This window comes from Macrotis lagotis, chromosome 1 (assembly GCF_037893015.1).
Source record: "Macrotis lagotis isolate mMagLag1 chromosome 1, bilby.v1.9.chrom.fasta, whole genome shotgun sequence".
In the NCBI taxonomy this organism is placed as follows: Eukaryota; Metazoa; Chordata; class Mammalia; order Peramelemorphia; family Peramelidae; genus Macrotis; species Macrotis lagotis.
The window spans coordinates 912,021,616-912,165,794 of record NC_133658.1 but is presented as its reverse complement, the minus strand read 5'-3'; the positions used below and the strand labels follow the sequence as shown (position 1 = coordinate 912,165,794).

General features: G+C 38.1%; 3 protein-coding genes, 1 non-coding gene and 2 pseudogenes across 4 annotated transcripts; 2 read left to right on the top strand and 4 right to left on the bottom strand.

Moving 5' to 3' along the window:
- Positions 1-39,869: 39,869 nt before the first annotated feature.
- LOC141509789 (destrin pseudogene) lies at positions 39,870-40,554 on the bottom strand (annotated as a pseudogene).
- A 158-nt stretch (positions 40,555-40,712) lies between these two features.
- On the bottom strand, positions 40,713-79,110 carry LOC141509775 (uncharacterized). The gene is given in 7 exon segments (XM_074219565.1): positions 40,713-46,226; positions 46,228-47,588; positions 58,794-58,889; positions 60,043-60,169; positions 61,849-61,914; positions 62,404-62,528; positions 79,073-79,110. Coding segments are annotated over 6 exon segments (1,953 nt in total). The 5' UTR covers positions 62,479-62,528; positions 79,073-79,110; the 3' UTR covers positions 40,713-45,998.
- Positions 51,315-51,417, bottom strand: LOC141510459 (U6 spliceosomal RNA). Its single transcript, XR_012474945.1, has one exon. It is a non-coding gene; the product is annotated as a U6 spliceosomal RNA (small nuclear RNA).
- LOC141508970 (AP-2 complex subunit mu pseudogene) lies at positions 68,264-75,151 on the bottom strand (annotated as a pseudogene).
- A 15,065-nt stretch (positions 79,111-94,175) lies between the features above and the next one.
- LOC141509779 (uncharacterized) lies at positions 94,176-110,015 on the top strand. Its single transcript, XM_074219568.1, has 6 exons — positions 94,176-94,209; positions 96,169-96,471; positions 96,802-96,929; positions 99,358-99,484; positions 100,964-101,056; positions 103,449-110,015. Exons 3-6 carry the CDS (start codon positions 96,897-96,899, stop codon positions 105,029-105,031), a joined length of 1,836 nt encoding a protein of 611 aa, XP_074075669.1. The 5' UTR covers positions 94,176-94,209; positions 96,169-96,471; positions 96,802-96,896; the 3' UTR covers positions 105,032-110,015.
- A 12,472-nt stretch (positions 110,016-122,487) lies between these two features.
- On the top strand, positions 122,488-132,840 carry LOC141508966 (uncharacterized). The gene is given in 7 exon segments (XM_074218097.1): positions 122,488-122,524; positions 124,783-124,908; positions 125,889-125,984; positions 130,966-131,507; positions 131,819-132,008; positions 132,011-132,257; positions 132,426-132,840. Coding segments are annotated over 7 exon segments (1,653 nt in total).
- The last annotated feature ends 11,339 nt before the right edge of the window (positions 132,841-144,179 follow it).

Below are 144,179 nucleotides of genomic sequence, written 5' to 3'. Positions count from 1 at the left end.
GGAAGGTGGTTAGTCTGTGTTCCTTTAGGGGACAGTAAAGAGATAGGGGATATCAAGAAACCAGCAGATTCTGCCTTAGTAGTATCATATAATTTCTTAGCTTTCCTTTTGATAGATTAGTTTCTGGTGCTGTTGCTACTGCTGCTGCTGTTGTTGGAAATGTAATACTATGGTTGAAATTAAGGTAAAACTGAGGCACACAGTTTTGGACAGGATAAATTTATTGGTAAGGCTAGCAGTTACCAACAAATGGAATCTTTAATTCCTTAGCCAGTCAAAGAAACCTTGCGGTGATGTTTACAACACTTTTTATAGTTTAGGGAGTACAGAAAAACGAAAAGGCTAGCATTATTGATGAGAGACACTATGATTGGTTATAAGAAGGCAGAATTGGCATGGTGATAATATGATTGGCAGGGACCTTGGAATGAAGGACTAGCAACAACCTCTCCTTCCATCCTGTTGCTAAGAAATGTTCACTGTGTGAGTCCACTCTCAAAAAGATTTAAAGAGAGTGGACCAGACTTCCTTGGATAATAGACCAGACTCCCTGGCACCCATTTGCACACTTCAAGGAGAGCAGATTTCCTTGACAAATGAATCAGTGATTAGTATTTAACTGAACTTCTAAACTTAAGTCAGAGATAATGAGTAATTTACAGGAAATTTGGATTTCCAAACTTAACCCTGAGACAAATGGATTATGACTTAAGGAGTTTTAAAAAAGTGTTGGGAATGAGCAATAACAAAATAAAATACAGAAATCAATTTGATTTTCTCAATTTTCAGTAACAACATTAGTCTTTCATTCAAGAGATTATAAAACATAAAATGTATCAAATTGCCAGAGGGGCTACATTTTTGACTAGTGCTTATACTGACTTGGAATGTGCATTGGTACAAAAACCAATATAATTCTCATAAATGTAATTTTTATTTAAAACAATCTAACAATTATATCAAAGCTTTCTCATAAAAAGGCACTGTTACCCTTAGCTTGGAAAAAGAACAAATCTTCTCTAATATCAATTAAGTCAGAATAGGGAAGAAAATAATAAAACTATCTCTTTTTGGTAGATAATATGATAACATACTTGGAAAATTCCAAAGACACAACTAAAACTTTAGCTGAAACAATGAATAGCAAAGTAGCAGAAGATAAATCATCAGCATTTATATATATATATATATATATATATATATATATATATATATATATATATATATATATATATATATATATATCACAAACAGAACTCTGCAGGAAGGAATAATAAGAGATACCCCATTTAAAATAACTCTAGAAAGTACAAAATACCTGTAAGTACACCAGCCAAAACAAAGCAAGGAACTATATAAACAAAATTATTTTTAAAAAACTTTTTGTATAAATTAAATTATATTTAAGTCACTGAAGAAATATTATTTATGGATAGTCAGGGTCAATATAATAAAAATGACAATGTTACCCAAACTAATTTATATTTTCAATTGAATTACCATAATGTATTTTGATGAATTAGAGAAAAAAAGGTAACAAAATTCATTTGGAAAGACAAAAAGTCAAGAATATCAAAGGAAATAATAAAAGTAATGCAAAGGGAGAAGGTTTAGCAGTATCTGATCTTAAACTATACTATAAGTTAGTAATTATCAAAGTTATCTAGTACTAGCTAAGACAAAGATAGGTAGATCAAAAGAAAAAGGCAGACAGGAAATTTATATTTTTTTGATGGGCCATTTATAGCAGTAAATAAATATAATAATTTTGTATTTGACTTAAGATTCTGGAAAAGAATTTATTACTTGCTAAATATTTGCTAAAAATTGATGGCGAAATTGGAAAACTGTGGTAGAAACTGGTCACAAACCAATATCTTACATCAATGACTAGGATAAGGTCAAAATCAATACAGAGATTTTATGAGAAAATTAGAACATATTACTTATCAGACTGATGGACAGGTGAATAATTTATGAATAAGAATGGTATGAGGCAGAAAATGGTTAGTTTCGATTACATTGAGAGAAAAAGCTTTTGTGCGCATAGAATAAATGTAACCTTATCAAAAGGAAAGCAGAAAATCGGAAAAATATTTTATATAGTTCCTCAGGTAAAGGTTTTTATATCTTAAATATATAAACATTTTTGCAAAATCAGTAAAAATATGAGTCATTCTGGGGCGGCTAGGTGGCGTAGTGGATAAAGCACCGACCCTGGAATCAGGAATACCTGGGTTCAAATCCGGTCTCAGACACTTAAATTATTAAGTTAAATTATTACATAGCTGTGTAGCCTTGGGCAAGCCACTTAACCCCATTTGCCTTTCAAAAAAAAACCCTAAAAAAACCAAAGAATATGAGTCATTCCTTAATTATTATCAAAGGATATGACGAATTAGTTTTCTAATGAAGAAATCAAAATGGGACAGCTAGGTGGTGCAATGGATAGAGCACTGGCCCTGGAGTCATGAGGACTTGAGTTCAACTCTGTCTGACCTCAGACACTTAGTAATTATCTAGCTGTGTGAACTTGGGCCCCATTGCCTTGTAAAAACAAAACAAAAGAAATCATTATATGGGAAAAAATGCTCCAAACTATTATTGGTTAGAGAAATGCAAATTAATACTAAAGAATACAGTCATTTTATACCTATCAGATTAGGTAAAATGACTGAAGGGAAAATTAACAGATGTTGTAGGGGACACATTCATTGTTGGTGGAATTGTGAACTGATTCAACATTTTGGAGAGCAATATGCTGCCATGTTTATTAAATTACCTCTACCATTTGACCCAATAATGCCACTACTATTTCTATTTCCAAAGAGGATTAGGGAAAAAGAAAAAGAATCTTTAAGTTCTAAAATGTTTATAACAGCTCTCTCTGTTGTGGCAATGAACTGGAAATTGAGAGGATGCCTATCAATTGGGGAATGGCTGAACAAGTTGTATAGTTTTGAGTTAGAAAAAATGATGAGGGGCAGCTAGGCGGCAAAGTGGATAAAGCACTGGCCCTTGGAGTCAGGAGTACCTGGGTTCAAATCCGATCTCAGACACTTAATAATTGCCTAGCTGTGTGGCCTTGGGCAAGCCACTTAACCCCATTTGCCTTGCAAAAACCTAAAAAAAAAAATGATGAGCAGGCTGCTCTCAGAAAAATTTAGGAAGACTGACATGAAATGATGTGAATAGAAGGAGGAAAACATTGTACACAATGTTAACAATATTGTATAATGATCTACTGTGAATAACTAACTATGCTTGGTAATACAATGTTCCAAGACAGTTCTGAAGGACATGTTATCCTTCCCCAAAGATAGAGTTTGAATACAGATCAAAGAATACTTTTCCCTATTTTATTGTCTGTGTGTGTGTGTGTGTGTGTGTGTGTGTGTGTGTTATCTGTGTTTTCTTTTACAGCATGACTTACATGGAAATGTGTTTTATATGGCTACACATGTATAATGTATGTGAAATTGCTTACCTTCTCAGTGGAAGTGAGGGGAAAAAGAGTGGGAGAGAATTTGGAATTCAAAATTTGAGGGGAAAAGTTGCTAAAATTATTTTTACATGTAATTGGGAAAAATAAAATGTTAAATAAAAAAGAAAGCAGATGTTTGGAAAGCCAACAACAGGACTATCTCTATATTGTGCCAGAGTGGAATAGATTGGAAAACCAGAAGGGATATATGGACTAGCTATCTTCAAGAGGAGAAAGAAGATGTGTGTGTAGGACCAGAGAGCTGGAAGAAGACCAGAAGATTCTGTACTGATGGAGGAGGTTCCATGAGTTCCAGAGCTGGGGTCAAGGATGACCAGTCTCATGGGGTGGGATTTGAGCGGGTAGGGCTTAGATACTTGGAAGGGGGCCAGAGATGGAGGGTGGGGCTTCTGACTTAAGGATGGGAAGGTGCTCAGGTTGAGGTTTCCTAAGCTCCTGGGCCTCAGGGGTGGGGCAGGGAGGGGCTCTCTGGCCAGCAAGGAATCTCCCAGGGCTGATAAATTGAAAACTTGAGGTCACTGTTCCTCCTGGAAGCAAAACTGCTGCTCTTGTGAAAGACCCCAGAAGGTCTGAGCCAGGACCCTGTCCAGCACCTACTTCTGCTGACTGGGCCTCATCCTTCCCCTCTGAACTCTTGGTGAGTGTCCCCCAGGGACACCAGGAGCATACTTCCCTCCTGGACTGGCTCCTAGCTTCTTCAGGCTTCCTGTTATCCCCCCAAGGTCTAGAATGCTATCCCCCATTTGTCAATGGGTCACATAGCTTGACCCTCAGACCTGGCCCAGAGCCTCAGGTGCAGGGAGAGCTTTGATTCAGGTGTCAATGAGGCTGATTAGTTTCCTCCACCTGGGACATGAAGCCCCTTCCTGCCTCTTAAAGAGGGGTAAGGGGAATGGGACTGAAGGGAAAGAATAAGAAGGGGTGGAAAGTGGTCCTCTGGCCACTCTGCTGCCCTCCCCTTCTACCCTAAGTGCAGTGCCAAAGAGTTCTAACTCCTTTTAGGTCCCTCACCCTCTATAAATCCTTGTAGACCAGCCCCCAGCCCTGGGAAGGAAGGAAAGACATCTCCCCCTGGGATCCTTCTCCCTCCCCTGCTCAGCTTGAAGAGGACTGAGATCTGGCCCCAGCAGGGAAGCTGAGGAAATGGCCACTGGACCCCCAAGACCCCCATGGCAGGTGAGTGCAGTAGGACCACAGACTTCACCAATATCCACAAGTGTGGTCATTTCCAGGGACACAGAAGTTTGACATGAAGCTGCCTATCTTTCTTACCTAATTATAGCTCCTTTGGAAACAAAATATTTTTATATATATGAAATAGAACACAGTAACAACAGCACCCTGTTCTTTTGTTTCATGAAGTGTTTTTCATCCCCTCTCCCCATCTTGCTGCTCTGATGATTTTGATTTTTATGTTCTTCCTCATTCCACCTGACCGTACAAGAAAACCACTCCATTCATTAATCTCTATAACATAGAGATCTTTTCTTTGCTCTCTTTTTTCATTTTATACACACACACACACACACACACACACACACACACACACACACACACACTCTTCCAAGTAGTTTTGGGGTCAGAAAAGTAGAGGAAGCCTTATTTTTTTTTTAAAAGAGAATTCTTAAACTGTTAAAAGGTCTTTTGCTGACCTGTTTAAACCAGGCTTTAAAACTATTTTCTTTATCAGTCTGTTAATTAGCAACTGCTCCCTTTCTTGGGCTGGATTTAGTTGAATTCCTGGAATTCTTCAAAGTCTCAAGAGGTTTAGTAGTGGGGGTGGAGGAGAAGGGCAAGGGACTCATTGAAAAAAAAAACCCACTAGATACCCATCCAAGAGAGAGGCTTTAAGGATTATAACAGAAAACATTGAGTCATTTATGTCTCCCACAATCCTTTTTTGGACATTCTTTACAACAGCCCTAAGAAGCAGATGTTCTAAATTATTTCACAGTTGAGGAAATTGAGGCAAAGTGCCTAAGTGACTAAATTCAGATCACACAGTTAATAAATTCCTGGAGCCAAATTTGAACTCAGATTTTTCTGGTTCCAGGGCTAGGATTCTAACCACTGAGTCTGCAGATCCTTCTAACTAGGGATAGTTCTGTCCCACCTTTATCACTCCTTCCCACAGTCCCACCAAAACAAAAATTAGAAAGAAAAGTCATTGAAGCATCTTTTAAAAGCATCTTCCTAAAAGGAAAGAGAACATAATGGAAGGATACCCAGACCAGCTGAACAGCTTTGAAAAACACATTTCAAAATTATCCCAAGCTTTTGAAAGCTTTGGGGATGGAGATATTGATATTTGATCCGAAAAGCAATTGGAAACCATTGGAATGGGTTGAGTAGAGGAGTCACATGGTCAAATCTATAATTAGGAAGTTATTTGACTCTAGTGTGGAGGATGAACTCCAGTGGTGAGAAACAAAAGGCTGAGCACCCAATTAGGAAGTGTGATAGGAAAGGTTGAGAAGGGAATGGATACTTAGAGTGACTCTCATATGGTAGGCACTGTGTCAAGTGGTTTTACAAATAATGTTTCATTTATTCCTCATGGCAACCTCATGAGGTAGGGGCTGGAATTATCCCCAGTTTACAGTTGAGGGAACTGTGGGAAACAAGTTAAATAACTTGCCCAGAGTCACACTGTCAGTAATTGTCTGAGACTAGATCTGAATTCAGGTCTTCCTGACTCCAGTCCCAGTTTGGCTCAATCCTTTTTGCCAGGCTTAACTTCTTTTTTTTTTTTTTTAGGTTTTTGTAAGGCAGTGGGGTTAAGTGGCTTGCCCAAGGCCACACAGCTAGGTAATTATTAAGTGCCTGAGGTCATATTTGAGCCCAGGTCCTCCTGACTCTAGGGCCAGTGCTCTATCCACTGCACAACCTAGCCACCCCCAATCTTTTTTTTTTTAGGTTTTTGCAAGGCAGATGGGGTTAAGTGGCTTGCCCAAGGCCACACAGCTAGGTAATTATTAAGTGCCTGAGGCCAGATTTGAACCCAGGTACTGCTGACTCCAGGGCCAGTGCTCTAACCACTGCACCACCTAGCGCCCCCCCCAATCTTAACTTCTAAAATCAAAAGTAGGATAGTTTCCTTTTAAACAGGTACTGACGCCATCCTCCAGTCTCGATTGGCTGAATCACAGGCACAAGGAACTCCAGATGTACCCAGATGCTTGATCAGTATGACAACGTTCCACTGAGCCAGAGCAGCTGTCCTCTTCTTCAATGCTGATTCTTGTGAATAGTCTTTTTCTACTCTGGCTAAACAGACCAGCTGTTAATTGTTACTTGACCTGGAAAGGTCTGAGCCTCTAATCCAGATTCTAAACTCTTAGGTTCCACCTTGAGTCAGGTTCATCCCAGAAGAGAGGGATCTGATCTGGGGAAGAAGTCATGAAGTTCTCAGTGAAGGTGGTTGCAGTGTGAGTGGTGGGGAGAGCTCAGGTTTGAGCATTGTTTAGAAAGTTAGACAAGATAAGAAAAAAGAAAAGAAGATAGAAGCAGCTGATTGTATGTATGGATAGAAAGTATCCCATGATAATGACAACTTTCTAATCTTGGGAGAGACTGGAAAAATGGTGTTGCCTTCAATAGAAAGTGCTAGTGGGGGAAGTTATAGAGATGGAAAATTTGGAGTCCTTTATTGGATATATTGGATTAAGTTGTCTGTGGCATTAAGTTGGAAATTTCTTGAAGATAAAAAAATTGGTGTTTGTGTAGAAGCGGAGCACAGATATTAGGGCTGGCTGAGGAGATCAGGGAGTCATGTGGAATCAATAGGAACCGCAGGAATCGATCCCTAGAGAATAGAGAGGGAGCCTAGAAGAAGACACACAGCTTAGCATGGTGCTGTGGTTGATGGCCCACAAGGTGTGGGTAGAGAGGTGCAAGATGGAGCTGAAGAGGAAGGGCAATAAGGATTAGCACTGAGAAATGGCCAAAAGAAAATGCCTAAGAAAGGGGGTGAGCTAGAATGAGGGTGGGGGTGGGTAGGGTATCTATTGTGGTTGTTTTATAAATTTATTTTATTTTATTTCCCCCCCCCCGTTTGCATACAAAAACAAGTTTCAACTTTCATTTCCAAAACCCTGCGTTCCAAATTCTCTCCCTTCCTCCCACCCCAGTCCCCCTCATTGAGAAAGTAAATTTCTTGATGTAGGTTAAAAATGTGTAGTCATAAAAAACTTACCATAATAGTCATATTGCAAAAGTAAATATCAACCTCCACCAAAAAAGAGAAGCATCAAGAGAAATATAGTGAAATTAAAAAATATGCTTCAATCTGTATTCAGATGCCATCAGTTCTGTCATTGGGAAAGATAGTATTTTTTAGCATAAGTCCTTCAGAATTCTCTGCGGTCCCAGCATTGCTGAGAAAAGGCGAGTCATTCACAGCTGATCTTCCTGCAATGTTGCTGTTCTTGGTATAAAGTACATTTCCCATTGTATCAGCTCACGTAAGTGTTTTTACTCATTTCATCAAAGTGTATCTTAGTGTTCATCATAGTGTATCTTAAAGATTTCCTTGAGAATGAGGGAGTCACATCAACTTAAAGTCAGTAGGAAAAGAACCAGCTGATAGAAAGATTGAGAATTTGAGAGAAGGGTTGAGATGATTGGGAGTGCCACATGTTTGAGAAGAAAGGTTTAGGTGGAAACAAATATCCATGTAGAGAGAACTTTACTTGGCAAAATTAAGGTGGAGTCTGGATGAAAGACATCACTGGAAAAGTACATAAAGAAGTTTTGAGATGAAGAGAATACAAACCTTAAGTTAATAAACTTTTATTAAATACCAACTTTGTATCAGACTGAGTTTAGTGCTGTGGATACAAAGAGACAACAGTTTCTCTCTTCAAAGAATCCACAATCCAATGGGGGGAACAACAAACAAACAAATATGGACAAACAAGCCATAGATAGCTTAATCTATAGTTAAAAAGAAGGGAACTGGGACAGCTAGGTGGCACAGTGAAAAGAGCACTGGCCCTGGAGTCAGGAGGACCTGAGTTCTGACACTTAATAATTGCCTACCTTGGGCAAGTCACTTAACCCCATTGTATTAAATAAAAATAAAAAAAAGAAGGGAACCACTGAAATTAAGAGGGGTTAGGAAAGGTTTCATGAAGGAGATGGAATGTTAGTTGCAACTTGAAGGAAGCAGGATGGAGAATATTCCAGCCCTTGCCAATGAAATGTAAAGTCTCCACATGAAATGTCTTCCTTCTGGAAAGTCAAGGAAGGCATTATTATTGGATCATTAGAGAATACCTTTCTCTAGTAGGAAGTAAGTTATAAAGAAGATGGTTAAAGCAGGTGATTTCTAGGTCTTAAAGGGTTTTGAATGCAAGAAGGTTTTTTTTTTGTTTTTGTTTTTGTTTTTTTTTTAGTCCTGGAGGTGATAAGAAGTCACTGAAATTTATTGAGGTGGGAATAACCTTTGAACCTGTGGAATAGGAAAATCATTTTGTTGGCCAAATGAGAGATGCATTGGAGTAAGGAGAATCTTGAAGTCATCCAACCCACTAGGAAGCTATTGCTAAGTCTAAGGATGAGGTAATGAAGGTGTCCACCAAGATGGTTGCCTCAACAGACAGGGGAAGGAGTTTTTATGAGAGATGTAGCCAAAGTGAATGAAGAGGTATTGGCAACAGATTGGATAAGGGAAATGAGACAAGAAAATGATGGCAACTAGGTGGTTGTGAACTCCAGAGGCTAGGAGGATGTTGTTGAACTTAGCAGCGGTGGAGAAAGGAGAGTGGACAAGTTTTAAGGAACAAGGTAATAAATTCCATCTTGGACATGTTGAATTTAAGATAGCAAGTTACCTACAGTTTAATATGTCTGAAAGGACTTTGTGATCAGAGGTGACTCATATTGAATGGCCTCAATTTTAAAATTAAAATAGAGGCAAGCTATTCAGATGAGAGTGTTTGGGTAGTCATTACTCCATCCACAATGAACATTCATTTTATTTTTATCATGCATTAAGCACAGGGCAGAAAATTCAAATGTCAATAAAGACAGGCCTTGGCCCTAAGAAAAGGAGGGGATGGATAGGGCATCTGTTGTTCTTTTTCAAATTTTAACCACAACTCAAAAGGAAAGAGAATAAGTAAAAGGGAGCCAACAAGGGCATGGGGGAGAACACAGCAACTACTAGATAGGGTGGAGACATCAATCATAAGTTTCAAAGTCATACAACCAGGTGAGAAAAGAAACATCTAAGCTCAGTTCTGTCCTCAAATGGAAGTTTGGTATTCTTGGTCCTACCCTTTAATCACAGAGGCAGGAGGCAGGGATGATTTGAAGTGTGTAAAAATTGCTAGGCTGCTATGAGATGATATTATCCCAACAATAAGCTTCCTGGGGAATGGGGGAGATGGTCTTCAGAGAAGTTCCAAAGTAGTAACATTAAGTAAGAACTGAGGAAATTATGAGCTGAGCTGTCTCCTCAAATTGCCATTTGGAATTTATGACCTCTGCTTATGGTGAAGGATGTATGTGGCCGGGATTGTGAGTCAGAGAATCAATTAGATTTATCAATCTAATTATCAATGAACTATCAATCAATAAAAGTACTGCCTTCCTCTAGTAAGAATCTATCCCAGGGGCGGTTAGGTGGTGCAGTGGATAGAGCACTGGCCCTGGAGTCAGGAGTACCTGAGTTCAAATCCGGTCTCAGACACTTAATAATTACCTAGCTGTGTGGCTTTGGGCAAGCCACTTAACCCCACTGCCTTGCAAAAACCTAAAAAAAAAGTCTATCCTATGCCTACAATGAAGAACAGGGATTCAAGAGATCCTAGTGAAAAGGAAAAGATGGTAAATTTTGGGGAATCTACAAAAGCTCAACAGATAAATAATTTCAAAAAAGGAAGTTAAAGAAGAAATATGGATTTATAAAAAAACATAAATTAGATATGTTATAGAAAAAATCAAAATGATGAAAGTGAAAAGACTACTCTTATCCAAAGAAACTGTCCCTAAATAGAACCTCTGACAAAGCAAATCATAGCACTACTGCAAATGGCAGATAATGAAATAAGACAATATCAAATAACAATACATTGGCCAAAAATGTGCTCTACATGTAGTCAGAAAAATAGATAACCCCTCCAAGACATTTAGTATTATTATTACCCTCATTCTTGCTCTTCAGTATCATACTTTAGTGGTATTTTTAGATGACTAATTTCTTATAAACTGGCAATATATTTCTAATGAATTAACTCAATTTCCATTCCTAGGTAATAAAATGTTATATTTTTAGTAAAAGGGAAGAACTCTTCTGTGCCCATCATAGTTATATAACAGAATATGAATATTAATGACTATTTGACACTAAGAAGTGAAAGCAATGTTATCTGTAGTTTTATCCTAGGTTGAGGGGAATTCTATTAGAGACGTTACCTCCACTTAAATAATCAGTCCTCCTAGTTTTGCCTCTAAGCGAAAAGAAGCAAATAAACAAGTGTGATCTCACATGAAAGAAAAAAGTGAAAGCAATCATGAATATAAGAAGTTTTGGCTCTGAAATATCTTGTCCATTATCACTTCATGTCCTGAATATGACCATAAATAACTCTGCTTCACATGACTGATAACAGGTTCATACTACTCAGTACAGTTTGGATTGTGGTTAATATCTCTTTAAGAATTTGATTCATAGGGGCAGCTAAGTGGTACAGTGGATAGAGCACTGGCCCTGGATTCAGGAGGACCTGAGTTCAAATCCGGCCTCAGACACTTAATGATGACCTAGCTGTGGGGCCTTGGGCAAGCCACTTAACTCCATTGCCTTGCAAAAAAAAAAAAAAAAACCTTAAAAAAATTCTATGCATGGGATAGCTAGATGACACAGTGAGAGAGCACCAACCCTAGAGTTAGGAGGACCCAAGTTCAAATTTGGCCTCAGATACTTAATTATCTAGCTGTGTGATCTTGGGGAAATCACTTAATCCCTTTGCCTTGCAAAACAAAAAAAAAGAATTCTCTTCATTTTTTTTTTATGTAGGTAATACTTTCAGACTTTTAGGAAAATGACTAAATTACATCTTTCTCTTTGCTCTGTCTTCAGTGATAACAGATAACTTTACCCTCAGAATACACAAAACTTGCCAGATTTTCATGAACTCTTCATAGAATTTTCCTAATGTCACCATAAGAGTTCTGACGAGGAACAAATTTCAAATCACCTTTTTTCCTTATAGATTCTCATAATTCACTGATAGAACACATATTTTCTCCCTGATTCTACAGGAAGAAAAAAAATTCAGAGTAAAATATTTGTCAATTTTATTCCAACTGCAAATATAAATGACTTTTCTCAGTATTCCACTTTTTCATGATTACAATTTTAAATGTTTTGTTCCCACACAAAAATCAGGTGACTTTTAGGAAATTCCTTCTCTGTGCTTCAGTTTCCTCCTGTATATTGATGAGAGTTGGGATGTATAATCCTGATGCATAATCCTCTTTCAGTTCTCTGTCTTGTGACTTTTGATGGTTAGGAGTCACTGACATCCAAGGACGTGACTGTGGACTTCACTGAGGAGGAGTGGTGTCTCTTGGACCATTCTCAGAAAGAGCTGTACAAGGAAGTAATGCTGGAAAATTCCCAGAACCTGCTCTCTGTGGGTAAGCACAGCTTTCCCTAGGAACTCTAAATCTGTAATCAAAGGAATGTCTTCCTTCCCTAGTGTACAGGATTTGATCATTCATCAGTTATTAGTGAGACAAAATTCTGGTCTCTCCACAGGATCCACTTGTTCCCCACTTTTCCCAATAAAATGTTTTGCATTTTATGATCGGAATCTGGGACTTTCTTTTGTTGCTTCTGAAGTTGTCCCTTTCCCATTTTTTATAATTTCCTGGTGTGAAAAAGGGGGTTCAGACTTGGAACTAATTTCAGAGATTATCTAACCTAGTGCCTCTTAGAAATTAATTTTGTCTGTAAAATCTCTAAACATTGCTAATGCAACTTTACCTTACAGATGTACAATAAAGGGAAACCCCATTTAACAAGGCAACCCTTCCCTCTTTGAGATAGGTCTAGTCTTTAACAAGTGCATCCTGTTAACAAGCATAAATTTGTGGCTCATTACCCTTTGTTGCTATTTGTCCTTAGTTCTAGAAGACTCTGTCAGGGAGGTGTTGCCATGACAAGCAAGTGAATTGGATTTCAGTGAGGGACAACTGAGCAAAGTTACCAGCCTCACTTTCTCCTCCAGAACCATCTGAAACCAGTGTCCAGATATGGATCAGGGTGACTGGATATGACTCTGGATACACTGGGAAAATTTAGACTTTTAAAGCTAAGGTTTTGTACAGCAAGTTTATCTTTGCTTCATTCTTGTCCTAAATTCCAAGATAGATGATAGGGAAGGAATATAAATTTATACATACCTTCTCTTTTCCAGGCAATCACTATATCCTTACAATTCCTTTTAAAATTTGGTTCTATTATTATCTCCATGTTATAGTTGAGGAAATTAAGCCAAATAAAAATAAAATGACTCTCCCAGGGACCCACATCTACTAAGTGCCTGAAGGTGGAAATGAGCTCAAGTTTTCCTGAATCCAGACCCAGGGTTCTCCCTAACTGACTCTAGTTTCTAGAAATTGGAAGTTATGAATTGTGAAGGAGGCATCTCTCAGTGAAGGAGGCAAAACCAGAATTTTCTTGCTCCAATTTGGCTGCATCCTGCTTACCCCCCAAGCTTCAAAAAAAAAAAGACCATGTCAACCATCATTGAGGAGTTTTGAGAAGCATCCTATAGTCCAGCTTACGTGTTCCCCCTTTCCCTAAAGAGAAGAAAAATCTAAATTTCTCTCCATCCTTGTCTCTTCCTTATTCCTCATGCCAAGGAATTCCAGTTCTCAGGGAAGATTTGATCTATTTTGAAGAAAGGGAAGTAACAGAGACCTTCGATCAAAAAGACCCAAAGAACTCCTGTCCAGGTGAGTGAGATAAGAGCTGATATCACACAAAAAATCTATCTTGTAGTGAAGGGACTGCCAGACTTGGGGATTAGAGAGATTTGATTTGGAATTCTGTTTTAAATTTTTTCATGTCAGTAAACCTCATAGCCTCAGTTTCTCTATCCATGAAATTAGAAAGTTAGACACCATGGCCTTTCATTTTTATTCTATTGTTAAATCTCTGATCCCATAAGAAGAATCAACATTTAGAACTTTGGGGCATGGAAACCTGAAAACATCAAGTAGCCCTGCTACTACTCCAAAAAGGGCTAAAAATGTCCCATATTTGCTCTTTTCTGGACATCCTTCAAGTAGACAAGGATCTTATTAAATATCTATCTTAGACAATATGCTAAGTGCCATAGATACAAAGAAAGACAAGGGACAATTTCTGTACTCAAGGGAGTTCACAGTCCAGCGGGAAAGAAAACAGGCAAACAACTATGTAGTGGTCTGCTGTGGCCAGGATAAATTAGAGCTAATCAAAAGAGGGAAGAATGAAGAAGAAAACTGGAAGTTGCCAGTTGTAGAGGGTGGACTATTGGGTGTGACTACAGGAAAGTTGGGGTGAGCTTTACAGGCACAAAGGACAGCCAAAGCCAGGGAAAAGATGAAAAGTCTACTTTTATGTCTTCATCATATATATATTTTGACCTAATCTTGGTAAATGGTATAAGATACTAGTTTGTGCCTAGTTTCCGCCAAATGGTATTCCAGTTTTCTGACCAATTTTTACCAATGAATTCTTGTACTAAAATTTTAAATCCTTACAATGATTAAACAGTGAGTTATTATATTCATTTACTACTATATATTCCATATCTACTCAGAGTCACTGATCTACCTTTCTATTTCCTAGCCAGTGATAATTTTGATAATTCCTATTTTGTAATACATTTTAAGATCTGACCCTCTCCTATCTTTACATTGTTTACTCATTCCTTTGATATTATCCTTTTGATTTTCCAAATGAATTCTATTATTTTTTTCTAGCTCAATAAAATAATTTTTTGGTAATTTAATTGGTATAGTAGTGAATAAGTAGATTAATGTTACTGACATATAGAAACGTTGATTATTTATGTGCTTCTTTTTTATTCTGCCACTTTGCTAGTTTTCAATTAGCTTTTTAGTTGAAGTTCTGTAATTTTCTGAGTATATCTTCACATGGTCTATGAAAAGAGATCGTTATTAGCTCCTTGCCCATTCTGACTCCTTCAACTTTTTTCTCTTAAGACTCTTGCTAGCATTTCTATTACAGTACAGAATAATACTGTTGACAATGGACATCTTCATTTCATTCCTGATTTTAGGAAAGCACTAGATGTAGATGCTATTCCCTCTTTAACCCAAGTCCAGTGAAAATGAGATTCTTGAATTTCCCACCTTCCAATCCATATTCCTTTCACCACAGCAGTTCTTCCATTCATACCTCTTCGTATAAAATAATTTGCTCCATTTTACCCTATCCAATTTTATTTTTTAGGATTATCCCATCATAATTAATCTCAAACTGCTTATCTATATATGCAGGGGTCCAGCCTCTGTGGGGTCCTTGGAACTTGACAGGAGGGAATAGAGTCCGCGAAATGAGTTGAGTCAACAAGTGGGTAAAGGCAGGAGCAGGTTGACTGACTGTCAGCTGCTTAGATTTATTTTTATAGTCTCAGAATCATATGAAACAAGCAAACTAAAATCATTTCCTTGGTTACAAAAGTATACAATTTTCATCATTAATGATATAGTTCATATGGTTACAAGTTTGATCATGTAGTGGTTACAGGTGTGATTATCAATCATGTAGTTAATTTTCTTGTCCCTGCTCAGACCGTGATGACCTCAACCTGTCTGTTGCCTAGTTTGTTGCTGCATAGTAAAGTTATTGATTAAACAGAACTTTCCTTAGAATAATCTTTGATATAATTTGTTTAATGGAATGCTTCTATGTTTTTGTGCCGCATATGTAATGTTTTCGATATGCTCCCTTGACAACCTATAGTGAGGGTAGTTATGTTTGTCCACCTGTCCGTTGACTCCTTCAATAACTAATTTTCCTTTCAGCCCTTGTTGATAGACGCTACAGTTTCTATGACTTTTTATTCTTTCCCAATAAACTAAAGCTGTTAGAGTTCACATATTGGTTACCTATACTAACTATTCTCTCACCATCTTTATCATATATTCCTGTGTATGATAAGGGGGGCAAAACTGTTAATTTCCCTGGAATTCTATCTGACCTATCTTGTATCTGGTTTCCCTGTATATATTCTGACATCTCCCTGGAACTCCCAGTGCTGAGTCTTCCAAAGATTTCATAATGTTGAAGCCTTTTGTATGTCTCAGGGAGAAGCAGTCCTGTTAAATTTGGACAGTTTACAAACTGTTTTATTCAAGGAATTTCTCTGAAATCCTTCCTTTATAGTCATTCCACTATTAGGGTGAGTAAGTTTTGCAATCAATAATAGACCTATAAATATTGGTATACATGGAATCCCTATATATATTGAAGAAGGAAATGTTGTTCCATCAGGCAGTGTGACTGCCCTGAGTCTTCTTGCCGCAACTGTGTCAAACAGCATAAGAGACCCTGGCTCCCAACATATATATTTATTATCTTTTAAATTACCCTTATAGTGAGAATATTCTTAGGAGTTACTCATATTTTTCAGTATAAAAGGTAAACAGCTAAACCTCATTAAATCCCTTAAATGTTTAAGTCTTTCATGTTTACCTTCTTATTTTTCTCTTGACTCTCAGAAATTTCCTATTCAATTCTGTTCTTTTCCTCAAGAAAACCTGAAAATACTTTAGTTCATTAAATAACCATTTTCCCCTCTTGCAGCATTATACTTTGTTTTACTAGATAAGTTATTTTTGGTTGCAAAACCAGCTTTTTTGCTGTTTGGACTATTGTATTCCATACCCTTCAGTCTTTTCATGTAGAAACTACTGAATCTTGTGTTATTCTTATTAGAGTTACATAATAGTTAAATTGTTTCTTCCTAGTTGCTTGCAATACTTTATCTCGGAAGTTATTTACAGTGTTCTATGAGTTTTCATTTTGGGGTGTCTTTTGTGAGAGGATTCTTTTTCAGTTTCTTTTTTACCCTTAGTTCTAAAACTTCAGGGAAATTTTCCTTTACAATTTCTCGAATGATATTGTCTAGACTTGTCAATCATAACTTTCAAGTAGTCCAACAATTCTTATATTGTTTCTCGATCTGTTTTCATGCTATTGTTTTTCTAATGAAATATTCATATTCTTTTCTAGTTTTTAATTCTTTTGGATTTTGTTTTATTATTCCTTGGTGTCTGATGAAGTCAACCAGTGCTATAATTTTATGGAGTTATTTTCTTTGATAAATTTTTGTATATCCTTTTCCAATGGGTTAACTTTCTTTTTCACAATTATCTTTTTTTTATTCATTTCTTTTCTTATTTTTCCCTCAAGTTCTCCTGTATGATTTTTTTTTTAGATTTTTCAAGGCAATGGGGTTAAGTGGCTTGCCCAAGGCCCCATGGCTAGGTAATTATTAAGTGTCTGAGGTCGGATTTGAAACCAGGTACTCCTGACTCCAAGGCCAGTGCTCTATCCATTGCGCCATCTAGCCACCCCTTGTATGATTTTTTAAAGTCTTTTTAAAGCTCTTCTAAGAACTTTTTTTGGGGACTTGTGACCATTTTACATTTTTTTTTGAAGCTTTTAAAGAAACTGTTTTGACTTTTGGGTTTGAACTCAGATTTTCTCTATTACCATAGTAGCTATGTATGGTCAGATTCCTTCTGGGTTTTTTTTTTCTACTTTTCTTTCTTAATTAGTTTTCTTAACAGCTTATTTTTTAGCTGTTAGCTTTATGTTCAAGGTGGGCTCTTCCCTGGGGTGTGAGGGAAATAATGTCTCTACACTTCAGGGTTTTTTTTTTGTGTGTTATGGTTTTCTGGGCTCTATCTGGGGACCTTTCACTCTTTGACTCTTCCAGTGTTTTGTAGTCCAAAGCCAGGTGTAGTCACTGCTTCTCTGTGCTGTAAGTGACTCAGGTACTCCTCTCTCTAATCCTGAACCATGAGCACACTTCCCAGCCCTGCTACTACTCCAAAAAATACTCTTATGCCTTGTGACTTCTTCACATCAGTGTGAAAGTGTATGAGACTTTTGATTTTTCTTGTATTTTTGGGGGGGTGCATGGTAGAGAGTTGGGGGACCCTGTGGAAGAGAGGGACAACTATAAAGGATCTACTTGGAAACCAATGGTAAATTGGTAACTGATAGTAAATTATTTAACATGAAAGGGCTACAAGCCCAGACTAAAGTGAAGGGAAAGCTGATAGGTGACTTTGTTCATAGATGATTGTGCCTCTGAGGCAGAGATGTAACAAAGTAGGGATCAGTTCTCTACTGCTTGAACTAAATTTGGTCTAAAATTAACACCAAGAAAGCAGAAGCCCTACACCAGTGAGCACAGTACCTTCCAAATGTGGAACCATTCATTTCAGCAAATGGAGAAATTTTGAATGCTGTGTTAAGTTCATGTATCTTGGTAGAATGTTGTCCAGGGATGTACCCAGAGAGATGATGATCTTGATGCCTGCATTGCTGGAGCCTGCTCAGAGTTTTGGAGACTCTGAAAGAAAATTTGGGGGAGGAGGTATTGGATTGCCTATCAATCTCAAGATCTCAGAGACATTGTGCTGACCTCATTGTTGTATGCCTATGAAACCCAGCCAGGTTTCAGTGCTGTGGCTGAAAAGAAAAGCAACATATGCAAGTGAACTTCAAGTGAATTAATAGTTTAATCCACTAGCAATGGAAAAATAAATCTTTTATATAGCAGCTGGCAGTTTATTTATTGACTCGTTTCAGGAATTAAAAACAAAAAATGGATTTCTATCTCTCAACAAGAGAGCATGGTTAAATTCTCCTACCATTTTTCTTCTTTATCCATGTATAAATGAGTACTTTCATTGAATTCTGGTATAACAAAATATGGCAAATGATGAAGTGGAGAGAACACTGAGCCTAGCAATCAGCAAAACCTGAGGTCAAATCCTACCTCAGACACTGACAAACACTGTTCCCTGGGTAAGTCATTTAACTTCTACCTGTCTGTTTTCTCAATTATAAAGCAACAACACCTACCATGTAGTTTTTCTTTTACTTTTAATTTTTTTCTTTTTTTTTAGGTTTTTTGCAAGGCAATGGGGCTAAGTGGCTTGCCATAGGCCACACAGCTAGGTAATTAAGTGTCTGAGGTCGGATTTGAACTCAGATCCTCCTGACTCTAGGGCTGGTGCTCTATACACTGCACCACTTAGCCACCCCTACCATATAGTTTCTAAGGGGAATTGCTACATTATATTTTGCTCAACATCTAAGGTGTGACTTATTTGATTGGACTCTCCTGTGTCTCTCTTTCTTTTCATCTCTCTTGCCATCTAAGTTACCCCAACATCTCTTTTTTCTCCCAAACTCTGTTGTACCCCATCAATTCTTCCAATGACAGGTACAGCCAAGTTAGTCATAATAGAGAAACTTGAGGACAAAATTGTAAGTTGAATCACATCACCCATAATCTGCAGGGCCCAAAGTTTGAGTCATTGACTTCCAAATAGATCCTTTATATTTGTCTCTCTTCCACAGAGTCCCCCAACCCTCTACCATACATCACTGGAAAACACAAGAAAAAACGAAAGCCTCGTACTCCATTTACAAAGGAACAACGGCTGGCCTTGGAAAAGAAATTCCAACAGAAACAATATCTGTCCACTGTTGAGCGAGCTGAGTTCTCCAACTCTCTGAGCCTCACGGACACACAGGTCAAGATCTGGTTTCGGAATCAAAGGGCAAAAGCCAAGCGATTACAGGAAACGAAGTCAAAGAAACTGAAGCAAGTATCCAAGCCCCTTTTACCTTCTCTTGCCCTGCCCTGCCCATTGGGGGCCCACTTGCAGGATTCACCTACTCTAGGTCAACCTACTTTAAGCACCTTTCCACAGGTCACCTTGTAGGCAGTGCCAGGGCTTTTTACCATCTCAATCACCTATGGCATGTACTTTCTATCCTAAGGGACCATGGTCTGCTTATAAAACCCCAAAGACTTGGCAAGCTTGGAGTCCCGCAGTCAAGCCCTAGGTCTAAAACTGAGATTTGGATTAGCCCAGCAAGGGGCTGGTGATGTGGGTCAAGCATCTTGTCTCAGTCTGTGACTGGAAGAAACAACCCTGTTGAGGGTAAAAGTTTGTGTTTAAATTATTTGAGATTGGAACCATGGCTGGTATTTGTTTACTGAATAAAGTTTATCCAAGTTTGTGTGGTCTTCTCTTATAAGAATCAGGGAAAGGAGTACGTGAGGTGGGGGGGAAGCTCTAGATCCAAGGTTCTAGGTTCCCAAAAGAAAAGTCCTGACCTGGACTTACCCAGAGGAGCTTAGGAGTCATCCTTGAACTTATTTTTATAATTACCCCAGTTTCTGAAGCAATCTAAAAATAGAACCAAGGTGCAAAAAGTTAGTAATCTGGAGTGAAAACAATCAAAACTAGGTAGTTAAGGACTTCTTAGGAAAGCAGGTTCCTGGCAGTAGACTGTGAAAAGTCTTTATAGTTTTACTCTTCCAGGTAAATCTTTGATGTTTTAGAATTATAAATTCAAATCTCTATTAGTCTCCACAGTAGTGTCCATAGTAGAAGACTTTTCTATCAAGCTTTTTGATTTTCTTTTTTTTTAGTTGTTTTTTTTTGCAAGGCAAATGGGGTTAAGTGGCTTGCCCAAGGCCACACAGCTAGGTAATTAAGTGTCTGAGACTGGATTTGAACTCAGGTCCTCCAAACTCCAGGGTGGTGCTCCACTGCACCACCTAGTTGCCCCTCATTTTCTTTTTCTTATTAGATTAGTATAAATTGATTTCGAGATCAGAAATCTGCTTGGCACTTCCTCTTATAATTATTTAAAAGATGTATTTTTTAAATGGTGTGTATTTCAGAATTAAAAAATCTTTTTGAAAAGACAATGTACATAGTTTTGTACAATGGTCTCAACTAGACTGGAATAAAATTTTCTATTTTATACAAATAAAAAATTTTAAGTTTAATTAAAAAAAAAGATATCTGTAGGTCCAAAATGCCAGAGTTAGGGAGGTACTTGTTTGAACTCCACAAATTCATCTCCAGACAACTATAAAACAAGGCTTCAAAATGGATTCCAGAGAAATAGAACCAATAAAAAGAAAGGAATGAAACAATTTTCCAGCCCAACACAATGTAGAATTTTAACAGAAAAGATCTCACTTGGATAAAAAAGGGACATAGTCCAGTGTAGGTGACATCCAGGCAAACAAAACCTGACGCAGGTCAAAGATGTGGCCATATGATGCAGCTTCCAAGTTGAACAGGCCAGTGGCAAGGTCTCACCTCCCTGATGTAAGAAGCTTGGAATAGTGCTCCCTCCATTCAAGGAGCAGAGTTCAACTTTAACATAAAATCAGATTTCATGAAATAGGCTAGAAAAAATGAGCACAAACAAAATTACCTGACAAAATCTTCTAGGAGGATCAAAACACAAATACAGAAGAGTTCAACACTGTCAAAATAGTTACATGAAAAATCTCAAAAATGCAAATTTGTCTCAGGCCCAAAAACAGCTCCTGGAAGAGCTCAAACTGAATATCAAAAATCAAACAGGAGATGAGAGTGATGCAAGAAAATCAATCAAAATCAAAAGAATGAAACAATAGAAGAAAGTGTGAAATATTCATTGGAAAATCAACTGACTTGGAAAAAAGACCCAGGAAATATTATTTAGAAATTATTAGATTATCTGAAAGCCATGATAAAAAAAAGAGCCTGGATCTCATCCTTAAAGAAAATATCAAGAAAAACTATCCTGATATTCTTGAGCCAGAGAGTGGAATGCAAATTGAAAGAATCTCACCAGTCACCTCCTACAGAAGATTCCAAAATGAAAATTTCCAGAATATTATAACCATATTCCAAAAAGAAAGAACTGAAAGGAACCAGAAAGAAATAATTCACAGATCAAGGAGCCACAGACAAGATTACACAGGATTTAGTAGCTTCTTGAAGGATCAGAAGGCCTGGAATCCTATACCAGAAGGTAAAGGGACTAGGATTACTACCAAGAACCATTTACCAAGTGAAATTGGCTATAATCCTTCTGGAGAAAACTGGATATTTAATGAAATTGAGAACTTTCAAGTATTCCTGATGAAAAATCAGAGCTAAACAGAAAGTTTGATTTTCTTTCTTTTTTTTTTTTAGGTTTTTTGCAAGGCAAATGGGGTTAAGTGGCTTGCCCAAGGCCACATAGCTAGGTAATTATTAAGTGTCTGAGGCTGGATTTGAACTCAGGTCCTCCTGACTCCAAGGTGGTGCTCTACTGCGCCACCTAGTTGCCCCTCATTTTCTTTTTCTTATTAGATTAGTATAAATTGATTTTGAGATCAGAAATCTGCTTGGCACTTCCTCTTATAATTATTTAAAAGATGTATTTTTTAAATGGTGTGTATTTCAGAATTAAAAAATTTTTTTGAAAGGACAATGTACATAGTTTTGTACAATGGTCTCAACTAGACCATGCTCTATCCACTGCGCCATCTAGCCACCCCAATTCCAAAGTTCTTAAAAGAGACCCTCAGGGTGTCTCTTCTGACCTCACTGTGAGCACTTGATATGTGTGAATTCTCCATAAAATAGTCTTTTTGGCAAGTGTAGATACATCTGGCATTCTAACAACATGCCCAATCCATTGTAGTTGCACTCTCTGTAGTAAGGTTGGAATGCTAGACAGTTTAGTTCAAGAAAGGACCTCAGTTTTTTGTATCTTTCTGCCAAGTGATCATCAGAATTTTCCTAAGACAATTTAAATAGAAGCAATCAGTTTGCTAACATGGTGCTGGTAGATTGTGCAGGTTTCACAGGCATTTAGCAGTGAGATCAGTACAACAGCTCTTTAAACCAGTTTGGTAGTTAGTCTAATACCTCTTCTCTCCAATACTTTCTTTCAGAACCTCCCAAATAGTGAACTATTTCTGGCAATCCATTGTCAGCCTTCTTATCAACCTCCCTGAAAAGTACCCTGTCAAGGTAAGCGAATTTATCCACAATATTCAAAATTACTCTATTCATTGTAACCAATAGTGCCACGTATAGTTGGTGTGGTGCTGGCTGATGGAGCACCTGTGTTTTCTTGGTGTTAATTGTTAGGCCAAAATGAGCACAAGCAGTAGAGAATCAATCCATAATTTGTTGGATCTCAGCTCCAGAGGCTGTATTGAGTACACAATCATTTGCACACTGAAGATCATCCACCAACTTTGTTTTTGGCTGGTAGCATTTTCAAGTTGAAGAATTTACTGTCATTGTGGTAGCTGACTTCGATATCACATTCAACCTCAGTGAAGATGTTTGATAACATGGCTGAAAACAGCCTGCTTAAAGCCTAGGAACAAAGATACAGTCTTGTTTCACTCCACTGGTAACCAGAAAATCAGAAGAGTATTGTCCACTATCCAGAACCTGGGCAAGCATGGTGCCACAAAACTGATGTACAATAATTGATGACTTCTGTGAGCAACTAAATTTGGATATAATTTTCCATGAATCCTCACCACTAACAGAATCAAAGACCTTGATCAGGCACCTACAAATCTGGCGTTTTCCTTAGAATTGCTAAGCAGCAAACACCATATTGACCATTCCTTGGTCCTTTTTGAAGCCACACTGGCTCTCAGGTGAAGGATCAGCCTGTTGAAGAGGACTCTGGCAAGAAATTACCAACAATGAATATAAGAAACACCCCTGTGATCGTCAAAGGACAATCTATTCCCTTTAACTTTATAGAGGTGGACAATGGAGGCATTCTTGAGTTTCTAGGGTTTAACCTCTTCATAGCATATAACCTGGAAAGTTTCAGTCAGTTTTTGTATGAGTAATGGACCCCACCCCTCAATGTCATAAGTCTCAGCTAAAATAGGATCAGGACCAAATTCTTTTCCACATGAAAGGAGCTGATTGGCAGTAAAAAACTTCTTTTTCAGTTGGAACTTTAGCTAGGGGTGGACTTCAACTTGAGGTCAATGATCAGTGGCTTGCTTCTGCAGTGAGTGATGATAGCATATTAAAAACATTATGGAATCTCTAGGATCATGTGCCCAACTTGTAGAAGAATCTTCAAACTCATATTAATCTTATCTGAGCCACAACAGGACACCTGTACCTTGACCCCAAGATAGTGAGGTCATTTTGATAATGGTTGGACAAAGGACAAGTGGAACAGTGGATAGAGCACTGACCCTGAGTCAGGAGGACCTGAGTTCAAATCTGGCCTCAGATACTTAATAATTACCTAGCTTTGTGACCTTTGGCAAGTCATTTAACCCCATTGCCTTGCAAAAAAAAAAAAAGAAAACAAAGGATAACAACCAATTCCGATTTAAAAATATGATCCCATTAGCTGCACATAAACTAAATTTAGTGGTTCATGAACCCTTCTTTTGGAGTTTTATGACTATGATCTAAGACAAGGGTGGAGAATTTCCATATTGGTGTGGTGTTGCCAAGGCAACCACAGAAGGAATTTGAAATTCATTAACTCTAGTAACTTTTTAGGGGTGAAATAATTAAATGTTTGACCAGTTATAATCTGTGAATGATGTTATAAATATCCAAATTGCCATTGGCAGAAAAAAAGGTTCCCCACTTGGTCTAAAGGATCTGAGCTAAGAAAAACTTCAACAGTAATTGCTTATTTTGTTGCAAATATATTTTGGCTCTGAGAAAATATCCATGTATATGATTTGAATAACAAAGCATTCTTTATGGCATTGATTCCAAAATATGTTGATAAGACATAGAATCATTTTGGTACCTACACAGTGATTACAGTCAAACTCTGACCACTGCTAAGAGCATCATATTCTTTCAGTTTTTCAAGCTGTCATCAAATTGTTTCCAAACATTTAGAAAATGATGATATTCAATTTTCAATTGGTTGTCAAAGGTATGTACATATCTCTATTTGCTTTCTGTACACTGCATCAGAATAGTTCTGTCATTCCAAGATTACCTTGTAATTGTCACTCAAGAGCACTACCTAAATAATGACCTAAAAATATAATGGAACATTATGATTTTGTCCAAACTAATGTAGAGAGAAATGAGAACTAGTAGAATAGTTTATATTGTAACAACATTGATCAATGCAATGAACAACCAATACTCCAGCAAAATGTTTTCCAAAATTTGTGTTCTTACAACTCTTTTCAACAACAATAAATTGTTTTGAAACTTCACATTAAAATTTAATATCTTTTTTAGTGAATTAAGTGATTATGCTAACGATGGTGTTTCTTAAAACTTCAAATGAATATTTTCATTACAATATATAATTATAAAATACAAAATGTAATTCCACTTATAATTATGAAAATAAAACTAAAATTATAAAACCACAAATATAAAATAATTATGATATAATGTAGAGTTTTTGTAAGAATGTTTTTTATATCCAGTAGTAACTCATATTTACTATTACTTGCAAGATTACCATTCAAATTCATTTTAGAGATTTTGTTGATTATAAATAATAATTTTTAGTCAATTGAGCTACAACCTGGAAGATATGGAACAAAACCAAAAATATGAAAATCACTTCAAAGTTGGATATTTTTCTTTGAACAAAATCTGCAATATTTGTCTCAATAGCCAACAATCCCAGTCTTCAATTTGGTTCTGCATGAAGTTGATTTAGTAATAACAACAAAACAATAGCGATAGTAATTAGCATCCTTAAAGTACTAGTTTTATGCCAGTACTAAGTGCTTTAGAGAAGTTACTTCATTTAATCTTGACCATAATTCTATGAGACAGGTACTGTGATTATCCACATTTTACAAATGAAACAGAGATAAGAACAAGTTAAGTGACTTGTCCAGGATCACAATACTTTTAAGTATCTGAGATAATATTTGAACTCGGGTCTTCCTGACTGGAAGTAGACCCAATGGTCTATCTACCATACTACCAGATGTATTTTGACATAATCAGAATACAATGAAAATGCTCATGCACAAATTTATGAGAATTTTACCCAATCTTTTGATGGGAGACGTAAATTCATTTTTTTAACTCACAAAATAGCCAAAGAAGAGACTTCTTTTTTTCTATTGGCTAATGAAATGTAGCATATTAAATGGTAAATGTATTTGAAGTTCTGTTGAATATATTTCCTTGGCTTTTTAAAAATGATGTCTATAGTTTTCTTTAGGGGGAAAAGTCTCTTCAAACATAACTTTTTTTTTTCTTTCACTGTGCTAAACTCCCACAGAAATTCTACTGAATGAAGTTAAGAAAATAACTTTAATATTGCAATGAAAGATCATATAAAATCTATTTTTTAATAGAGCACAGGGTGATCCATGATTTTTACATGGCTTGTAATTAAAATGCCTAATGTTCATAGTTTTCAAAGGGTCCATCTTTTGTGAAGCCTTTGACAGGGAAATCTTTTGCAAAGGGTTTTCCCAGCTAATTGTTCCATTTATATTTTAGATGCATTTCTAATGAGATGAAAATGGCCCTCTTTATTTTCTGTAATCCTCTCTGTTCCTATTTAGTGATAGACATTATTCAAAATTGAAAAATATACCTTCTTCTTTGTTCTTCCAATATATTTTTACATATAAATCATGTATCCTTCAGAGTTAATCTTGGAATAGTGTTATATAGGTCCATATCTTGTTTCTGTAAGATTAGATTTCAATTTTTCTATTATTTTTTAGTGATTAGTAAATCCTTGGCCCATCACTGGAGTCTTTGGATTTACTGAACTCATAGTTACTGTTCTCATTTAAAATACATACATATACATGTAAAATGCATCTGTTCAATTTCTCAAGCTTTAAGATGTTGTTCTAGAAAGTATTTGAGGCAGAATTTGAACCCACCTTCCTGATTCTAATACATTTAGTGCTTTTCTCTACCCTTTTCTGAATATAAATTTGAATGAAAAGTAACTAATTGTTCACATATTTTAATCTACTAACTCTGTGAGACATTGAACCCATGAAGTATTAATAGCTAGCTTTTTGGTTTCTGTTTTTTTTTATTAGTTTTTTTTTGCAAGGCAATGGGGTTGTGACTTGCCCAAGGCCACACAGCTAGGTAATTATTAAGTGTCTGAGCCAGGATTTGAACTCAGGTACTCCTGACTGCAGGGTTGGTGCTCTATCCACTGTACCACCTAGCCACCCTGACAGCTAACTTTTTCAATGTAATTTAATACTCTCAAAACCCCTTATAAATATTTCTCATTTGTTCCTCATAGTAACTCTAAGAGATAGTTGCTGTTATTATGCCCATTGTATAGATGCTGAAAATCAGGCAGGAATAGGTTAAAGAACTTGTTCAAGGTTATGCAACTATTAACTATTAAGACTAAATTTGAACTCTGTTCTCATGTTTCCAGGCACAGCAAACTATCCTCTGTTTCACTTTCTTAATTAAAGAAATCACCGCAGAAACATATCCAACAAATATAAAAATATTTAATCTATGACATTTAGTGTCATCAAAAACATAGGAGAGGGGCAGCTGGGAGTGCAATGGATAGAGCACCAGCCCTGGAGTCAGGAGTACCTGAGTTCAAATCCGGCCTCAGACACTTAATAATTACTAGCTGTGTGGCCTTGGGCAAGCCGCTTAACCCCATTGCCTTGCAAAAACCTTAAAAAAAAAAGGAGAAAAAGTGAGTTCTCATCAATTGGTAAATGAGTAAAAAATTATGATGTGTATAAATATATGTATATATGATATGGAATATTTTTAAGAATAATGACAAAAAGGAAATAAAAGACCTTGGTGTCCAAAAGAAAGAAGAGTAATAAAAACAGGATTATAAAGACAAATATCTTTATAGTAGATCTTAAATAGTTATGAAATTTGAAATGTCTACCAAAGTCAACACTGCAGCAATAGGTCTTCTTCCCTCATTATTGAGATCTAAGTTTTATCTCCAGTATGAATTCTTCAGTGTATAATCAATCATGCATAAGCTTTACATAAAGACCTTGACAATGACAAAAGGCATTGCTTTTGTCAGCCTTCTTTCCCGAAGGAACATCTTGATGTCTAGTAATCTCCATCTTCCAGAGAAATTCAACTCATTGGCTAAATTCATAAGACTTCTCTCCAGTAAGAATTCTCAGATGTAAAGAAGGGATGATCTCTGGTTGAAGACCTATCACTATAGTGTTTGTAAAACACATCTCCCCAGAATGAATTTTCTGCTATTGAACAAGCTCTGTAATTCATTTGAATGCCTTTCTCCATTTATTATAGCAATAAAAGTCCCACATAACAGGACTTCTCTGAGGGGAAATATGGGATGATTGCTCTTTGAAGGCTCTACCACAATGATTACATTCCTAGGATTTCTCTCCAATGTAGCATCTCTGACATACAAAAACTGGAATTCTTTGTGGAACATTTATTTACATTGATTACATTCAAAAGTTTTCTCTCCAGTATGGATTCTCTGACATAGATAAAGAGAGGACTTCTGTCTGAAAATTGTCCACAATGATTGCAATTATAAAGTTTCTATCTAGTGCAGATCCTGAGACAGCTAGCAAGAAAAGACCTTTCTGTGAAAATCTTTCCATTATATTTATAAGGTTCTCTTCATTGTTGTATCAAAAGATTGTTTTTCTGTGGGAAAGTCTTTCCATATTGATTACATTTATATGTAGATTCTTTGATATACAGCAAGATTTCTTTTGGAAATTTTTCCCACCCTGATTACATTCAAAAGATTTCTCTTTAATGTAGATTCTCTGATTATAATAAAGAATAGACCTTGTTGTGAAACTCCACATTGAATACAATGATAAGTTTCCTCCCCACTATGGGTCCTTTGATGAAGGTAAAGAGTGAACTTCTGTCTGAAGGTTTTTCCAAACTGAGTATATTTCTAATTCCAGGGTGAATTCTTTGATGAATAGCAAGATTGGATTTTGTTGTAAAAGGTTTTCCACATTGATTACATTCATAAAAATTTTCTTCAGTGTGGAAAAATTGTTTTTCCATGGAAATACTTTCCACAGTGATTACATTCATAACTTTTCTCTCCAATGTTAATTTTCTGATGTGTCAAAAGATTGTTTTTCTCTTTCTACATTCATTACATTTATATGTTTTCTCTCCCCTGGAAATTCTTTGATGTATTCCAAAACCAGACCTATTTTTGAAATCCTGTCCATATAGATTGCATTCAAAAGGTTTACCTGCATTTTGAATTTTATGATGGTCAATGAGTTTTGAGTTATGGCTGAAGGTCTTCCCACCTTCATAAACCATTTCATCAGTATAAAATTTCTGATGTCTAATGAGGTCTGAATTCAAATTGAAGGCCATTTCCCATTTTAGCTTGATACATTTGCAGTTCAGGATGCTTCTCAGAAGAGCGATTAAGCACATCCTTTTTAGCAAAATATTCCCTATCTCTACTATACTGACACAACAGTAATTTTCTGAGGTCATTCTCTTACACAAAATTAGGGGTGAATGTTGGGGAAAACTTTTTCTATCTTTTTCAAGTTAACAGTTATTTAGATTTTTTCTCTATCCTAATATCCGAGTCACAGATTTCTTTCAAAATGAAGTCACTGAAACCATCGCTCATGAATTTTTGCTGGTGAAATTCTCTAACACTCAGCTTCAAAGTTGTCTCATTCACTTCAAATCTAGTCTCTGCATCTGAAGGAAACAAAGAACCACATATACAGACACAAACACATAAAAAAAATCCTCTTCTTTCCATTGAAGGAAAGTAAGCTGACATTCCAGTTCTTATGTCAAAAATAGGAGTTTTCAAGCAATGGGCAGAAGCAATCAATTAAAAAATGCCATGAACTCACAACTACAGGAAGATTCAATTTATTAAAAACTTCACCAATGATGACACTGGATACTCAATTGCCTTTGACAACTGAAGTCAGCTCAGAATAGTCAAGTGATTTGACCAACATCTCTGAGAGAGACACATTAGAACTCAAATTCCTGCACTGGCCATACTCTATCCTCAGCATTGGATGGCCTGTCTCCACTTCACTTCCAATCCTTCATTTAAATAACTGTTATTGATTATTCTTTTTGTCATGCTGTGATCCAGAGAAAATGTCTTAAAATTCAAATGTTTTGTTTATGGAACTAGGAGGCCAATGTCACTGGACTGAAAAGTATTTGGTGAAAATTGAGGTTTAAGAAGACTGGAAGGGGTGGAGGTGGGAATGGGTCCCTCCCAACTAGCATCTGAGACTGGATTTGAACTCAGGTCTTCCTGACTCCAGGCTTTAGCTGTCCTAGTTCAAGATGTCTGAAAGGCAGTTGGAGATGTGGATTAGCAATGAGGTTAGGAATAGAGAAATAGATTAGCAGTGAGATTAGGAATAGAGAAATAGATTTTTTTTCATTTTTATAGAGATGGTTATTTAATTCCTGGGACCTGACGAGATCATCAAGGGAAATAGTGTAGAGAAGGAGAAAAGGGTCAGGACAGAACCCTGAGGGACATGTACAATTAGATGATGTGAGATGGAGGAAGATCCAGCAAAAGAGACTGAGAAGAGGTCACATAGGTGGTAGGAGAATCGGGAAAACAACACATAATGACTACAATATAAATAAATGCAAAGAACAGCAACCACAAAATAATAATAAATGAATTTTTCAAAATGAAAAAAAAAATTGTCATGCTCTGGAAAACTTTCTGCTTTTCTATTGGACCAGTTTTCTTGTACTCTTCCTTGGTCGTCCTTAGTAAATTTAGCTGCTTAGCAGAGGAATAGGTTTAGATTTTTCACCTATCATGGATTAATCTTCAGTGTTATATTCAACTTTTTTTACATTCTGTTTAGATCCATCAATACTATGCCATTTGCTGCACACATGTTATAAACTAATATTTTTTTCATTTAATAGATGAAATGTCCTTGATCAGAATGTAATTTTTTTAGGTTTTTTTTTTTACAAGACAATGGGGTTAAGTGGCTTGCCCAAGGTCACACAGATAGGTAATTATTAAGTGTCTGAGGCCAGATTTGAACCCAGGTACTCCTGACTCCAGGGCTGGTGCTCTATCCACTGTGCCACCTAGCCATGCCCAGAATGTAATTTTCCTCTTGATCCTTTTTAATCTCTCTCTCTTTTTTTTGGGGGGGGGGTTCATGTCTACAATCACATATAACTCCCACCCCTATTTATTTTGTAGTCACCAAAGGCAGATTTCTCAGCTTAGCAAATGAAATTTATAAAAGATGAACAAGTCCTAGTGCATTAAAGTATTATGAATTTTATGATTAGCCATTTAAATGACTGGGGAATTTCACAACACACTTGTTATTGGTCAAAGAGGTTCTAAGAATAAGGTTTTGTCAACCACTGCTCAGGAGTCATGGGCATTCATTGTATTAATCAATGTTGCCACAATAGTCTGCTGGTTCTGTTAAGCCAAATCTTCCCAGATTTCTCTGAAACTGTCTTTTACCATTTCCTAAGGTTAAATTATCTTCCATTATATTCTTAAACCATAATTTTATTATAATTTCATATCTTTGAATCTAGTTCTTTGCAAATATTAAAAAGTAAGCATTCTAATTTTGTGTTGTGACTATGGGTCTTTTTCTTCAATATTTAAATGCTTCAGAGATTGGGCTCATGGTTATCAGTGGATCAACAGGCATGCAGGTGTACTGAGTCTAGGAGTAGCATCCCAAATTCTATTAGAGAATAACCTCTCTCCATTTTAATGCTGTGTGAATCTTTGTTTCTAGGATATTTCTTATATATAGCATGTAGCAGGGTTCTGCTTCCTAATGCATTCTGCCACCCTCCATTATTATAGGTATATTTATCCATGCTCATTTACTAACAATTAATTATGTTTTCTTTATTGTATACTCTTTGTCTCTCTCACAGCTTTTAGAAACAAAAAATAGATGAGGAAATGGAGTGGGATCAAAACTATTCATTTAGAATAGAAATGACAGGATCCTCACTCCTCACCTCAACTTGTCATCTATCCATTTAAGTCCTAGAGGATTGGTTGTCACTATTTTAAGTCACCTGTCTTTTTTTCCAATTTTAGAAAGGTTTTATTTATTTGAGTTTTACAATTTTTCCCCCAATCTTGCTTCCCTCCCCCCACCCCCCCAGAAGGCAATTTGCTAGTCTTTACATCATTCCCATAGTATGAACTGATCTAAGTTGAATGTAATGAGAGAGAAATCATATCTGTAAGGAAGAAACATATAGTATGGGATATAGCAGAATTATATAATAAGACAACTTTTTAAAAAAAATTAAAGATAATAATCCTTGGTCTTTGTTCAAACTCCATAATTCTTTCTCAGGATACAGATGGCATTCTCCATCACAGGCATCCTGAAAAGATGCCTGCTTGCTGCCTTGTTGGTATGAGCAAGTCCATTAAGGTTGATCATCACTCCCATGTTGCTGTTAGGGTGTATAATGTTCTTCTGGTTCTGCTCATCTTTCTCAGCATCAGTTCAAGCAAATCCTTCCAGGCTCAAAATGGATACAGGATTTAGACATAAAAAACAATATTATAAGGAAACTAGAAGATCAAGGGGTAGTTTACCTGTCAGATCTATGGAAAGGGAAGCAGTTTATGACCAAGGAAGAGAGGGAAAACATTATTAAAAACAAACTAGATAATTTTGATCACATTAAATTAAAAAGCTTTTGCATAGACAAAACCATTGTAACCAAGCTCAAAAGAAATGTAGTAAATTGGGAAACAATTTTTATGAGTAGTGTTTCTGACAAAGAACTCATTTCTAAAATATACAGAGAACTGAGCCAATTTTATTTTAAAAAGACAAGCCATTCCCCAATAGACAAATGGTCAAAGGATATGCAAAGGCAATTTATAGATGAGGAAATCAAAGCAATCCATAACCATATGAAAAATTTCTCTAAATCACTAATTATTAGAGAAATGCAAATTAAAACATTTCTGAGTTGCCACCTCACACCTCTCAGACTGGTCAATGTGACCAGAAAAGACAATGATCAATGTTGGAAGGGATATGGGAAATCTGGGAGACTAATACATTGTTGGTGGAGCTGTGAACTCATCCAACCTTTCTGTAGAGCAATCCAGAATTACACCCAAAGGGCAAAAAAATGTGCTTACCCTTTGATCCAGAAATATCACTACTGGGTCTATATGAAAAAGGGTAAAAATATCACGTGTACAAAAATGTTCATAGCAGCCCTATTTCTGGTGGCAAAGAAATGGAAAACTGAGGGAAAGTCCATCAATTGGGAAATGGCTTAACAAACTGTGATATATGTATGTGATGGAACACTATTGTTCTATTAGAAGCCAGGAGGGATGGGAATTCAGGGAAGTCTCCTTCCTGTCTTTTTAATCTCCCCTATTTGAAATGTCTTTATGATGAAAATATTCTTAAATCTTAAGTGGGTAGAGACTTGGGTCTACTGTCAAGGAAACTTCAGTTGAAATACAGACTCCAGAAAAAAGGGTTAAGTGAATTTTCTAGTGTCTGACACCAAATTTTAACTAAAAGTATCTGATGCCATATTCAAACTCAGGTAGATGAGTCTTCTTGACTCCAAGCCCAGAACTCAATCCACTCTGCCCACAAAACACATGCTTAAAAATGCTTGTTGATTTGAAGGTTGAGGAAAGAGCTAATATAGAGCATCTTCAAAAGGTTCCATGCCCCAAAATTGTGAATAATGATTTCTTATAAGATCATAGGTTTATCATTAGAAGGGAAGTGAAATGCCATGGGGTCCAAACTTCTAATTTCACAGATGGCAAAACTGAGTCTCAGAGATTCAGTGACCTTCCCTGGATCATATTGATAAAAAGCATTTAATAAAGAATGCCAGGGGTGGAGCCAAGATGGCGACAAGAAGGGATCCAGTCTTAGGGGCTCTCTGATAAAATTTTGATACTAAGGACTCTAACTAAACTTTCGAGAGACAGAACCCACAGAGGGACCCAGTGAGGCAGTTCTCCTACTCAATATAAACTGGAAAAGAGCAGAAAGGCTCTGCTCTCTGGGTCAGAGGGGCGGCCTGCCGGTGGGGTGGTCCGCCAGAGCTAAAGAACTTCAGCCTCCCGAGGCAGCCCCAGGGTGCTGGGAGCTTCAGCTCACAGCAGCGGGGGAGTCTCTTGAGCTGCATCCCAGGGAGCACCGGGCACAAAGTGGGGGAACAGCAGGGGACCTCTACCAGAGTGAGTACTTGGAGCCCAGCCCTCAGGGCACACAGGGAGCAGTGTGGTCTTTCCCCAGCCCAGATCCAGGAAACAGAAGCAGGCAGAGCCTGTAAGCAGGAGCCTCCAGGGCATGAGCCCATTGAGCTGAGGGAGGGGAGTGAAAAGAGAGAGACTGCAGAGCTCTGTCCTCTGCCCATGGAACAGGACTCTGGGGTTCTGAACACATTCAGATCCTGATCCCAGTCTAGGTCCCCCCAATAGAACAACAGGGCCCCCCCCACCTCGGCCCCGTGACAGAGGGGGGCGCATATGGTCATTCACAGACCAGGAGGGAGGACAGAGCCTCACACACTGACACCCTTGTGGGAGTGTCCCAAAAGCACCCCAAAACCAGGCCCAGGCTGGGAAAATGAGCAAGCAGAGAAATAAGAGGAAGACTATTGAGAAATATTTTGCTTATGAGCCCAAGAAGGATCAAAATACTCAGTCTGAAGATGAGGAAGCAAAAGCTCCTGCATCTAAAGACTCCAAGAAAAAACAGAAATTGGGCTCAGGCTATGACAGAGCTCAAAAAAGACTTTGAAAATCAAATGAGGGAGTTGGAAGAAAAACTGGGAAAAGAAAGGAGAGAGATGCAGAAAAAAACATGAAAATGAAGTCAGCAGCTTAGTCAAGGAAATCCAAAAAAATGCTGAAGAAAATAACATGCTAAAAACCAGCTTAGGTCAAATGGATAAAACAGTTCAAAAAGTTATTGAGGAGAAGAATGCTTTAAAAAGCAAAATTGGCCAGATGGAAAAAGAGATAAGAAAACTCTCTGAGGAGAACAAATCCTTCAGACAAAGAATAGAATTCAGGGAGATTGATGAATTTACCAGAAATCAGGAATCAATGCTTCAAAACCAAAAAAAAAAAAAAAAGAAAAATTAGAAGAAAATGTGAAATATCTCATTGAAAAAACAACTGATATGGAAAACAGACTTAGGAAAGATAATTTAAAAATTATTGGAATACCTGAAAGTCATGATCAGGAAAAGAGCCTTGACATCATTTTCAAAGAATTACTACAGGAAAATTGCCCTGATATTCTAGAAGCAGAGGGCAAAATAGAAATGGAGAGAATCCACCAATCCCCCTGAGAAAGAGATCCCCCCAAAAAATCCCTAGGAATATTATAGCCAAGTTCCAGAATTCCCAAGTCAAAGAGAAAATATCACAAGCAGCCAGAAGGACACAGTTCAAATATCGTGGAGCCTCAGTCAGGATCACACAGGACTTAGCAGCAACTACTTTGGAAGCTCGTAGGGCTTGGAATATAATATACCAGAAGGCAAAAGAGCTTAGAATGCAGCCAAGAATGAACTACCCAGCAAGGCTGAATGTCCTCTTCCAGGGAAAAAGATGTACTTTCAATGAACCAGGGGAATTTCAAATGTTCCTTTTGGAATGGCCAGAGCTGAACAGAAGGTTTGATCTTCAGATACAGGACTCAGGTGAAGCATGGAGATTGGAGGAGAGGGGGAAAATATGAGGGACTTAATGATGATGAACTGCATGTATTCCTGCATAGAAAAATGACACTGATAATACTCATATGAACCTTCTCAGTTAATAGAGCAGGTAGAGGGAGCTTTTATAGTTGAAGCACAGGAGAAAGCTGAATTCGAAGCTAAAATATGGTGTAAAAATGGAGTCAATAGAAAAAAAAAAGGGAAATGGAATGGGAGAAAGAAAAAGGAGAGGGGGGAATAGGCCAAGATATTTCATATAATAAGATTTTTTTATTACAATGAGCTATTGCAATGATATGGAAGGGGGGAGGCAAGGGGGAATGAGGGAACCTTTGCTCTCATCAGAGGTGGCTAAGAGAGGAAACAGCATATATACTCAATGGGGAATAGGCATCTGGAGTAAGAAGGAGGGGGGAGCAGGGGGAAGGGGTGGGGATGTGAATAAAGGAGGAGAGGATAGACCATGGGGGGAGAGTGGTCAGATATAACACATTTTCTTTTTTACTTCTTGCAAGGGGCTGGAATTGGAAGGCCTGTCCAGGACCATGGGGCCAGGTGGATTCTGGGCCTAAGGGGTGGTGTGGGGGCCCAGGGCTTCTTGGCCCCAGGACCAGGGATCTGTCTGCTGCACCACTCAGCTACCCTACAGCAGAGTCAGAGTGAAAGGAGAGAGAAAATATAGTACATGGTAGTAGAGAAATAAGAAAGGAGGGAGTTGCGATCAGCAGTGGCAAAGTTGGAAAAATATGGAAGTAACTTTTGTGATGGACTTATCATAAAGAATATGATCCACCCATGACAGAGTTGTTGGTGTTGGAACAAAGACTGAAGCACATTTTTTATAATTATTATTTGGGGGAGGATGCGGGGCAAATGGGGTTGGGTGGCTTGCCTGGGGCCACATAGCCTGGCTCAAGGGCCAATGCTCTGTCTGCTACCCAGCCACCCCTACTATTATTACTATTTTATTTTATTTTGGGTCTTTTTTTTTATTTCCTTTTGGTTTTTGCAGGGCAGTGGGGATCAGGTGGCTTGCATGTCACACGGCTGGGTGATTGTTGGGTCTATGGGGCTGGATGTGGGCTTGGGTGCTCGTGGCTCCAGGGCTGGTGCTTCATCCATTGTGCCACCTGGACATACCTACAATTATTACTATTGCTTTTTTTTATTTTAATTTTTTTCTCTCCCCTTTACTTTATCGGTCAAGTAAGTCTATATTAATGAGCGGGAGGGGGTATTTTGTTTACTCTAAAACAAGAATATTTTATTAATGTATAAAAAAATTTGTACAAAATGAGAATAAAAAAATAAAAATAAAGTTAAAATAAAACTGAAAAAAAAATTCCAAGTCAGATTTTTCTACCCCCAAAGTGTTCTCTTCACTACCACACAGATATTTTCTGGTGATAACAGCTCTCATATACTTTTTTTAATTTTGCTGTCCTGGACAGGAGTTCCTTGGGTCTTTCTGATACAGATTCTATGATACTTCCCTGTTCTCAAAACGGGAGAGCACATTTTCTCTGAGAATTGGAATTTGTGGCCTTGAGGAATAAGGAAGGCAGTCTCTACTCCTCTTAAGGAAAAGGGGACATGCAAGCAAGGATCACAGGATAGTTTCTAGAGCTACTCTAGTATGTTTGACATGTTCTTTATTCTTGGAAGCTTTTGAAGTAAAAAGGAGATCTGGAAACCAATCTGGAGCTAGAAAATTCTTTCTTTGCCTCCTTTATAGAAAGATGGTCATAGTCTTTCCATAGCTTCCATTATTTAGAAATTAGAGTCATGGGACAGCTAAGTGGCACAGTAGATAAAGCACTGGAACTGGAGTCAGGAGGACCTGAATTCAAATTTGTTCTCTGACACTTAATAATTATGTAGCTGTGTGACCATGGGAAAATCACTTAAAATTCATTTAAACTGTTAATAATAAAATCACTTAACCCCATTGCCTTGTAAAAAAACAAACCCAAAATTAGAGCCAGATAGAAGTTCAGTGGTGAGAACCCAGGACCTGAATACAGGAAGAGGAGTTCAAATCCAGCCTCAGACACATAGTGACTGTGTGACCCTGGGTAAGTCACTTACCTTGCTTGTCTTAAGTTTTCTAATTTGTAGGGTGGGGGTAATAATAACACCATACTCACAAGGTATTGTGAAGACCAGATGAGATTATATTTCTAAAGAGTATCTGATTCAAAGTAGTTCTATTTAAATGTTTATTCCCTTCTCTTCCTTTCCTACTATCTGTGCTGGGATTTGGGGGGAAGACTTAAATAAGAAGAAAGATAAACTTGCTAAACAAGGCAATATTAGTATTCATGAGCTATAAATTTATGCTTGTTTAAAAAAGCTTTTTATGCATTCTGATGTTGTTCAGTTGTTTTTCAGTTGCATCACTCTTCTTGGCCCCATTTGGGGTTTCCTTAGCAAAGATAATGTCATTTCCTATTCCAGCTCATTTTACATTTGAAGAAACTGAGGCAAATAGGGATAAGTGACTTTTTGAAGAATACACAGTTCATGTCTGAGGCCAGATTTGAATTCAGTAAGAGCAATGTTCCTGACTCCAGGTTCAGTGCTCTGACCATGGTGCAACCAAACCACCTTCTTAAAAGACCCATCCCAAAGAAGAAAGGATGATCTTGTTGGGGAGGGATTCACTGCCCATCTTCAGCAGTTTTCAGAGATTTTTGAAGACAAAATTCTTGGCCAGGGAGGGACTAGGCTAGATAATCTCTGACTGTAGTTCCAAGTCTGAGAATCTCTAACCCTTTTTTTGTTTGTTTTAACATGTAGCTATCTAAGAGACAACTTCAGGAACAATAAAGGAAATTCCCAGCTTCCTATCACAAAATGTAGACTTTTGATAGGGAAAATCAAGTAGTAGAATGACCCTGTGGGAAACCAGAACTTTTGCATTTCTAGTCACTGATAAATGTTCTAAAGCTCCTGCATATAGGGAAGGGAGGAAGATACTTCTTTGATAGCAAATCAGAGTTCTGTGGGGAATTTTCTTATCCAGGAAAAGCAGATTCTGGGAGTTTTCCAGCATCACTTCCTTATTCTCTTTCAGAGAATAACAGGCACCACTCCTCCTGGGAGAAATTTCAGGATTCATCTAGTTCAGTTCTCATTAATGTACAGGAGGAAACTGAAGCACAAAGAAGGGATTTCCTAAAGATATAATGATTTATGAGACTTGGACACATGTAAAACTATAGTTATTAAAAACCTAATGGGTTAATGAGAAAAGCCATTTATATTTGCAGTTGGAATAAAGTTGATAAATATCTTCCCATGAAATGCTTCTTATGGAATCAGGGAGAACATATGTGTACTTTCAGTAATCTATAAGAATCTACAGAGGAGAAAGAGAGATGATGGGAAATCTTTTTCTCCTTAGAACTATCATAGTGATAAGCTAAGAATACAAATCTACTCCTGGGAAGAAACTTTTAACTCATGGATCATTTTAAATTCATCATTCTGAATTTCAAATTGCAATGAAAATGGTCAGTTTGGTATGGAATTCAGATACTACCAGACATGAGAAGATTTATACTGGAGAGAAACCTTATATACATTAATGTGGGGGAGCCTACTGCCCATATCATTCTTTTTTTTCTAGTTAAAAATGCTTCCTTTATTAAATAAAGCCAATATGCTACCTCTAGATTTGTTTGTGCATCTCTACACTGTTCAAAAGTGTTATGCCCATGGTGTTAAGACAATCACTGAAAGCTTTCATAGAGTAGAAGATTAAAGTGAGTATTATGTTTCATACCTGTTACCCATTTTATATACAATCAACCTATCTCTATAGGAAATTAAGAAGATTCCCCATGTCCCAAAGTAAACATCTGCTTAATGATCTTCCATAGCTTACAGTACTAGAAGCAGGATAGCTATGAAGGATACACAATTCAAAATATCACGAGCCCCCCAGCTTGTCAACACACTGACAAACCAAGTTTACTGCAGAGCTAGAATTTGTTGTGTGTCATAATTTGGTGTAACATAATGGTATTCCACAATCACTCCAGAATACAATGTGTTTTCCAGAATGAGAGATTATTTTATCAGAACAGTCTCACAGCCAGTGAATAGAAGAGCTTTACCATAGGTTTGAGGAGTTGCTTACTGTGTTCTATGTGCTTTAAATAGTGCTTTGAAAGATTAGCTTTTACTACTTGTGTACACAATTTTAAGGCAGTCTTTATCTATCACACATTAAATGTTAAGACAGCCTGAATTGACAATTAGTACTGGTTTTAGAATTTGAGGAGAAATGCTTCTTTCCATTCATTCAAACCCTAGTTTCTATTTATAGCTCAAGGAAGTAATTTTTTTTAAATTTGGACCTAAATTGCCATCGGATTATGAACAATAATGATAATCAAAGGAGAGATTGTAACTATTAAAGTTATAAAAATGACTTAATTCTCCATTCTATCCTTATGACCACTTCTTTTTTTTTGGTATTAATTGTATAATTTAAAAACCCTGAGTTTTAAATACTAATCTTAAAGTCAACCTGCCAAATAGACTGTCAGACAGCAAAAATTTAATTTACAACCAATGAAACTTTAGACTTTAGATTTATTTAGGGTTTTTTTTTATACAGGTTTATATATCTGGTTTTGTCTAGAACAAGATAGCTCCCCCTCAGTGAAACCCTGGCCTAAGTATATTTGTTTTACATATTTAGCAAGAAGATACATTAAACATGGAAGCTTTTCAACTTGTGGCACTGAATAATCATCTACACAGGACAGCCTTCAAAAGCTACATTTAAGGACCCTCCTAGTTTCTCAGCAATAGAAGCCCGGTTGAGATCTTCTGGTCCATTTGCTTGACATTCATGTTTAATGCCTGGAAATTTCTTTTGATTGCATCCTTGGAGCTTGCATATATCATTTTACTTTTGAGGGGAGCTAGTTCTTGGTGCCCACAGAAAAAACATCAACTCTTCTTTTCTTGATTCCTTTGTTTCAAAGCTTGCATCATATAAAGCATAGCGACAATCATTTTCAGGAAGCATTCCCACAAAATGCTTGAAAGGGTCAGTGATGGTTACACCAACATCTCCCACTAAGATCTCTTTGCCTTCTTCTACAATGATGCATTTCTTGTCAGCACTGAGACAAAAGATAACTGCCTTCTTTCTTTTCTTGATTTCTTCTGGTGTGGAACATTTCCGAACCTTCATGTCATAGAAAATGCGGCATACTTCATCAGCTGCTTGCACTCCTGAGGCCATGTTTGCCGAGCGGAGGATGCGGAGGCAAGGGCGTCGGGCAGCTTCCTCCCGGGAGTCCGAGGCGGCGGCGGCGGCGGGAGACTGTGCCCATATCATTCTTGACTGACCTCCAGATAATTTGGTCTGGAGAGAGACATGAATGGAATCAATTGGAAAAAAAAAAGTTTTCCAAGAGAATTCCAGTCTGTCCGTACAGAGAGTTCACACTGGAGAGATACTTTCTAAATGTAATTCTTGTAGACAGGTTTTCAGTTCAGGATTAGCTTTTATTGATGAAAACAGAATGTTCAAAGAGCTGATGATTTAATGATTTATGAACCCTATTTCCCAATTAAGGTCCTTAGTTGTATTGAGCTTCTTCTGAGAAGACTCCTGCTTATATAAATCACTTCCCTCTTCCTTCTCGGGGGAAGAGTTCCAATAGGAAACAGTACATTCCTTTAAAGAAAAATAAGTCTAATTTTATGTTCCTCATAATTCTAGAGCCTTTTTCTTGTGAATACTTCACTAGGCTCAATCCAAACTTCATCATTTGTTTTCCTGACCGGGAAGAGTATGGACTCTGACTCCAGAAGGCTTGGGGTTGTAGTAACTCTGGGCTGTATTTGGGGCAACCCCACCTTCATAATCAAGATAAGCTTGGGGGTATTATGCAAAGATTCCCTTCACATAGGGATGCCTGACTGGGAACTTCTGCTGGGCATTGGCAATAGGTGACTTCTTTGCCTCCCTAAATGCCATTGGAAGTGTGATTCTACAATACGAAATCTATGCCACTAAATAATACTATAATGTCATGGGACAGCTTCCCTTGACTCTTAGATATTCCCTTTCTTGGTCATTAGGTATTCCTTTAGGTTATTTTTAGGTTATCTGTAGAACTGTATTCAGGACAAGGGAAATGGGGAAACAGTCTGTTCAGTATGATCTTGATCCTTCAGGATACCTGTATTTTCCATCAGTTCCTGTTTCACTGGAGCCTTCTGCTCCCACCTTCCCAGGACAGAGCAATTCTTACTAGGAAGACTGAAGTTTCTTGAAAAAATTCTTCCCTTTTTTCCCAACTAAATTCCTTTTCTACTGGCCTCCTGGACAGGCACCAGAACAGTATGAATAGGGCTCCACAATCTCTTGGCCACTTCTGTCTCAGACAAGGAGTGGGACCCTTTTTCTCAATAGATTAGATTCCACCACCCTTTAAGAACTGTCTTGGAATGACAATTGATGGGGCTTGGGGGAGGGCCTGGTTATCCCTTTGGATGAGGGGCACCTGTCTGGAACTTCTATGGGCAATGGCAGACAGCCAATTTCTCTCCCTCCTTGGGATGCTGATGGGATCCTACAGGTGTAAGGTCTGTATCACATTGCAAGCCTGCACTTTATGAGTTTCTACAGTATGAGGTTTCCACCACCAATCGAGGACACTCTTGATCAGCAGCTAAGGATGTTTTATCCACTACGCCTAGATTATATTCTTTTTTGCCTGGCCTCAACGCTTATCAAGAGGAGTTTCTTTTAGGACCTCTCAATTTTTCAAACCTGTGTTTATGTGATTAGCAAGATCTAAAAGCCTAGACTGACAGGATTTTTCAGCTTTGTTAAAATTGTCTGATTCTTTTATCTTTGTTATGTCTCTGAATCTTAGCTATCCAACCTAGCTCCTCTCCCCGCTCCTCTTCTCACTGCCTTTCTCTTAGCTATTTCACAGATTGCCCCCAACAACTTATAACTCAGGTGCCAACAAACATCTTGAAAGGGGAAAATCAATTTTTGTATTCTTAGCTCTAACTTGGGTCTGGCCTCATGTCTTCAGCTTATTGTAGTACCTCTGATTAAAGAGCAAGTCAGAGATTTACCACTTCCTAATAGAGATAAAATCTCTCTTTCTTTGGAAACTAACTTCCCTTGAGTTGGCAGGAAAGTGGTTCCTTACCCATCATAACCTAAGCCTGGAACAGTTCAAATAATATGAACAAAAGGAAAAAAAAATCTGTAGGAAAAATCCTTTGATTATTTTCTGGGAGTTTTCCCTGGGGCAGATGGCCACAAATTGCTGGTCATTGAGCATACTTCCTAAGAGCTCTTTGGCCCAAAAAACAGCTTTGTAATACCTTAACTGTAGTTCACCATGTGTTTATAAGCTGTTTACCCCACTTCTATTTATCTCATATATATGAATGTAACATATTGTCTGGCATAGGACAAACACTATGTCAATTTCTTTATTGTTTCTTTACTTAATTAAATTAAGGAGTCTTTTTAGGTATGGTTATTAGGGAGGACAATTTCTCTTATAATCTAATCATTGTGGGATTGGAAACTGTGCTGTTAAAACATAAAACTAAACTATTGTTAAAATATTACAAACTTCTAAGTTTTATCTATACTAAAATAATACTCATTTATTTCACTATGACTCAGATATATTTAAAGACAAAACTCAGATCTATGGTGTGACATTTCAAAATGTGGATGGTATATAATGCCAATGGTAACCGAAAGTCTAATTTTCTGTGGAAGGAAATTTTTACATTACAGATGAAGATCTATGTCTGAGAAAGGTCAAAAGGAAGATCTTGGTCTCAACCCAAGGCAGACCCTTCTGATTCAGTTTCCCTAGGATGCTCTTTTTGAAAAGGAATGTTTCCTGTCTGCCTGTTTCTGAGTTCAGTATGAGGTGGAATTGTTGCTTTATGGTTGATTGTCATTTGTGACTCTTACCTGAAGTCAAACAAAGCTAAGGATGTTATTCAGTTGTATATATGTTAAGTCTTCAAGGACTATAATCATGTCCCAACTTTTTCTCTTTTTAGCAAATTACCACAATCAGGACAAGAGATCAATAAAAAGACTTGAATGTCCTGATATCATGCAGTGTTCCCCTACATATTGAAAAGACCAATGCTACCTGGTTTGAAGAATTGCTACAAGATATATTCTAGATACACTAACTTCCTTGTATTGTTATACTTCCTTTTTTCTATTGCTGTATGTACATTAACAACTTCCAACATGTTGAACTTTGGATTGAGGGTATCATGGAAAACATTGCATAGATATGGGATATTCATGAGATCCTTATCTCTTCAGGATCCTTCTCTGGGTGAGGCTATTGCCTTTCTTCTTACTCTTATATGCATCCTACTCCTAATCATTCTTCTCTTGCTCAATTTTGGCCCTTATCTGCTTAATGTTTTATTCATTTCCTCCCGGTTAGAAGCAGTGAATCACAGATTGTTAGTCTTGCAGTGAGGAGGCTAACTGTACCTCAATGCCCCACCCCAATGAGAACTAATAGGTAAGCACAGCTCTACATCTCCCTTCCAGCAGGAAGTAATTTTCAAATGAAGAGATCTTCATCCCAAACTGCAAATTCATTTGGGCCAAGGAGGGAATTTAAGGAGGGAATGAAGGCAGAAAAATGTCCAAAGAGTTGATGAGCTTAAATATCTTTGTGCCCTATTTTTTAATTAAGGCACTTGGTCATAATGATCTACTTCTGTGAAGATTCCTTCCTATATATTTTTCACTTCCTTCCCAGGGGAAAGAGTTCCAAAAGGGAATTTATCCCATTCCTTTAAAGGAAATAAATCTAATTGATGTCTTCCAAAACCCTGGAGTCTTTGACTGATGAATTCTTCACTAGGCTCAGTCCAAACTTTATCATTACTGACATCAGAAGAATGATAGTAGAGAAAAGTTTTAGAAAGATGCTCAAGGGAAACAAGGGAAATCATAAGACATTCTACTATCTGTACTGGAAACAAGGAAGGATTGTGAGGAGGGCTTCACTCAGATAAAATTTATTGAATAATGCAGCCTCTTGTTGTGGTATGGATCTCATTAAATACCAAATTTCATGCCAAGCATGAAGCCCTATAATAGTTAACAAATTTTTCTTTGAAATCCTGTTTATACTCTTTAATAATATTCCAAAGCAATAACATACTGTAACTTCTTCAGCCATACCCTATGTGATTTGTACTTATGCTATTTTCTGTTTATCGCTGACACAAACAAAAAGTCTTGATAAAAATATTCTGGTATATTTTGGACATGTATTTCTGTAATGATTTATTTTGGACTGTATGGGGTAGAGTGGATAGAATGCCATGCTGGAAGACTCTAGATCTGAAGACCCAAATTCAAATTCAGTCTCTGATTCTTCCTAACTTTCTACAAATTGATGACTTTCATAAAACTTTCTCTCTAGGGAGGTTTCTGATGTACATTAAGCCTCGAGTTTTGTATGAAAGCCTTTCCATATTAAGTATATTCATAAAGTTTCTTTCTCATGTAAATTCTCAGATGGAGAAAAAGATGAGTTCTATATGGGAAAGCCCTTCCACATTAATAATAATCATAAATTTTCTGTGTGACTTCACTGACATGCATGTAGCAAGATTGAAATTCTCAGTGAAAGTTTTTCCACATTGATTATATTCATAATGTTTTTCTCCAGTGTAGATACTTGTGTTGTAAATTAAGGGAACAGTATTTTACAACATTCATGGCACTCATGAGGTTTCTTTGAAATGTGGTTTTTCTGATGCACAGCTGTGTTGGAAAGCCTTTTCCACACTAATGACATTCATAAGGATTTTCTTCAGTGTGGAGTCTGATGCAGAGCAAATTTGGAGCTCTGTTTGAAAGCCTTCTCACATTGATGAAATTCATAAAATTTCCCTCCATTGTGGATTTTATTATGTACAATCAGATTGTAGTGCTGGGTGAAAACTGTTCCACATTGATAACATTGATAACATTTCTCTCCAGTGTGCATTATCTGCTGGAAGATTGGAGTTATGGGTGAAAGTCTTTCAACAATGCTGACATTCATAAGGTTTCTCTCTGGTATGTATTCTCAGATAGTAAGCAAGATGAATCCTATATGGAAAAGCCTTTCTATATTGATTAAAAGCTAAATTTTTTTTCTCCATAATGACTTCTCTGATGCATAGTAAGATTGGAATTCCATCTGAAAGCCTTTCAACATTGATAATATGTGAATAGTTCCTCTTCAGTGAGAGCATTGTGGGAATTATGTGAATCAAACTTACTCCTTGTAAAATGGACTTAATTTTGAAACTTAAATTTCGTTTTCCTGCAAATTCTAATTATAATTCCTGATAATTTTAGGATTGTGACATCTATTTTTCAACAGAAAAATCCACCAGCTTACTCCCTGCACCCAAAACTTGCTACTCCCCTTCCTAAATTGGAAAGTCCAATATTATTCCTCCAATTAGAAATTATATTACCTAATCTTGCATTCTGTTTTTTTTCTGCAAAATGTTTTCTTTTAATACAAAAATATTTCTCTCTCTGTGTATTTGAAATACACTGTCAACCTGAGGATGTTTGATCCTGATTTTCCATACAATTGACATACCTTACTTAATAAATTAATATGCTCAGAAGCTCAAACCCTTGTTTCCAGCAATTACTTCAGATTTCACCCATCAACCTAGTGTGAATTCTCAGATGTTTAGAAAGTTGAGAGTTCTGTGTGAAAGCTTTTGTACAATGATGACATTCATAAAGTTTCTCTTCAGTGTGGCTTTTCTCATGTAGAGCAAAATTACACTTATCTGTGTAAGTCTTTCTACAATGAATACATTTATAAAGTTTTTCTCCAGTATGAATTCTTTGATATGCAGCAAGACTGGAATTCAAGACTGAAATTCTTCTCACATTGATTACATTTATAAAGTTTCTCTCCACTGTGGATTCTCTGCTGTACAGTAAGATAGGAGTTCCTGGTAAAAGTCCTTCCACATTGATTACATTCATAAGGTTTTACTCCACTGTGGATTCTCTGATGTACAGCAAGATTGGAGTTCCGGGTGAAAGCCTTTCCACATTGTTTACATTCATAAGGTTTCTCTCCAGTGTGGATTCTCTGATGTAGAACAAGTTTGGAGTTGTGTATGAAAGCCTTTCCACACTGATTACATTCATAAGGTTTCTCTCCAGTGTGGATTCCGTGGTGTACATTAAGATAAGAGTTCCGAGTGAAAGCCTTTCCACATTGATTACATTCATAAGGTTTCTCTCCAGTATGGATTCTCTGATGTAAAACAAGATTGGCGTTCTCCTTGAAAGCCTTTCCACATTGATGACATATATAAGGTTTCTCTCCAGTATGGGTTCTCTGATGTACAGCAAAATTGAAACTCCAGGTAAAAGTCTTTCCACATTGATTGCATTGATAAGGTTTCTCTCCAGTGTGGATTCTCTGATGTAGAGCAAGTTTGGAAGTCTGTTTGAAAGTTTTTCCACATTGATCACACATATAAGGTTTCTCACCAGTGTGGATCCTCTGATGTACAACAAGATTGAAGCTCCGGGTGAAAGCTTTTCCACATTGATTACATGCATAAGGTTTTTCTCCAGTGTGGATTCTCTGATGTACAACAAGACTGGAGTTTCTGGTGAAAGCTTTTCCACAATGATAACATTCATAAGGTCTCTCTCCAGTGTGGCTTTTCTGACGTTGAATCAGTTTGGCATTCTGTGTGAAAGCCTTTCCACACTGATTACATTCATAATATTTTCCTGTAGTATGAATTTTATGATGGTCAATGAGTTTTGATTCCTGGCTAAAGGTCTTCCTACATTCATTACAAAAATAAAGCATTTTTCCAGTATGACACTTCTGTGACAGGATGAGGTTTGATAGCAAGCTATTGGATATTTCCCCTTGAGATCTTTGATATGCTTGTACCTCAGGAGCTTTCTTATTAAACTGAATAAATCCAACTTTTTCAGTAAAGCATTCCTTCTTTTCAATAGCCTGAAAACAGTCATTTTCTGAGGCCATTTTCTTAAAGTAAATTAGGACTGAGTCTTGTCTGAAACATTTTCCATTTTTATCAAATTCACAGTGATTAATCTGATTATTTATTTTGATATTTGAGTCATAGATTTCTCTCTTATGGAAGTCACAGGAACCACCACTCATGAATGTTTGCTGGTGAGAATCTTCCTTAGAATTTCTCAACTTTGCAGTAGTCTTAGTCACTTCAGACCTATTCTCTACACATGAAGGAAACAAAAAAATATACATAGACATACACACAAATATAAATAAATCCTCTTTTCTTCATTGGAAGAAAGCAAATTGAAATATAATTTATTTCCCCATTTAAAAAAGAAGAGTTTTGAAACTTAATGGACAGATTAAATCAATTAAGAATGGCACTAACACACATCTGGAAGATGATTAAACTTACAAAGAGCTTCACAAACAATAACTTTGAATGCTCACAACTAACCTGTGATATAGGAAGGGCACTTTACAACTCAAACTATAAGCTCAGAATAACCAGGTCACATAACCAACATTTATGAAGATTAAAACTCAAACCCTGGGGCAGAACTTTCTCTTTCCCAAATCTAGATAGTCTTTCTCTATTTTACTTCCAAGCTTTCATTCAAATGCCTTTTACTGATTATTCTTTTTTTTTTAAGGTTTTTGTAAGGCAAATGGGGTTAAGTGGCTTGCTAGGTAATTATTTTTATTTTTTAGATTTTTCAAGGCAATGGGGTTAAGTGGCTTGCCCAAGGCCACATGGCTAGGTAATTATCAAGTGTCTGAGGTCGGATTTGAACCCAGGTACTCCTGACTCCAAGGCCGGTGCTCTATTCACTGCACCACCTAACTGCCTCAATTGCTAGGTAATTATTAGGTGTCTGAGGCTGGATTTGAACTCAGGTACTCCTGACTCTAGGGCCAGTGCTCTATCCACTGTGCAACCTAGCCATCTTTCTTATGCTAAGTTAAACATTCTGCTTTTATCCACTGATCAGTTCTGATGCACAATCACTTGGTCATCCTTGGTATATTTCCTGGACTGGTCAAAGAAATAGGTCTTTCACCTGCCAGGTATTAATTTTCAGGATTTTCTATTCAACTGTACTTATATTCTATTCAGATACATACATATTGTGCCATTTGCTGCACATATCCTAAAAATATTATTTCATCATCTATCATATATCTTTGAACAAAATGCAATTCCACTGGTAAATCCTTTTTTAATTGTATTTTTTAAAGTTGTATATATAAGATCATCATTTTTAATATTCACTAGTAGGATCAATTTTATTATGGCTCATGGTTTTTAAAAGATACCTATTATTATTTTATTTTTAAATATTTATCTTTGAATGCCTGTGTTCCTCAAATAAAAAAAAAGAAAAAAATCAGAATTTTGTGCAATAAAGAGAAATTCATTAATTCCCCACATTCAAAAATATCCTGTCTCATTCTGTATCTTCAAATCATCATCCTCCTTAACAATCAGGAACAATTTTGGGCTGTCTGCAAAAGACAGTGCCAGCTGTATCCAGATAAGGAGCTGTGGAGTTTGAACAAAGTTCAAGGACTATTCCCTTTAATTTAGAAAAAAAAAAACAGATATCTTATTGTCTGATCTTGTCACCTCTTAGACTTCTCTTCTCTTCTTTAAGGATATGATTTCTCTCTCATCACACCCAATTTGGATCAAGGTACAACATGGAAACAAAGTAAAGACTGACAGAGTGCTTTCTGTGGGGAGGTGGGGGGAGGGAAGCAAGATGGGGGAAAAGTTGTAAAACTCAAATAATATCTTTAATAAAAATTAACTAAAAAAAATCATCATCCTTCTTTTAGGAAGGAACATAAGTCACTATTAGTCCTCCAGCAGCACTTCCCATTTACTGGTTCAGGAACACAGTAAGAGTTTAGGACTAGGAATTTGAACTAAAACTTCTTTAACAGTACACTTAGTATTTGCACAATTTTGTAACAATTTTTTCTCAAATAATAAGTAGGTATGCATGTTTGAAGTGTGTGTTTTCTCATGTAGGCATTACAAGTCATCATAATCAGGCATACAACAATTTTGGTATTTATGTTGAGATTTCATTAAACTCTGACTCCTAATTTTTAGAAATTCTGTTAGTTAACCCTTCATCAAATTATTTCCAAACTCTCAGAAAGGCCTGACATTCAAGTACAAATCAGTTCCTGGCAAATAGTCAAAGAGATGCACATAACTACATTTGCTTTCTCTAATACCTTGCACCCAAAGAGTTCCCTCATTTCAGGGTGACCTTTGTACCTCATCAGTGATGTAATCATCAGAACAAGATGTTACAAATGGTTGTTTTCTTTCAATGTGCATGATAGATTCTTCAAAAAAAAATATGCTCATGGGGTGGCTAGGTGGCACAGTGGATAGAGCACCCGCCCTGGAGTCAGGGGGACCCCAGTTCAAATGTGGCCTCAAGACACTTAATAATAGCCTAGCTGTGTGGCCTTGGACAGGCCACTTAACCCCATTTGCCTTACAAAAACCTTAAAAAAATGTTCACTAAGCATAGACATCACAAGATATGTTGAAATCATCACAATTCAACAAAAAATGCATTATATTGCCTCTCATTGTAATGTTAATGTTATTTTTTCTTTGAATTTATCCTCTACTTGTGTTACTATTCTTTTATCAGGCAGATTTTCAAAGGATTTGGTTCGCAACATAGGTTGGTCATTCTGTTGAGTTTCTATGGGAGTCTAGACAGTATGTCACAGAACAAAAAGGAACTTAAGTCTGAGGATTTCTTTCCTGATAAAGGTTGTTTTATAGAAAAGCATTGTTCAAAAAAAAAAAACAAAAAGGCAAAGCAATATAGGCAAATGAATTTAAAAGGAATATATCTTTAATATGCTCTTTATAATCAGCAAAGAGAAAAACAAAAATTTTTAAATATCAACTAGTGGTTTTTTTATGGTCACTGGTTTGCGGGCTAAAAATAAAAAATAAATTTCCATTACTCAGCAAAAGGTATTGTAAAATCTCTATTTCTTTCTTTCTTTTAGTTTTTTTTTTGCAAGGGTTAAGTGGCCTGCCCAAGGCCACACAGCTAGGTAATTATTAAGTGTCTGAGGCCACATTTGAACTCAGGTACTCCTGACTCCAGGGCCGGTGCTCTATCCACTGTGCCACCTAGCCGCCCCAAGATATTTTAAAATTCTCCCATCATTTTCTACCTCATCCATGTGTAAATGCGCATTTTCAGTGTATTCTTGTTAGTAGACAAACTAGAGAGAGGATAAAGAGCTGAACCTAGCAGTCAGAAAGACCTGAGTTCAAATCCTGTCTGAAATACTTATTAGCACTGTTAACCTGGGAAAGCCACTTAGTCTCTTCTTGCCTGTTACCCTAATAGTATAATAGGCATAATACCAATATTTATCTCACAGCAATTTTTCTATCAAATCAGATAATGTCTGCAAAGCACTTAGCCCAATGTCTGGCATATAGGCACTATAAAAATGCTATTTATTATTTTCACTTTTGTTGTTATTAAAGCAACTGGTTGCAGATCTACACTGAAGATTGAGTTGGTGGCTTGTGAAGCAAATATGGCAAAACTTTGTTAGTTAATTATTTCATATTTTTCCATTATGTTTATTAACTTCTAAGGTATAAATTATTTGATAAAAAATTCCTTTATAATAACTAAATCTATAAAATAAATTAAAATTAAATTCTTACAGTTAATAAAGCATATTATATTTATAAAAATAATTTTTGCAGAAACATTAAATTTTAATAATTATCTTATGCTTCTATTATTATTTATATTTTGTTTTCATAGTTTAAGTGGAATAAAATTTTCCACTTTATGATAATACATTGTAAAGAAAACATGGCAAAAGTTGTCCAGGTTGTTATTATAGGAATTAAATGCATTCACTAATATATACTGCTGAAAAATATGGAACACTTCATGAATTTGTGTGCCATCCTTACACAAGGGCCATGCTAATCATCTTTGTATCATTCCAATTTTAGTATATGTGCTGTGCATTAACTAATATGAATAGTAGTTAAAATGACTGGGATCTTGCACAAGACACTTATTCTTGTTGAAAGAAGTTCTAAGAACAAAAGATTTTGGGAACCATGTCCATGAGTCATGTTCTTTGCGTTGATCAATATAGGTATATTATAAATTATTCTACTGGTTCTGTTCACTCATCTTCTTATCTGTGAAGATATGTCTTCCCAGGTTTCTCTGAAAGTGTTCCTATTATTTCTTATTATTTTGACAATCTTCAATTATATTCTTAGATCTACGGGCACCATATTTTTTTCAGTTATTTGCAACAAGAAAAATAGCAGCTGTGTCTCCCCTCTTTCTTTAATTCCTTTAGCTGATAGGCCTATTAGTAGTTTTCACTGGGTCAAAGGACATTCAAGTTTGTGAGACTAGGGGAGAGTCCCAAACTCTATTACAGAATGGCATCCCTTTATTCACATAATACTGTGTGAATCTTTCTATCAAGGATGTTTTTTACAAAAGACATGCTTTTGTATACTGGTTTCTGTATTCTTCTACCCTCCTATGGGTAAATTCATCTCATGAACATTTACCTGTATCAATTAATTTTCTTCATCATATCCTCTTATCCTCTTTACCCCTACCTCATTCTGTAGAAACAAAAACAATATGAAGCATCCTATATAGAGAAAAATTATTTTCTACCTTCAGGCAACTATATAGCACAGTGGCTAAAGCACTGGGTCTAGAGTCAAGAAAATATGAGTTCAAATTCAGATTTATGTATGTGGTACCTGTTTACCTCAGTTTCCTAAAAAGTCAATGAGGATAACAATAGCATCTATTTCCCAGGATGTCTGTAATAATTCAATGAGATAACATTTGTCAGTCTTTTGGCATATAGCAGGTACATTATAAATGTTCCCTTTTATAACTGGTTTTCTAATCTTGATTATTTCCACACCAACTCCTCCTATTCATTTGTTTCCTTGTTAAACTTATTTATTTTTTATTTTTTTTGAAGAGCACTGACTTTTTTATTCTCATTTTGTACAAATGGTTTTTTTACATTAATAAAATATTCTTGTTTACAAGTAAACAAAATACCCCCCCATGAATATAGATAGACTTGTTTGGGCGAAAAAAGTAAAGGAGAAAGAAAAAAATTAAAATTAAAAAAAATAATAATAATAATTGTAGGTATGGCCAGGTGGCGCAATGGATGAAGCACCAGCCCTGGAACCACGAGCACCTGAGCCCATATCCAGCCTCGTAAACCCAATAATCACCCAGCCATGTGACATGCAAGCCACCTGATCCCCACTGCCCTGCAAAAAACAAAAAGGGGGGAAAAAAGACCCAAAATAAAATAAAATAGTAATAATGGTAGGGGTGGCTGGGTGGCAGACAGAGCATTGGCCCCTGAGCCAGGAGCACCTGGGTCCAAATATGGCCCCAGACACCTAAAGATCACCCTGCTATGTGGCCCCAGGCAGGCCACCCAGTCCCACTTGCCCTGCACCCTCCCCCAAATAATAACAAAAAATGTGCTTCAGTCTTTGTTTCAACACCAAGAACTCTGTCACAGGTGGATCACATTTTTTTTTTTAGGTTTTTTGCAAGGCAAATGGGGTAAGTGGCTGCAACAAGACCACACAGCTAGGTAATTATTAAGTGTCTGAGACCGTATTTGAACCCAGGTACTCCTGACTCCAAGGCCGGTGCTTTATAAACTATGCCACCTAGCCACCCCAGGATCACATTCTTTATGATAAGTCTATCACAAGTTACTTCCATATTTTTCCAACGTTGCCATTGCTGATCACAACTCCCTCCTTTCTTATTTCTCCACTACCATGTACTATATTTTCTCTCTCCTTTCACTCTGACTCTGCTGTAGGGTCACTGAGTGGCACAGCAGACAGATCCCTGGTCCTGGGGCCAAGAAGCCCTGGGCCCCCACACCACCCCTTAGGCCCAGAATCCATCTGGCCCCGTGGTCCTGGGCAGGCCTTCCAATCCCAGCCCCTTGCAAGAAGCAAAAAAAAAGTGTTATATCTGACCACTCTCCCCCCATGGTCCATCCTCTCCTCCTTTATTCACTCCAGATGTCTATACCCCATTGAGTATATATGCTGTTTCCTCTCTTAGCCACCTCTGATGAGAGCAAAGTTTCCCTCATTCCCCCTTGCCTCCCCCCTTCCATATCATTGCAATAGCTCATTGTAATAAAGAAAAAATCTTATTATGTGAAATATCTTGGCCTATTCCCCCTCTCCTTTTTCTTTCTTCCATTCCATTTCCCTTCTTTTCTATTGACTCCATTTTTACACCATATTTTATCTTCGAATTCAGCTTTCTCCTGTGCTTCAACTATAAAAGCTCCCTCTACCTGCTCTATTAACTGAGAAGGTTTATATGAGTATTATCAGTGTCATTTTTCTATGCAGGAATACATGCAGTTCATCCTCATTAAGTCCCTCATATTTCCCCCCTCTCCTCCAATCCCCATGCTTCACCTGAGTCCTGTATCTGAAGATCAAACCTTCTATTCAGCTCTGGCCATTCCAAAAGGAACATTTGAAAATCCCCTGGTTCATTGAAAGTCCATCTTTTTACCTGGAAGAGGACATTCAGCCTTGCTGGGTAGTTCATTCTAAGCTCTTTTGCCTTCTGGTATATTATATTCCAAGCCCTACCAGCTTCCAATGTAGTTGCTGCCAAGTCCTGTGTGATCCTGACTGAGGCTCCACGATATTTGAACTGTGTCCTTCTGGCTGCTTGTGATATTTTCTCTGACTTGGGAGTTCTGGAACTTGGCTATAATATTCCTAGGGATTGTTTTTTTGGGATCTTTCTCGGGGGATCGGTGGATTCTCTCCGTTTCTATTTTGCCCTCTGCTTCTAGAATATCAGGGCAATTTTCCTGTAGTAATTCTTTGAAAATGATGTCAAGGCTCTTTTCCTGATCATGACTTCCAGGTATTCCAATAATTTTTAAATTATCTTTCCTAAGTCTGTTTTCCATATCAGTTGTTTTTTCAATGAGATATTTCACGTTTTCTTCTAATTTTTCATTTTTTTTTGGTTTTGAAGCATTGATTCCTGATTTCTGGTAAATTCATCAATCTCCCTGAATTCTATTCTTTGTCTGAAGGATTTGTTCTCCTCAGAGAGTTTTCTTATCTCTTTTTTCCATCTGGCCAATTTTGCTTTTTAAAGCATTCTTCTCCTCAATAACTTTTTGAACTGTTTTATCCATTTGACCTAAGCTGGTTTTTAGCATGCTATTTTCTTCAGCATTTTTTTGGATTTCCTTGACTAAGCTGCTGACTTCATTTTCATGTTTTTTCCTGCATCTCTCTCTCCTTTCTTTTCCCAGTTTTTCTTCCAACTCCCTCATTTGATTTTCAAAGTCTTTTTTGAGCTCTATCATAGCCTGAGCCCAATTTCTGTTTTTCTTGGAGTCTTTAGATGCAGGAGCTTTTGCTTCCTCATCTTCAGACTGAGTATTTTGATCCTTCTTGGGCTCATAAGCAAAATATTTCTCAATAGTCTTCCTCTTATTTCTCTGATTGCTCATTTTCCCAGCCTGGGCCTGGTTTTGGGGTGCTTTTGGGACACTCCCACAAGGGTGTCAGTGTGTGAGACTCTGTCCTCCCTCCTGGTCTGTGAATGACCATAAGCAACCTCCTCTGCCACAGGGCTGAGGTGGGGGGGGGCCCTGCTGTTCTACAGGGGGGCCTAGACTTCGATCAGGATCTGAATGTGGTCAGAGCCCCAAGTCCTGTTCCAGAGGCAGAGGACAGAACTCTGCAGTCTCTCTTCACTCCCCTCCCTCAGCTCAATGGGCTCATGCCCTGTGGGCTCCTGCTTACCGGCTCCTCCTGCTTCTGTTTCTGTATCTGGGCTGCAGAAAGACCAAGCTGCTTGTTGTGTGCCCTAAGGGCTGGGCTCTGGCAGAGGTCTCCCTCTGTTCCCCCACTCTGTGCCTGGTGCTCCCCGGGGTGCAGCTCAGGAGACTCCCCCGCTGCTGTGAGCTGTGACTCCCAGTGCCCTGGTGCTGCCCCCGAGAGGCTAAAGTTCTTTGGCTCTGGCGGGCCGCCCCTCCGACCCCAGGGAGCAGAGCCTTTCTGCTCTTTTCCAGGTTACCTTGAGTAGGAGAACTCTCCTTGTTAAATTTAAGATATTTGATACCAACACACCTTCCTTAGAAGAGATCATCTAAAAGGGAGGTTCCTGATCTGCTGCTTCTTCTCAAACCACCGTCTTTGGCCTTTCCTTGTCTGCTCAGAGCTTGGCACATTGCCCAAACACATAGGAAGTGCTTATTCCAAGTTTACTGACTGATCCCAGAGCTAAAGTCAAGACCCGGTTCCCTGAAGTCTCATCTCTTGCTGAATTCTCAATTGTGGGTTTGACCTCAGCTCTGATTGCCTATTTCTTGCATTTTTATCACCTTCAAGGAGTGGCTGCTGGTTCAAACCCTGATGGGACCTGACCAGACAAAATACAGAAGAACACAAATATCTAGACTCCCTGAGGGTTTGGGATATGGAACACCTGGGAGTCTCTACCTCCCATCTCCCTCACCTTAAGGTAGTGATCACCCCAACAAATGCTGCCAAGATTTTTCTGAAAACAGAGACAAAAAGTGGGTTATAGATTTCAGGAAAGGGATTTTAGCTGATGACTCAATGCAAACTTCAACTTTGAACAGCTACTTCCAAGTAAGGTTGTGACCATTCCCAATCATATGCTGCTGAATAAAGCCCAATTTGGCTGGTAAAATTCAAGCTATACACATTCAACTGGCTTCTCATTGAGGCAATGTAATCCTTCTAAAGCTCCCTCTCTGGCTCACTATTCCACTCACCATGGAGGGCTTTTCGAATCATTTCCTTAACCTTCCTTTTGCTCCTCTGCACATTGTCTAAACTGAGAACTTCACTTTATATTCACTGAAAAACTGAATGCATGCTAAAAGTTTTTCTTCTTTTCCTCCTTAGAGCTATTATCCTGTTAAGAGATGGCCCTTTTGCTTGCCAAGACAAAATCTATCTGCATTAAGGATCCCAAGCCATCTCATTTTAACCCTCCCAGGTTAAGCTTATTACTTGTAATTTCATCATCCAGCTCCTAAACTCAAGCCTTGTCTGGCCCCATATCCTTCAGCTTCTTCTAGAAGACTAGTGGGGTAAATACCAAACTTTTTCCAATATCTTCCATTTTGGAGGGCAGAAATTGAACTTTTTTTGGCTGTCTCCACTCTGCATCTGCTGCTCTGGCTAGTTTCATCTATGCAGAATAAGATCCCCTCCCCCCAACCAGGTGACCTGATTCCTTAACCTTCTTTTTTTTCTTGCTTTTGCAAGGCAATGGGGTTAAGTGACTTGCCCAAGGTCATATAGCGTGGGGCAGCTAGGTGGCACAGTGGATAGAGCACCAGCCCTGGAGTCAGGAGTACCTGAGTTCAAATTTGACCTCAGACGCTTAATAATTACCTAGCTGTGTGGCCTTGGGCAAGCCACTTAACCCCATTTGCCTTGCAATAAAAAAACCTTAAAAAAAAGTGAATGTACCAAGGTCATATAGCTAGGTAATTATTAAGTATCTGAGGCTAGATTTGAACTCAGATCCTACTGACTCTAGGACAGGTGCTCTATCCACCTAGCTTCCCCTTCCCTACTCTTTCTTTCCATCTTTTGCATGGTGACTGAATTAGATTATAAACCCCATAAGAGTAGGGACTTTTTTTTTTGATTAATAGTATCCCCAGCACTTAGAAGAGTGACTGGTACATAGTTTTTTTTAATAAAGGTTTACAAGATTTTATTATTGGATTGGGGTTTTGTCTCAGAATATTACCTTCTTTTTCTTACCCCTTTTTTCCCCTTTTCAATATCTCTCTGTCCGCTGTCTCTTCCACTGTCACAAATAAAATCTGGTCTCCATGATGCTCAAAAAAGCCTCACTTGGTCTATTCATCTCCACCATATGTTGCCCTGTATCTTTCTTCCCTTTCACTGCTAATTACCTAGAAACATTCATCTACAATTGATGCCTCCATCTCTTTGCCTTTTACTCTCTTTGAAACTCTGCAGTTTGGGCTTCAGCTTGTCAACAGTTCTCTGTGAAGTTGTGAATCATGTCCAAATGGCCAAATCCAATGACCCTTTCTCAATCCTTAACTTTCTTGAACTCTCTGCCATCTCTGACACTCAATTGAATTACCCTGCTCCTTTCCTCACATCCTTTCCTGGATATTCTACTCTTTAGGTTTTAGGGACTTTACTCTTTTCTGGTTCTCCTCCTCCCATGTCCAAAATGAAACTCATTATGTTTCAATTAATCCTCCCCTCTTCTTACTTGCTATCCAGGGCACTATCCTGCCAATTATCCAGACTACATTATTTCTTTTTTTTAGCTCTCTTTATTTATACACATACCACATGTGTATGCATATTGCTATCCAGGGCACCATCCTGCCAATTATCCAGACTGATAAACTATGTAATCACCCAATTCTCACCCATACCCACACACTTGTAACCCACATTTCAATCTTTTGAAGAGCCTTGTGGATTCTACTTTGGTAACCTTTTGCCCATCCATCCTGTCTCTCCCAACACTGCCAGTTTCAGGCATAAACAGCCTAACACCTGAGGTGTTAGAAGATCTTACTGGTTGGTCTACTGCTTCATTACTCTTTCCAGTCCTCTCAGTCCTCCACAGAGCTGGCAGTTTTATCTTCCTAAATAAAACACAGTTCTGACCATGTCACTACCTACTCAGGAAGCTCCAGAGTTCCCCCTCCACACGAAATAATCCAGTGATAACAAGTCTCTTTTCTGCTCAGATTCTCCATCTCCTTACTCCATGGACCTGAACATTACTTAGAATATTCTCCATGGTTTCATAAATGCTTGCTGAATTGAAGGTCTAGGGAAAAAATCTAAATTGGGTATCACCAGATTTTATTGCTTCCAGATCTCCTTGTTTCAAAGTTCTAAAGCATAATGTCTTATAGTTTCATAAATTTATCACTAGGGGAAGCTAGGTGATGCTGTGAATAGAGCTCTGGCCCTGGAGTCAGGAGGAACTGAGTTCAGATCCAATCTTAGACACTTAATAATTACTTAATTCCAATGCCTTGCAAAAAAAAACCCCATAAAAATTATCACTAGAAGGGAAGGGAAATATAGAGGGGTTCAACTTCCTAATTTCACAGATGAGGAAACTGAGGCTCAGAGGTTCATTAATGTTCCCAGTATTACATTGCTAAAAAGGATCTAAAAAAAGAAATCCAAATCAGGTCTTCTTGCCTCCAGGACTAGTCCTCCCTTCACCACCACACCATGCTTCTGATGAGAACAGCCCTCATAGTCTTGCTTTCATCTTACTCACCTGGACAGGAGTTCCTTGGGTCTTTTTGATCCAAGATCCAGGGTGGTTCCCTTTCCTCAAAATGGGAAATAAGATATTCTCTGAGAACCGGGATTCCTTGGCATGGGGAATAAAGTAGGGATGAGAATGGAGAGAAACACAGACTTTACTCCTTTTAAGGGAAAGGGGGAAGTACAAGCAAGGACCACAGAATGGTTGGTTACCAGGATTCATCAAGGATGGGTGACATGATAGTTAGTTTGGAACATAGGGGCAGGGAGAAGATAATGCAACAAATATGGAACTAGAACATTCTGCCTTTTTTAAAAAAAATTATTTATTTAAGGCAATGGGGTTAAGTGACTTGACCAAGATCACACAGCTAGGCAACTATTAAGTATCTGAGGCTGGATTTGAACTCAGGTCCTCCTGACTCTAGGGCCAGTGCTCTATCCAATGTGCCACTAACTGCCCAGAACATTCTGCTTTGACTGTCTCTTTCACAGAAGGATGAGCACACTGTCTAGATTCCACTATCTAGAAATAATAACCAGTGAGTAAGAGAGCCCTGCCCTGGAGTCAGTAGCTGTATGACCCTGTACATCAGACTCACAGGGAACTGTGAGGATGAGATGAGATCAAATTTATCAAGCACTTAGAATAAGGACTGGCATAGAGTAAATTTATGTAAATGTTTATTACTTTTTCTTTCCACCATCTGTGCTGGGATTTGAGGAAAGAATGAAGAACAAAGATAAATTTGTGATATGAAAGGCAACACTATAAGTATGGTGGTAAAAATGTAGGTTTGTTAACAATTTCTTAAAGACTAGATCCCAGCCATGAAAAAAGGGTTCTCCTAGTTGGGGGGTGGGTCTCCTTGTTGGATAGATTTCCTTTACTGCTCTACTTCAAGGAAAAGCTGCATGAACAGTTTTTAGAGATTTTGTAGACAAAAGTCACATCCAGGTAGAGGCTAGGCTAGATAACCTTTACGATCGGTTCTAAGTCTGAGATGTTATAACCCTTGTTTTAAAACCTGAAGTTACTTAAAATAAGAAAGAGAAGCTTCAGGAATAACAAAAACAAAGTCCCAGTTTCCTATCACAAAAAGAAAAGACCTTTGATAGGAAAAATCTGGCTTCAGATGCACCTTGCTGAGAGATCACCAACTGTGCCTTACTCAAAAGTGAGTATCCTTACACACTGGATGAAGGAAGAGATTCCTTTGATGACAGATTTCAGAGTTTCCAGGGGAAGTTGTACTCACCCACAGAGAGCAGGTTCTGGGAGTTTTCCAGCATCACAACCTTGTACAGCTCTTTCTGAGAATGGTCCAAGAGGCACCACTCTTCCTGGGTGAAATCCACAGCCACATCCTTGAATGTAAGTGACTCCTAACCATCAAAATTCACAAGACATAGAACTGAAAGAGACTTCAGAATTCATCTAGTTCAACTCTCCTCAATGTACAGGAAGAAACTGAAACACAGAGAAGGAATCCCCTAAAGGTGTTATGATTTATGAGTGTCAGATCAACACTTAAAATCCATAGTCATTAAAAACCCAATTAAATATTGAGAAAAGCATTTATTTGTGGAGTTGAAATAAAGTTGACAAATATCTTATTATGAAATATTTCCCACTATATAATCAGAAGTAAGGTATAAGGATCTGTGGAGGAGTAAGAAAGAAAATGATGTGAAATTTTTCCCTTATTGAAATTGTCAGTGATTTTTTTTTTTTTAGGTTTTTGCAAGGCAGTGGGATTAAGTGGCTTGCCCAAGGCCACACAGCTAGGTAATTATTAAATCTCTGAGTCCACACTTGAACTAAGGTCCTCCTGACTCCAGGGCCGGTGCTCTATCCACTGCACCACCTAGCCACCCCTAGAGTGACATATTAAAAACATTCTATGAAGACTTTGTGAGGAATTTGTATATACTGTGTAGTGTTGGGGGAAACATACACATGTAGTGTGTATATAAATAGAGCTAAAAAAAAGGAATAATGTAGTTCAAATCCTAAAAGAAAAAAACAGAATACTTCATCTATATATGTAAACATGAAGAAGATTCTTAAGAAATAGTATTAAACAATCCGAGTAGTATGTTATCATACTGAGTTATGTTAACATACTGAGTAGTATGTTATCAACCAAATAAAGAAGAGATAATTATGGTTATAGTAAGGGTTTGAGGCAAAAACAGAGAAAATTTGTCAAAATATTTTCTGTCTTTGCTTTTTGATGGATTTGCTGCTAATGGAATATATCCCTTAATTTTCATGTGTATTGTAGCATACTATATATAACATATATGCACATATATAACTATATATACTATATACACATATGTATGTATTCTTATACACATACATATAAGTATATATAAAATACACTCAGAAATACAACAGTAATTATGATGGGGAAAAATTCCTTCATTTATTATAAATGTCATATTTTATTAGCTGGGGTTAGAGAATGAACTAATTAATGAGAAAGACATTGCCAGTTTATGAGAAATAAGGTATTTAAATACAACCCTAATATTCTAAGACAAAGGAGAACAGGAGTCAAAATAATAAGTTAATGAAGGATGAAATACAAGAGACTGACCAGAGGTGAAAATGCCTTGATACTTGATAGTGGTTATCTATTTTTCCAACCTTTAACATACACACCATGAATTTGGTCAATGAATTGTTACCTGATGCTTTCTCATTTCATCATCAGCTATGTCCATTAGTTTCATTAGGATTCATTAGGATTCACTTTTTCAGAGATTCTATTCTTTAGAAACAATTCCCAATTATGGGTAATGGGGGAGAACTTAAAAATCAAACTGGGAAGGCAGCAAATTGAATGGAAAAATTATTGCTAGAGAAGGAGAAGAGTAATGAAATGGTCACAACATAGAAGAGAACATGGAACTGTTGTTATTACTATATTTAATTTTACTTGTATTTTTTTAAAGAAACAATTATTAGGTAAGGAGGATTGGAAGCTTCAAAACCAACCTCTTCTATCTATGGAATTTGCTGATCTTGGTCAAGCCTGAGGCTGCACTGCACTTACCTGCCATGGGGGTCTTTGGGTTCCAAGATCCATTCCCTCTATTTCCAGATCTTGATCCTCTTCAGGCTGAGCAGGGGAGTAAGACGGATCTCAGAGGAGATGCCTTTCCCTTCACCTCATAGGCAGGGAGCTGGCTCACAAGGATTTACAAAGGGTGAGGTCCTAAATGGACTACAACCAGAAGAGCAGGGCAGCAGGGAAAATAAGACTTGGAAACAAAAATGGTCCAAACTCAAAGACTACTTTTTAACTTTCTCTTATTTCTTCTCCTCTGTCCTGATCCTCTCACTCATCCTCCTATAGAGAGACCCCAGAGGCAGGAAGGGGTCTCCTATCCCAGATGGAATGAAACCAGAGTCTCAATGGTTCCTGGATCAGAGCTCTTCCTCCCACTGAGGTGCTGGGTCAGATCTGAAGGTAAGCCAACTGGGATTTGTTGGTAAACCAGTGAGGATACTTGGGATATCATGAGAGCAGAAGACAGGGACTTGGAGTTGGCCTAGGACCTAGGCCTGGGAAGGAGACATGGTCCTGGTATCCCTGTAAGACACTCACCAGGTCAGCCTGGGAGGATGGGGGCCAATGGAAAAGGCATCTAGCTGACACAGAAGTGGAGTCCTGCTCAAACATACTTGGGCTTTTCAAATGTATGTGACTTCCAGGAGGAGGAGATATCTCAGCTACAAAAGAAAGTAGTGATTTTAGCTTAAAGGGCTCAGGCTCCCAGTAATCTGCTCTGCTGTGAGAACCAAACCGACTCCATATTATGATCAACTTCCCTTTTGAGACATCTATAAATCAACTGATTTTAGGAAATTCCATCTACCCACTCTCCCCTCCATATTCGGAACATCTCAAAAATCTATTTCCCAATTAAAAAAAAAACATATCTTTGTATTCTTTTCTTTTAATGTCTAAAAATCTATACGAAACTTGTATTCAAAGTCTTTGTGCCTGCTGAGAGGCTCTGGACCCAGTTTATTATGAACACTAGCTACTAAATTGTATTCCTCAACTCTGTCTTGTCAGTAATTATAATTCACTCACAACAGTTTTTGGCAAGCTATCTAGGAGTCAAGAGCAGAGTCTTAGAAGAAGTTACACTTGCCAGTCTTTTCACCCTGGGAGGGATATACACAGTAATCATAATTGTGAATATGAAATGGGATGAACTCACCCAACAAACAGAAGCAGATAGAATGGAGTAAAAACCAGAATCTAATATCATATTGCTCATAAGAAATACACGAGAAGTGGAGAAACACACAGAGTAAAGGTAAAGGACTAGTGAAGAATCTGTTTCAGCTGAAGTAAAAAAAAAATCAGACAAAGCAAAAGCAAAAATTAATCTAAATAAAGGAGAAAAATGGGGAGGGGATGACCATATTTTGCTAAAAAATAACAATTAATATTAAACATATATACACTGAATGATTGAGCATTCCAATTCTTAAAGAAAAAGTTAAATAAGCAAATGGGAAGAATTAGAGAGTAAAACCATAGTAGAGGGGAACCTCAAATTTTCCCTTTCAGAACTAAATAAATCTAACTAACAGTAAACAAGGAAGAAGTTAAGATTATTAAAATTTTAGAAAAATTAGATATGACCAACCTAGAAAAACAGAGTGGAATAGAAAGTATACCCTTTTTTCTTAATGAAACAAAAACTGAACACGGATTAGGGCACAAAAACCTCATATACAGAAAAGCAGAAATTGAAAATGTGATAAAAATTACATTCAATAAAGGGCAATGCAAACAGATAAAAATGTATAGGAAAAATAAACATAAAAGAATGGGTGAGTCAAAGAGGAAATCACAGAAATCATAAATGATTTCATTAGAGTGACAACAATGAGGTGACACACCAAAATTTAGGGGATGAAGCTAAAGGAGAATGTAAGGGACAATTTATATCTCTAAATGCATTAATAATATAGAAAAATTGCAGATCAATGAATTGTGCATGCAACTAAAGAAACAAGACAAATAACAAATTAAAAAAAAATCTCCAATTAAATACCAAACTGGAAATCCTGAAAATTAAAGAGATTAATCAAATTTAAAGTTAAAAAAGTACTGAATTAATAAATTATACTAGGAGCCAATGTTAGTGAAAAACCCAACAACAAAAATGTAAACAATTGTTTAATTTGATTTCAAAAAAGGAAGAAAACCAAATTTCCAGTATCAAAAATGAAAATTTTGAATTGAAAAATAATAAAAATACTATTAAAAGTTATTTCTAAATTATATGCCAATGAATCTAAATTAAATAAATATTTACAAAAATAGTAATTACCTACTTTAAAGTCAGATCTAAACAACTGGAGAGATATTAACTGCTTATTAATAGACTAAGGAAATATAGTAATAATGACAATTCTGCCAGTATTAAGTCATTTATTCTAAGTCATACTAAACTACCAAAAAATAATTTTAAAGAGCAAGAATATACAACAAGATTCAATTGGAAAAAATAAAAGTCAAGAAAATAAAAAGATTCAATGAAAACAAATGAACAAAGATAGCCTAGCAGTGCCAGATTCCAATTATGTCCTGATGTTTGTCCTTTGTCCTCAAAGAAGACCATGACATCAGGGAGGGGATGCCATGATAAGCACATAAATAGGATTTGAGGGAGGAGTGCTGTGCTAAGACACCAACTTCACTTTCTTCTCCAGAGTCATCTGGATCCAGTGACCAGATATGAATCAGAACTCTTGGAGATGGCCCTGGATGTGAGACAATCAGAGATAGGTGATTTGCCCAAGTGTCTGAGGCTGGATTCAAACTCCTGTCCTTCTGACTCCAAAGCCAGTGCTCTATCCACTGTGCCAGCTATAGGTAAATGTATTACAAAGCAGTAAGAATCAAAACAATCTGTTATTGATTAAGAAATTAAAATGTTGAATCAGTAGAATAGATTAGGTACATTATCAACATACAGTAGTAAATGACTGTAGTGATCCCCAAATCCAAACTTTTGAGACAAGAATTAATTACTTAACAAAAATGGCTAGGAAAACTAGAAATCAGTTATAGAACAACTCACACCAAATACCAGGGGCAGGGAACCTCTGGCCTGGTCATATTGGTATGGTCAAGGAAATTGCAGGTGGGAATCAAAATTCAATACATTTAGCAACTTTTTAGGCATATTAATTAAATGTTTGACCAAATATAAACCCTGAATGATTTTATAAATATCCAAATGAACCTTGGCAGGAAAAACATTCTCTACCCCTGTGCTTCTACCAAGATAAGCTGAAAATTAAAAAGTTGTTGCATAAAACAAGACCAATGCATCCAAGATTTTAGAAGGAAAACAGGAAACTGGGGGGGGGGGATTTTACAAGAAGTTTTTCTGATAAAGACCTTGCTTCTCAAATATATCTCCAAAGTCAAATTTTTAAGAATATAAATCATTCCCCAATAATAAATGGTTAGAGTCAATTTTCAGAAGAAATTAAATGATTTATAGATAAGAAAAAATGTTCTAAATTATTATCAATTAGAAAAATTCAAATTAAAAACTCTGAAGTACCATCTCACACATTTCAGATCAGCTATTAATACAGAATAAAAAATGAAAGATATTTCAGGGGATGTAGAAAAATATGGATATTAATAAACTATTGAACAAGGTGTGAACTGATTCTACACTCTGGGAACAATGTGAACTATACCCAAAATGCCATAAAACTGTGTATAATCTTCAACTAGAAATACAACCATTAGGTTTGTATTCCAGGATATCAAAGTAAGAAGGTCTTTTCATATTCATAGCACTTTTTTGTGTTAATACAAATGATTGGAAATTAAGACCCATCAATTGAGAAAAGGCTGAACGAGTTGTGCTAAAAAATCATTATGGAATACTATTTATTGTACTGTAAAAAATGATAGTTTCAGAAAAACTTTAGAAGATTTATACAAATTGATACAAAGTAAGCAGGTCCAGGAGAGAGTTGTACACATTCATAGTAATACTGTATGATCATCAACTGTAAATGACTTAGGCATTGCTAGAAATTTTCTAAGGTAACTCTAATGAAAAATGCTATACACCTCTGGAGAAAGAAAGGATGGAATATAAATGCAGATCAAAGCATATTTTTCAACTTTACTTTTCTCCGGTTTTGGTTTTTTTGGTCTGTGTTTTCTTTTGCAATAAGGCTAACATGAAAATGTTTTGCATGATTGGACATATGTAGTCCATATTAAATTATTTGCCTTGTCAAGAGAAAGGGAGTATTTTAAACTCAATATCCTTCAAAAACCAAATATCAAAAATTATTCTTAAATGTACTTGAAAAGATTATAAATTTTACTTTAAAAATGTACTTCTCTCCAAGATATAGAGAACTGTCACTACGGTTTACCAAGAGCCATTGCTAATAGGGCAATGAAAGGATATTAAGCTTTCAAAACTCCTAGGAATGGCCATATGAAACCACAATTGAAAGCAACAATAGTCATTGAAACCATTTTACAATTTCTTGATATGTCTTCACAACTGGTGAAAATCATAAAAAGGAAATCAAATAAAATAAAATGAGCATTATACATACATATATATAGATATAGATAGATATCTATATATATCTATCTATATCTATATCTATATCTATATATACCATAAAACGGAAACTAGTTCTAATATACCTCCTCAAAGAACTCAAGTCTGAAGGTAGATTGAGGCATACTTTTTAAAACTTTATTTTTTGGAGGGATTTAATAGCTTTGTGTCTTCTTTCACAATATGACTAATATGGAAATTTTTGATGACAGCATATATTAAATTGTTTGCCTGGGGGGAAGGGAGTGGGAGTAAAGGAGAGAATTTGGAAAAAAAGTTAATTATTTTTACATATAATTGGAGGAAAAATGAAATACTGAGCAATTATTTAAAACATGTTGGAAAATCACAGTCAAGTCAAATAAATTCCTACCCTACCCATATGTCAATATGTATTTTATTCTATATCTTTTATTTGTTATCTCTCATTCAGGAGGCAGGTGTTCAGAGCTTGATAATTCTCCTGAAATACTGGTTGATCATTACAATAATCAAAGTGATGCCATATGTCAAATTGTGGGATTTACACTATCATTATTGTTATCAATTAGCAACCTGATTTTATTCATTGCACATTACTTTATAGTTCTTCCCAGGTTTCACTGAAATTTGTGACATTTATTTTCCATTCCATTCCTTTATCAAAATTTATTTGGCCATTACAGAGTATCACACCTGAGTTTCTACTTTTTATGACAAATAAAACTGTTATATATTCAAACACCTGAATCTCCCCCCCTTTTTTTGATTTGTGAGAAAATTTTCCTTGAGTCAAACACAGTGACTTTTTCAGCTTTGCAGCTTTACCAACAGTAAATTAATATGATCATTCTTCTACAGTTCTGCCAACACTGGATGTTTGGGGTTCATTTTTGCCAACTGCAAGGGTGTGGGGTAAAACTCGAGTTTATTCAATTGCATTTATCTGATTATTGGTGATTTAGAGCATTGTTTTAACTTAAATTTAATTTTAAAGTTAATGAACAATTTCTTTCTCTCTGACCTGTCCTTCCACAGGTGAAAATGGAAAATCAGAAGACAATTGGGTATTGTATCAAATACCTCATCAAGAAAAATAAATTCTGGGGCGGCTAGGTGGTGCAGTGGATAAAGTACCAGGGCTCTGGAGTCAGGAGTACCTGGGTTCAAATCCAGTCTCAGACACTTAATAATTACCTAGCTGTGTGGCCTTGGGCAAGCCAATTAACCCTATTTGCTTTGCAAAAAAAAAAAAAAAAAAAACCCTAAAAAAATAAAGAAAAAAAGAAAAAGAAATTCCTTCCAACATTTGTGATTCTTATCTTACCAATTTGAGAAAGGATCTTTCTAATTATTATTGATTTGGATTAGTGATTACAATTGTGGACCACATTTTTCTTATGGTTATTCATTTGCATTTCTTTTTTTAAAAAATTGCCATTACTCTGCCTGGATGTACTCAACTTTACAAGATAAAATTGTTTGCCTAGTCTGTCTGTACTTCATATGCCTTTATAGAATCTATATCTGGTCTTTATATACCTTTAGTATGATTAATTAATCAGGAAAACTTGATTCAAATCTTGTTCCAAGTTAATTGCAGCCCTTAACATTTGGGATGCACTGTTTGTTTTTTAATGTGATGTTAATTGCTCAGTTTATTTTCTGGGATGCTCTTCTATCCTTTTTTGGTGATGAAATCATCTTTTTGGTTTTTTTTAGGTTTTTTCAAGGTAAACAGGGTTAAGTGGCTTGCCCAAGGCCACACAGCTAGGTAATTATTAAGTGTCTGAGACCGGATTTGAACCCAGGTACTCCTGACTCCAGGGCCAGTGTTTTATCCACTGTGCCACCTAGCTGTCCCATGAATTCATCTTTTGACCAAGATTGAGAATGTAGTTTCTTCACAGTTCCTCCAATATGCTTAAAGGGGACTTTTTTCTATTTTTTTCTATTCATTTGTAGCTTATGCCAGTCTGTTTTCCATTTTTCCTAATACTTTATAGTGATTAGTAAATCCTGACTCCACAGTAGAGTTTGCTAGATTTACAGAACACAAGGGTTATTAGACTCATTTTCCTTAGAATATTATGCATCTATTCAGTTTTTCAAATTTACTTTTAAATAGTACATAACAGTTTGGATGACTGTGGTTTTGTGCCATAGTTTTAGATTTGGTCCTGCTAGGCCTCCTTCCTGGAATATTCTAAAATGCAATGGAAAGAAATATAGGAACATATTTATTTATTTATTTGTTTATTTATTTATTTTTAGGAATGTATTTTGACAGGAGCAAAGATTCTGTCACTTGACTTGGTGTCCTGGTGGTTCCTGGATTCATGTTTCAGCATCCTTACCCCTCCCCAACCCAAATCCAAGAGATTGGAAGGCTTAGAAACCAAGTTTCTAAGACACTTTCTAAGACACTTCCAAATGAGAATATTCTGGGGGAAGAATTTTTTTATAAAGAAAATTCTTTGTTCAGGCTTTCACCTTCATCAACTAGGCAAAAATCAAGAGAAAGAGAATTTTTAAAAGTTGTTTGAAAAGCTAATCATTAGAGATCAGCAATAACTAAGATGAAGTCAGTTTTAATTGATAATTTTCCTTTTAAAAATATTTTATTTTCCAATTACATGTAAAGGCAATTTTTAACTTTCACCATTTGCAAGCTTATGCGTTTCACATTTTTCTACCACCCTCCCTTCCCTTCCCTTGCCCAGGGTGGCAAACAATCTGGTGAAAGTTATACAAGTACAATTATGTTTAACATATTTGCATATTAGTCATGATGTGAATGAGGAATTAGAATTAAGGGGGGGAAAGAATCATCATCAGAAAGAAAAAGCATAAAAGAAGTTTTAAAAAGTGAATATAGTGTGCCTTGCTCTGCACTCAGAATCCATAGTTTGTTTTCTGAGTGTGGATGGCATTTTCCATAACAGGCCTCTCAGGACTGTCCTTGATCACTAAACTGCAGAGAAGAGTTGTGTCCATCAGATAAGAGAATATAATACGCATTAACAACACTGTGAGAAGATCAATTACTGATAATTTTCACGATTAGATTAAAAAAAGTAACTTTTCTTAAAAGGCAATCAGTATATTACATGTCTTGCTCACAGTCACACTGATGGCTGAAGTCAGATTTGAACACATCAATTTGAATCTACCTGATTCCAAATCCAATGCTCTATCCACTGTGCTACCTACATTTAACTTTCATAGGTGGTACAGTGAAGAGAGCACTGGGCTTGGAATCAGCAAGTCTCAAATTCATCAGTTTAAATCTATCTTGGATACCTACTAGCTGTGTGACCCTGGGCAAGTCATTTGACTCTTATTTGCTTTGGTTCCTAATCTGTAAAATGGGTTAGAGAAAGAAATGGCACACCACTACAGTATACTCACCAAGAAAACCTCAAATAGAGTCAACAAGAGTCAGACATGATTGAATAACAATACTCTAAAAATGGTTGCCCTCTTTGTCCAAGTCCAATAGAATCACAATTCAATTAACATCTATTAGGTGCCCAGCAAGTGAAAGGAATCTGAACATTTTAAGAGAGAGAGACCACTTCCAGCAAAGGTGGGAAGGGTGAAGGAGAGAGAAAATGGGGAATTATGGAAAGCTTTACCAAGATGTGGCACCTGAGTCAAGTCTTGAAAACAAAAGAGATTTCAACAAGCAGAGATAAAATGGCTGAGAAGCTTTGAGTTCATATCTAGAATGCAGGGTAATTATGAGCAAAGGCACTAAGAGGAAAGAATGGGAGGGAGAAGGCAGTAAAACATCCAAGTTGGCTTGAATGTGGATTACATGATGTTTGGTACTGGGAAATAAGGCTGTTAAGATAGCTGGAGTCAGATTACGCCTGGAATACTAAATTGGAGAGTTTCTATTTCATTCCACAATTAAAAAAGAGCCACAGAATGCAACTGAAGAACTTTGCCTTACACATAAACAGAAGAATGATGAATGAAGAGACAATTGGGGGTGGGGAGCACAGTATTAAAGCCAGAAAAGACTTCAGAGGGCCTCTAATCCAACCCTTCATTTTCATATCCTGAGGAAAACAGAAGCCCAAGAAGCTTTAGTCAGTTTGGACAGTCAAGATTGCAAGCATCAGAAATAAGATTTGAACCTGGGCTTTAGAATTCCAGTGTCAATCAGTGTTTTTTTTTCTTCACTGTACCACATTGCTTTGTACCTAACATTTTTTTCATTGAAATTTCCAGAAAATGGATTCATAAGGCATTACAATCTCAAAATTAAAATTTCTCCCAAATCCTCATCATCTTTTGGGCAATTTTTCCTTTTATATTAAATTTTTGCCCATCAAAAACTCTAGTTCCAGATAATTGGGATGCCTGCCATACCATCATCACTGATTTCTATCAGAAAAGCACAGACTTTCTAAGGAAGGATGCGGATGGGTCAGGTACTTAAAGAGTATAGGATGAGTTCAAGGAAGCCTAGTACCTCTGATGGGAAGGCTGCCAAGCCCTTTTCAGGGATGCTTTCCACCTTTAATGTCCACCTGAACCTCCTATCCCTCATGAGTGGCTCCAAGAAGCTGTAGAGTGAATGGTAAACTAGGTTGAAGACTAAATCAGGTAAAGGGTAACTGAGGGGATCTCAAACCCATCAGTAAGTTAAGGGGGTATCCACTCCAAGCATGTGAAGTCTTCCCCTGGTGGAATGGACAGATGAGAACAATTCATTTCAACAGCCATGACCACAGCTGAAGCAAGCACTGTGGAGTGTTTAGTTTGGTTAGACATTCTAGCATATCTGCTTTGTCACTTGTCTGTAACTTTGAGATAGGAATGGCAAAAATGGTATGTGATGTCTTTTGATTAGTGCCAAAATTGGATTTAAGTGAGGCAGAATTGTGTGAAGTGGTTGGTTTCACTCTGTTTTCCAAAATTATCACAGTCCAGTGACAAGACAAATTCAAGTCAACTGGTGATAACTGTAGTTGCAGCAGATGATCTTGGGATCTTCAATGTCTAACCAAACTAAACAAGGCAAATGGGGTTAAGTGGCTTGCCCAAGGCCACACAGCTAGGTAATTATTAAGTGTTTGAGACTGGATTTGAACCCAGGTACTCCTGACTCCAGGGTGGGTGCTTTATCCACTACACCACCTAGCCGCCCCAAAAGGCCAGTTTACTGAAGTTGTTTTTCAGGAATGACTGAAGAGAAGGGGAGTGCCCCAACATGAAACTGGGGTAGGTTTTGTAATCAAAACCAATCTAGTTAACAAGCTAGTCAACAAACAAAAGAAATGAATGACAGACTCATGATGATGTGTTTGCCACTTGCAGGAAAATGCCATGCCACCATCTTCAATGCCTATGCTCTTATCATGATAAACCCTGATGAAATCAAAGAAAAATTTTATGAAGATCTGGAGACCCTTATCATCATTGTACCACAAGAGGTCAAGTGTATAATTCTGGGTGACTTTACTACTAGAGTAGGCTCAGACTAACAGACATGGCAGGGAGTTCTTGGGAGGAATGAAATTGGAAACAAGAATAGCAATGGTCACTTTGAACTGAAAACTTGTGCATCTCATGACCTCATCACAAACACTGTCTTCCTTTCATCCAAATACAATAAAGCTTTCTGGATGCATCCTCACAGCAAACATTGGCATCTAATAAACTAGGTGATTATAAGGAGAAGAGACTGATGGAGTGTGAGAGTGATAAAAGACAATGTCTGACTCAGAGTGCTGGACTGGCCAGGCTCATCCTCTCTAAGCTAAATATTCAAATTCAATTGAAGCATCAGCCCCAAGGTAAATGACTTTTAGAAATTAATGTCAGGAGATTACACAAACAAATTCAATGAAACCAAGATTAAAAGGAAAGGAAAAACCGGAGGTAGGGGAGGGGGGAATTTACATCAAATATGTGTAAGAAAGGTCTCCTTTCCCAAATAGAAAAACTGAGTCAGATTTACAAGAAGACAAATCATTCTCCTCACCCCATTGAGAAAGCAATTTGATATAGATTATAAATGTGTAGTAACGCAAAACATTTTCATAATACTCATGTTTTGAAAGAAAACATAGACTCTGTATGACCATGGGCAAGTCACTTAACCCCTTTGCCTTGCAAAAACTAAAAAAAAAAAAAATAGAAAAAACAGACTCTTCCCCCTCTCCCAAAAAAGAAACCTCAAGGTAAATAGTAAAAAAAAAATAATAATAATTGCTTCAATCTGTAGTCTGAAAACCATCAGATCTTTTTTTCTGGGGATGGAGATTATTTTTACCCTTCAGAGTCATCTTGGGTCATTGTATTGCTAAGAAAAGCTAAGTCCTCCATAGCTGACCATCCTACAATATTGTTGTTACTTTGTACATAGTATATTTCTTTTTTTTTTCTTTGCTTTACAGAATATATTGGGTCGATAACTGGACAAGTCACATGTGTAGAAAATGGAGCTCACACTACCCCAAAGTAGGGACTTGAGGGGAAGAAGAGGGGGCAAAGAGATACCTGACCTTTGAAGGAGAAGCCAAGTGAAGGGGCTCTGGCAGCACTTGTGCCCCAATCCGAAGAGAGGCATAGCCACCCAAGACGCCCTGATCTAGTTTTGGTCATAAAACTCAAACAGCGTTCAGAGATTGGCTAGGATGGACAAAATGAGGATCGAGGAACTTCAGGTGTCCCAGGGACCACTCTGTTCATCCCCTTTATGGTAGGGTTGATCCAGACCTAGTATAGGGGTTTGTGCAGAGGGTGTATGGCTTTGCAGAAGAGAGACACCAATAACAAGGAGTTGGCGTGGACAGCCCAGCCTGGCTCTTCCCCAGGGTGCACCCATGTTGGTGATTAGTGAGACCATGGCCAGGCAGCAAGCAATGGATTTCATAGATATCACTGCAGCTGATATAGGGAACCTATTTGATGATATGGTTGCTATAGTTCAGCCTGAGTTAAAACACCTTTAAGTATCATACTCTTCAGGTCAGAGAGTGCAAACAGTTTTAGAGATGGGCAGCAAGATCCACTTCTTATTGTTGGTTAGGAGCAGCTCAATAAACACACTGATCTGTAATTCCTACCATGTACTTGATCTTCCACATGATGGCATTCTCATTGCCCTTGTACTTGGCATTTTCTTTCATGTGTATCACTTGAATCCCACTTGTGTTCAATGGTGTTAGGATCTGGACCTTAATTTTCTGGACCATCAAAAAAGGCTTGAAGTTGGGCTTAATCGACATCTTTGACCTCCAGTTGGTCCATCTCACCTCCCATACCAGGGGTATCAACTGAAAGGGAAGGATGATGTCCTTGATGATCTAGTACCTCATTTGCTCAAACTCTCTATGGAGGGATAAACTGAGGCTTCCTTCAGTGTCAAATTTGCTGAGCCACAGGCACTAGTGGAAGGTGCAGTCATCTATGGCAACAGACTGCTTCCCACCCTAGCCTGTCTCATCAGCTATGTCCTGTTCCTGCTTCTCAATGATGATCTTGCCATTCACACTAAACTTGCATTTAAGCATACCATTCAGATAGCTCTTCATCACAGTCTGGCCAGACAAGTGAGCACTCAACATCTGCCTTTGAGGAGAGATGAGCAGGTTGATACTCTCAAACACATCCAGGAATAGCTCATTCCAGTGATACTTGATGCTCTTGCACCACCAACCTAGCTGTCTTGTCACCTGGCTGGTGACCTAAGACTATTCCTCCTTTGCTGACTCTTTATGCCCTGCTGAGTGAGGAATTTTTTCAGAGTTCCCCTTTCCAAGTTCTGTGCGTAATCAAAGACTAGGATCTCTTCCAACTGTTCATAGGAAGTGAGAGTGATGAGTGTGAGTGTGTTCAGAGATCTGGACTGATCACAGACTCATCCTCTTCAAGCTAATTATTCATATTCAACTGAAGTGGTGGCTTCAAGTCAAAATGACAGAAAAATTAATGTCAAGAGATTAGTGCTTCTCTGAGCTGGAACTGTTTGTTGCTAACTTGAGGGGAAAGTTGAGCCAACACAGTTGGCAATGGTGGAGCAGAAAAAAAGAGTGGGCAACTTTCAGAGATTTGACATTTAGCACTGCATTTATTCATCTGGGTCAGAACATTTGCAAACATCAAGACTGGTTTATGAAAATTATAAGAAATAAAGAAGCTGCTAAATGAAAAAATGAGAACACAAGATTTACCAACAGGATAGTTCATCCATTTCTAAAAAGGCAGCATTTAATTCCATCAAAAGTAAAGAACTAGTGAAATTTAGAGAGATGCAGAATTCTTGGCTCAGTAAGAAGGCAGCTGAAATTAAGTTTTATGCTGATAGTAACAATTCAAAGTGCTTTTATGATGCCCTAAAGGTTATTTATGGGGCAAAAGTATATGGAATATCTGAGTGCTGATTGATTACACAGTGATTATTGACATGATCCTAGAGAGATGGGCTGAACACTTCTAGGGTGCTCTCAACAGACCATCATCAATCAATACTGGAACCACTGATGATTTACCTCGAATTGAAGTCAATTCCTCCCTAGCTGAAATTCTAACTGAAAAAAAAAATTGTAAATTAGGTTCCTTTCATGTGGCAAAGCACCTGGTACTGATTCTGTTTCAGATGAGATTTACAAGATGGAGGGTAGGGGAGGAGGTCCATTAATCTTACAAAAGCTGACTGAAATTTTCCATGTTACATGGCTTGAGGTTTTCTAACAGGGATTCAAAGATGCTTCCACTGTCCATCTCTACAAAGATAAAGGGACTAGATTGCCCTGTGACAATCACAGGGGTCTCTCTCTAGTCACTGCTGGCAAGATTCTTTTTAGAGTTCTCCTTAATAGGTTGATCCCTCATATGGAATATGTTCACTTACCTGGAAGTTAGTGTGGCTTCAGAAAGGGCCTAGGAATGGTCGATAAATGAGAGGAGCAGAACAAAGTCTGTATACACAATTGTAGATCTGACTAAGACCTTTCATACCATCAGTCATGAGAGCTTATGGAAAACTAAGTCAAGGGGTGGCTAGGTGGTGCAGTGGATAAAGCACTGGCCCTGGAGTCAGGAGTACCTGGGTTCAAATCCGTTCTCAGACACTTAATAATTACCTAGCTCTGTGGCCTTGGGCAAGCCACTTAACCCCATTGCCTTGCAAAAAAAAAACAAAACAACTAAGTCAAAATTTGGTAATCTAGAGAAGTCCATCAATATATTAAGTCCACCAATATTATATGCCACAGCATGCTTGTCCAGGTTCTCAATAGTGGATGATACTCTTGTCATTTCCCAGGCAACAGTGCTCCCATGCTTTTTTCAGATATGTTGTTAAATGCCTTCACTTAGGATGAACTTCAAGTCAAGATCGAAGGGAGAGTTGGTGCATGATTTTCTCTCTGCAGATGATTTTTCACTCAATGCAGCCTATGAAGCTGAGATGCAACAAAGGATTGATTGTCTACTGCTTGTGCTAATTTTGGCTTAACAATTAACACCAAGAAAACACAGGTGCGGGGCAGCTAGGTGGCACAGTGATTATAGCACGGGCACTGGAGTCAGGAGGACCTGAGTCCAAATCCAGCCTCAGACACTTAATAATTGCCTAGCTGTGTGACCTTGGGCAAGTCACTTAACCCCAATGCCTTTAAAAATAAAATTAAAAAAACAAACACAGGTGCTCCATCAGGCAGCACCACACCATTCATATGTGGAACCATCAGTTACAGCATATGGATAAGTTTTGAATACTGTGGATAAATTCACTTACCTTGGTAGAGTACTTTCCAGAGAAGTACACATTGATAATGAAGTTGACATTTGCATTGCCAGAGCTAGTTCAGTACTTGGGAGGCTCAGAAAGAAAGTATGGGAGAGAAGAGGTATTAGACTGACTCCAAACTGAAGGTCTATAGAGCTATTGTGCTGATCATAGTGTTGTATGCTTGTGAAACCTAGAGTTTACCAGTGTCATGCCAGGAAATTTTAACACTTCCATTTTAATTGTCTTAGGAAGATTTTCTAAAGATCAGCTGTCAGGATATCAGACACTGAGTTCCTTTCTAAAGCTTAACTACCTAGCATTCAAATATTTCTCCAGAGAGTGCAACTTTGATGGGCTGGCCATATTGTTTGAATATCAAATGAAAGTTTACCAAAAGACTAGTGATACAAGGACTCTCTTAGGAACTTTGATTGTGTTACACAGAAGACACTGGCACAGGACTTCCAGAGAGGGTAAGCAAAATAAAGTTGTAGAAGCTCAAAAGAAATGCAAGATGAGTAAATTTAGAGAATCCACCAAAAATGTTCACATGGACTATTTATCCTTGATCTGTAGTAGAGCATTCTGAGCTCATTTTGGTCTGATCAGTCAGTCAGGCACATTGGTCATCTTTGATAATGAAGGACAAGAACCAACCAACTTAAAGACAGGCAAATGGGAGCCTGAAGGGAATTGGGCAGAGGAGTTAAATTTCTATCCTTCCATATCCCAAACAGCTCAATTGTAGTGAAATTCAGAGATCTTAAAATTACACGACTCCCTTTTTCAAGAGCTCCCTACAAGAGGTTTTTAAGCCATAAAACTTATTTGTCTTCTCTCAGGTTTTCCAACACAGATCTGCAGACAATAAAGCAACCTACTGTGACTCCACATAAAGAACTGAACAAGTGATAAAAAGGAATCAGACAATGCTCATTAGTAAGATACTGACAAGGCACCAGATGTTTGTCCTTTGTTCTGGAAGAAGACCATGGCATCAGGAAGGTGATACCATGGATAAGCATGTGAACTGGATTTGAATGGGGGGTGCTGTGTTAAGACACCAGTCTTACTTTCTCCTCTGAAGTCATCTGGATCAAGTGGTCAGAAATGAATCTGGAGGACAAGAGACAGCTCTGCATGTGAGGCAATCAGGGTTAAGTGACTTGCCCAAAGTCAGGCAGCTAGTATCTGAGGCTGGATTTGAACTCAAGTCTTCTTGACTTCAGGGCTGGCACTCTGCACTGTGGCAGCTAGCCACCCTAGATTAGTCACCTAAGAAGAAGTTATCTTCAGGGGCAGCTAGGTGGAGAAAGGAGGACCTGAGTTCAAATTTGACCTCAGGCACTTAATAATTATCTAGCTGTGGTGATCCACTGCCTAGCAAAAACTCAGAAAAAAAGAAGTTATCTTTTAAAGGAAATACTATCACCACCTATCCAAATATTTGGAACATATGGTATTTCCCCATTTCTAGAAAGAATCTACTCCTCAGCTCCCAGTTCTGACCTCCTGTCAGATTCTCCTGCTGCTGTCTACTGAAGGGCTTCAGGGGTTCGAGCTAACATGAATGAGTTCATTTAAAAGACTAACTCTTGATCCAGAAGAATTTAGGGACAAAAAAATGATTAGTTACCCATTAGTGTGGGTATTTAAGTGATAAGGAAATTGAGCAGTAGGAGAGATTTCTTGGAACTTTGGTTCCTTAAGAAAGCATCAAAGGGGGTGGCTAGGTGGCACAGTAGGTACAGCACCAGCCCTGGAGTCAGGAGTACCTGAGTTCAAATCTGACCTTAGACACTTGGTAATTACTTAGCTGAGTGGCCTTGGGCAAGTCATTTAACCCCATTTGCCTTGCAAAAACCTAAAAGGCCAAGAGAGCAAGGCAAGACTTTTAAAGAAGGGTACGGTGACAGATGGTGATGGACATGGGGCAATGGGGCGGAGATAGAGTAGAGTTAGAGAAGGATCCAGGAGTAGTTTACACTTGGCTCGCTGATATCCTAAGGGGTCATTTTAGCACCTTCCAGGGGTGTCAGTAAGACAGACTCTGGGGGTGAGTTTGGACCCCTTTCTGGTCATTTCTATAGCTTAGGAAGAGAGGAGGTAATCTGGGATACAAAGATGGGGGGAGTGGGCTAACAAGATGAGGTAACCACGGACCCTTGCAAGAGGGCCCCAGCTTCACCCTCGGCTAGGGCAGGGCCTGCTGTTCTGCTGAGAGGAGCTTTTCTTGTGCCTGGGGGGGGGGGGCAGACTTCCCTGAGGTTCAGTGACCTCAGCACCAGGCCCCAGCCCTGACCTCCCCCCAAATCCTCTCGGGGTGCACCATCCTGGACTGCGGTCACGTGGATGCTGGGGAAGGAGGGGTGACAGCCCACAAACACGTGCTAAACTCGGGGGCCACCCCCTCCGGGGGCGCCCGGCGAGGCGGGAAGGGGCCGGCGCGGGGTCTCTGCCGCAGCGAAGGCCTCACAGCTCGGCCCACTCGGGGCGTGGAGAAGGGCTCAAGGCCTCCTCCTTAACTTTCACCTGGAGCCGCTGTGGCCACGCGAGCAGCATCGGCCGCCGTCCGTGCTGCGGGGCCGCGCCGGGGCGGTGGGCTGGGGAGCCCGGCTCCGGGGGCCCCGGGCTCCGAGGACCCCTGCTCCGGGGGCCCCTGCTCCGAGGACCCCGGCTCCGGGGGCCCCGGCTCCGAGGACCCCGGCTCCGGGGGCCCCGGCTCCGAGGACCCCGGCTCCGGGGACCCCGGGCTCCGAGGACCCCGGCTCCGAGGGCCCCGGCTCCGAGGGTCCCGGCTCCGAGGGCCCCTGCTCCGAGGACCCCTGCTCCGGGGGCCCCTGCTCCGGGGGCCCGGGCTCCGGGGGCCCCTACTCCGAGGGCCTCGGCTCCGGCCCCGCTCCACTCACCTGGGCGCCCTCAGTCCGCCTCACTGGCTCTGCCCAGGGGCCCACGGGCGGTGGCGGGAACCGGAAGGGGCGGGGCGAGGAGACGCAGGAGCCCGCCGCGGGGCGCTCTGGGAGTTGTAGTCCTGGTGGGGAAGGGGGCCGGGTGGAGCCGCGGGAGGGGGGCGCCCAAGGAGGCGGGGCCGAGCGCCTGCCCCGCCCCCGGCCCGGCCCCGCCGAGACAGGTGATGGACGTGGACGGGGAGGTCTACGCCGCTGGCGTCCTCCGGTCTACACCGCTGAACCCTTCCCAACCCCTTTCATTCCTGACGCCTCCTGCGGCGCCCCCAAGTCCGGCGGGGGTGGGGCATCCCCGAAGTCAGCACCGGCCGGAGGCTGAGCCCCAGGGTCACCCCCGAATAACTGTTTGTTGGCGGACTGGCTGACCTGCAGAAGAGCACGCGGGCGGAGGAGAGCCTGGCCCGGGGTGGGGCTCTGCACCCCATCTCCTCTGGGGGGGCCGGGGGCCGAGCCGAGGACTGGAGGGGGGCGGGGAGCCCCGTGTCCGGGGTCCGCGGCGGAGAAGGGCCGCTGTCCAGCGCGCGGTGCTGACCCGCCCTGCAGTGACCGTGGCCTCGGAGCTCCAGGCCCTTGTGTCTCTAGGGAGGGAAGCGAGGCAAGAAGGGCCTTGTCCTAATGAGGGCCTGAGATCGGAACCCAGGGAGATGCCCCCCTGCCCTCAGGCCCCTGCCCGCGCCCCTCTGCACCCCCATCCGCCCACTCTACCCGTTCTGCCCATCGCCCACCTCCTGGTGACACGTGAGAAAAACAGGCTTAAAAACATTCACCGACTACTCATGTTTGGTGTGGAGACGTGGGCTCTGACTGGATCCAGATCTCTTCCCATGCCTGGGGCTGGGAAGAAGATAAAGGCTGTTTTTTAGAGGGAGGAGTTAGGGGTAATGGAGAGACAGGGGCCCTGGCTCACTGGCATCTCTGACACCCCTTTCACAAACTCGCTATTTCAAGAGACTGGGAAGCCCTCAACTCCTACCCTCTTGGCCACCAGAGACTTTGAGCCTTTATCATAAAGTCAAAGGGAGGGGTTAGACACCTGGATTTAGAATTTTAATGCTTATGATCAATATTTTTTCCAAATATTATAGCAGAAAACTCCATTTTGGGAGAATTGGTTGTTTTTTATGATCTTGACAACCAATAATTAAAATAATATTAAAACTTTTTCTCTCTATTCCCTCATTCAGGGACCAGTCCTTGTAAGTCTCTGAAAGACACTGATGATAGATAAGACTGCCCAAATCCATTCGACAATAGGCTCTTGATTTGGGGTGGGACCTTAGCCAATTAGAAGTCCTTACCTCTGTTTCCCTAAAGCATCAAGTCTATGACTTTATACCCCCTCATTGGAGTTTAGGGTAGCCCAGCTTATGAAGGAGAAAATCAGCCAGAATGATCTGGATGGAGATGGATTCCTTTGTTCATATTGCTGGAAGAACCTCAATCTCATGGACAAATCCAGTTATCAACAGGAGAGGCTGAAACTTTTAGTCCACCTCATTAATATGCCCACCTTCTCATTAATTATTCACCAATCAGGGCTGATTTTCACCTGCTGGGGCCTCTCCTGTGCCAACAGTTATTTAAACATTCAGTGATTACCAAGAGAAATCACTGACTATAAATTTATTATTAGCTAAGCTAATTAATAAATTGATTTTTAATTACCCAGAAATTCTCTTGCAAGTTTTTCATTCAGTTCAATTTCACATAATTTGTTGTGAATGAAACAAAACTTGTATCCCTTTGCTTAATAAACCAGAGAATTCTTTTACTCAAAGCAAAATAAGAAATCAGGTGATACAGAAATAAGTCTTTACTTTCTTCTTTGTTTTTCTTCATTTTTCTACTATTTCATTTAAAATTAGAAAACATAAAATTACCATCTAGAAAATGTATCCACAGCAACTAACATTAGAATTTGAAGACTTTATTGATTTATTTAGTGCCATTTTTCAAAAGTATCTACTAAATACACATTTCACAAGGAATCTTTTGTTATAAAATGAATGTTTCTCCTTTATTTCTTTCAGCAAGAAAAGGAGTCATTTTAAATTTTAGCTAACATTCCCTTCAAAGTATGAGAAAGCCAGCTGATTTCTCAGTAAAATAGGAGAGTGCAATGTTCCGCCTTAATATACAATTTGCTTCAAGTAGCTTTCCTTTTAATGAACTGACTTGCGGGTGGGTTTTTTTTTTAAGTAAAGTTACTTTTCTTACATCATGATTGAAATTAAGGTAATCTGAGACACAATGTTCTAAACAGGATCATTTTATTGTTACTAGCAATTACCAAACAACTGGCATCTTTAGCTCCTTAATCAATCAAAAAAGTCCTTGAGGAGGAGTTCACAAAAGTTTTTATAGTTTAGGGGAATACAGAAAATGAAAAGCTAGCATCATTGATCAGACATTATGATTGGTTATAGGAAGGCAGTATTACATTCATGGGCAACAATATGATTTGCTGGAAATTTGGGGGCTAGCAACAATCACTCCTTTCATCCTATTCCTGAGAAAGGTTCATTGTTTGAGTCCACCTGCAAGGACAGTTAAAGTGGACCTGAAAGGAGAAAATATCTAGCTGAGTCTGTTGCCTTAAGGCAGCTAGAAATTCATCCTTCCTTCTACTCCAATTTCTTATTCTCTTAACCACTCCTGCTTCTAAATGGACTCCCCTTCCTCCCCCCACCCAAGTTCACAATACGGACTATAAATTATTCTGAACCTCATGACCTCTCAAGCCTCTCTAAAAAAGAAATTGTCTCAGGCATAAAGAAATGGATGTATTCTCCATATCTAAGATACCAAGAATCAAAAAAAAGATTATATCCAAGAATTAATGTTTAACTCATTATCACTCAGATCCCCTTCTCCCATCATCCACTATGCTCCTGTCAGCAAGGATGCCCAAGTCAACTTACCTCCTAGGCTTGCAATAAAATGCAACCCCACAACCTGTCCCCTTCCTTTCAAATGCTATGTGGATCCAAATGCCAAACTAGAGGGATTAGCTGCGGAGCACAGAATTACATTGCTGTGATGCTAAATAGTTTGACTTGGATTCAGGTAGAGAAGCAAGGGCTAGGACCTAGGCTATATATTAATAAAAATAAACAAAAAAGGGGGGCAGTTAGGTAGCGAAGAGGATAGAGCATCAGCCCTGGAGTCAGAATGACCTGAGTTCAAATCCATCCTTAGACAATTAATAATTACCTATGTGACCTTGAGCAAGTCTTAACCCCATTGCCTTGCCAAAAAAAATCAGCAATGAGTAACAACTGTGTGGTACTGACTCTAGAACAGAGGGCTTCTCAGATTCTGCTTCAAGCCCAGTCTGAATCCCGTAGAGGGATAAGGGAAGGATTCCCAAGTAAAAGGGGATCCCTCATTTCAGTCACTTTGAAATAGCAGAGTTTTCCAGCTGCTTTGGTTTATAGTGCCTGAATCCATCAGCAATATATTGGAAATCTTCAGGAGGCACGTCTGGGGTGTCAGTGGTTAGTTCTCAACACAGGTCATGTGAATGAAAAACCTAGATGAGAAAGTAGGGAATTTTGTGCCCATTCCAGAAAAGCATGTATCCAGCTCCAACTTTGATTAAGCCTGACCTTCATTTGCCAGCCTTGTTTCACTCAGGGCCATTGATTGAATAGTATACCTGTGGAGTTCTCCTGTAATAAGAGCTATTCACCTTTTAGCTTCTTGGATCCACAGGTGAGAGATGCATGTCAGGTGCACCACAAAGGTGGAAAGCAGTCCTGAAAAGGGCTTTCATTTCAGAGGGTGAGGTCTGAACACACTCTACATCCCAATGGACTTAGAAATTCTGATAAGAAAGTTATTGAACTAATAAACAAAGCTAAAAGTTGATTTTATGAAAAAGCAATAAAAATAGACAAACTTTTGGTTAATTTGATTAAAAAAGGAAAGAAAACCAAATTATGAGTATCAAAATGAAAAGGTAAACTCATCACCAATGAAGAGGGAATTAAAGTAATAATTTGGAGGTATTTTGCTTAGTTGTATATCAATATACCTGGCACTTCTTAATTGCCTAGCTGTGTGGCCTTGGGCAAGTCACTTAACCCCATTACCTTGCAAAAATTAAAAAAAAAAGAATATCAAGGCAATTAATGAAAAAAATGCAAGGGAAGTGAGCCTAACTGTACCAGATCTAAATTATATTATAAAGCAGCAGTCATCAAATCTGTCTGGTGCTGGTAAACAAACAGAGTGATAGATCAGTGGACTAGAATTACTACTAAACAGTAATACATGACTATAGCACTCTTTTGAGTTTCATAAACCCAAGCACTCCAGCTTCTAGGACAAGAACTCAGCATTTGGGAAAACTGGAAAATAGTGTGGCAAAAATTAAACATAGGGGACAGCTAGGTGGCATAGTGAATAGAACACCTGCCTCAGGAATCAGGACCTGAGTTCAAATTCTGTCTCGGACACTTAATAATTACCTAGCTGTGTGACCTTAGGCAAAGCAATATAAATATACAGCAATCCCCCTTTCTTCTCTATAGCAGTAGTAAATGGCATGACTAGAATAAGGCTTTTATAGCAAGGGGCACCTAAGAAGCTAGAGACTAAGAGACCAACATTCCCAGGATCACGAAGCTGAAAAATACAGATTCAAAGTCAAGTTCTAGAAATTCTAAATTCAGGCCTCTGTCGTTCTGACCACATGTCCTTCTGTTGAAATGGCAGAGTCTCAGAGTCTCTAGTGGTCAGTAATTTCAGGAGGCACAGATTTTATCTAGGGTTTAGAAATACCTCCCAGGACCTCAGCCAAGGGGGTAGAACTTGAGGGCTTCAAGAAAGAGCATATTTGGGGAAGGGGTGTCAGAGATGCCAGTGAGCCAGGGCCTCTATCTCTCAAGTGTCCCCCCCAACACTCCCCTCTGAAAAACAACCTTTATCTTCTTCCCAGCCAGGTTCAGTCAGAGAGTCTTTGTCTCCATACCAAACTCTGCCCTTTACTGGTTTGCTCATAAATGAGTAGGTCATTTACTGTTTTTAAGCTTGTTTTTCTCATGTGTAATCAGGAGGTGGGGTGGTGGGTAGAATACTTAGGGTAGAATCAGAGTGGATGATCTTTCTAGTGGCACAGTGGCAAGAGTCCAGGGATCCGACAGCAGGGAGATTCATCTTCTTCAGTTCAGTTCTGGCCTCAGACACTCACTGTGTGAACCTGAGCAAGTCGCTTCACTGTTTGCCTCAGTTTCTTCATCTAGAAAATAAACTGGAGAAGAAAATGGATGAAACCCGTATCTTTGCCAAGATGCCTCCAGTGGGGTCACGAAGAGCCAACAGGACTGACAGGACTGAACAACCCACCACGAAGTTGCTCGTCTCCCACAGTCTCTGCTCCTAGGCCCGGGACAAGCCCCTTCTCGCCTCAGTTTCCTTTCCCTGTAACAACAGACCATGAGGATCGCAGACGGGCAGATCAGCACCCCGCGGTGGACAGCGGCCCGGCCCGGCCCGCCCTCCTCCTCCTCCTCCTCCTCCTCCTCCGCCTCCTCCTCCTCCTCCTGGCCCTGGACACAGACCCCCCTCAGCCCCTCCTCCAGTCCTCCGGATCGGACTCCTTGGGAGGTGCCCCCCGGCACCCCTCCCTAGAACAGAAGGTTGGGGTGCAGAGGCCCCTCCTCACTCGTCCCCCACCCCAGGCTCTCCTCCGCCCGTGTCCCCTTCTGCAGGTCAATCAACAACCATTTATTAAGGGGTGACACGGGGGTCCAGTCGGGGGGAGGGGCTCTGGCCGCCTCCGGCCCGCCCTGACTTCCCAGGCCGTGTCCCCCCAAACGCATGGGATGGAAGAGGAAGGGCCCCAGCGCCCTCGGGATGCCCCCTCCCCGCGGCGGCCTTGGAGGTGAGGCTGGTGCGGGTCTGCCTCGGTGAAGGCCAAAGCCACCCGTGACGTCATCGCCCTGCTGGAAATGCAGGAGAGACGCGCTGGGCGGGGCCGGGGAGGGGGAGGGGGAGAGGGCACAAGGGGCCGCCGCGCCCCGGCCCCGAGGAGCAATGAGGCAGCGCGGCCCAGGCTGGACACGAGGGCCCGGGGTCCGGCATCAGAGGAGGCCCCTGATGCTTGCAGACTTGACTGTCCAAACTGACCGAAGCTCCTGGGGCCTTTGTTTTTCCCAGTCTGGGCTTAAACCTGAAGCCCTGAGGTCTCTTCTGGCTCCGATGCTTTGCTCCCCACAATTGTCCCTTCAGCCCCCATTCTTCTGTATGTATCTATAAGGCAAAGAGCAATTCTGAAGCTCCTGTGAGCCGAGCAGTAAAACAGAGACTCCAATTTAGCATTGCAGACGGAATCTGACCCCAGCTTTCTTTCCAGCCTCATCTCCCAGAACTGAGTGGCCCATAATCTACATCCAAGCCAGCCTGATGTCTTCCTGCCTTCCCCCTCTCATTCTTTCCTCTTGTGCCTTTGTTCATAACACCCTACATTCCAGGAAGGAATTCACAGCTTCTCAGTCTTACTTCTATTCTCTCACTGCTTGTCGAAATCCCTTTTTTCCCCAGAACTTGGTGCAGATGCCACATCTTGATGAAACTTTCCCTAATTCCCGATTTTCTCTCTCTTACACCTTCCTGCCTTTACTGGAAGTGATCTCGCCCTCCTCATATTTCTAGATTAGATGCTTCCACTTGGTGAACTCCTAATAGATGTTTCTTGAATTGTATTGTGATCCCATTGGACTTGGGCCAAGAAGCTGCCAGTTTTGGTGTTATTTACTTGTGAATGACTCCTGGTGGCCCTGTTTGAGACTTTCCTGGTAAATATACTGGAATGTTTGACATTTCCTTCCCTAGCTCATTTTACATCACCTACAAAATTTAATTTCTGGGATTCATTTTCATGACCTCTGACAACCTAGTAGTGTGTGACCCTGGGCAAATTACTTAATTGTGTTTGCCTTTAAAAATAAAAATAAAAAATTACTTTTCTTTAATTATGAAAATTATCAATTTAAGCTGACTCCAATTTGAAGCCTTTGAGATGCTTCAATACTGCCTTCCTCATAGAGTGCAGCCCTCTCACTAGGGAGGGCATGTCATGCTGTGTGGTCCTGTGCCAATGTCTTTCATACTATACAATCAATTCAAAAAGCCTTCAGTAAGACCTTCAGAGTATCTCGGTATCACTTCTTCTGACCCCCTTGTGAGTGCTTGCCCTGTTCAAATTCTCCATAAAATAGTTTTTTGGGCAAGGGTACATCTGGCATTCTAATGTGACCAGCTCATCATAGCTGCATTCTCTGTAGTCAGTCCAGGTTTCACAGGCATATAGAAGTGAGGTCAGCACAACAGCTCTGTAGACTTTCAGTTTGGTAGTCATTCTAACATCTCTTCTCTCCCACACTTTCTTTCAGAGCCTCCCAAATACTGAATTAGCTCTGGCAATGCATGTGTCAACCTCATTGGCAATGTGTACCTCTTTGGAAAGGACTCTGCCAAGGTAAGTGAACTTGTCCACAGTACTCAAAACTTCTCCATTTACTGTAATAAATGGTTCCACATATAGATGGTGTGGTGCTGGCTGATGGAGCACCTGTGTTTTCTTGGTGTTGTTAGACCAAAATGAGCACAAGCAGAAGAGAATTGATCCATACTTTGTTGCATCACCACTTCAGAGGCTGCATTGAGTGCACAATCATCTTCAAACAGATCCTGTACCAGCAGTCTCTTCACTTTACTTTCACTTGCAGCCTTTACAAGAGAAGAATTTGCCAAGAGTTCAGTAGCTGACCTTGAGGCAATGTTCATCTTCAGTGAAGACATTTGAAAAAATGACTGCAAACATCATGATAAAAAGTATGGGAGTAGGGACACATCCTTGATTCACTCCATTGGTGACTGGGAAATCTTGAGAGCATTGTCCAATATCCAGAATCTGGGCATGCATACCATCATTAAGTTGACATACAATATTGATGAATTTCTCCAGGCAAACAAATTTTGACATAATTTCCCATAAACCCTCACAACTGATGGTATCAAAGGCCTTGGTCAGTTCTACAAATGTTGTATTTTTCCAACAAACATCCTATTGACTGCTCCTCAACCCTTTTGGAAGCCACAGTGGCTCTAAGGGAGGTGACCATCTTCCAAGTGAAGGATCAGCCTAGGTAGAAGAACTCTGACAAGAATCTTAACAGCTAAGTGGTTCAGTGGATAGAGCCCAGCCTCAGACACTTAATAATTACTTAGCTGTGTGGCCTTGGGCAAGCCACTTAACCTCATTTACCTTGCAACACCCCCCCCCAAAGAATCTTAACAGTAATGACTGAAAAAGAAATACCCCTTTGATTGTCACAAGATAATCTAGTCCCTTTACCTACACGGACAATAGAGGCATCCTTGAATTCCTAGGGGATAACTTCTTCATTCAAAAGCTCTTCTTCAGTTGGAACTTCATCTGGGGACAGATTAACTTCCAACTTGAGGTAAATGGACAATGACTTCCACATTGATTGATGATGGTCTGTTAAAAACACTATGGAAGTGTTCAGCCTGGGATCTCCCTGGGTTCATGTGCCTATTGTTAAACAATGTGGATCCATCAGCACTGAGTGGTTGAGATGTACCATAGGTTTTTGGCCCAGAAACAGCCTTTAGGACATCATTAAAAGCATTTTGGTTTGCTACAATCTGCATCAAACTCAATTTCATCTGTCTTCCTGCTGAGTCAAGAGTCCTGTTCCATCTCTCTAAGCTTCTCTTGTACTTTCCTTTTTTTTAAAAGATTTTTCAAGGCAATGGGGTTAAGTGACTTGCCCAAGGCCACACAGCTAGGTAATTATTAAGTGTTTGAGGTCGAATTTGAACCCAGAATTCCTGACTCCAAGGACGGTGCTCTGTCCACTGTGCCACCTAGCTGCCCCTGTACTTTACTTTTGATGGAATTAAATGCTGCCTTCTTAGAAGTGAACTACACTGCTGGTAAACCCTGTGGAATTCTTGTTTTTTCATTTAGCAGCTTCTGTATTTCCCCATCATTTTCATCAAACCAGGCTTGGTGTTTGTGAGTGTTCTGATCCAATTGAGCAAATGCAGTGTTGTTCAATAGATCTCTGAAAGCTGCTCCATTCTTCTTTCTCTGCTCCATTATTGCCAACTGCGTATTTCTCTCTAGGTTAGTAACAAACTGTTCCCACTCAGAGAGACACTCTTTCTAATCTCTTGACATTAATTCTTCTAGGAGTCATTTTGCCTTGGGGCTGCCACTTTGATTGAATATGAATATTTAGCTTAGAGAGGTTGGCTCTGTGATCAGGTCAGCACTCTGTACTACACATAGTCTTTGTCACTCTCACATCCTGTCTGTCTTTTCCTACAATCATGTAGTCTTTTAGATGCTAATGTTTGCTACAGGAAATTTTATTGTGTTTAGGTAAATGGAAGACAGTGTTTGTGATGAGGTCATGACATTTACAAGTCTTCAGTAGAAGGTCACCATTGCTGTTGCTGTTTCTAGTTCCATTCCTCCCAAAGACTCCCTGCCATGTCTGGTAATCTGAGCCTACTCTAGCCTTTATTAGCCTACTTACCCAGAATTATGAGTTTATCCTTTATAAGGGTCTCCAGGTCTTCATAAAATTTTTCTTCAACTTCTATTCATCATGGTGGGAGCATAGGCATTGATAATGATTGTATGGTGTTTTCCTGGAAGTGGCAATCTCATTGTCATGAGTCTATCATTCATTCCTTTCATTAGGCATTCAAGAATGTTTACTAGATTAGTTTTGATTGAAAAAACCTAGCCCAGCTTCACAGTGTTCCCTTCACTGCAGCTACTCCAGAAAAAACATGTATCCATCTCCCAAGTCAGTAAACTGACCTTCATTTGCCAGGCTGCTATTTGAATATGATACCTGCTGAGTTCTCTTGCAGCAAGAACTTCTTGTCTTTTAGGTCTATTGACTCTTGTGTTGTCTATGAGTGTGTGCACGGTCCATGCACCGAGGGTGAGTGGAATCTTCTTTGAAGAGTTTTTGTAGATTTTTTTTTTCTGCCTCACCCACACTGTGGGATCCCCACCTGCCTAGGTAATCAGGCTAAGATTGGGTAAGTGGATAATTTTTAGGGTACCTTTTCTAGCCCCTTCCTCATATCAGGAGGTAAGCAGTGTAATCCTTCAAAGGGCTACTCAATCACCCAGGGGCCACCGAATCTCATTGCTACTTTCAGTGGGGAAATGACCCTATGGCCTGGGCCACCTGTGTGCAGGGTTGTGAATACAGCTCCCAGTGTATCCACACCTGCTGTTTTGTCACTTGCCTGTTGCCACAGGATTGTGAGGCATGGTAAAGTATGGGTGATGTCTTTTGACACATGCATAAATTATATTTAAGTGAAGTAGAACTACACAAAGTCATCTGCCTCACTCCCTTTTCCAAAGACATCATGATCCAGCATGACATGACAGAGTTAAGACAACCCTTGATGGCTCTAGATGCAGTGGATGACCTTGGTATATTTGATTTCTAACCAAACTCTAAGTGTTCCACAGCACTTGCTTTAGCTGACTTCATGGCCATTGGATTGAAATGTTCTCCATCCATTCCACCAGTGGAAGACTTCATATGCTTGGGATAACTTTGAAAATCTACAATAACACAAGCAGAAGATAAGTTCAAGTGAAAAAAAAATAGCCTTAACATTGCAATGAGAGGCAATATATTGTCATTTTTTTAAATTGTTGTGATAGTTTCAACATGTCTTATGATTTCCATGAATATTGATCATGGTTTGTAAAATAATCTATCATCTGTCCTGAAAAGATCCAACCATTTGTAACATCTTGGTATGATGATTACATCACTGATAAGATGCAATTACAAGATAATCTTGGAATATAGGGACTATCTGGCACAGGTTATTACAGAACAGAAATATTTTTGAATGTGGAAATTTCAGGAATTTCTTTTTATTGTGTTTTTAACAAAGATTCTGATATTTCTTTTTTATTTAATGAATATAAGCATTCACATATAAAAATTTCAAAATAAATTAATAATAGCTATTTTAAAAAATCATGAACTAATAAAATCTGATTCTACCAGTGAATATTAAAATAAAGAGGAGGTAGTTATGATGTGAACTTATATCTCCACTTGAAAGAATATGATAAAAAAGAATTTATCAGCAGAACTGCATTATGCACAAAGATATAATAGTTAATTAGATATCATTTTTATTATGTGCATCAAATGGCACAATATCTATGGATCTGAATAGAATATAAGAAAAATTGAATATAAAACACTGAAAACTAATACATGACAGGTGAAAGGCATAAACCTATTTCTCAGCACAGGATGTTTACAATGGATGACCAAGTAGATAGTGCATGAAAACTAGTCAGTGCATAAATGCATAAAGTTTAACTAAGCAAAGCCAAAAAAAGAATAGCCATCAACAAAAAGTGTTTGAATGAAGGATTGGAAGTAAAATAGGTTGGGAAAGAAAATGTTCAGTTCTAGCATTTTAGTTCCAATCTCATCTTCACAAATTTTGGTAATGTGACTTGGCTATTCTGTCCTCAGGGTTTGAGCTATAAAGTATAAGGATCCTACCCTGCCTGTGTCACAGGTTTCTTGTGAGCATCCAGTATTACTGTTTGTAAAGCTCTGTAAGTTTAATCATCCTCCAGATCTGAGCTAGTCCCATTCTTAATTGATTTATTCTTAATTAATTTGATTATTGATTAATTGATTTAATATTCTGTAAAGTTTCAAAAAATTTTTTGATTGAGTAGATAAACTATAGTCAGTTGTCTTTTTTCCAGTGAAGAGAATTTCTGTGTGTGTGTGTGTGTGTGTGTGTGTGTGTGTGTATTTTTTGTTTGTTTGTTTCCTTCAGGTGCTGACACCAGGTTTGAAGTGACTAAGACTATTGCTAAGCTGACAATTTCTTTGGAAGATTCTCATCAGCAAGGATTCATGAATGGTGGGTCCCTATGTTCAGTTTGTGAGATCTGTAACTCAGATACTGAGATAAAAAAAATTAAAACAGTCACTGTGAATTTGATAAAGATGGAAAGGGTTTCAGACAAGACTCAGTTATAATTCAATTTAAGAAAATGACCTCCAAAAATGACTGCTTTCAGTCTGCTGAAAAGAGGCAAAGCTTTACTGAAAAGCCTGAGCCTATTCAGTCTTATAAGACTCCTGAAGTGAAAACATATCAAGGAAAAGGAAATCAAGGGAACATATCCAACAGCTTGAGTTCAGACCTCATCAGACAACAAAAATGTCATATTGGAATACTCATTGACCATCATAAATTTCACACTGCAGGAAAACCTTATGAATGTTATTAGTATGGAAATGCATTCACATAGAATGCCAAACTGGCTCAACATCAGAAAATCCACATTGGAGAGAAACTTTATGAATGTCATCAATGTATATAGACTTTCAAAGAGAACTCCAAACTTGCTGTACATCAGAGAATACACACTGGAGAGAAACCTTATGAATGTAATCAATGTGGAAAAGCTATCACACAGAACTCCCATCTTTCCAAACATGGAATTCATTTTAGTGTGATGATTGAAACCTGAAATAACTGGAATAACTCAAAGGTTTGAGCTTCTGAATATATTGAGTTACTAAGCAATTCATATTAATTGCATAACAAATCATGATCAAGCATCCTCAGCTTGAAATTGGATCTCAAATACAGAGAGAGAAAGAAACTTTTCTATATTAAAAGAAAACATTTAACTGGAAGAAAAATAGGATATAAAATTGTTTAATATAATTTCTAAATGGAGGAAAGAATAAGCGAGATGAATGAGCAAATTTCCTAAATTGGAAGATGGGAGAGCAAGTAAGTAAATTTTTTCTCAGTGTGAAATATAATGCCACTCAATCCATAAGAATAGCAGGCATGTAGAATTTTCTGGAAAATTAAAGTTTCAAAATAGTTTTATAAGAAGTCACTTTAGTTTACATAATCTCCACAATTTTTTCACTGAAGAGAAATCCTATGAATGTTTATTAATGTGGAAAGGCTTTCACATGCAATTCCAATTCTACTATGCATATGAGAAGCTACACTTGTAGAGAAAATTTATGATTTTTATCAATGTGGATAAGCTTTCCCATATAGGATTCCATCTTGCTTACTTTCTGAGAATCCACATTAGAGAGAGACAATTTATGAAAATAATCATTTTGGAAGGACTGTGAGAGGGTCTCTCTTACTCAATATGTGAATCTATGTTGTAGAGTTTAGGAATGTGGAAAGTCTTTTAGAAATAGCTCCAGTCTTCTTCATCAGAGAACCCACACTGAAAAGAAACCTCATATATGTAATTAGTGAGATAAAACTTTCAAATGAAAGTCATCCATTATTTCTTGCCAGACAATTTCTTTTAGATAGAAATTTTATATTAACTATGAATGAGGACAGCTAGGTGACATAGTGGATAGAGCACCAGCCCTGCAGTCAGGAATACCTGAGTTCAAATCTGGCCTCAAACATTAATAAATTACCTAGCTGTGTGGCCTTGGGCAAGTCACTTAACCACATTGCCTTGCAAAAAAAACCTCAAAAAAAACTATGAATGAGGAAAGGCATTCAAATGGAGTATGAACTTGTTCAAGAAAAAATTTATTTTGGAGAGATACCCAATATGAACTCAGTGGAAGAAGTTCTTCAACCAGAGATCATCTCTTACTTTGCAGTAGAGGATTCATAATGGAAAGAAATTGCTTGGGGAAGCCAGGTGGTGCAAGTGGATAAAGTACTGGCCCTGGAATCAGGAGGACTTGAGCTCAAATCCAGCCAAAGACACTTCATAATTACTTAGCTATGTGACCTAGGGCAAGTCACTTAACCCAATTGCCTTGCAAAAAAAAACAACAACAAAAAGAAATTACTAGAGATAGATTTTTCTCTAGAAGAGGGAGATCATTGGTAATTAGAATATTTATATTGGAAATGAGACTTGTAAAAGGAAGGCATTTTGATAATGTCAAAGCCTTTAAATAGAATTCATACTTAATTTTAGAAGGGAGACAAAAATTTGAAACTCAAAATCTTATAAAGTGAATGTTGAAAACTATCTTTACATGTAATTGGAAAATATAAAATATTTAGTGAGAAAGGACAAAGATATGGACTTGGGGAAATGTTCAAACAAAAAAAAAAAGGAACTTCATCATAAAACATGATTATAGTGGCAGGGAAGATCAAAACCCAAACTCAGAAAACAAAGTTAAAAGGACTCCATCCAAAGCCTCAAAGAAAAATGTTAATTGGAAAAGAGTGATGATAATAAACATGGAGAATCCTAGAGAATCAACTCCTAGTTGAAATAATGAACCACTCCAGAAGACTATAAAAAAAACACAAATCAGCTGCATTTCTATCGGATTTTTGTCTTGACAGCAGTCAGATTTCTCTGAAATCTTTGCTGCCTTGCTGCTGTCTGGCTTGGGGGCGTGGTCTCACTGATGATGAACCCTAGGGGCGGGGTCTCACTGCCACTTCTACCAGTCAGCTCTGGGGGTGGAGCTTCGCTGCTGCTGCTCCCCCGGGGGCGGGGCCTCGCTGTCGCGCTCAGGTCTGGGGCGGGGCCTCACTGCCTCTCTCTCTCTCTCTCTCTCTCTCTCTCTCTCTCTCTCTCTCTTCTCTCTCTCCCTCCCTCCCTCCCTCCCCGGGGGCGGGGCCTCGCTGCTGCCCCTCCTCCCGGGGGCGGGGCCTCGCTTTTCACGCTCAGGCCTGGGGCGGGGCCTCGCTGCTGCCGCTCCCCCCCCCCCCAGGGCGGGGCCTAGCTGCTTCCCCTCCTCCCCCGGGGGCGGGGCCTCGCTGCAGCCTCTCTCTCCTCCCCGGGGGCGGGGCCTCGCTGCTGCCGCTCCTTTCCCTCGGGGGCGGGGCCTCGCTGCTGCCCCTCCTTCCCGGGGGCGGGGCCTCGCGGCTCGCGCTCAGGCCTGGGGCGGGGCCGCTCGCGGCAGGGTCGGCGGCGCCGGGCGGGGCCCCCGCGGCTGCGCGGCTGCTCCTCCCCTCCCCCCGCCGGGTCACGCGGGCCTCTCCGGCCACCGGTAAGCGCTTCCCGCCGCTCGGGCCGCGGGGGGGGGGGGGCGGGTCCGGGCCGGGTCTCCCCCCTCCCTCGGCGGCCTCTGGCTCCGGGAGCCCGTGGCCCGGGAGGCCGCGGAGGCCTCGGCGGAGCCCCTGGGGGAGGGGCCCGGGGAGAGGAAGCGCTTTGGGGCCGGGGGGGGGCTCCCCGGAGCCGCTTCTTCAGCGCCATCAGCCTCGGCTGCTCCGGGCCTGTCTGGCGGCTGGGGCGCCCCGAGCCCCGGGCAGAGGCCCCCAGGCGGCTGGAGCTTCGGCCTCAGAAGCCGGGACGGTCCCCGGGCCGGCGCCCACGGGAGCCAGCTGTGTCCCCGAAGCTGCCTTGGACTGGACAGAGCAGGGGAGGCGGGCAGGCCCGGGCCGTGGCCTAAGGGAGCCCCAGTGCTTTCGGGTGAATGCTTCGCAGCGTTTCCCCGCAGCCGCCCGCCTTCTTTAATTTCGCAGCTTTCAGATCTAAGGAAGAGGGCATCTTGGAAGCGTGCGTGCTCCAAGTTAGAACATTCTCATAGAATAATTTCTCCAGAATCCCAAGAAAGGCAAAATCCCAAGGGTAATAATGGGATGAACAACGTCACACCTTTAATACACGAAAGAACATTTACTACCAGTCAAATGATACCAATTTTGTTGAAAGCATTTCTGAATTTTTTTGCATAGAAAATCACTTCATCCTTCTCTTAATCGGACATTCTAAACTGATTGCATTCAGAGACTTTTAGCCAGTGACATTTACAAAAATTTTTTTTTTATTTTAGGTTATTTTTGCAAGGCAGTGTGGTTAAGTGGCTTGCCCAAGGCCACACAGCTAGGTCATTATTAACTATCTGAATCCAGATTTGAACTCCTGACTCCAGGGCCAGTTCTCTATCCACTGCCCCAAGTCAATGACATTTAGAAATTTTTTTTTAATTTTAGGATTTTTTGCAGGGCAATGGGGTTAAGTGGTTTGCCCAAGGCCACACAGCTAGGTCATTATTAACTATCTGAATCCAGATTTGAACTCAGGTACTCCTGACTCCAGGGCCGGTTCTCTATCCACTGCCCCAAGTCAATGACATTTAGAAATTTTTTTTTTTATTTTAGGATTTTTTGCAGGGCAATGGGGTTAAGTGGTTTGCCCAAGGCCACACAGCTAGGTCATTATTAACTATCTGAATCCAGATTTGAACTCAGGTACTCCTGATTCCACGGCCGGTACTCTTTATCCACTGTGCCACCTAGCCACCCCAGTCAATGACATTCTTAGTTCTTCCAATTCTTGGAAATAAATTTTCTTTGTGGCAAATTTTAAGTGTAGGGGCGGCTAGGTGGCGCAGTGGATAGAGCACCGGCCCTGGAGTCAGCAGTACCTGAGTTCAAATCCGGCAAAAATTTAAGTGCATTTTGAATTAAGATCTTATATACCTTTTCTACCTGAAGATAAATATCACAGTTATTCTTATAAAGGACCACAATTGAAATAAAACCATATAATTATTTAGGACAAAGTCAAACCAATCCAATCAAGAATTAGTTTCAGATCATATCTTAGAATCTCAGTTTTTCCAATGACCATTTCCTGCCAACATCTCAAAATAACAGTACTGATTCTAGTTCAGTGACCATGAGGAATCCCCAGCAGGGTCAGGGAGGGAAGGAGGTGATGCCACTGTTAGGGGTAAGTAGGCTGGTGGGCTGTGGATCAGATGGCAGGTGAACCCTGGGGAGAGGTTATAAGTCTAGGAGGCCAAGATTAGAAGGAGGGTCTTGGAATTACAGGACTGGAGGCTAAGGCTGGGGATAGAAAGGAAAGCAGGGGTTGGGCTCCTGGTCCTATGTGTGATTGAAAGAAAGATGCTGGGGCTTTCAAGGCTGGGCAAGGACCATCAACTCCTCTTGTCCAGGTAGGGCTGGCTCCACTAAGGCCCCTGCTACCTCTTCTTCCTCAGGCCCATCTTTTCTGGGTATACTCTGCCAGGGAGGACTCTGCAAGGCAGTCTTCCTGGTTGGGAACGGAGCTGCCCTCAGAGTCCAGATCTCGCTATCTTGGAATGCAAGATTCCGGAACCTCAGGGGAGGAACAGGATTGGGCTCTTGGACCCGAACAGAGTAGCTCTGAGCCTGAGCTCCTGGACATGCCATCCTCTTCTTCCCTGGAACAAGCCAAGTGGGTCTGAACCAGGACCCTGTCCAGAGCCAGGTTCTTCTGGATGCCCTGTTTGGGGGCCTCACCCTTCCTGTCTGAGCTCTTGGTCAGTATTCTCCAAGAATACCAGGAACACTTCCTTCTCAGGCCTGGCCCTTGTCTTGTCCAGGTTTTCTATCACCTCCCCTAGGTCCAGGGTGCCATCCCCTACTTTACCAATGGATCACATACAGACCTAGCCTCAAAGGGAGGGAGAGCCCTGAAGAAGACTTCATTGCAACTGTTTGGTTTTTTCCAATTTGAACTTGAAGCCCCTTCCTGCCTCTATGGCATAATGGATGAGGGGAGTGGGATTGAACAGAGGGATCTTTTTTCCCTGAAGAAAAGGCCAGGGTCTTTGAACTCCTTTGGATCCTCACTCTGTTAATCCTTGTAGGTCAGCTCTCTGCCAGATAGTCTCCCAACTTGGGGATTCTTTCCTTCTCATCCTGAAGAGGCTCAAGTCCTGGCCCCAGCAAGTAGCCTGAGGGAATGGCCCCTGGACCCTCACAACTCCCATGGCAGGTGAGTGCAGTGCAAACTCAGACTTGACAATATCAGTAAATGTGGTTGCTTCTGTAGATAGAGAACATTGTCAATGAAGCTGCCTCTCTTACCTCATTATTGTTTCTTGTGGCTTGCTTCAACTTGGGGCCCACAGTGATGACCTCCCTCCTGGAGGGGAGCTGAGAATGAATCAAGCCACCATTGCCTTATGCCTCCAGCTCAAATTCATTACTGCTTAGCTTCTACATGCATACTGTTAGGTCTTCTGGGATAGAACAAGGAAAATGAGGTAATGGGGGGGTGCACAAGCAGGGTGTACATGCATCGTCTTGCGTTACAGGATAAAGGGGTACATTGGGGAGAGGTGGTAAAACACAACTGTGTCCTGTGCCCTTGGGCTGCGGGGCGGAATGACCAGCTCCCAAGGACTCTGGCACACCTTATCTCTCAGGGCAGCATGCCAGCTCCTGAGACTGTCTAGGTGGCGGTTTACTTGGAAATGATTTGTGTCATGGCCATTAGAATAGCCTGTGTTCCCACATCTTCTTTGAAAAAATATATATATTTATGAAATAGAATACAGTAGTAACAATATTGCCCTGCTTTCTCTGTTTTGCACCATTTCATTAGCTTTTTCATATCCAGACATCCCCCCCCAACAACTTGCTTAGTTTTGATTTTTAAGCTCTCCCTCATTATACCTGATTGTCCAAGAAAACTATTTCATTCATTAATCTCTATAATTGAAATCTTTTCTTTCCTTTCTTTTCCTGTTCTCCTCCCCTCCCCCCCCACACACACAGAATTTCCTGGGACTATTTGACTCAGAGATCTTACAAAGTAGTTTTGGGGATGATTTAGTAGATCTCTGAGGGTGGGAAAGGTAGAAAAAGGGACCCTATTTAAAAAAGAAAAGAGGATTCTTAAGCTGCTCAAAGGCCTTCAGCTGGGCAGAATGGAGGTAGCTCAAAGGAATGGGAAGATGGGCAAGTTTAGAGAATCCACCTAGTTTTTCAGTGGACTATTTGTGCCTGACCTGTGAGAGAACATTCTGAGTTCATATTGCTCTGATCAGCCACAGTGGGACACTCTGTAGGATGTCCTTTTGGTCCTCCTTGAGAAAGAAAGAAAACAACTTCCCAAGCAGCATATCTCTTTTTCTACTATCCTCCCTTCTCCCCCCCCCAATAAAACACACACACACCTATTTCTTTATCAAAAAAAGCACACACACCCCTATTTTTTTGTCATTTAGTTAGCATTTGTTAAATTACCACTTGCCTTCTTTGCCCTGATTATGAAAAGAGGATGAGTTACTGGAATTCTTCCTACTCTTTAGAGTTCTTTAATTATAGAGGGAAGGGAGATCTTTCATCCAGGGCCATCTCTAGTTGTCCTGATCCATATCTGGTCACTGGAACCAGATGACTCTAGAGAAGAAAGTGAGGTTGGGGACTTAGCACTCAAATCCAATTCACCCACATGTCATGCTATCTTATCCCTGATGTCAAGGTCCTCGTCAAAATTGAAGGACATACTACAGTAATTTAGTATCCTATCCCTTACTCTCTGGTGTCTCAGAGTTTTAGGGGTTTAGTTAATTTATTTCTCATAAACTGGCAATGTCTTTCTCATAAAAGCTCAATCTCCAACGTTAGGTGATAAAATATTTCATCTTTAATAAATGATGGAACCTTTCTTTACCTTTTTTATTTCTACATAACAGAAAATGAAAACTTAAAAATATTTGTCATAGACAAGGTAAAATGCTCATTAAGCAAAGACATTAGATGTTTTGGCTGTCGTGGATCTAAACTATTGTCATCCCAAGGCCTCAAATTATTCTTCTTCACTTCATTGCTAACTTGTTTATGCTACTCATCACAACCCAACTTTTTAATTACTTTATTTCTCTCAAGAATCCCTTTCAAGTTTCCATGTAGATAAAGCTTTATTTCAGACTTTAAGGAAATTAACTAGATCATTCCTTTTTCTTTGCTTTCTCTTCAGTGATTGCATGTAATGTCTTATTCCTCAGAAGGTGCAATATTTGCCAACTTCTCAGAAATTCATCCTAGGATTTTCTCAACATATCACTACGAGAGTTCTGATGAGGAAAAGATATCCCATCACCTTCTCTCTTTGTCCTCTGCAAATTCTTTTAGCTCACTGAGAGAAAACATCTGTTCTCCCTGATTCCAATAGGAGAAATATTTCATAGGAAGATATTTGTCAACTTTATTTCAACTGCAAATATAAATGATTTTCTCATTAGCCCATTGGGGTTTTAATGACTATAGTTTAAGTGTTGAGTCATGACTCATAAATCATAAGACCTTTAGGAAATCCTCTGTGCTTCAGTTTCTCCTTGTACATTGATGAGGGTTGGGCCAGATGAATTGTGAAGTCTCTTTCAGCTCTAAGTTTTGTGAATTTTGATGGTTAGAAGTCGCTGACATTCAAGGATGTGACTATGGCCTTCACCCAGGAGGAGTGGCATCTCTTGGACCATTCTCAGAAAAAACTGTATAAGGAAGTGATGCTGGAAAACTTCCAAAATCTGCTTTTCCTGGGTAAGCATAATTCCCCCTAGAAATTCTGGATTTGCTATCAAAGGAATGTCTTTCTCACTTGCCTAGTATGCAGAGTTTTGTTGTTTTTTTTTTTAACAGTTATTAGAAAAAGCAAAAGTGCAAGCCTCCTTCTAGGCTTATTCTGGTGCTTGGCCTTTGTATTCTGTGATAGAAAACTGGGAATTTCCTTTGTTGCTCCTGAAGCTGTCTCTTAGTTAGCTACATGTTACAAAACCCAAAATGGTTATAGATTCTCAGACTTGGAACTAATCTTGGAGATTATCTAGCCTATTCTGTGCTTGGACAATAATTTTGTCTGCAAAATATCTGAAAATTACTTATGCAACTCTTCCTTGAAGATGATAATGAACTCCTACCCATCAAGGTTACCCTTTCCTCTTTGGGATGGGTCTACTTTTTAAAATGGCAGCTTGGTTGTACAGTGGTTAGAGAATTGGCCCTGGAGTCAGAAAGTTGACTCTTACTGGCCTCAGAAATAAGCTGTGGGCTCCTGGACAAGGCACATAATCCTATTTACTTCAGTTTCTTCATCTGTAAAATGATTGGAATAGGACATGGCATACCACTCCAGTATCTTTGCCAAAGAAATCCCAATTGAGGCCATGAAGAGCCCAATGTGACTGAAAAACAACTGAACAACAAAATCTTTAAAAAAAAAAATTTTTTTCCTTAACAAGCATAAATTTATAGCTCATGAATCCTAATCTTGCCTCGTATAGCAAGTTTACCTTTCTTCTTAATTCTTCTCCCAAATCCTAGCACAGGTTGTAGGAATGGAAGAGAAGGGAGTAAGCATTTACACAGACCTACTTTGTACCAGATATTATATGAAGTGCTTTAATACCCTGTGAGTGTGGTGTTATTATTACTTCCACCCTACAAATGGGAAAACTTAAGACAAACAGGACTGACCTAGGTATGCACAGCTACTAAGTGTCTGAGCCTGGATTTGAACCCAAGTCTTACTGAATCCAGGCCCTAGGTTCTCACCAATGAACTTCCATTTGGCTCTGATTTCTAAATAATAGAACCTACAGAATGTGACCATCATATATATATATATGTATGTATATATATATATATATATATATATAGGTTTTTTCCCAAGGCAAATGGAGTTAAATAGCTTGCCCAAGGCCACACAGCTAGGTCATTATTTGGTGTCTGAGACCGGATTTGAACCCAGGTACTCCTGACTCAAGGGCTGGTGCTTTATCCACTGTGCCACCTAGCCACCCCTGTGACCATCTTTTTATGAAAGAGACAAAGACAGAATTTTCTAACTCAACATTGACTGCATCATTTCCTCTTTACCTCCAAGTTTCCAACAATAAAGACTATCCTTGGGGAGTTCTGGGAACCATCCTGTTGACCTTGCTTACATGTGCCCTTTTCCTAAAGAGGAATAATTTCTAAATTTCTCTCTATCCCCATTCCTTCCTTATTTTTCATGACTAGGAATTCCAGTTTTCAAAGAAGATGTGCTCTCTCATTTTGAGGACAGGGAAGCATCATGGATCTTACACCAAAAAGACCTAAGGAACTGTCCAGGTGAGTGAGATGAAAACAAGTACATTATCACCAAAAGAAAAAAAAAATCTTTGTTGTGGAGAAGGGAATGCTAAGCTTGTGGATTGGAAAGATCTGACTTGGCATTCTTTTTAAAATGCTTTTTATTAATATGATCCACTCTGGGACTGTTTTCCCATCTGTGAAATTAGAAGGTTGGACTCCATAGTTTTTCATTTCCCTTTTCATGGTAAATCTATGATCTTAAAAGAAATTATTTTTCAGAACTTTGGAGCATGGAAACCTTTTGAAAACACCTGAAAAGGGTTGAAACTGACCCATATGAGCTCTTTCCTTGACCTTCCTCATGTCATAAGCATTTATTAAGTACTTGTTAATGATGGCAGAGCGGGTCAAATTCTGGGCCTGGGCCTGGAGATAGGAAGATTCATCTACCTGAATTCAAATATGGCATCAGACACTTAGCAGCTGTGTTTCCCTAGGAAAGTCACTTAATCTGTTTATTTGAACTCATCTTTTTTGACTGCAAACCCAGGGCTCTATCCATGGTGCTACCTAGCTGCCTCATGATGGAAAATGTTTCTACCGTAGTCTGTTTGATATAGAGGAGATTAAAAAGATAGGAGACTTTTAAAATAGCATTACAACCAATCATCTAGGATTTGAATGGAAGAATGACAAGTTGAACTGAGGAGTGAGGATCCTGCCATTTCTATTCTAAATATCCGTTGTTGATCCCATGTCTTTTCCCCATCTATTTTTTGTTTCTAAAAACTGAGGGAGGGACAAAGAGGATATAATAAAGAAAACATAATTAATTGCTATTATTAAATGTGTTTGGCTAAATATACCCATAATAATGCAGAATGCATTAGGAAATAGAACCCTACTACATGTTGTGTATAAGAAACATCCTTGAAACAAAGTTTCACACTGTATTAAAATGCAAAGATTTCATTTTATTTGGAGCTCTACTCCTGGACTCAACTTACCTGGACATCTGTTGATCCACTGATAACCACTAGGAGACCAATCAACTATTGGGATTAAAGAAAGAGGGAAAAGAGTCATAAACACAATACAAAATTACAACTTGTGTTTCTTATAGTTACAAAAAATTGGAAGCAAAGATATGAAATGACAATAAAATGATGATTTAAGAATAATAGAAGATAAATTAACATTGGGAAATGATAAAATGCACAATTTCAGAGAAACCTGGGGATATTTGTCTTAACAGATAAGCGAACAGAACTGGTTGAATAGTTTATACTATAACAATTACACTGTAGCAACACTGTTTATACTGGAGCAACACTGATCAATGCAGTGAACAACCATGACTCTTGAGCAGTGGTTCCCAAAATCTTTTATTCTTAGTAAATAACAACCAATAACCAATATGTTGTGAAACTCCCCAGTCATTTAAACTGCTACTCATACAATTCATAATATATTTTTACAGTATGACTGGTTCATCCTTTATAAATTTCTTATGGTAAATTGAGAATCTTATGCCTTTGATGAATACTAAATAAATAGGGTTGGCAGTTATGATGTGATCTTAGACATGGAAACTGAAAAAAAATGAGATTAAAAAGGATCAACAGGGGGCAGCTAGGTGGTACAGTGGATAAAGCACTGGCCCTGGAGTCAGGAGTACCTGGGTTCAAATCCGGTCTCAGACACTTAATAATTACCTAGCTGTGTGGCCTTGGGCAAGCCACTTAACCCCGTTTGCCTTGGGAAAAAAAAAACCTAAAAAAAAAAAGAATCTGTATTAAAAAAAATAAAAAGGATCAACATGAAAATTACATCCTAGTTGAAGATGGTAGATGGTAGATGAAGAAATAATAGCAGTTTTTAGCATGTAATCAGTGTGGAAAGACTTTCAGAGATGGCATAATATTAATGGATCTAAATAGAATGTGAAAAGTTGAATATAATACTAAAGACTAATTCATTACAGGTGAAAAATCTAAACCTATTTCTTTGCTTAGTATATGAAATTTACAAAAGGTGATGAAGTGATAGTGCAAGAAAACTGGTCCATATAGAAAAGCAAAAGGTTTTCCTGAGTACAACAAATTAAAAAGAATAATCAACAATAGTTATTTGAATGAAGAATTGGAAGTGAAATGGAGACAGGCCATCCAGTGCCAGGATACAGCATGTTCAAGACAGGGATTTGAGTTTTAGTGTCTTCTGCAGGGAATTGGTCATGGCACTTGACTATTCTGAGCTTCAGGCTTCAGGCAATGAGAATCCTACTTCAGTCAGTTTTCTTGTGGGTATTCAGTTTCATTGACTAGAGAGATAGAATATAAGACAACTTACTTTCCTCCAAAGGAAAGAAGAAGATTTAAAAAAAATCTGCATATTGTCTGTATAATTGATTCTTTGTTTCTTTTAGATGCAGAGACCAGATTTGAAGTGAATGAGACTACATTACAGCTGAGCATTTTTGTGACAGAATTTCCCCAGCAAAGAGTCATGAGTGATGGTCCCTATGACTTCAAATTGAAAGAAATCTGTGACTCAGATAATAGGATAGAAAAAAGTCTAAATAATGACTGTGATTTTGAGAAAGATAGAAAAGATTTCTGGCAGCATTCAGTCCTAATTCAGTGTAAGAAAATGACCTTAGAAAATGACTGTTTTCAGTATAGTGAAGATAGGGAATGCTCTACTGAAAAGGATGGTCTTATGCAGTTGTCTGAAAAGCCTACTGAAATGCAAATGTATCAAGCTAATCCATGGGAAATGGCCTTCAGCTTGAGTTCAGGACTCTTAAGCCATCAGAAAAGTTACACTGGAGCAATTCTTTATGTAGGAAATGAAAATATGAAGACCTTCAGCCATAACTCAAAGCTCACTGACCAGCATAAAATTCACACTGCAGGAAAACCATATGAATGTAATCTTTGTAGACAGGCTTTCACAAATAGATCTGGTCTTGGTGTACATCAAAGAATCCACAGTGGAGAGAAACCATATAAATGTAATCAATGTGGAAAGGCTTTCACCCAGAACAACAATCTTTTGACACATCAGAAAATCCACACTGGAGAGAAACCTTATGAGTGTAATCACTGTGGAAAAACTTTCACACAGAAAAACAATCTTCTGACACATCAGAAAATCCATACTGGAGAGAAACTTGATGAATGTAATCAATGTGGGAAGACTTTCACAACAAAATTCAGTCTTGCTATTCATCAAAGAATCCACACTGGAGAGAAACCTTATAGATGTACTCATTGTGGAAAGACTTTCAGACAGAAATCTACTCTCTTCCTTCATCAGAGAACCCACATTGGAGAGAAAACTTATGATTGTAACCAATGTGGAAAGACTTTCTCCTCAAGGTCCACTCTTTATTATCATCAGAGAATCCACACTGGAGAGAAAACTTATGCTTGTAATCAGTGTACAAAAACTTTCACAAAAAAATCCACTCTTGCTATACATCAGAAAATCCACACTGGAGAGAAAACTTTTGAATGTAATCAATGTGGAAAGACTTTAGCATATAGAGCACATCTTGTTAACCATTTGAGAATCCACACTAGAGAGAAACCTTATAAATGTAATCAATGTGGAAAGGCTTTCAGACAAAAATCTGGTCTTGCTGTACACCAGAGAGTCCACACTGGAGAGAAACCATATGAATGTAATCAGTGTGGAAAGACTTTCACACAGAATTCCAATCTTTTGACACATCACAGAATCCACACTGGAGAGAAACCTTATGAATGTAATCTGTGTGGTAAGGTTTTCAGACAGAATGCCAATCTTTTTAAACACCAGAGAATCCACAATGGAGAGAAACCTTATGAATGTAATCAATGTGGAAAGACTTTCAGTGTGAAATACAGTCTTCAGGAACATTTGAGAATTCATACTGGCGAGAAACCTTATGAATGTAATAAGTGTGGAAAGAATTTCACAAAAAGGTCCACTCTTGCTAGCCATTTGAGAATCCACAATAGATAGAAACTTTATGAATGCATTCAATGTGGAAATGTTTTTAGACATTACATTAGAGAATCCACATTGGAGGAAAACCTTATGCTTGTGATCAATGTGGAAAGACTTTCACAAAAAAAGCCCACTCTTTCTATACATCAGAGAATCCAAACTAGAGAGAAAACTTTAATGTAATCAATATGAATAAATTTTCAAGAAAGAATCCAGTTTTGTATGTCAGAGATGCCACATTGGAGAGAAATCTTAGGAATGTAAATCAGTGTAGTAAAGGCTTTGAGGAGCAATCATTCCTTATTTCTCAGCGAATTCCTATTAGAACTTTTATCACTGTGATGATTGAGGCAAGACATTCAAATGTAATAAAGAGCTTGTTCAACAGCAGAAAATTCATTCTGGGGAGATGCATTATATGGACTCAATAGAGGAAGGCCTTAAACCAGAGATCATCTCTTTAGAGGATTCCTTCTGTGGAGAAGTCTTATGAATTTACTAAGTGGGGACATGATTTTCTTTGGTAGAAAGAGATTACTAGACATCAGGATGTTCACGTGGGAAAGAAGACTGACAAAATGTCAAGATCTTATGTAAAGGTCATGCTTGATAATACATTGAAGAAATCATGCTGGAGATAAAACTTAGATATCTAAGTAAAGAGGGAAGGCCTCTTGCTGCAGGATAGATTTTGGTATATATCCCCAAATTTCATAACTTTAAAATCTGCTATAAATATAATGAATTTTTCTATGTAATCTTGTTTGTCATTACTCTTTCATAATAATCCATATAATTTATATACCATAATTTTCTTAGTCATTGACTAATTGATTGGTACTCACTTTTTTCCTGTTCTTTTGATGACACAAAATGCCATAGTATATATATATATATATATATTTGTATTTATATTTGTTGTTCTGGAACCACAAGATCAGAGTTCAAATTCAGTATCTAATATTTATTAGTTCTGTGATCCTAGGCAAGTCCCTTAAGCTATTTCTGTCTAATTTTCCACATCCTTAGAATGGGAATAATGATTGAAATGAGGAACAAATGAAACATTATTTGTAAAAAGTTTTGCAAGCATTAAACAAAATTAAAATGGAAAAGCTAGCTATTATATATTTATGGGCTCTAAGTCTCATAGTAGAATTTGCATTCTAAAAATACATGGACAATTTAGTCTCTTTTCATTCAAATTTATATACAGAACAAGCTAGAGGAAGGCAATAAAAGTGACAGGGCACTGAATCTCAAATCAGGAAGATGGGTTCAAATTATTTTGAATATTATTTTAAATTTTCAATTACACATAAAGATGGTTTTCAGCATTCATCTTTTTGTAATCTTTTGAGTTCCACATTTTTCTACTTCCCTCCCTACCCCTTCCTTCTCCACATGACAGCAAGTAATCTGATCTATGTTTTACATGTACAATATTAGTCAAGTTGTGAAAGAAGAATCAGAACTAAAGGGGAAAAGCATGAGAAAAAAGAAAAAAACTTAAAACAAATTTTTAAAAAGTGAAAATAGTATGCTTTGTTCCACATTCAGACTCCATTGTTTATTCTCTAGATGCAGTTGGCTTTTTTCCATCACAAGTCTTTTAGAATTGTCCTTGGATCACTGGCCTGCTGAGAGAAGTTAAGTCCATCATAGTTGATCATTACACAGTCTTGCTGTTAATATGTACAATGTTCTCCTGGTTCTGCTCACTTCACTCAGCATCAGTTCATGGCAAGTTGTTTCAGGCTTTTCTGAAATCTGTCCACTTATGATTTCTTACATAATAGTACCCTATCATATTCATATATCACACTTTGTTCAGTCTTTCCCCAATTGATGGGATCCCCTCATTTTCCATTTCTTTGCCACTACAAAAAGAGCTGCATTTTTTGTACAGTGAATCCCCCCCCCTTTTTATGATTTCTGGGATATGGAGCTAGGAGTAATATTACTGGAGAAAAGGGTATACACAGTTTTATTGCCCTTTGGGCATCATTGACTGATTCAAATATTGCCTTAAATGTTCTCTAGCTATTTCAGGGAAAGGAACAACACCTTGAAGCTTAAGAAATTGAATAGATCAGGTGCATAATATTTTTTAAAAGTGAGCACAGTAACCATGGGTTCACTAAATTCAAGGACCCCATCTATGGGGCAAGGATTTACTAGTCACAACAAGGTAATAGAAAAATTGGCAGAAAAAAAACTGGCAGAAACTAGATACAGACTGACATCTCATGCTATACCATGATAATATTTGTCCATTTTTGAAGACCATGACAACAGGGAGGTGATGCCATGACAAGCACATGATTTGGATTTGAGTGAGGGGGTGCTGTGCTGTCACCAACCTCATGTTCTCCTCCAACGATATCTGGCCCAGTGGCTAAATAGGAATCAGGATGATGGGAGATGGCTGTGGGGCAATCAGAGTTGCACAAAGTCATACAATTAGACTGATTTGAGCTCTGATCCTCCTGATTCCAAGACCAGTGTTCTATCACCTAGCTACCCCACACTGCAAAGAAATCTTGTGAACATCAATATGGAGAAAGTTTGACATATTCTTGTTTTGCTCTACATCAAAGAAGCTACATTACATGGAAATCAGTGTGAAGACTTTCAGAAGATGGTCTCTCTAACTCAATATTCATGCATCTATATTATAGAGAAATTTTAGGATTGTGGAAATTCTTCTTCCTCACCCTTAAGGTTCTCCTGGACACAGACACAAGCGGGAACCATGCTGGATATTGTCAGCAACTTGTGGTTTATTGCCCAGGCAGATCCCTTGAGGAGTGAGGGAAGAATCCCAAAGAGAGACTTAGTTTGAGCAAAATTGAAAGCCAGAAGACCTCTGGAGGAAGCACTACATGGGAGACAGCCCTGCCATAGGAGAAGACCCAGAGAGGGCACCACAGTCTGTAAGTTTGTGTGCACAAGCCTAGGTATAGCCCTAGGTGACTCAACCCTTGATGCACCCACACAGCTCAGATTGGGTCTGACTGGTTCAGAAAAAAGGGCATGGGTGGAAACACTCCCAAGCAATTAATGCAATTTGCAGGGAGAGATTCCAAAGAAGTCCCAAGTGCTTAGAGGCTATAGGGACAAGACAGAAAGAAGGATCTTGAAGTGCTGACTGAGAACTCTAGGGTCTAGATTTAAGAATGGGGAAGAAATCCAAAGTAAAAAGTGCAGAAAAATGATAAAATGCTCTTGAATTTTTTTCTTCCTTGCTTCTTTGCTGTGATTCTATGTTGCCAGAATGCTTTCTCCTCCTCTTCCTCCTCCTTCTCCCTGCTTCTTTTCTCAGAGGTACTTGGCTGGGCTTTTTGTTGGGTTTTTTTTGTTTTTTATCTCTCAACCTTGGGAGGGAAATGGAAGCAAAAAGGGAATTTATTAAGAAAAAGGACTAATTAATAATAGAGAATTTTTTATGATGATTTAGTAAAATGTGTTAAAAGGGACTTTATTTGAAGCTAAAAGAAACAGAAGACAGTGAATATGATCTAATATGTTAAAAAAATAGAAAGAATTTATTGAGAATTGAGAAAGTTTTGGGGAAGTAAATTCCAGAAAGACAAGAATCAGATTAAATTTGGTAACACAGAAATGCTGGAAAAAAAGGGAAACAAATAGTTAATCTTTTACCAGAATTATATGGTAATATTATAGCTTCAGGAGTTTATTAGTATAGAATCTGGTAATGTTAGTTATTACAGAGATAATCAGAACAAACGGGGACCTAAGAACAGAAGAGCCCTCAGGAAAGATTTTTGGACCTGCCTCCTTACGAGAGAAGTTATGTGGTTTATTCTGTCTGAAGAATGGAGCAGGGAATATTCCAATTAGGCTGTGAGATTTTTTTTAAGTAGCTGTTTGCCTTCTCAAAAGTTTTACCAGTTAAAATCAAGAAGTGTCAAATATTAAAACCTTTGAATGGAAAATGTATTGTGAAAAGTGGAATCATGTATGTGATTTTTATACTTGTAAAATAAAGTTTTAAATAAACAATGGGGATTTAATTCAGAAGAGTATTAACTAAAGTCAAAAAGAGTTAATGAAAAAGAAGAGTGGAACAGAATATTAAGGGAAAATGTAAGTTGTATAGTCTGAGTAAGAGGTTCTGAAAGAACTGGGAAGAGACTCAAGGTATAGAGACAGCTGGGGTTTTTTTGAATCATTAAGTATGGAAGTTGGTTAAAGCATGTAGACAGAAGATTTGAGCAATGTTGTATAAGTGAAATGATTGATTCTGGAATTTTGTGGAGCTCTGGGAGGTGATTTTAAAAACAATGTAGGAAAAAACAAAAAAGTATAGAAAACTAAAAGTTCAAATGGAGATATGTGTTTAAATGAGGTTGGGGTAATGTGAAAATTGCATTAAACTGCCACTTTTGCATTATTTAGCAGTGAATTGATTGGAAAGTATTAAACCCTATAATATGAAAAGTTTGATATGAAAGCATTATTGATTCTATAATGTGCTAATCTTTTATACAAAGTAATCTGAAGGTACATGTAAACTGATTTAAGGGGCTTGTAAATTTCATAAAAGAAAATCATAAGAAGACCATAAGAGAAAAAAAGAATTAATGGAAATGCTAAAAATAGATAGGGACAGAATGGCCTTGGTGGAGGCTGGGAGTCTGACAAAACTACTGTTAGGACAGACTTGTGAGTTATATGCTCTTAATCAAGCTTTAGAATTACTAAATGGGGGGGAAGGTAATATTTAAACAGATATGTTTGGGGTGTAGTTCATATATTTGGAAAATCTAGGGTGAACGAGGAATGATAAACAGTAAAGGTAAAGAATTAGTACATATTCTCTTGTTATCTCAAATTTTGGGGACAATTCCCAGAATATAAAATGTTCTAATATTAAGAGATGTTGGTCAGTGAGGATAGAAAGCTCTTACTAATTAGAGCATTGAGAAGTTAGAATTGCACTGATAAAGATAAGAATATGCAAACTTTTTTTAGGTTTTAAAAAGAAAATAATATAAGGTTATTTTGAATATGACTTTTAGAATTTTGGAGAAGTATAAAGAAAATCTTGTAATTATAAAAAGGAATTTTTAGCAAAATCTGGTCTTGAGAATTTTTCTGTGTTGCAAAATTCTAGGAGTAAAGGGAATATACATGAAATTGAAATATGTAATGAATAATTAGTAAACTTGATATAAGAACAGATTCAAACAACTTTTTTTTGAGGATTTAAAATTGTGTTACAATAACAAAATTAATGAATTGAGGTTGAATCTATCACATTTGTAAAGATTTGTTATGAGAAAACTAGAGAATACCTTGCCAATAGGTTATATCTCTCTAGGTCTTTTTGGCCCAGAAAGTTTGTAAAAGGCTTTTCTTTTAACCTCACATTTATGAAAGGGAATATTCATAAGATAAATGTGGCTTATTTAACATATGTTATTTAAGAAGAAGAAATTATATATGTATCTTGTAACACTGGCATGGGTAAAAAGTGTACATTGGGTTTTTGAAATTATCATATGGATAAGATTAAATTCAAAAAGAATCTTATTTTCTTTTTTGAAAATAGAAGTGTATTTGGAATAAGAGGTAGAGATTTGTGTGTAAAGTTACTTAATTATAAGGTTAACCTTAAGAGAACCTGTTGTTTTGTTTTGCTTTAAGAGAATTAGATGTCAACATGGAAACTTTATGTTTCGTTTAGCTTAAGAATTTAATGGTTAAATTTTAAAGAAGTAAAATTGTAGATTTCTTTCCCCCACATTAAATGCAGATTCAGAAGCATAAGTGTATAAGAGACTGGGAGGTATATCTTAACTGCAAGATACCCCTTCCAATAATGTTGAAAAAATGTGAGGGGCTTTGGAAAAATGATTAGGAAATTAAAAATAATGTAACCCTAATTGGATGGCTTAGTAATGAGTAAGATGTTGAAGAATGTTATCAATCATGTGATCTACGTTTGGAAATATAAACTATTTTACTGTAATGGTGTCAAAACCTGGAATTAATGATTGATTTCTTCATAGGTATGATGAAGGAAGTTATCCTTTGGTTTCCCTAACATTTTTAAATAATGTGTTGGACCTTGCTCTAGAACTGTAGTTTCAGGTATAAATATAATAAAGGAAAGATTGTTTTGTGAAATCTAGTACTTGATGTGTTACATTTATTACTGTCTTGTTACACTTGTAATTAATAACACATGTTGAAAAATTTAGAGACCTTTAAGGTCTCTAATGGATTCTAAGGTACTCTAATGGATACTAATGGATTCTAAGGTATTCAAATGGATTTCTAATGGATTCTAAGGTACTCTAATGGATACTAATGGATTCTAAGGTATTCAAATGGATTTCTAATGGATTCTAAGGTACTCTAATGGATACTAATGGATTCTAAGGTATTCAAATGGATTGAAAAAATTCTGAAAAGTAATTATATTTATTTCAAACATGGCTAATAATTAAACAGGTTTATTATAGAGAACTGTTTGCATCAGAACTTGTCAATTTAATATGTAAATTGGAATATATATATATATATATATATATATATATATATATATATATGTTGCGTTTGTTTGCTTTGAAGTAAAAGCACCTGAGCAATATGGGAAAGACAATAATGATAATAATTTGTGTGTGTGTGTGGGGGTTTCTGTGACGATCTCTGGCTAATTGTTTTGTGAGAATTCTGAGAATAATCTCCTAGCCAAAAGAGGATCCAAGAAGCCTCTGACATACCATCTTTGTCCAGAAATAAAACAGATATAATTTCAGACAAAGAGATGTGGGTCTGCAGATTAGAAGTTAGTGCCATCAGGAGGATAGACCTTCTAGTTGAATTATGAAACATATTTGTAAAGAAGGGTTTTATTTTTGGTATGTCAAGGAATACTCCAGATGCTAGGGGAACTTGACAGCTTTTTGAATAAGTTTAGAAAGTAATCCTAGTTAATGTATTCTGATGACAGGGACACTCAGAGAATGTATGTAATATATGTGAAGGAAAGGAGGCTGAGTGATTGTGATCCCCCCCCCATCCAAATTAGAATTAGCATTTAGACTTGGAGATCTAATTAGATAGAGTTACTATTTTAGATCATGGAACATTTAATTGACTTTTGTTTTGTGTCTGATATCAGGTATGATCAGCAAAGGAAGTGGTATTGAGTCAATACTCTCTTGAAGTCTGTAAACCCAAAGGAGGTTTGGATACTACAAAGGTGACAGGTGTATTGGGATAAAAAACTGAAGAGGTGACTTTTTTTAGTTTTTGCAAGGCAGTGGGGTTAAGTGGCTTGCACAAGGTCACACAGCTAGGTCATTATTAAGTGTCTGAGGCCGGATTTGAACTCAGGTACTCCTGACTCCAGGGCCAGTGCTCCATCCACTGTGCCACCTAGCCTCCCCAAGAAGTGGCTTTACAGTGCAACCTGAGGTTGGACCCTTTTGACTTGACTTCCCCAAATATGACTTTTGAATAATGTCTCGTCAGATAAATCTAAAATTGGACTTAAGGCATTTGACTATCCACATGACCTCTGCCTTGAAACTGACATTCAGAATTATATCTATAAAGGAATTTTCCTTTGATGTCCCAGATTTTTATAGTAAATTGCTAAAGGTCAATCTGATATAGAAATTTTAGGTCAATTGGAGTTTAATAGCTAGATAGGCCAGCATGGGGTTTAAACCTCTGCTGTTAGATAAGTTTTGAGAAGAATTAAGATTCCTTGGTTTTGTTTTATTTTATCTTAGGAAAAAGGATATACATACATACATACATATATATATATATGCATATATATATATATATATGTAAGAAGAATAAAAAGGTTTATGTAATCTCAAGATACACTTGGGTGCAGTAGCAGTATCAAGTTCTACTTTAGGAAGGGAATGAAAGTCAGTTGAGTATATCAGGAGAACAATTACCTCGAGTTTAGTTAGAACATTTTGGGAAGAAAGAAGAATTTATTTTAGTTAAGGATGTTTGAGTTATTATTTTAATGAAGAGCAAGAGATTAAGATTGTTTGCATGTCACTTGCTGAACACTCTTTGTACTAAGATGATCATCTAATATAAATGTTATAAGTTCAAGTTAAGTTGATAATTTTTAACACATTCATTTGTGATATGAACAATTATTTTTATTTTTGTTAAAGTGAACTATGCATATCAATGTGACAGTGAATAAGTCAAAATGTGAGTTGTAATACTCTAGAATTTATGGTCTAATGATGAAACTATGAGTCTATCTGATAAGATGTTGTGTTAAGAAGTTCCTGTACCAGAAGAGATCTCAACAAGTCATCTGACCTGGAGATTGGAATGCATTCTGCAGATACAGAAAGATATTGAATGTCCCCAGGGGAAAAGAGAGAGACTAGATGAGTTCATCTTCTTCCATTCTGTCTATGATATGTGTGTATGGGTTGTTTGGTCAGGGGTTCCAAGAATAAGATGAGTCCCAGGTGGACAGGAAGAGAGAGAATAGAACCTGAGGGGGTGTCAAGGATAGTGTGAAAGAACTTCAGATGCAAATATATTATATAGATATATATGTATATACATATACATATGTGTGTGTATATATATAAAATATATACCTATTTATGAAAGAAAGAAAAAGAAAGAGAAAGAAAGAAAGGAAGGAAGGAAGCAAAGGGATTGAGTGGAATATTACCCCAAAAAACCTTCTTTGGGTTAATATTCCTAGTGAAGTCCTCTCAGGGTTAGGAAGTATTAAGAAAACCAAACCATTATTCTTAAGATTATTCTTAGAAGAAAGACCTTGCATTCCAAATGAGACTTGTAATGCCACCTGTTTTCTTGAAAAGGAAGTGGGAGGATAGTAGACTGTACCTAGACCTTGCGTTCCAAGACAAGTTACATTACTTCAATAAGATAGTTATAATCCTGAAGGTTATTCTCACTATCTGGATGGTGAGGTCATATTTTATGAAAACCTTTCATTCTTTTCTTTGTTGCTGGGGTAGATTTTCACAAGTAGAATGTAACTCTGAAGACTAACCAATGTGTTGACAGAGAGAGAGGGAGAGGGAGAGGGAGAGGGAGGGGGAGGGGGAGAGGGAGAGGGAGAAGGAGAGGGAGAGGGAGAGGGAGAGAGGGAGAGGGAGGACAGGGAGGAGGAGGGGATACCGTTAGGCCATATAATCTTGCTTGCCTGTCAATTTGGGGCAGCTCTTTGATCTTCACTACCTTTGTGAGACTTGGAGTGTGCCCTTCTTTAGAGAAAAGCAAACAACTTTCTTTTGCTCAGACCAGCCCCTAAAGATTTTGTTGTGTATTTTTATCACACACACCCCTGCCCTGTGGCCCGAGGGCACAGGCGGGGAACCCCCAGATGATGTTCACGTGACTGGTCAGAGTGGAGTGAAAAAAATCAGACTTTCCCAGTCTGCTGCCTCCCCCTCCCCCCTAGGACCCTAGATGTTGATGGACCTTAGGGTGTAGTCTGGCCTTCGACCTTCCCCTCTGGAGAGATCTAGACTAGACACTGAATCTGGGGGCTAGGTGGCCCCCGGGTCCCTTTCTTCAGGACCAAGAACTCCTCAAGGGCTGGTCTGGGTCTCCAAGTTTGTCCCATGCTTGTTGACAGAGTCCCAGACCCAGCCTCCATGTGGCTGCTCTTTGAAGGGACGTAGAGGGGGCATCAATCCATCTGGCCCTAGTCCATATGGACATTTGTCCTTAGGGAGTTCATTGATACACTGATGATTTTTTTTCAATTTCTTTTTCTGAAATGGAGTTATTTATATATCATATTTCCCCTTCTGTTAATCTTAGCCATTTATATTTTTTATAAATATTCATTATTTCACTTGTATTGTCAGATTTGTTGTTATACAGTTGGACAGAATAGGTCTGAACTTTTACTTTAATTTCCTACTCATTGGTGGTAAAACCCCCTGACCAAACAACCCATACACACATATCATAGACACAATGGAGGAAGATGAACTCATGTTGTCCCTCTCTTTCCCCTGGGGACATTCAATATCTTTTTTTTATACTTGTAATTTGGCTTTTGTATTCATTTTTTTATACTGGTAATTTGGCTTCCTTTCTTTTCTTTTAAATCATACTAACCAAAGGTTTATCTATTTTATGACTTTTTAATAAGAGCAACTCTTAGTTTTATTTATTAGTTCAATAATTTTCTTGCTTTCAACTTTATTCATTTCTACTTTGATTTTCAGAATTTCTATTTTGGTATTTAATGAGAGATCTTGAATTTGTTTTTTGTTCTAGCTTTTTTAGTTGCATACACAATTCATTAATCTCCTCTTTCTCTATTTTATTAATGTAAGCATATATAGATATAAAATTTCCACTAATAAATGCTTTGACTGCATCCCACAAGTTTTGGTATGATATCTCATCATTGTCATTGATTCAGATAAAATTATTGATTATTTCTATAATTTTTTGTTTGCCCAGAAGGATTTGGGGGCATGTCAGAGCTGGGAGCTCAGAAGCAGATTCTTAATGTTCCAAGGATCTTTGGTTAAGTGGTGTAAAAGCTAAGTTTATAAAATCTTCTATTTCTGATCGGAAATTGGTTTCTCACTCTGCAATTAAAGGTTTATAAGCCCGAATGTTCGCTTCTGCCCTTCTTAAGGTCTGAGTCTCTCCAACTATAAATCTGAAGGCAAACTCTGACTGTGTAAATTAGCCTTGTCCCTTCCAATTGTATCTTCAAGTTGACTTTTCTAGTTGTGTCAACAATTAGAGAAAGACCTTCCTGAAGAAGCAGATAAGGTCTGGTTATCTCTGTAAGAGACTCAAAATAATTCTTATACTCAAGACATTTTGGAAAGGGAGCATAAACATAAATTATCGAATCAGAAAAGGAGATAGTAGGGGAGCTAGATGGTGCAGTAAATTGACCAGCAGCCCTGGAGTCAGGAGAACCTGAGTTTAAATGTGAGTGTGACATTGGGCAAGTTATTTAACCCCATTGCATTAAATAAATACAATTAAAAAAAAAGAAAAAGAGACAGTAGTCCTGTGCTAATTGGATCTTTCTCTCTGCTGACCTAGATCAGACCTCATGGATGGGTAAGAAGATCATAAAGCAATCAATGACATTTTTTGCATTAATGTGTAAACTGGCTGGTTTGACTTTTTTTTTGTTTTTTTTCCATAAATACTCTTATTTCTTTATGCTCTGGGTTTGGACAACTCTTATGTTTGTCACCTATAGGTTTCTAGGTAAATCTTAGAGAATAAACTTCTTGTATATTCTAACCTTTTGTTATTTCATTTTAACCTGAAATAATTGATTGACAGTGGTAATAGTATTTCCTTTATATAGTAACTTCTTTTAAGCCATTCTTAAGTCTTCTTGGACATTCTTATCTATTACTAATAAGAAATGTCTGATTCCTTCTTATCACTTAAATTTCTTCTGAAAACTGCCAGTCTATTTCTAATTATTTATTATTAAGACATGACTTAGATTCTTATAAATTTGTCTTGGTTTTCTATATATTTGAGAAATGAAACATTTATCTGAGAAACTTGTAAAGATTTTTTCCGTTTCCTGCTTTCCTTCTATCTTGGTGGCATGTTTTGTTTTGTGCAACAACTTTTAAATTTTATTAACTAGTACCAGATTGTTTTGGTGATTATCACTTTGTAATACATTTTGGAATCTGGCACAGTTAGGCCACTTAACTTTTTTTAAAAAAATTGATCCTTTTACATTCTTTTTAAAATAAAAGATTTTATTTTTAGTTTACAAATTTTCCCCTAATCTTTCTTCCCTCTCCCCACCTCCCACAGAAGGCAGTCTGTTAGTCTTTACATTGTTTCCATGGTATACATTGATCTAAGTTGAATGTGATGAGAGAGAATCATATCCTTAAGGAAGAAAAATAAGTATAAGAGATAGAAAAATTATGTAATAAGATGACTTTTTTTTCAAATTAAAGGTAATAGTTTTTGGTCTTTGTTCAAACTCCACAATTCTTTCTCTGGATACAGATGGTATTCTTCATTACAGAGAGCCCCAAATTGTCCCTGGTTGTTGCACTGATGGAATGAGAAAGTCCATTAAGGTTGATCATCCCCTCCATGTTTCTGTTAGGGTGTACAATGTGTTTCTGGTTCTGCCCATTTCACTCAGCATCAGTTCATGCAAGTCTTTTCAGGCTTTTCAGTTTGATTATTATTAAAGTTATTATTTTTTCACTTCTTTGAACTTGTTGAACACTTTGAAAAGTGTTATGTAAAGTGTTCATATAATTCTTGGGGTTTCCTTGGCAGGTAGACTCCCAAGTATTTTACATTGTATAATGATTTTAAATGGAATTTCTCTTTCTATTTTCTGTTGTACTTTGGTGGTAATATAGAAATGCTGATGATTTATGTGAGTTTATTTTGTATCCTGCAACTTTGGTAAACTTGTTAATTATTTTAAGTGGGTTTTAGTTGATTATGTAGGATTGTTTAAGTATACCATCTTATCTACAAAAGAGAGTTTGATTTCCTTGTTGCCTATTTTCTCATTCCTTCAGTTTCCTTTTCTTCTCATTGTTATAGCTATTAATCATTTCTAAAACAGTCCTGAAAAATAGTGGTGGATAATGGACATTCTTGTTTCACCTTGATATTAATGGGAAATCTTGAGTTTATGCCCATTAGAGATAATGCTTGAAGATGGTTTTAGAGAGATGCTAATTATCATTTTAAGGAAAACTCCATTTATTCTTATGCTTCCCATTGTTTCTGGTTTTTTTTGTTAACAGGAATGGGTATTTTTCCTGTAAAAAACTTTTTCTGCATCTATTGATATCATATGGGTTTTGTTTTTGCTTTTTTTGCAAGGTAATGGGGTTAAGTGGCTTGCCCAAGGCCACACAGCTAGGTAATTATTAAGTGTCTAAGGTTGGATTTGAACTCAGGTACCCCTGATTCCAGGGCTGGTGCTCTACCCACTGTGCCACCTAGCCACCCCTTGTATTTTCTTATATGACCAGTTATGCTGATAGTTTCTGTAATATTTTTTAAATTAAATTAAATTAAATTTATTTTGAGTTTCACAATTTTTCCCTTAATCTTCTCCCTTCCCCCCCCCACACACACAGAAGGAAGTTTGTTAGTCTTCACAATGTTTCCATGGTATACATTGATCTAAATTGAATGTGATGAGAGAGTAATCATATCCATAAGGAAGAAAAAGTATAAGAGATAGCAGAAATACATAGTGAGATAATGGGACTCCCCCCCCAAATTAAAGACTATCATCTCTGATCTTTTTTTTTTTTATCAAATTCCATGATTCTTTCTCTGGATCCAGATGGTATTCTCCATCGTAGATACCCCAAAATTGTCCCTGATTGTTGCATTGATGGAATGAGCAAGTTCATCAAGGTTGGTCATCACTCCTATGTTGCTGTTAGGGTGTACAATGTTTTTCTGGTTCTGCTCATCTCACTCAACATAAGTTCATGCAAATCCTTCCAGGCTTCCCTGAATTCCCATCCCTCCTGTTTTTATTTTTGCAAGTGAACCTTAATTTATTATTACTATTATTACACTAATTTTGTTATAAGAGTAAACATAACACCCCCCCCAAGAAAATGAGAAACCTCAAGCATAGTGAAAGAAAGAAAAGAAAAAATGTACTTCAGTCAGTGTTCAGATTCCAATGGCTCTGTCTCTGGGGTGAGTTGCTTTCTTTATCATCAGTCCACCAGAGAAGTTGTTTCACATAGTTGCTATTACTAGTTGTACTTCCACTCTATTCCTCCTCACTCCCATTTATTCTGTTTTCTCTCTCCTTTCATCCTGGCCCTGTCCAAAAGTATGTTGTATCTGAGTACCCTCTCCCTCGATCTTCCCTCTTCTATTACCTATTCCCCCCTTCCCTCCCCCCCCCATTCCCTCTTATCCCATCCCTTTTTTCTCATTTTTTTCCCTCTAGGGTAAGGTAGATTTCCTCACCCTATTGTGTATGTTATTTCCTCTCTGAGGCATTTCTGATGAGGATGAAGGCTCACTCATTCCCCCTTGCCTTCCCCCTTTCCACTCCACTGAAAAAGCTTTTTCTTGACTCTTATGTGAAATTTCTTAGCTTCTTCTTCTTTACCTCCTTTCCCTTCCTCCCAGTACTTTCCTTTATCACCCATTGACTCTATCTTTTTACTATATTATACCATTACATTCCACTCCTTCCTGTGTCCTGTCTATATATTTTCCTTCTAACAGCTCTTATAAATTAGGAAGTTCATATGAATTATCAGTATCTTCTTCCCATGCAGGAATACAAACAGTTCAATATCATTAAGTTCCTCATAATTAGTCCTTCTCATCCACCCCCTCTATGGTTCACTAGAGTCCTGTACTTGGAGATCAAACTTTCTGTTCAGCTCTGGTTGTTTCAATAGGAAAGTCTGAAAGTTCCCTGTTTCATTGAAAGTCCATCTTTTCCCCTGAAAGAGGATGTTTAGTTTTGCTTTCTTCATGCTGCCATCTTGGCTTAGCCTCCTAATTTCTGTAATATTTAACAGCCTGGCATTCCTGACACAAATTTCTCCTGATCATAGTGTATGACCTTGGTTATATATTGTTGTAATCTTCTTGCCAATATTTGTTTAAAATTTTTGCATTGCTATTCATTAAGGAACTTGGTCTATAGTTTCTTTTTCTGTTTTTACTCTTCCTGATTTAGATATCAACAACATATTTGTGTTGTACAAGAAATTTTCCTACTTTCCAAAAACTTATATTGAATTAGAATGTATTGTGTGAATTTTTTTCAATATTTGTGAATTCATTTGTAGATTTATCCCATCCTGGGGTTATTTTATTAGGGATCTCATTGATAGGTTTCTCAGTTTCTTTTTCTAAAATAAGTTTGGTTAAGCATTTTATTTAACTCTTACTAAATTAGTTCATATTTTTGTAAATATTCATTTAGTTTAGGTTGTGTTAGATTGATTGGCATATAATTGGGCAAAATAACTTTTAATAATTGTTTTAATTTTGTATTTGTTAATGGTGGATTCTCTCTTTTCATTTTTTAATTCTAGTAATTTGGTTTTCATTCTTCTTTTTTAAATCAAATTAGTGGTTTTCATATTTTATTGTTTTTTTTCCATAACACAACTCCTAGTTTTATTTATTGTTCAATGGGTTTTTTTTCAACTTTAAATTTGATTAATCTCTCCATTGATTTTCAAAATTTCCAGTTTGGTATTTAATTGGGGATTTTTCATTTGTTCTTTTTCTTATTTTTTTAATTGCATACCCAATCCATTAATCTACTCCTTTTCTATATTATTGACATAAATGTTTAGAGATATAAATTGTCCCCTAAATTCTCTTTTAACTTCATCCCATAAATTTTGTTTTCAGTTTCTTTACTGAAATCATTCATTGCTTCTATGATTTGTTCTCACTCTTTCTTTAGGTTTATTAGTTTCCTAAGAAATTTCAATTCATGAATCCATGGCCCTTTATTGAATGTAATTTGTATTGCATTGTTATCTGAAATGTGTGCATTTGTTAAGATGCCAGGTATCACTAAGGAAAAAAGTATACTCCTTTATTCTTTCTCAGTTAATTCTAGAAGTCTTTCATACCTAGTTTTTCTGAGATTCAGTTCATCTTCTTAATTTCTTATTTATTTTTGGTTAAATTTATTTACTTCTGAGAGGGAGAAGTTGTGTTTCCCCTCCACTACAGTTTTACTCTGTTTCTTCTTGTCACTTATTTAACATTTTCTTTTAAGAACTGGCATACTCTACCATTAGGTGCAAATATTTTTAGTATTGATATTACTTCATTATCTATCTCTTAACAAAATTTTTCCTCTTATCTCTTTTGATTTGATAAGTTTTTGCTTTTTCTGAGATCATGATTGCGACCCTGCTTTTTTTTTAACCTCAGTTGAAACATAATAGATTCTTGCCCAGTTTCTTACCTTTACTCTGTGTGTGTCTCTCTGCTTCATGTGTTTCTTGTAAACAATATATTGTTGGATTATTGGTTTTGCTCCATTCTATCTGCTTCTGTTTGATAGGTGAGTTCATCCCATTTTATATTCACAATTATGATTACTGTGTATTTCCCTCTGAGGGTGAAAACAGTAGAGCGGTGGAAGTTCTTCTAAGAGGCCATACTGGAGCCAAGGTCCACTCTTGACTCCCAAGTGGCTTTCTAAGAATTGTCATGAGTGAATTATAATCACTGACAAGACAGAGTCTCAGGAGTATGATTTAGCAGCAAAGTCTACATAGTAAACTGGATCCAGGGCCCCTCAGCAGGCTAAAAGACTTTGAATACAAGTTTTGTACAGATTTTGATACATATTTTTAGGTGTTTTTTTTTTGCAAGGCAAATGGGGTTAATTGGCTTGCCCAAGGCCACACATCTAGGTCATTATTAAGTGTCTGAGACCAGATTTGAACCCAGGTACTCCTGATTCCAGGGCTGGTGCTTTATCTACTGTGCCACCTAGCTGCCCCCACATTTTGATACATTAAAAGAAAAAATAAGCAGGCTACAAAACATGATGTAATACTAGGGAATCTAATTTCTTTTTGGAGAATAGATTTGAGACTTTCCAAGTTGGTAGGGGCAGTATGTATAGGTAGAATTTTCCAAAAAGCAGATAATTTATAGGAATAAGTCTCAAAATGAAAGTTGTTCATTATATGGAATCAGTTGTTTATTTTTTCCCAGCAGAGCTGATTACCTGGTGCTGAGCCCTTGAATCTGAAATCATTGCCTTCTCTTACAGCTAAGATTCCCCCTCCTCCTGGAAGTCAGCTATGCATTTGAAAAGCCCAAGGAGGTTTGAACAGGACCCCACCTCTGTGTCTGCTGAATGTCTTTTCTATTGGACTTCATCTTCCCAGGCTGACCTCCTTGTGAGTGTTTTACAGGAATGGCTCCTTCCCAGGCCCAGCTCCTGGGCCAGCTCCCAGCGCCTGCTCTAGCCAGGCTCTCAATATCCCAAGTGTCCTTAGACATCCGTCTCTGGTTTACCTGTAGATCCCAGGTGGCTTACCTTCAGATCTGACCCAGGGCATCAGTGGGGGGGAGAGCTCTGATCCAGGAGCCACTGAGACTGCTTTCATCCCATCTGGGGTATGAAACCATTCCTGCCTCTGGGGTCTCTCTATAACAGGATGAGTTGAGAGGATCAGGCCAGAGGAGAAGAAATAAAAGAAAATTTAGACCATTGAGTTTAGACCATTTTTGTTTCCAAGTCTTATTCTCCCTGCTGCCCTCCTCTTCTGGTTGTAGTCTGTCTCCTGAGGACAGTGCTAGGAGCTTTGTAACTCCATTTAGGACCTTGCCCTTTTTTAATCCTTGTGGATCAGCCCCTTGCCTAGGAGGTAAAGGGAAAGGCTTCCCCTGCCCCGAGATCCTCCCCCCCTGCTCAGTCTGAAGAGGACCAAGACCTGGAACAAGAGGGAATGACTCCTGGACCCTAAAGACCCCCATGGCAGGTGAGTGCAGACTTGACCAGCATCAGCAAATGTGGTCACTTCCATGGAAAGAGAGCTGCCAGCCCTTCTTGCCTAGTAATTGTTTCTTTAAAAAAAAATTACATTATGGGAGCTATGAATTTATTCAACATTTCTGGAGAGCAGTTTGTAATTGCACCCAAAGGACAACAAAAATACGTATACCCTTTGATCCAGCAATACCACTACTGGATCTATACCCTGAAGAGATCATGTAAAAGGATAAAAACATCACTTGTAGAAAAATATTCATAGAAGGTCTTGGTGGTGGCAAAGAACTAGAAATTGAGGGGATGTCCATCATTGGGGAATGGTTAAACAAATTGTGGCATATGAATGTTATGGAACTCTATTGTTCGAGTAGAAACCAGAAGGGATGGGAATTCAGGGAAGTGTGGAAAGATGTATGAATTGATGCTAAGCAGGATGAGCAGATCCAGAAGAACATTATACACCCTAACAGCAACATGATCAACCTTGATGAACTTGCTCATACCAACAGTGCAACAATCAGGGACAATTTGGGGCTATCTGCCATGGAGAATACCATCTGTAACCAGAGAAAGAATTGTGGAGTTTGAACAAAGACCAAAGATTATTACCTTAACTTAGAAATAAAAAACCTTTTATCTTTTTATGTAATTTTTCTATCTCTTATACTTTATTTTTCTTCCTTAAGGGTATGATTTCTTTCTTATCACATTCAACTTAGATCAATGTGTACCTTGGAAACAATGTAAGACTAACAGACTGACTTCTGTGGGGGTAGGGGGAGAGAAGCAAGATTGGGGGAAAATTGTAAAACTCAAAATAAATAAAATCTTTCTTGAATGAAAAAATTACATTATGAAATTGAGTACAGTAGTAACAACACTGAAGTCAGTTGATTGAGGATTGTTCCTAAATAATAGAACCTCTGAAAAAATTGAATTCTGACACTAATGGACATGGCTACTAATGAAATGAAAGAGCATCAAATAACCTGTAACAGGTTGGAAAAATAGATGATCAATATTAGATATCAAGACATTTTGACATCTGGCCATCTCTTGATTTTCATTCATCAGTCTGTTTCTTGTTATTCTGACTCTTGTTCTCCATTTTCCTAGAATATTAGGTTATATTTTGACAACTTACTCATAAACTGGCAATGTCTTTCTCATTCAGTCTCCAACCCAGCTAATAAAGACATTTATAATTAACAAAGGTATGCTTTTTCTCTTAATTACTCTTATATTTCTAGAACAGTATATATGTATGTAAAATGCATATATATATATAGTGCACTATAATATATGATGATATGTGAAAATTAATGTATATTTGCCATTAGCAAGTGAAGCCAGTCAAAAAGCAAAGACATAAGATGATTTGGCTGTGACTTCAACCCCCTCAATATAACCATTAATAATTCTTCTTTGCTTGATTGATAACATGCTACTCAGTACAGTATAGATTGTTATTACTGTCCTCTTCATCTTTTCATATAGGTAAGGTGTTATTTCAGATTTTTAAGAAATGAACTTGATTTTAACTTTTTTGCTTTACTGTTCAAAAGTAGCACCTTTTCCTTTAAAATACATAGTACTTGCCAATTCTCAAAAACTATTCAAAGAATTTTGTCACTCAGTGATCTGATGAGAAAGAAGTTTCACATCATCTCTCTTTCTCCTCCATAGATCCTTATACCTCACTTCTAGGATACATACATTCTCTCTGACTCTGTAGGGTGAAGATTTCATAATAAGATATTTGTCAACTTTATTCAAGTTTCACATATAAAATGCTTTTCTCAGGATTCAATTGGGCTTTTAATGACTAATTAAATGTTGACTCTGATACTCACTCAGAATTCATGATGATGATGATGATGTAGATGTTGATGGTGTTTTGTCTTCATTCTTGAAGAAGACCACAACATTGGGGAGGTGATGCCATGATAAGCACATGAATTAGATTTCAGGGGGGATGGGGCTGTGCTAAGTCCCCAGCCTCACTTTCTCCAGAGCCATCTGAGTCCAGTGGACAGATATGTATTGGCACTACTGGAGATGGCCCTGGATGCAAGGCAATCAGGGTAAAGTGACTTGCTCAAGGTCACACAGCTAGTCAGTGAGGCTGGATTCAAATTCCCATTCCACTCCCAAGTGTCTGAGGCTGAATTTGAACTCAGGTCTTCCTGACTCCAGGACTAGTGCTCTATTCATTGTGCAGCTTTAAGTCTTGTGAATTTTGATGGTTTAGAGTCACTGACATTCAAGGATGTGGCTGTGTACTTCATCCCAGAGGAGTGGTGCCTCTTGGATGATCCTCAGAAGGAGTTGTACAAGGAGGTGATGCTGGAAAACTTCCAGAACCTGCTCTCTTTAGGTAAGCACAACTTCTCCTGAAAAGTCTGAATCTGTTATCAAAGGAATGTCTTCTTTCCTTCCCTATTGTACCAGCTTTGAGTATCTTTCAGTTTTTAGAAAGTAAAAATGCAGGTCTCTTCACAACAGGTGCTCCTATTCCTGCTTTTTCTTATCAAAGGTCTTTTTTATTTAGTGAGGAGGATCTGGCTCTTTCTTCTGTCACTCCTGAAGATTCTCTTTTCTGTTTTAACTAACCTCAGGTTTTCAAATCTCAGAGGTTATCTAGTCTCTACCTGGGCATGAATTATGTTTTCAAAATCTCTAAAAACTGTTGTTTCAGTTTTTCCTTGAAGAAGAGCAGAAAGAAGGGCTCCAACAAGGAGCCCTACCCATCAAGGAAACTCCTTTAACCTTGGGTTGGTTCTAGTCTTTTAAAAGCTCTATTTGTTAGCTTATTATTTCCAGTCTTGCTTTTCCCATCAAGAATTTATCCTTTTTCTTCATTCTTCCCACAGTGGGAAAGAAAAAGTAATTAGCATTTACATAAATTATTCTATGCCAAGGACTTGATAAATTTTTATCTCATCTGATGTTCAAAGTTGTCTTTGAGTCTGATGCAATTGTTAGCCATCTTTTACTGGAGTAAACTAAAGAAAAGTGAATAAGTTGTTTGTACAGGGTCACACAACTACTCAGTGTTTGAGGCTACATTGGGATTCAAGTCTTCCTGAGTCCAGGCCCTAGGCTCTCCAACTCACTGGTTATTACTTCTAGATAGTGTAATCTGGGCAGTGTGTCCATCCTTGTGCGAAGAGGCAAAGGCAGAATGTTCTAGTTCCAAACTAGCTGCATCATCTCCCTGTCCCCCATGGTCCCAACAATAAATACCATGACACCTTTCCTTGATTTGTGCTAGTAAGCAGTCATTCTAGTTTCCCTAAAAAGGAGTTAAGTCTTAAATTTTCTCCATCCCCATCCCTTCTTTATTTCCATGCCAAGGAATCCCAGTTCTCAGAGCTGATTTCATCTCTCCTTTTGAGGAAAGGGAACCATCCTGGATCCTGGATCAAAAAGACCCAAGAAACTCCTGTCCAGGTGAGTGAGATGAAATCAAGACTATGAAAGCTGTTAAGCATCTGTGCTGTAGTGAAGGGAAAAAGACTAGTCTTGGAGCCAAGATGCCCTGACTTGGAATTCTTTTTAAGATACTTTTTAGCAATATAATGCTGGGAAAGTTATGGAGCCACTGAGCCTCAGTTTCCCAACTGTGAAATTAGGAGGTTGAACTCCCTGGCCTTCACTTCCCTTCAGTAATTCTATAAGAAAGATAGATAGACAAACAAACATACAGATAGATAGACAGATATAGATAAATTTATAAATCTATGATCCTATAAGACATCATGGTTTAGAACTTTGGAGCAAGAAACTTTCCTGACTGCACTGAGGGCTGGAGTTGTCTCATTGGGTTCTTTCCTATACCTCCAACTCACCAAACATTTATTAAGCACCTCATTTATACCAGACACTGTGCCAAAGGTAGAAAGAAAGGTAAGGGACAAGCCCTGCTCTCAGGTAGTTCATAATTTAGTGGGGAATACAACTTGCAACCATTATGTGAAGATCTGGAATAGCCAAACAGAATGAGAGTTAATCAAGAGAGGAAAGGCAGACAGCTTAAGATGGACTAGAAAAGATTATTATGGAAGGTTTGTTTGTGTCAGATATCAGGGAAGCCAGGGGAAGGCATCCTAAACATAATGGACCATCATGAAAACTCAAGGACTCAGGAGATGAAGGATCCTATTTAAGGATTTTCACTGGATTATCTCATGTGGAGGAAGAGTGAAGTGAAAGAAGACTGGAGAGGTAGGGAAGAGAAGATGAGGAGCTAACAACCAGAGCATTTTGTGTTTGATCCTGATAATGGAGAGCCACTGGAGCTTACTGAGTAGGGAATGACATGGTCAGAAGTATGCTTCATTTTAGAAAGATGAATTTGTGGAGGACTAAGAAGACTCACTTGAATCAGTGAGACTATACAGGCCTGAACTAAGAAAGTGGCATTGTTAGGAGAGACAGGATGGATGGGATAAAAGTTACCAAAGTAGCATCAAGAGGACTCTTCAAAAGATCGACTTGTGTGTTGTGGGTGTGTGGGTATGGATGAGGAGTGGGTGATTCCCTAGATTATGAACCTGGATGATTCACAGGCTGGTACCCTGGATAGGAATAGTCAAAAAAGAAAATGGGAGATAGAGTCAAAAGATAAGAAATTTCATATTGGACATGGAAAAAGGAGAACCAGTGCCCCTATAATATAGGGAAGAAAGCATCCAGGAAAAGGGGCCAATTGACTGTATCAGAAGCAGCAGAGAGGTCAAGAAAGCTGAGAATTGAACAAAGGTCATTGGATTTGGCCAGTTCAGTTTTCTGGAGCCCTAGTTTTATTTCTGACAGTGGTGGAGACAGTGGACAAGGAGAAATTGAAAATCAGTGGGGGGAAAAATGAGGAAGAAAAGAAGGGAATATTCCAAGGCAAAAGACCCAATCTAATAAATTTTAAGAACCTACGGTGTGCCAGGTACTCTGGAAGCATTGGGGATCCGATTAATCAAAAAAAGAGAGTCCTTGCCTCATAATGCACAAATTAGAAAGCGTGGGGGAGAAGGGAAAGAAACCAGGGCAACCTGGTCTGGGGGCATCTTATTCTGTGTAGGTAAAAATAGCCAGAGCAGCAGATGAAGAGTGGAGAGAGCCAAGATGTCTAAGGCATGGGGGGAAGTTTGGTATTTCCCCTTCTAGCCTTTGAATCAGAGGATAGAGGAAGTTGAAGGATATGGGGTCAGTCGAGTCAAGGCTTGAGTCAGGAACTTGTTGATGAGTTTAGAGGCACTGAGCTTAACCTGGAATGGACTGGGATTCCTAATGCAGTTACAGGGACTTGCCTTGACCAGCAGAAGGCCACCTCTTCATCTGATGTTGGAGCGTATGTACTATTTTCAGTGAAATATGAAAGCAAGTTGTCAACTTAGAGAAATATGCAGGGGAGAAAAAGGAGATTTGAAAAGGAAGAAATGAGTTTGGAAAAGCCTCCATGGTGGATGGATGAGTGAATCAGGGAGATATAGAAGGATTATATTGCCATAATGAGGACCTAGGTGAATGTGTCTAGCTTTAATTGGTGGTAAAACTCATTTACCAGCAAAGCTGCTTTCCTTATTTTTGTCTTGTCTTCTTTCAATAGCATATGAGTAGGAATGGTCACTACCTTACTTGGAAGTAGTTATCCAAGGCTGAAGTTTGAATTAAATCATTATCCAAAGACCCTTCTATATGGTAATCAGTGTACTAAGTTCTGGGCAGACAAGAAAAGACCAAAGACAGTCTTTGTTGTCCAGGAGATCACCATCTGACCTACAGACACAGAGGTGGTCTGAGAAGAAGCAGCAGATCAGAAACCTCCCTCTTAGCTGATCTCAGCCAAGGAGGGTAAATTGATTTCAAAATATCTTAAGTTCAACAGGGCAATAAGTGACTAGAAAATGGGAGGACAAGTATAGTTTAAGGAGAGCAGGGATGGTGAGAAACTAATGAAAATGTCAGCGATGAAAGGGAACATTCATATAGTATCAGCCATGTGCCAAATGATTGAGAAATATTATCTCATGTAATTGTCACAGCAACCCTGGGAAGGAGATGCTATTGTTTTCCTTACTGAGGAAGTTTTACAGTACCTGTGATGAGCCGGACTGGGTTACGTCCTTTACAACCACGATCTCATTTGATTCTCAAAACGTTGTGAGATAGATGCTGTTATTTTGCCTATTTTACTATTAAGGAAAGAGATAAGAGGCTCAGTGGCTTGCCCAGGTTCACAGTGCTAGTAAGTATTTGAGACAGAATTTGAACTTGTCTTCCTGATGGCTGGACTCAGCTTTCTAACCCCTCTATATTCTGTTTGATAACCAAAATACTCTGAAAATGCTCACTAACACATGGATGAAGTAGAAAATGGTAGGAGAATTTCACAAATTCTCTTGCTGAGGGATGGAAACTCATTTTTTAAAAATTTTTAGCCCACAAACCAGTGACCAGAAAAAAATCACTAGTTAGTATTTAAAATTTTTATTTTTCTAATTACAAGTAGTATATTAAAGATAAATTCTTTAATTTCTTTAAGTTCATTGGCTTATTTTTCTTTTCTTTTACCTTTTGAACAATGCTTTTCTATAAAATAAAATTAGTCTAGGGGCAGCTAGGTGGCATAGTGGATAAAGCACCGGCCCTGGAGTCAGGAGTACCTGGGTTCATATCTGGTCTCAGACACTTGATAATTACCTAGCTGTGTGGCCTTGGGCAAGCCACTTAACCCCATTTGCCTTGCAAAAACCAAAATAAAATAAAATAAAATAAAATAAGTCAGGAAAGTACTACCAACTGGCACAATGTCTGTAGTATCACAGAAACTCTACAGAATGGCCGGCCTATGTTGTCAATCAGATCCTTTGAAAATCTGCCCAATAAAAATTAGTAATACATGCAAAAGATAAGTTTGAATCAAGAGATAGTCTTAATATCTCAGTGAGAGATAATATGTCTGTTTTTGTTGACTTGTCATGATTTCAACATATCTTGTAATGTCCATATCTAGTGAGCAGGTTTTTTAAAGAACCTAGAATCTGCACTGAAAGAATCACAGATGTTTATAACATCTTGATCTGATGTTTACATCACCGATGAGAAGCAAATTACTAGGTGACCCTGAAATGAGGGAACTATTCTGTTGCAGGGTATTACAGAAAACAAATGTGGGTATATGCATATCCTCAGACCATCTACCAGAACTGATTTGTACCTAAATATCAATCCTTTCTTGAAGTTTGGCAACAATTTGGTGAAGGATTTTTACTTAAGTAATCAATTTTGATAGAATCACTGCGTAAATACCAAAATCATTGTTTATTTGATTTTGATGATTTGTAGTGGACATTGTAATGCATTCAAATTTGCATGGTTATTGTCTTCAAGTTGAGAAAAAAATTCATTGTAACAAAATTGTGTAAGTACTTACTGCATAAGGTTATGTTAAATAATTTATAGCTCCTAACCTTAGTCACAAACCCCTAATTTGTTCCTGAACCACCACAGGGAAAGTGCTGCTAGAAGACTAATAGTGACTCATGATTTTCACTTGCTGAAAGAAGGACGAAGGTCTGAAGATACAGAATGAGACATGATATTTTTGAATGTGGGAAGATTATGGATTTCTTTTTTATCGTGTTTATTACAAGTACTTTGGTTTTATTTTTTTATTTAGGAAACATAGGCATTCAATGATAAAAATTTAGAAATAAGATAATAATAACTATCTTTTAAAACTCATGAGCCATAATAAAATATTATCCCAATGGTGAATATTGAAATAAAAACAGGTTGGCAGTTATGATGTGATCTTATATATCCAACTGAAAAAATATGATTAAAACAGATTTATCAATCATATTGCATTACGCTCAAAGATGTGATAGATCATTAAAATAGATGAAATTGTGTGCAGCATGTGGCAAAATATGATCTGAATAGAATATAAGAAAAGTTGAATATAAAACATTGAAAACTAATACATGACAGATTAAAAGTCATAAAGCTATTGAAAATTTACAGAAAGTTTACAAGGATGACCAAGTGATACTGCATCAAAATTGGTCAGTACAAAGGAGCAGAAAGCTTAGCTAAGTACAAGAAAAGAATAATCAACATATGGTATGTGATTGAAGGTTGGAAGTAAAATAAAGAAAGGGCATCTTGTTCTTGGGAAAGTGCTTGTTCAGTCCCAAGGCTTGAGTTCTAATTTAACCTTTAGAAATGTTGGACATATAACTTAGCTATTCCGAGCTCATGGTTTGAGATGTAAAGTGTAATGAGGATCTTGCCCTACCTGTGTCACAAGATTTGTTGTTAGGATCTATAAGTCAGATTCCAACAAAAGAGGGAGGGTGTGTGTGTGTGTGTGTGTGTGTGTGTGTGTGTGTGTGTGTGTGTGACTCTGGTTTTTTTTTTTTGTTTCCTTCAGGTGCAGAGACCAGGTTTGAAGTGCCTAAGACTCCTGCAAAGCTGAGGATCTCTCACCAGCAAAGATTCATGAATGTTGATCCCTGTGGCTTCTTTATGAGAGAAATCTCAGATATCAAGATAGAGAAAAATCAAAATAGTCATTGTGAATTTGATAAAGATAGAAAGGGTTTTAAAAAAGACTCAATCTTACCTCAGTTTAAGAAACTGTCCTCAGAAAATGACTCTTTTCAGTTTGTTAGAAAAAGGGAATGCTTTACTGAAAAGATTGGCCTTATTCAGTTGTATGAGAAACCTCCTGAAGTGGAAACCTATCAAGGAAATCAAGGGGAAATACCCAACAGCTTGAGTTCAGCCTTCATGAGAGAGCAAAAATGTCATACCAGAAAAATGCTTTATTTTTGTAATGAATATGGGCAGGCCTTTAGCCAGAACTCAAAACTCATTGACCATCATCAAATCCACATCACAGGAAAACCTTTTGAATGCAATCAGTTTGGAAAAACATTCACACAGGATGCCAAATTAGCTCAACATCAGAAAGTTCATGTTGGAGAGAAATCTTGTGAACTTAGTCAACATGAAAAAACTTTCAGAAAGATAACTATTCTTGGTTAACATCAGAAACTTCATTTTGGAGAGAAAACTTGTGAGTGTCATGACTGTGGTAAAGCTTTTGATGGACTCTCTTCCTATGGAATCTATGGAAAGAAACTTTATGAATGTCATCAATGTGGCATAGCTTTTAAAGACAACTCCCAATTTGCTGTGCATCAGAGAATACACACTAAAGAGAAACATGAATGTCATGTTGTAAGACGTTCACCCAAAGCTCCAATCTTTCTAAACATAAGAAAATTCACACTGGAAAGAAACCTTATGAATGTAATCAATGTGGAAAGGCTTTCACAATCAACTGCAAACGTGTTCTACATCAGAAAATCCACATTGGAGAGAAGCCTTATGAATGTAAACAATGTGGAAAGGCTTTTGCCCAGAACTCCAATCTTGTTGTACATCAGAGAATCCACACTGGAGAGAAACCTCGTGTCATGAATGTGGTAAAGCCTTTGGTGCACGCTGTTCTCTTATTGTGCATCAAAGAGTTCACACTGGAGAGAAACCTTATGAATGTAATCAATGTGGAAAGACTTTCACAAAGAAATACCATCTTCCTCGACACAAGAAAATCCATACTGGAGAGAAACCTTATGAATGTAATCAATGTGGAAAGGCTTTCAGAGAGAGCTATGAACTTTCTGTACATCAAAGAATCCACACTGGAGAGAAACCTCATAAATGGAATCAATGCAAAAAGTCATTCCTAAACAGCTCCAATATTGTTGTGAATCAGAAAAACCATGCTGGAGAGAAACCTCATGGGTGTCATGAATCTGATGAAACTTTTGACAAGCACTCTTCCCTTATTACGCATCACCAAATCCACACTGGAGAGAAACTTTATGAATGTAATCAATGTGGAAAGGCTTTCAAAGACAACTCTCAACTTACTATACATCAGAGAATCTATACTGGAGGGAAACCTTATGAATGTCATCAATGTGGAAAGGCTTTCAGAGACAAGTGCCAACTTGTACATCAGAGAATTCATACTGGCGAGAAACCATATGAATGTAATCAATGTGGAAAGGCTTTCAAAGGCAACTTCCAACTTGCTATACATCAAAGGATTCATACTGGAGAGAAACCTTATGAATGTTACCAATGTGGAAAGACTTTTGCACAGAATGGCCATCTTTCTAAGCATCAGAGAATCCACATTGGAGAGACACCTTATAATCAATGTGGAAGTTTTCAAAGAGAAAGCCAAACTTGCTGTACATCAGAGAATCCATGTTGGAGAGAAACCTTATGAATCAATGAAACCTTATGTAATCAATGTGGTAAGACTTTCAGACACAACTCCAGTCTGGACATCAGAGAATCCATCATACTAGAGAGAAATCTTATGAATGTAATCAGCACAGAAAGACTTTTACACAGAATTCTAGTCTTGCTGTACATCAGAGAAGCCACACAGAAAATTCATGATTGTAATTGATGTGGAATAGCTTTTCAAAACTGAACTCATCTTGTTCACCATCAGAGAATTCACACTGGATAGAAATTTTATTAAAATAATCACCATGAAAAGGTTTTCACACAGATTGAAGTCTTCTTGCATGTGGGAATCCACACTGGAGAGGCTTATGAATATCATAAATGTAGAGAAAATGATTGACTCTGAATTCTAATTTTGCTGTATATCAAAGAAGCTACACTAGATTAAAAACTTTATGGATTTAATCAGTTTAGAAAGACTTTCAGAGAGTAGGTTTCTCTTACTCATTATCAGTGAATCTACACAAATGTGGAAGGGTTTTCAGTCATAATTTGAGTCTTCATCAGAGAACCTATACTAGGAAGAAATCATATGTATACAATTAGGATGGTAAAGCCTTCAAATAAAAATCAATCATCATTTCTCAACAGATTTTTCCTATTAGCAATTTTACTTGTATAAAGAAAGACATTCAAATGGAGGCTAGAGCTTATTCAACATCAGAAAATTTATTTTGGGGGGTTGCCCAATGTGAACTCAGTGGGAGAAGGCCTTTTATGAGATCATGTCTTACTGTGCTTTAGAGAATTTGTAGGTTTTCTCTGGAAGAGGAAAGTGATTAGAAATCAGAATATTCATACTGGAAGTGAAACTTATAAAGGCAACACCTTTTGTTAATGTCCAAGCCTATGCATAGAGCTCGTATTTGATTATACAAGAAATCATGCTAGAGATTATACTTAATGAAACAAGGACTCATTCTCCAGTATAACCTTTGTTACACATTGCATTTCATACTGTTTATAAAAGCCCATAAAAATAATGAATTTTTCTTTGAATTCCTAAGTTTGTCATTTTTCTTCAATAATATTCCATAGCATTCATATCTATCTTATCTATCTATCCATCTATCTATAATTTCTTTAGCCATTCCCTAATTGATTAGTACTCAGTTTGTTTCCTATTCTTTGATAACACTAAACATCCTGGTATTAATATTTGACTATCTTTTGATTATTTCTGTAATGATTTCTTAAAATAGCTAGGTGCCACAGTTGGTGGTGTGCTGTACCTACAACCACAAGACCTGAGTTCAAATTTGTTCAAACAAAATGAGTTTTAACACTCCTAGTCAAGTCATTTAACTTATTCCTTCTTGATGATTCCCATTTTTAGAATGGGGACAATTATAGCAACTTCATCCTAGGGTTGCTATGCAGAAGAATTGAGACTATTTGTAAGGAGTTTTGCAAATATTAAATCACAAACAGAAAAGTTAGCTCTTGTGATTTATTTCATGGGCTATAAATCTCAGAATTAATTACTTTTCATTTAAATGGATATACAGACCAGTTTAGAGAAAGGCACTAATTATAACAGGGCATTGAATTTTGAATTGGAAAGATGGTTCAAAACTTGCCTCAAACACTTTCTAATTTTGTATTACTGGAAGAGTAATAGCCTAAAAAGGCTGATAAATTGAGTAGATCAAGTGTATGATATGCAAAAGAATCACATACCCTAACTATTAGTTCAGGGCTTCCTAAACATTACAAAATGCTGGAAATTTGGAAAGCAATCTGGCAGAAACTAGGTATAGATCAATAATCCCACAATATGCCAAGATTAACTCTGAAGCATATATTACTTAGATATAAAAGATCCCCTCAAATATATTGGAAGAACCATGAAGAAGACCTGTTTAGTTCTGAATAGGCAATGAGTTAATCTAGAGACAGAGAGGAAATGGAATTATTTTCATCATATTAAAAAAATCCAGTGAATCTAAAATGTAAATGGAGTGTCTGTGAAAAATCTTTATAGACTAAAGGCTCCCTATTTGAAATATAGTTTATATACAGATCTATAAAGATTGGATGCAGAGGGATTGAGCCAATAAATGTAAAGAAGGTGTAAAAGGAGAGACTGCCCTGAACTCTCACAAATTCATTTCCAAACAATGTTAATGTCACATAAAGTAAAATTCTGGAGTGGTAAAACCAACAAAAATTCAGGGTGAAAATATTTCCAGCCCCACACCTTAGATGTTGGCAGGAAAAGTCTGTCTGACTTGTTTTTGAAGCTATGAGAAGACCCATTAGGTCTTGGGAGCAACTTGAATCAGTAGTGATGGAGGCAACCTTGGAACTCTCATCCTCCAGATGTGAAGGAGGTCAGACATCTGCTCAGATTGCAGGGAATCATTTGTTATCATTGGAAAGGAATTCTTGAATTGTCCAAATATAGATTTAGGTAACTGTCATAGGTCTCTGTCCTAGAGTAAGGAGGAGCATTTCCAGGTATAGGGTCCCTGGTCACAGTTGCAGGGCAGATAAAAGTGCTCATGGTCATTCAAGAGATCAGAGCACAGCCTGAAAGTAATGACCACACATCTTTAGATCATACCAACTTGAAAGAACTGACCCCCAGAACTAACTGACAGCAGCCTAAAAAAACCTGAAGCTTAAGACAGTGCCTTCTCCACTGTGGGAGTAGAGCCCAATTTTAACAAAGTCAAAAAATAGACTGGAACTGAGAAATCTCAGGGAGGGAAGGAGAAAATTTTGGAATTCAAAATCTTACTTTAAAAAGTAATTAGATTCAAATATCGTGGAGCTGCAGTCAGGATCACACAGGATTTAGCAGCAACTACATTAAAAGCTTGCAGGGCTTGGAATATAATATTCCAGAAGGCAAAAGAACTCAGAATGCAACTGAGAATCAACTACCCAGCAAAACTGAATTGTCCTCTTCCAGGGGAAAAAGATGGACTTTCAGTGAACCAGGGGAATTTCAAATGTTCCTGTTGGAATGGCCAGAGCTGAACAGAAAGTTTGATCTTCAAATACAGGACTCAGGTAAAGCACAGAGAGTGAAGGAGAAGGGGAAAATATGAGGGACTTAATGATGATGAACTACATGTATTCCTGCATAGAAAAATGATAGTGATAATACTCATATGAACCTTCTCATTTAATAGAATAGGTAGAAAGAGCTTTTATAGATGAAGCACAGGAGAGAGATGAATTTGAAGATATAATACAGTCAGGCCATCCAATCCCAGCCCCTTGCAAGAAGTTAAAAAAAATGTGTTATATCTGACCACTCTCCCCACCACAGTCCACCCTCTAATCAGGAGAGGTGGAATAGGCTAAGTCAGATATTTCATATAATAAGTTTTTTAATTAACAATGAGCTATTGCAATGATATGGAAGGGGGGAAGGCAAAGGGGAATGAGGGAACATTCACTCTTATCAGAGGTGGCTAGGAGAGGAAACAGCTATATATATATATATATATATACACATATATATATATATATATATTCAATGGGGTATAGACATCTAGAGTAAGAAAGAGAGAAGGGGGACAGGGAAGGGGGCAATGTGAGTGATGGAGGAGAGGGTGGACTGTGGTGAGGAGAGTGGTCAGATATAACACATTTTCTTTTTAACTTCTTGCAAGGGGCTGGGATTGGATGGCCTGTCCGGGACCATAGGGCCAGGTGGATGCTGGGCCTAAGGGGTGGTATGGGGGCTCAGGGCCTCTTGGCCCCAGGACCAGAGATCTGTCTGCTGTGCCACTCAACTACCCTACAGCAGAGTCAGAGTGAAAGGAGAGAGAAAATATAGTACATGGTACTGGAGAAATACAAAAGGAGGGAGTTGCGATCAGCAATGACAGTGGTGGAAAAATATGGAAGTAGCCTTTGTGATGGACTTATCATAAAGAATGTGATCCACCTGCAACAGAGCTGGTGGTGTTGGAACACAGACTGAAGCACATTTATTATTATTATTTGGGGGGGGGGCGTTGCAGGGCACATGGGGTTGGGTGGCTTGCCCAGGGCCACACAGCTGGGTGATTGTTGGGTGTCTGAGGCCGGATTTGGCCCCAGGTGCTCCTGGCTCTGGGGGCAGTGCTCTATCCACTGTGCCACCTGGCTGCCCCTACTACTACTACTGCTACTATTATAATTATTATTGTAATTATTTTTTTTGGTTTTTGCAGGGTGGTGGGGTTGGGGTGGCTTGCCCAGGGTCACACAGCTGGGTGATTGTTGGGTGTCTGGGGCTGGATTTGGGCTCAGGTGCTCCTGGCTCCAGGGCTAGTGCTCCATCCACTGCACCACCTGGCTGCCTTTATTATTATTATTATTATTATTATTATTATTATTGTTATTTTAATTTTAATTTTTTTCTCTTTCCTTTATTGCTCATGTGGATCTATATTTTGGGGGGGAGGGGTATTATGTTTACTCTTAAACAAGAATATTTTAGTAATGCATAAAAACATCATTTGTACAAAAATAAGAATAAATAAATAAAAATTCAAAAAATAAAATAAAATGAGTGGGTTAAACTAGAAAAAATAATTAGAAAAATAAAATTTTATTTTTATTTCAATTGAAATTTTATTTTTCTAATTAGTTTTTCTAAGCAGTTTTTCAACATTTCATCTATTTGCAAATTTATGAGTTCCATGCTTTTCTACCACCTTCCATACCCTCCCCCCTCTCCATGGTAGCAGTCTGCTAAAAGCTGTACAATTGAGTTGGACATATTTCCATATTAGTCATATTGTGAAAAAGGAATTGGAATTAAGAGGAAAGAAAAAATCCATGAGAAAGAAAGGAAAAACATAAAAAGATATTTTAATGAAAGTGAACATAATGTGCTTTGCTATGTGTTCAGACTCCAGGTTTCCCTCTGGATATAGATGACATTGTCCATAATCTCAGGATTGTCCTTGATCTCTGAACTGCTGAGAGGAGCTGCATGCCTCAAGGTTGATCTTCTCACAATATTGTTAATGTGTAGAATATTCTTTTGGTTCAGTTCACTTCACTCAGCATCAGTTAATTCAAGTCTTTCCATATTTATCTAGTCTGTCTGCTCATGATTTTTTCTTTTGTTTTTTAAATTTTGTTTTTCTAACTACATGCAATGGTAGTTTTTACCAGTCACTTTTTTTTGCAAGGTTTTGAGTTTCCCGACAGAGAGCAATAAGCTCTACATTTTTATAACCAGGCTAAACATAGATCCATATTGATCATGTGAGAGTAGAATCAAATCCAATTAGAAGAAAAAAAGACAATATATAAGAAAACTTTTAAAAATTGAAGATAGTAAACTTTGGTCCTCATTTAGATTCCAGAGTTCCTTCTCTAGATATGGATGGTATTGTCCATCAGAAGTCTTTTAAAATTGCCTTTGATTATTGTACTGCTGAAATGAACAAGACCATCATTATTGATCATCACTCTCTGTTGTTGTTAGTGTTCTTCTGGTTCTCCCCATTTCTCTCATTATCACTTCCTGCAAGTCTTTTCCAGGCTTTTCTGTAGAAGAATCATGTTCCATCACATTCATATACCACAGTTTGTTCAGCTATTCCCTAATTAATGAGCATCCCCTCATTTTCCAATTACTTGCCACTACAAAAAAAGTTTCTATAAATAAAAATAAAATATTAAGAGGGAAAGGGAAAAAGAAATTGGTGAAATGAGCAAAAAACCATATTCAACATAGAAATAGTGACATGGAAGGTTAAAACACGAACTCAGAAGATAACAAAGTCAAAAGAACAGCTATATCTAAATCCTCAAGAAAAAATGTTATTGAAAAAGAGTGAATAGCTCAATGAAGAAGACACACACAAACTTGAGGAAAATAATGACTTAAAAATAGGATGGGTCAAATGGCAAAAGAGGCATAAAAATCTACTGAGAATTCTTTAAAAATAAGAATTGGCAAAGTAGAAAAGGAGGTATAAAAGTTCTCTGATGAAAATTCCTTAAAATTTAAAATTGGACAAGTGGAAGCTTTGTCAGGCAGCAAGGAACCATTAAAAAATTAAGAAAGAAAAAAATAGAAGTGAATGTGAAATAGAGAAGTATACGTGAAATAAATAGATTGAGGGGAGATATTTAAGAATTATTAGACCATGTGAAAGCCATGATTCCTTCCCCGGTCCTGCCAAAAGAACATAAATATAATGTTTCAAATAATTATCAGGGAAAACTGCCCTAATATCCTAGAACCAGAGAGTAAAATAGAAATCGAAAGAATCAACCAATTCCCTCATGAAAGAGATCAACAATTGAAAAGTCACGGGATTATTTTATTCAGATTCAAGAACCCCCAGGACAAGGAGAAAATATTGCAAGTAACCAGGAAGAAAAATTCAGATAAAGTAGAGCCACATTTCAGGATAACAAGATTTAGCTTATTCATTAAAGAATCAGAGAGCTTAAAATATGATATTCTTGGGGGGGGGCAGCTAGGTGGTCCAGTGGATAAAGCCCCGGTCCTGGAGTGAGGAGGACCTGAGTTCAAATCCTGACTCAGTCATTTAATTACCTAACTATGTGACCTTGGGTGAGTCACTTAACTCCATTACCTTACAAAAAAAAAACACAAAAATAAATATGATATTCTGGAGAGCTAAAGAGCTAGGATTACAACCATGAATCTCCTATCCAGCAAAATTGAATATAACCCTTCAGGAGTAAATGGATTATTTAATAAACAGAAGACTTTAAAGAATTACTGATGAAAAGACCAGAACTAAATTGATATTTTGACTTTCAGATAGAAGTCTCAAGAGAAGCATAAAATGATAAACAGGAAAGAGAAATCATATGAAACTCAATAAGCTTTTGTTTCTTTTAAATTCCTACATGGAAAGATGATACTTGTAACTAATGAGAATTTTATACTTGGTGATCCAACCATTCTGGAAAACAATTTGGAACTATACATAAAGGGTAATAAAACGGCATACAAAATCTTGAACTATTTATACCATGACACTGTCACCAAAAGAACAGAAAACAAAATGAGTATTAATTAGTAAATAACTCAAGAAATGTGGCATATGAATGCTATAGAGTTTATCATTAAAGAGTTATGTCACAGTTTTAAAGAAAAAATTATATTTATAAAACTAATTTTTAACAACAAAATCTGAAATATATAACAAAATCCAAACTGCAGCGAGAAGCCTACCCTCATTACTTGGATTCATAAATTATATTATCTCCAGCATGATTTCTCCAATATTATAACAAGTATGAATTCTACATAAAGATATTGAGATCAAGAATTGCTTTTATGAACTGACCCACTTGAGATTCAGGAAGACTTGAGTTCAGATTCAGTCTCAGATAATTAATTACTACACATATAAGATTTATTCTATCCATATAATCCAAGTTACTTAACTTGTTTCACCCAGTTTTCTCAATTGTAAAATGGTTATAATTCCATCACCTTCTCATGGGGTTGCTGTGAGGATTAAATGAAATATCATTTGTAAACCACTTTGCACAGCACCTAGTACAGGAAAGGTGCTTTACAAATGCCCATTACCTTCTCATCCCTTCCTATCACACTCCCTAGTTGGGTGTCCAACCTCTTGTCTCTCACTATGGTAATCCATCCTCCATACTAGAGTCCAAGTAAATTTCCCTAATTACAGATTTGATCATGTGAACTGTCTATCAATCAATTCCAAAGGTCCCCAGTTGCTTTTGGGATCAAATATCAGCCATTCATCCCAAAGGCTTTCAAAAATATATGATAATTTTCAAACTGTTCTTTTCAGAGATGGTCTGGGTATCTTTTTTTTAAGTACTCTTCCCTTCTAGGTATTTTAAAAGATGCTTCAATTATTTTTCTATTATTATTATTATTTATTATTTTATTATTTTTGGTTGGGAATATGGATGGAAGAAGTAAAGGATGTGGGACAGACCAATCCCTAATTGGAAATATCTAGTGACTTAGTAGACAGAATCCTGGATCTGGAACCAGGAAGATCTGAATTCAAATCTGACCTCAAAAACTTATTAGCGCATTAAGTCACTTAAGCACAGTTTCCTTGACAGTGAATAAAAGTAGTAAGAACATCTGAAGAATATCTAACAAGGATTTGTGGGTAACATAACTTGACAATGTTTACTGTTGTTATAATCTTTAAATCCTCCCTCTTGGATGGGCACCCAGTAAGTCCCTTTTCTCCTGACCCCCCACTACTAAAGAACTCATAGGACTTGGGAAAACTTTCAGTAATCCAACCTCCCCCCCCACCATAATCTAATCCAAGAAAGAGAGCAGTAGCTAAACCAATGCAAATTAATTGACTGATAAATAGTTTTTGATCAGGTTCAAACATCAGCAATTCATCAGCAAAATTTAAACTAAACAGTTTAAGAATTTTCTTTTCTTTTAAAAATAAGATCCCTTTCTCTACTTTTCTGACTCTCAGTGTCCTACTAGACCTTACCCAAAACTATTTTGAACTGTGTGTGTGTGTGTGATGAAAAGATTTCTGTTTTAGAGACTTATGAATGAAATGGACCACAACATCAGGGGGTGATGCCATGACAAGCACATGTATTGGATTTTGGTAAGGGGGGGGCTTGTGCTTAGTCACTAGCTTTACTTTCTCCTCCAGAGCCACCTGGATCCAGTGACCAGATATGGATCAGGACCACTGGAGATGGCCCTGGATGCGAGGCAATCAGGGTTGTGACTTACCCAAGATCACACAACTACTAAGTGCATCAGGTCAGATTTGAACTCCCATCCTTCACTGTGCCACCATATACTAAAACTTCCAAAAGAATTTTATCATTTTTTTATAATTCAGTGAAATACATTTTTGGTAATTTAGTTGAATATACAGATTATTTTGAGTAAAATTGTCATTTTCATTATTTTGATCCTGCCTAGCCACAGACAGCAATGATTTAAATCTAATTTCCTTTGTACAAAAAGATTTTTTAAAAAAATAATTTTGTTTATGTAGTTTCTTGGTTTGTTTTGGCAGGTGTACTCAGTTATTTTATATTTTCTAGAATAATTTTAAATGGAATATTTCTTACTGTCTCTTCTTTTTTTAGATTTTTTTCAAGGCAATGGGGTTAAGTGGCTTGCCCAAGACCACACAGCTAGGTAATTATTAAGTGTCTGAAGTCAGATTTGAACTCAGGTACTCCTGACTCCAGGGCCAGTGCTCTATGCACTGCGCCACCTAGCCACCCTTACTGCTTGCTCTTCTTGCAGAATTTTGTTTGTGAGATATACATGTATATGTGTATATATATATATATATATATATATATATATATATATATATATATATACATATATGTATATATATGAATATGGATGATTTATTGAGATTTACTTTATATTTTGTTACTTTGCTAAATTTATTCATTTTTTCAGCTAACTTTTTAGTTGAGTCTCTGGGATTTTCCAAGTATATCAACATAAAGTCTGCAGAAAGTGATTGTTTTATTACTTTATTCCCTATTCTGCTTCCTTCTATTTGTTTTTGTTCTCTTAATCCTATTGTTAGGATCTCCAATACAATAATGAATAGTGTTGGTGATAGTGGACATCCTTATTTTACTCCTAATCTTATGGAAGACTTCTAAACTTATCCCCATTACAAATAATGTTTGTCTTTGGTTTTAGATCAATGCTTTTTGACAATTTAAGGAAAAATCCATTTAAATCAATACTTTGAAATCTTTTTTTAGATGTTTTGCAAGGCAATTGGGGTTAAGTGGCTTGCCCAAGGCCACACAGCTAGGTAATTATTAAGTGTTTGAGGTCGGATTTGAACTCAGGTACTCCTGACTCCAGGGCCAGTGCTCTATCCACTGTGTCACCTAGCTGCCCCAAGCCACCTAGCCATCCCTGAAATCTTTATAATAGAAACAAGTGTTGTACTCTATCAGAAAAGCTTTTTTCTTCATCTATTGATATAATCACATGATTTTACTTTTATTATTGAAATGATCAATTATGTTAATAGTTTTTCTTATGTTAAACCATTTCTGTAATCCTGGTATAACTCTCATGTGGTCAAAATATATGATATATTGTTCTGGTTTGCTGGTTAATTTTTTATGAAGTATTCTTGCATCCATGTTCACTAATGAAATTGTTCTATAATTCATCTCTTTTTTTACTCTTCCTGGTTTAGGTATCAGTATCATATTTATTTCATAAAAGGAATTTGGTAGGATCCCTTCCTTGTCTTTGGAATTAATTGTGCAACATGGAGACATTGGTACAGGACCACGCAGCATGGTGTATACCCTTATCAGAAAAGATAAGCAAAGCAGAATTGAAGTAGATCAAAGTAAACATGATTTGAGCAAGTTTAGAGCAAGTTAGAGCAAGTTTAGAGACTCCATCCCAAATGTGCACATGGAGTATTTGTGCCCAGCCTGTGATAGAACATTCCAGACTCTTATTGTTCTTATCAATCACAATTGGACACACTATAAAACTGCAACATATCAATGTTGTTTTGGTCCTCTTTGAGAACAAAGGATAAAACCAACCAACAGCCAACTTGGACATTCTAGTGCTAATATACAAAATATAGAATTCCATTAGTGGATATATGACATATAAGTTGAAATAAGCAAAAGTGATTTGTCAGCAAGGTCCTAAGTTGGGGGCATCTCTACTGACTAAATGGTCATAAGATAGTCACTTGCTCATGTTGGACAAGAAAGAATGATCTGGAGGTTCCAAAATAAATTAGAGGATTTTTCTTGTAGTTGAATTGCTTCTGCCACACTGGGTTTGATAATTATGACAAAAAATAAGGATGGAGGCCCTCTAGCTAGCTTCCTATGATTACATAAGTGATCTTACAATTTGCAGCTTACAGCTCTGGGACCTAATATACAGAACTTATAATCACTATCCCTATGGAATCATATCAGATTGTTTAATATTGATTGGAATAGTAGGCTCCAAATGAATTATTTCTCACATGGGCAATTTTTTCATTTCTCTCAGTATTAGTTGACACATTGACTAGACCACCAAATAAGACCTGGACTTCTCAAGAACTTTCTACTTGAATAGAAAGAGAGGAAAAATTCCAGCCCTACATAAAATTAGTCATTTTGGTTCTCTCAATAGTAGTCTTCATATTAATGATCCAGGAGTCGGTGTGACCCCATGAAGATTAAGGCCTAACAATGATAAATGCAGTCAGCAAGCTCTGAGCTGACCTGGAGATCCAGCAAATATCTAAGGACTATCTGTTGGAATGAACTGGCCAGGAAAAGACTTTCTTTGTCCCTAACTTGCTGGGAAGCCTTAAGAAGATTCCA

Bases quoted from the DNA above. Each gene is read 5' to 3' on its own strand.
- LOC141509779 (XM_074219568.1), top strand. From the start codon at position 96,897: ATGGCCCCTGGACCCTCACAACTCCCATGGCAG. The intron at 96,930-99,357 runs GTGAGTGCAGTG...TTTGATGGTTAG, and splicing joins CCTCACAACTCCCATGGCAG to AAGTCGCTGACATTCAAGGA. The intron at 101,057-103,448 runs GTGAGTGAGATG...TGTTTCTTTTAG, and splicing joins AGACCTAAGGAACTGTCCAG to ATGCAGAGACCAGATTTGAA.